Source organism: Dasypus novemcinctus, chromosome 7 (genome assembly GCF_030445035.2).
Source record: "Dasypus novemcinctus isolate mDasNov1 chromosome 7, mDasNov1.1.hap2, whole genome shotgun sequence".
NCBI classification, from domain to species: domain Eukaryota; kingdom Metazoa; phylum Chordata; class Mammalia; order Cingulata; family Dasypodidae; genus Dasypus; species Dasypus novemcinctus.
The window spans coordinates 104812787-104956965 of NC_080679.1; the positions used below are offsets into that span (position 1 = coordinate 104812787).

General features: G+C 36.8%; 1 long non-coding RNA gene across 4 annotated transcripts; it reads right to left on the reverse strand.

The window, feature by feature from the left end:
- Positions 1–29818: 29818 nt before the first annotated feature.
- LOC131279304 (uncharacterized) lies at positions 29819–94825 on the reverse strand. 4 transcript variants are annotated; one of them, XR_011649161.1, is made up of 5 exons: positions 94754–94825; positions 78708–78959; positions 42137–42300; positions 40473–40555; positions 29819–30132 (listed from the first exon to the last, which is right to left on the reverse strand). It is a non-coding gene; the product is annotated as an uncharacterized lncRNA (long non-coding RNA). The 4 variants fall into 4 exon arrangements; XR_009186691.1 differs by lacking the exon at positions 78708–78959 and having other exon boundaries at positions 94754–94812; XR_009186688.1 differs by lacking the exons at positions 78708–78959; positions 94754–94825 and adding an exon at positions 72758–72818.
- Positions 94826–144179: the final 49354 nt, after the last annotated feature.

Here is a 144179-nt window from a genome sequence, read left to right on the forward strand (position 1 = left end):
TTTGCTTGTATGATTGTTTTCCAGCCATTCACTTTCAACCTCCATGAGTCTCTGGGTCTAAGATGTGTCTCTTGTAGACAGCATATAGATGGGTCATATTTCCTTATCCAGTGTCCCAGTCTGAATCTTTTGATAGGTGAATTTAATCCATTGACATTCAGTGTTATTACTTTCAAGGAATTATTTGTGTTAGCCATATTTTGATTAGATTTGTGTTTATCATATTTTGTTTGCTTTTTTTTTTCCTTCTCTTTTTGTCTTTTTTGTTGCTCTTACACTCTCCTCCAACTCTGCCTGTCCTGTTTTTTCCTTTCTTCCTGCAGAACTCCCTTTAGAATTTCTGGAAGGGGAGGTTTCTTGTTGGCATACTCTTTCAGTTTCTGTTTATCTGCGAATATTGTGAACTCTCCATCATTTTTGAGTGCTAGTTCAGCTGGATAGAATATTCTTGGTTGGAAATTTTTTTCCTTTAGTACCTTGACTATATCATACCACTGCCTTCTTGCCTCCATGGTTTCAGATGAGAAATCAGCACTTGATCTTATGGAGCTTCCCTTGTATGTGATGGTTTTCTTTTCTCTTGCTGCTTTTAGAATTTTCTCTTTGTCTTGAGCGTTGGATAATTTGACAAGTATATGTCTTGGCATGGGCCTGTTGGGGTTTATGATGAGTGGGGTGCACTGTGCTTCTTGGATATGTACATCTGTCTCTTTCAGTAGATTTGGGAAGTTTTCAGCCATTATTTCCTGCAACTCTCCTTCTGACCCCTTTCCCTTCTCTTCTCCTTCTGGAATGCCTATAATACGTATGTTTGAGCATTTTGCATTATCATTCAGGTCCCTAAGTCCTAGCTGGATTTTTTTCTATCTTTTTATCGACCAATTCTACTATCTGTTTGATTTCCGATGTACTGTCTTCTACATCACTAATTCTCTGCTCTGCCTCTTCTAGTCTGCTGATATTTGCTGCAAGTGTATTTTTGATTTCTTGCACTGTGGTGTTCATTCCCATCATATCTGTTATCTTTTTGCGTATGTCTGCAATTTCCCCTCCAAGTGTTGTCTTCATGTTGTTAACCTCTTCCTTTACTTCATTAAATTTGTTGGTGATAAATGTTCTGAGAGCTTTCATTACTTGTGCGAAGTTCTGCTCCCCTTCCTGATTTTTAGTTTGTTCATTGGATTCAGCCATGTTTTCCTGATTACTGATTTGGTTTGTAGATTTTTGTTGCTGTCTGGTCATCATTTTATCTTGATGGGTTTAATCAGTTCCTTAGCTTTGTCTAGTCTTGGAGATTAATTAGCTGTTGTTTTTGCATGTTATATCTTCTCTTTGTCACTTTATTCTTCTTATTCTAATTTCTTATTGCTGGTTGAGTTCACTTTAAAGGAAAGTATTAGGGCTGGGGAAAGGCAATTGTGTAAGCAAGGAAAAACTGTAAAGTAGTATTGGTGATATATGTTAACAGAGCAACAATATGAGAATTGGGAGGATGGATGTTAGATTCATGTAAGTTGTGTAGAGTTATAGCAGTAGGTAGAGTACCTATAATGAGGTAGTCGACTGAATATGGGAGGTATTTGGTATGAATTAAAAAGCTATTGTTTTCGTGAGAAAGGGAAAGAGAAAAGAAAGGCAATAGTTTCAAGAGTGGATAACAGACAGAAAACAAAACAAAGGTATTAGAAATTAAGAGTTAGACACTTCGTGGATCAAAGAAAGGGAGGTGGAATATAGGAGAGACAGTAGATGATGGAGGATATCAAGATGTAGGGGAAAGGGGATAGTGTAGGTAGCCAAAATCTATTCACACAGAAATGAGGCAGTGGAGGATGAGGAAACCCAGCAAATGTGAGGTGTTCCCTGCAGCACCTTCCCACCAAATCGATGTCCAGACACCTCCTGTCCTGCAAAAATCCTGAAACAGCCTGGTGCTGAAGATCCTCCAACGCTGCCCAGCCGCTTCTTTGCAGGAGATATTATCAGGTAAGCTCACTCAGCCACCATTTTGCCCTGCCCCCCTTGGAAAGCACTTTTTAATTTTAGTTTATTGGTACATTTAGAAAGGTGGTAACAAGGATGTAAGAAAAGGTGGTAATTAAAAAATAAATCTGAATCTTGCTTTTCCACTTACAGATTTAAGGTACCTCTTGCCAAGTTATCAATTTTTTTTTTAGCAAAATTAATTTTATCAGTGGCTTCCTCAAGGCCTTCACCAAAATAAATGAATGAGTCTTCTGGAAACAGAGTTCCTAGAAAGGAGTTTAAGAGCTAGTAGGCTTCATAAGTTTTGTACAATTTAGATGAAACAAAACAAAGAAGATTTCATCATGGAAAAATGAAAGAGGTTACCTGAGGAGATCACAGATTCACCTAATAATAGTAGACCATTAGATCTGGAAAGTACTGTAGCAACCATCTGGTCTAAATTCCCTTTCAATGAAATACTTTGGTAGTTCATCAAATCCCCAACTGAAAGAAATACTCAAGGTTTACTAATACATGTATCAGTAAGGTATTTGAATCCCTTTTAAAACATGTCTTCCAAGTAGTCATTTAATTGGTCTCCTATTCACTATTTAGACACTAATTTGAGTGGCAGGCTCTTTATTGTTGGAAAATTCTGGTGATTGGAATTGATATTTTCAGCCTCTACTACTCCCTTGAATTCTAGATTCAAGAGTTCAGCTTCAACTGTTCAAAATTGAATTCTCATTTTCTCTCAATCACACCTGTTCTTACTCAAGAATTTTCTTCTTAATTTAAATTTTTAATCCATTCGGTCATCTTGGTTTTTTAAAATGGAGTGTTTAGTCCATTAAAGTAATTACGGATATTTTGGTTTAGGTCTGCCAACTTATTGTTTTGTATTTGATCCACCTGCTTTAGGCCTTTCTCTCCTTCCTTGCTTTTGTCTTTTGATTAACCAGATAGTTTTAATCATTCCATATTCACCTCCACTAACTTGTTAGTTATCCATTCTTTAGCTTTCCATTTAACAAATACCCTGGAGATCACAATATGTATCTTTGACCTATTACTGCCTATTACAAATTTCTTTGTGCTCATAAATGGTGATTCCATTCTTACAGCTACACAGGTCACAACCTTAAGGTTATCCTTGACTCTGTTCTTACATTCACGCACAAATGCAACCCATAAGGGAAACTCTTTGGTACAATATCAAGATAGATTCCGAATTTTACCCCTTCTAACTACTTCCATTCCTAGTATAAACTACCACTAGCTTTTATCTAGCCCATTCAAATGGCTTCTTCCCTAGTCTTTCTCTTGTCTTACCCCAGTACAATCTGTGTTCCACTTAACTTTCAGAGGTATCCTTTACAATGTAAACCAGAACTATGCTCGTAACCGAGATAAAGATTGGTCACCTTACTTAGAACAAACTCAAAAATCTTTCCCTTGGCAGCGGATTTAGCCCAGTGGTTAGGGTGTCCATCTACCACATGGGAGGTCTGCGGTTCAAACCCCGGCCTCCTTGACCCGTGTGGAGCTGGCCCATGCGCAGTGCTGATGCACATAAGGAGTGCCCTGTCATGCAGGGGTGTCCCCCACGTAGGGGAACTCCACGTGCAAGGAGTTCGCCCCATAAGGAGAGCTGCCCAGTGCGAAAGAAAGTGCAGCCTCCCCAGGAGTGGCACCACACACACAGAGAGCTGATACAACAAGATGACGCAACGAAAAGAAACACAGATTCCCGTACTGCTGACAACAACAGAAGCGGACAAAGAAGACACAGCAATTAGACACAGAGAGCAGACAACTGGGGTGGGAGGAAGGGGGAGAGAAATTTAAAAAAAAAAAAACTTTCCCTTGTCCTTCAAGGTCCAACACATTCTGATCTGCAAATCCCTCGGTGGCATCACTACTATCATTGTCTCTGTCACTCTCATCTCTCCAGATGTTTGTTATTCCTCAAACATCTGTGAAAAGTCTGCTGTCCTGTCTTCAGACTCTCTTCCCACAGTTATCCTCTTGACTTGCCCTCTCAACGTCAGTAGGTCTCTGCTGCAATATTACCTCCTCAGAAGGGGATGCTATAAATACCTTTTCTAAATTGATGCCCCCTCACGCTTTATCGTCTTACTTGATTTTTCTTCATAGATAAAGCTTATACTTTATCCATTTGTTTACTTGTTCATCTTGTTTATTTCCCTGTAAATGCAAACACCATGGAGGCAGAGATTTAGTCTCTTTTAGTTCCCTCTCCAGTGCCCAGGAAAACAACTAAATAGATTTCATCATTTATGCTCTCCCTTTCCCAGTCCCTGCCACCACCACCCCCCCAAAAAAAATCCATACACTGGATTAGTCATATCTAAGCCTTATTCCAGAATGCACCTTCCTTGGAGATTGTGGCTCTATCCAGACCTTGCTACTTCTTCCTGAGGCCATGAAGTGACATAAACTCCCATGCATCCTGGCTGCAATGCCATCTCTCTTCTTTCTCTAGGTAGGACAGTGCCGGACTATGGTGTAATATTGATCATACTCCTTTTCCTTTCTTCTCATCCAGACCCCAAAAAGTGATCTTCCCATGATTGAAGTTCCCAGGGAATATTCCAGAATTACTACCATGCTGCCCTTTGTTTGTGTTAGTCTTCCCCACCAGCTGGAGAGTAGGAAATGTGTCTTTTGCTTGTCTCCAATACCTACCACTGTGCTTGGCACCTAGTAAGAACCCACGAAGTACAAATCCATTTGTGTAAAATGTTCTAACCCATATTATTACATTTAAAGCTTATTGTATACCAACATTGTTTGTTTCTTCTTGTAATCCAAAAGTGACTTCCTTCTCACAGTGTATCAGTGAATTCAAGAGAAAACAATTCAACCCCTACAAAACTAACTTTACTTGAGCACCCCTCTCAAGATTTTCACTAATGAAACAAAGTGACAGATTTGAGTTGCTCAATATCAACTTTCTTCTCTAAATTCATGTATGAACTATAGAGGCCATAACAGGCTGGCCATATCATAAGTCTTTTAGGGTGCTACAGTGATTATACCCAGATGGAATGTTGAAAAACTGTGGTTCTCAAGGTAGGACAGGGGGTCGCATGAGGGAAGGAGTGGTGGGAGTGGGAAATCACCTGAGAGAACTTTTGAAATGTTTATGTGAGGAGTACGGACATGTGAAATTTGAAAATTCTTCCCAGACAATTTAGAAGCTGTCCCCATCCCTTCTCCCAATTTGAGAGCCATGGTGAAAAGAGAATTCTTCCAAAGGGAATGGATAATTAAAAAGACTCTTCTACTCCCAACGCTTTAAGATTACATGATGCTCAATCTTGGCATCCTCCCAGCATTCCCCTAAATCATCTGGCATCATGTAGTACTCATTTTTCCAAACAGAGGTGAAAGACTACATCCTTAATGTCCATTTCAGCTAAATACATCCCTTTAGGCCCAGTATGCAAAACATATCTAGATTAATAATCAAAGACTGCAAACCATGAAACAAATCATTGCTACTACTCCTTTTCTGCTCTCTCACTCTCTTTATCTTTCTCTCTTTCTCTGCCCTGACTTTTCTTGGGCACAGGAATTTTCACGAGATAATACCTGTTATTCACGTCCTTTAGAATCAAGACTTGTAACCTTCTTCAATTGAATTGGATGATGTGTCATATTAGGGAAAAAAAGTATTAAGAAAGCCAAAACTGATATCAAATAGTAAGTATGCCTTTGTATGACAATTCTGATTTATGTTTCTTTCTCATGCCATTTTATATTCCACGGTAGAGGCTGCTCTATATAGGGAAGTATTCCAGTAAATTAAACAGTGGACTGTGAATTTATATATTGACACCATCTTAATTCTGCTCTGAGACTTCATTCCTCTTTCTAAAATTTACATTGTATCACAGTATACCATACATTTCAGGGTTATTCTTTAAAGATATAAAGACACTAGGTAAATAAAAAGTATTTGTTAAAAAATTTTTAATTTCGCCAAAATGCTTTATATTTAGTTGTGAGATGCTTTCTTTCTCCTTTTCAGATATCAAACACAATAACAGAAACTCAGTGTTCCTGAGATTTTTTTTTGATAAGCATACTCCTTGAATTGAAGATTAAAAGTTTAGTAGCTCTCAATAACCTAGGTAGCTTAAAATGCTATAATTATTTTAAATGTCAATTTAAAATTCAGACACCTAGTGTTACTTAAATGCACCCAGGTTTTTGTGGTTTAATAATAACATCTGTTTTGGTTTTTCAACCACAAAAGTGCGTTTAATCTGTTCTTCCTTTAGTTGAACTTTTCACATCTGCTTCGGCTCGGTTCCCATAAGCTAAAGACCAGATCTTTTCCAAAAGTAGGAAGTCTACCTGTACCACTGCTTTCCAGCTCAAAGGATCTGTTTTTAATACCAGCTGAAGATTTCAAAAGAATAACAAAAATAAACTCCTTACCCACAATGCACTTCTTATGCTTTTTGGCTTCCATATCATCATGTGGTCATTTTATGAATACAACACAGTCCGGAAATTTTAAATTAAAACAGTTGAATTGTCAGATCACACATACCCAGGTAGTTCTCCCTCCGGCTTTTAAATCATGGAAAAAGAGTGTATTCTATTAAGGCAATTATTTATGAAAAATTATACCAATAATGGACAGTGGCTTAAAAACCTCAGTGGTTTGCTTTGGACACGGACCTAATGCTTATCTGAATCCCCTGAGTCCTGAAAAGTAGGCCAGAAAATGTTGCAAGGACAACTTTACTACACAGATTATCCACGACTGTTTGCTGCCTCTGAGACTTCAGCTCCACTTCTGCTTTGGTTTTCAGCCCATCCTGAGAAATATACCTAAAATCAGAGACTCTGACACCAAATCCTTGGAAACATGTTGGAAAAGCAATCAAGCGGCTGGGGAGAAAGAAAATTTTCTTCACATGAATTTGGTTGAGAAAGTTATTGAATAAATGAGTGTGTAGGTTAGATATGTGTTAATTGTTTTTCTCTAGTGGATGGATTAACTCTCTTTATCAGCATTTACATGAGCTTGAACAAAGCTGGATATTTAGTCTTTATTTAGACAAGATTTAATTGATATCAAGTTAGACCAATTATTTTATTTTAGAAATTTATTTTGAATATGTAAGATGCACATAATTATATATTTTTCCTGACACATGATTATGTAATTATATTTGGTCCTGTTTACAGGACAGAGTAACACAGTACACTGCAATTAGTAGGTGTTCAATCCACATTTGCTGAATGAGGCCTAATGAGACAATATAATGGAGAATGCCTCATACAGTACCTTTGTCTACACAAACAAGATGATTCTGTGATTTGAATAATTTCCCAATGCCTTATGTAAGTAAGGCATTGGGAGATTCAACTCAATTCAAAAAATAGTTATTGATTGCATGGTATGTGCGAGTCACCATGATACCCACAAAGAGAAATATAAGATGAGTAGAAGCTTTGCAAGGTTGAAGTTATCAGTGTGAAAACTACTAAATGTGCTTAAAAGATAGCAAAACTCTGCTTTCATGGAACCAGCATTTAGGGCAGGCCTTGAAAGAAAAATCATCAAAATTTAGAGAGTTATAAATAGGGGAGGGGCAGAAAATGAAAAGAAGGGAATTAATCTGGTAAGAGAGCAGAAGTTTTCAGGCTAGAGATAAATATTAGGAAAAGTAGGGCATGACAAGCAGTCTAGTTTGTCTGGAGCAAAAGCTTATAGAGAAAGAATTAGGCAGAGATAAAGATAGAAAAGTAGCCCAGTGATACGCTGTGGAACACTTTAAATGTTATGCCGAGGTGTTTGTACATAATTCAGTTAGCAATGAGAACCTTGGTCTTCAAATCAGTTTTTTACTGAAATAATCACTGCAGATTTTCTATCATTTTCCAGCACAAGCAGAGCCAAAGAACTTACATTCTTTTCTAAACTTGGTCAAATATATTTGATATCATTATTAAATTATTTTTCTGTTTAAAAAATAAATCATGAATGGTGAGTCTGTCAAATTTTATGAACTTTAGATAAGTTACTGGACTTGAAGATAAAAGCATAGATGTCTCTTCTAAAGTTCACATAGAAGAAATACACCTTCCCTGACACAGACAAGGAAATTCTAGAAAACATGAATAGGAAAACCATGCTTGGAATTTCTTGCACCCAAATACTCAAACTTAAGAGCTTATCATAATTTGTGAAACAATTGCCAGTTGTTAAGAGAAAGGCTCCATAAATGGGCATTTATTCAAATTATAGTAAATAAGATATACATATGGACAAATTCAAGGAGAATAGGATACCAAATAAGAAAAGATTTAAAGTTGAATTTACGTACATATATCTTTCTATCACTTCCTTGTGAGACTCATAAAAAACAATTATATAAATCTTAATTGAGAAAATGATGATCCCATTCTTTCTATCTCCTCCACTTCTAAGCCAAAAAATGTCTTAGCAATTTTGTCTATGAAGTATTTTTCAAGCCCAATTTATCACCAGTGTTACTACCCTAACTCAAGCCACCACCATGCCACATACAAATGACTACAATAGCCTGTCTGATCTACTTGCCCCTCCATTGCCCTATTCCTCCTCATTCCCCTGAAGCAGGCAGATGAGATTTTGTCATCACCCGTTATCCCAGTCTCAATCCTTTCCCATTGTTCTTAGGATTTTGTTCACTGTTGTATCTTCAGTGTTTAACTAAGAGTGGAATTGAATTAGATTTAATCAACAATGTTGTCATACTCAAATGAAAAGAAAGACTGATAAATAAATAATGAAAATGGGAAAAAAGTGAGGTAACTTGGAACATGGAAAGAATGGTAATTACACTCACCCCCAGAGGCAACTTAGTTTCACATGAAAAATAAAGCATTCTTCCATGAAGCTTCCCTTTCCTCTTCATAGGGTTCCCATGATTACTCATTGGTTTGGTATTCTGAAGTCAGTGGATTTGATTCAGAGCTCAAGAAACCGAATTCTTTAGAAGTCAAAGGCAAGTTTTGAGAGCTTAATTTATAAAGAGAGATGTTTCCCAAATATTCATATAGACTTCCTGAAAAAATCTTCCCCATTTCATTGGTTACAATACTTCCAGAAGAATCCCATGCTGTTATCCCAAAGTTGAAGCAGGGCTACCATTAAGGAGATTACCCAAACTCAATCCTTTATTTATATTTCAGAATTCCAAAATGTGTTTTCCCTTCTCATAAAGGATTAAAACCACATATCATGATAGAACAATCTGTGGGAATCATAAAGTTTTTAACAATTAAGAAATGGACTAAAAAACAATTTATGCCTCGTTAAAGAAATCTCCCTGTTCCTCAGAAGCACTTTTTAGCATCATATTGGTAGCATTTGATCTGATTGACATATTGACCAGTAATTTGAACAGAAGGTGGATCTTTTTCAATACATCACAAAGGTAATATAAATTCAGGACTATAGTTTTAAAAAGGACAAATTACAAAGTATTTATTTAGAATAACTCCTCTTACTCTAAGACAACTTATAGCGATTTCCCCATTCTTCAGATTCTTTCATTTATCAGTGGCCCAAATTATACCCAATAACAATATTTTCCTTTAATCTGGATTCGCAAATAGACCAAAGTAGAATTGAATTTAAAGGGAAAAGTGGCATAAAATGCCTTCCTTCTACCTATATTAATAAGAAAAACTACTTGTGGAATCAAAACATTCCTGGGTAGTTTTTGTTTCCTTAGTTTGTGGGGTTTTGTTTTGTGTTGTTTTTGCTGTTTTACATGACTAGCACAGTAACACTAATTTGGTTTTGGTACCACAGTCTCAGAGTGATTAACTGTTCCTCCAGTTGATGATGATAAAGTGATTACATCTTTTTCTAAAATTTCTTAAATAAAAAGTCAAATTGGTCTAAATTTAACATAATCCTAATCATTGCACCCTTCACCAACTGTGTTGTTAGAGTCTCTCAATATCTTGATCACTACCAATATTAATGGCTAAATTATACTTTATGGTTTTGTTCTCATTGTTTAAAAAATAAGGAAAAGAATTATTAATAACTGCAAGTGTGTATAATTATATAAAAGAAAATACATATGCATACATGCATTTTATACTTATTATATCCAAAAGAAATAATTAATCAGACCATAGATATTGTATGAATACTTTGAAGAATGTAGTTTGATTTTCTGAAAATATAACTACACAAAAGTACTTTCAATATGGTACTTAGGGATTTATCACCTAAACATATAAGCTCATACGTTTCAGTAGTATTGATCTTTACTTTTCAGCAGCATTTACTATCACTGAAATAGTGGCAACATGTTCTACTTAAGATCAAACAATTTCCTGAAATCTGGCAAGATTTAACAGAAATCTAAAACAATACTTTCCAGGGAAAATGCTAACCATCTGCAAATGTTACTATTAACACTATTCTTTTCTCTTTTTTCTTCCTGTATTATTTACACTTCCTTTAGATCTCAGCGTTTTCAATCTATCATTAGCAATTAATTGTAAACAAATGACTGAATAGGATGTTTGTATTTATGATATTTTTCCTAACCCAACCCAATACAGTGTCTTGTTTTAATCACATGAATGTCCTTTTTCAGTAATGCTTAAATCCACGCATAGATCTACCTGAACAGTGCTAAGAAAAATCCAGGGGCAGAACACAAAAATGACTGCTTTCAGAGAGGAGCGGAATCAAATCTTAAACGGTGCTCTTGTGTCCTCGTAGAAGTTGGAGGGAATTTTATAAAAAGAAAAACCAGTGAAATGTGAATGAGGGCTACTTTAAATTCATCATTTAAGTTAGTGTTGTTTATAATAGAAAACACAGATTAAGATACATTTGCACATAAAGGGAAATTGAAAACATCCCAAATTACCCCCTTGTTTTGTATTACTTCGTACTAAACATATAAGCAAGGCTACCCTGAAGAAAAGTGCCTTAAACCAAATTATGTCATTTCTCAGCCCCTGTCGTAACCATCAAGATACATCATCCAATGCCACCCACTTGTATCTCTGCCAGAGCGAGTGCACAGTTCCTTGTTCAGTTCTCCAGTAGAGTTACCTCTTTGATGTTGCTCAGCCACCATTTCCTTTCCATTCACTTTTATCTCTGTCCTGGCACTCATTCCTGCTACATCCTCTTCTCCAGATGGTCTCCATCCATCTCCCCTTCAGAAGTGCCCCAAATACTCCAGCTTCCTCTGCTTGATCTTTCCCCTTCGACAGCTACATTAGCCCTAGGATTTTAATACCAACATAGTCTCTCTTTTATTCTTTTCTTCACAGATTGATTTTATGCGAAGAAAAGGGTCACTAGGAAGGGTCACAAAGTCCTTTGCAAATATTGATACATCATCAAGCATCCTTTTCAACACTCCTCTAGGATGCTAGTTTGATGCACGATTCCCCCAACATTTATTGGGTAACTACTGCTTGTCAGGGATGGAGTTAGGCACTAGGGATTCAGATATAAAAAAGATATGAGATAGATAAGTGTGATAATAAAGATCTGAAAAAAGTATAGGAAGACAGATACCGGAGGTCCAGGAGAAGATAATCCACAATGCTTATGGGAAAGATCATAAAAAGCTTCATTACTTGGCTCTTGCAGGTTAAATGGGAGTTCCCTAAACTAATCATGGGTAAAGGGCCCTCCAGGTAAAGGAAACAGCATAGGGTTGGAGACATAAAACAGTGTAGCATGTTTGGACAATTATAAGAAGTGTGTGTGCCTGTGGTGTAGTGTCTAAGGACAGGTGGGAGAATAATAGATGAATTTGGAGAATAAGGTAGGGAAAAGAAAGGTTCTGACAAACCCTGCTGTTTTGACTGGTCTGTAAGGCAACAGGAGACATAAATGGTTTTTAAATAGGGAAAATGTATGATCAGAGGTATAGTTTTAAATAATTTCTCAAGTTGCACTGTGATGATTGGATGAGAGGGAAAAAATTGGCCAGAGAAACTTGCTTGAGAAATGACTGTTGATTGACAATTAGAAACCTAAGGAAGGTAAGTAAAGAAGCACTAAGAAATATTAGTTTGGATACAAAGGGAAAGATCGAAAAAGGAAGATGATTAGAATGGGATCAAATATATTGAAATGTGGGAGAGACATTAACGTATCAGGATGGGAAGGAATCCGCAGAGTTTAATGGACATGTGCATATAACTACAAAATAGTATGAGAGCTGTGATACAAAGAAAAATAGAACTGTGAAAGTATTGTTAGGATTACATTCATCCACTCTTCCAATACAAAGAATACAGAGGTCAGGAATATTTTAACTCTAAACTTACTGAATAATAACTTTCAGGTTATATTCTACTTGTACACACAAAAACACCACGATACATTATTAAAAGACTCACCACAGTGCTTGTATTCCTATTTTCTGAGACAAAGAACTCCATAGAGTATTAGAACAGGAAGGGGTGTTAGAAATCATGTCATTAGGTCCCTTCATTCTATTAGATTATGAAGCTAAAGGTATACAGAGGTTTACTGGGACACCAAAGTCAATCAGAACATCAAAGACAGAGTTAGAGTCCATTTTTGCTGCAATGGATTTATTATCATGCCTTGTTGCCTTAGCCTTTCAAAGACTAAAGTTTAAATATCAAATTCAGCTGTGACTTTGATTTATCTCAGCGACACTTATAATAGACACTCCGATGGTATATATTATATTATCCTATTTAAATGGACTTTTCTGAAGGTCAAGTTGTAACCAGATTGAGCTTTATTATTTAAATGTGTATTAAATATGTCTTGCCTGACATAGGAAGAAATGTGACAATTTCTTATTTTCACAAGAAGTATCTAAATACATTTAGAGTGGCATTCTCTCACTAATAAATAGTGCAGGGACAATCAAGTTGATTTGTTTGTTATTTGTTGTATTTCAAGTGGTAGAAGCAGGACTTGGACAAAAATCTTCAATTTATTTCCATCCTATCTAAGCAAGAATATAGGTTTAGTTTTTAGCCTTAGTTCGCTTCAAATATTTTACCCTTACCCCACTGGCACTGACACTTCAAAATCACAGCATAATGCCATACACTGTTTTCCCCTGTCATGAAACACACACTTCATTGAATGAATAAATACGTGTGAAAATGCTGCAAACAAAACTCTCCACAGGCACACCTGACTGGACACATCAGTACTCTCTATTGTCATATCAGAGCAAGGAACTTCCTAGCATATCAAGCTAATGTTTCTCGCCAAAGAATGAATCAAACAAAGAAAATTAGAGAAATATTGTCACAGCCATACCTGGGAATGAGATGTTCTCAATTATAAGAAGAAAGTAGCATAGACAATTAAGAAATATATTTGCATGCTACTCTTCCTTTCACTTTGCACATGTTTTTAATAAAATTTTTGAATGTAATTTCTACCCTTTGTAAAATATCCAGGTGCCAGTGCAGTAGGTTTACTTTTAAGTAAGGAACAATCACAGTTGCATCTGCTTTACTATATAATTTATGAACACTCGGTCTCTTCCTAATAGTGAATCATAGACTTCTCTCCTTTGTTCCTCATTCTTGTATCCCAACACACTTTGCCATATCGCTGAAAAAATCACTGCAGTAACATGAAACTCAGCCTCACTATGGGAGCAAAGTGAGAACCAACACAACTGTGCTAAGGTCTCTGTAATTCCCTATTTTCTCCAATTTTTCCCTCTGCTTGTGGGGTAACTACTCTCTTAAGTGCTTTGGGCACTAAAATCTGGAATCTCACTAGTTACAATTAGTTTCGCATTCCCCTACCTCTTGAGAGTTCTACCATCAGCCAAGCCACTGGCTTAGCTAAGTATTGCCTTGAACTGCCTCTGTGTGATCCTGCTGGCAAAACTGACCATTGAGTTCCACTTGAGCCAGTTTTGGATTTCTGTCTTTAAGGGATTTGAGTCTTGTCATTTTGTAACCTCATGTTTTAAATGATTTGAAAAGTACCTTGAAAAATCATCTGAAATAGAAACAATCTAATATAAATGAATATTTTTCTCCAGTGAGTTTTCTATTAAGAATTTGAATTTGCAAAAGCTAACTTTGTAAAGTCTACACTAAAAGTGTTCCATGCATGGCTATTTCTAACTCATTAAACATCATTAACAAAACACACAAGTGTCTTCAAAGCCATGGCTTAAAAGAATTCATCCCAGCTTTTGAGTAAGAGGGGGAAAGTGGACTATTACATAAAGTGGGAAAAGTTAAGTGCAATTAACTGCGATCAAGAATTGAATCTGCAAGTGATAACACACTTCCTAAAATGTAGATTTGGCTACAAATCTTATATACATTTCATGGAAAGTGCACTCACTTTGATTCATTCCTTCAGAGTCAAATTGTTCATTCAATAATTATTGAGAATCTATATAGTGCCAGACTGAGAACATAGAGCTGGAAACATAATAAGCAGTTTCCCTGCTTTCCTGGAGTTTACATCCTAGTGGTGGTTAATAATATATCTTTTGAGATAGACAAGCAGAGAAAGCTTCTCAGAGATGACATTGTTATATAAACCAGGATAGAGAGAGGAGTTTGAATCATGCAAAAGTCAGGGTGGAGGGCCCCTGAGCAAGAAGTGAGCTTGAACCTTTGTGAAACAGCAAGTGTAGTGAGAGTGGAGAGAGTGAGGAAGAAATAAATTTGAAACTAAAAAAGGGTCTGGAAGCACATAGAAAGGGCTCTAGATTTAAAATAAGCTAAGTGGGTTGGAAAGGATCTGGAGGATGTGGAGCCTAATAACACACATACATACACATACACACACACACATACACACGAGTTCTCAAAACATTCCTATTTCTAACACATACAGATTTGTTGGCACCCCATGCTCTACCCTCCATGGGCTACCACCTTGAATGTTCCTTGCTGCCAATTTCTGCCATCCAGCCTATCAAGTGTCTGTTTCCTCCAACAGAGAAAGTGGAGCAAAAGAGAGGGCCGCTGGAAAGACCATATCAATAATTCACATTTTAAAGCAGCTTCTCGTACAGGCCTTCACTCGGAACCCCCCTAGCCCTGTGAAGTATGCAAGGCAACTGTGATTATCTTCATTTTATAGATGACGAAATAGTGAGTTCCATTGCCTCAAACCTCCAGTGAAGAGTGGAAGAGTTAAGATTAGAGCTCAGATCTCCTGTTGCCAAGTCCAAGGCTTGTTCCCGTACAAAATGCTGTCTCTCAAAAGAGAAATAATTTGGGTTATTTCCAAATCACACTCACCAAAAGCTAAAATAAAATTGTGCAGGAAGTTGAAAGGACTAGACAATCCCAGACAGAAGAGTAAACTTGTTGCATAATGAGTATAAAAAGGAGAGCAGGTATCTTGTATTGTTCCTTCCAGTCTAGAGCTGTGACATTCTCTTTTTTCCCTTTATTTGTAAAGCTTTAGATTACATGACTATTATACCAAAAGTATAGGGGATTCCCATATCTGCCACCCCACCCCTCCCATGCATTCCCCATTAATTTCTTTCATTAGGGTGGTACATTTGTTACAATTAATGAACACATATTGAAGCACTGCTGCTAACCATGGCCTATAGTTCACATTATGGTTTACACTTGGCACTACACAATTTTATAGGTTTAGACAAAATGTGCAATAACCTGTATGCATCATTACAATATCATACAGAATAATTCCAGTGTCTGCAAAATGCCCCATATTACAGCTATTCTTCTCTCTCCCTCCTCCCCGGAAACTCTGGTGGTCACTGTTTTTATATCAATTTTAAAAGTTCTCCATTACTAGAATAAAAAAAGGTCTACTTTGGTCCATAGCTGCATTCCCCCTTTATTTTGTTTGATCCTCAGTCTTGTGGATTTCGGGATGGTGATGCCTACTCTGCTTCAGAATGAGAGGGAGTTTAGATCCCATGGGGCAGAGGGATGGAACTGTCTTGCTTGCTGTTGTAGATACTCTCTGGTTTGGGATGGATCTTGTCCATCATTGTCCTTTTGTTAGTTGTCCTGGGTGAGTCCAATGAACTGGAGAACAGGTGTTGGCTGCAAATCTGAGGAGATTCAGGGCTCAACTAGCATATAAACAGCTGGAAGATTTAAACCTCTAGGACATATATTTAATGGGTCTAGTGCTAATTCTAGGTTCAAATAAAAGGTGAGAAAGAAACATATGGAGGAAAATTATAAATGAGTCTAACTTTGATATTTTGGGGGGATAGCTTAATATATATTCCAAGGTAAGGCCCACTGATAGGATGTGTATTTTCTGGGGTTGTCTGCCATCCCTATAAGATGTCTCTAGAGCCCTCAGAAGCACCCCTGCTTGAGACACTGTTTATTGCGGCAGTCAGTAAGATCCTCCTGAGATGTGCATAAGTGTAATCTCTGAAATGATCTCCCAACTCACTTTGAAATCTCTTAGCTATAAAAAATCATTTGTATTTAATATTTCCCACTACCTTCCCTCATGTGGGACATGATCCCAGGGATGATCCTGCGCCAGAAGGATCATCCCTGGGATCATGTCCCACATGGAGGGAAGGTAGTGAGTTTTAATGCTAAGTTTGCCTTGGAAAAAGGCCACATTTGAGCAACAAGGAGGTACCTCTTAGGCAATATATACTGCTAGGCTAAATTTCAATTTCACAAGATTCATAAGTACAACCATCACTATTAAGGGCCTGGCATATTGGTCTGTCCTCCTTCACTAAGCACTGCCCATGTACTCTAGAGACCCTTTCCACTCTATTAGAGAATGTAGCAGGACTTCCCAGGATGGAAATTCAATATTCCATCAGTTATTGCAGGGGTCTCCACCCTGAGACAACACCCCATGAACACATTCATATTCCATAGAGGTATGCCCCAGGTGAACCCTTCCACACATCCCCCCACCACTGACATCCCACACCTGTGATCCTCCCCTACCACATTTGCAACTCTTCTGCAATCCAATACCTCCCAGAAAACAAAGCCAATTTTTTTTTGCATTGTGCCCTTTATCACCATAAGATCTGTTATCTTTTCACAATTTCTTTTGTATGTGCCCACAGTGTTTTGTTTTTTTTTCTTTTCACTTTATTTTCAAAGAAGGTTTAGGTTACAGAAATGCCACATAGAAAATATAGGGGATTCCCATATAACAACCTCCTCCCCCTGTCATATTTTCCCCTATTAATAATGTGTTACATGAATATAGTGCATTTGTTATAATTAATGAACAACTACTGAAGCATTGCTACTAACCATGGTCAATGGTTTACATTATGGTTTGCATTTTGTGCCATACACTTTTATAGGTTTTGACAAAATGTATAGTGACCTGTGTCCATCATTGCAAGATCATGCAGAATAATTTCAATGCCCTAAAATTGTCCTATGTTCCAGCTATTCTTCCTTTCCTTCCCCTTGGAACATACAGTAACCACTAAGCTTCAATTTTTTAAGAATAGGGTTCTAAGTTACATGCATTAATATTGAGGGCTTGACATATATACTGGTCTGTTTTCTTTTACTAGGCCCTGCCTATATACTCAAGAGATTCTTACCCCTCTATTTGAGAATGTAGCAGCACTGCCACAGACAGGAAACAAGAAACAATATTTTCTTGTTTATTGTGTGGGTCTCCACTAATTGAGATAATACCCTATGACAAGATGACACATTCATATTCCATAGAGGCATGTTCCAAGTGTACTCTTTTTCACATATCCCCCCATCTCCAACATGTTGCACCACTGATCCTCCTCTACCATATTTGCCAAAAGAACATTCTCACCATCATAGTTTTAACCGCAGACCTACAAATCCCAAAATAACCTGTCTTTTCCTCCAGTCCTCCCCCCAGTTCCATGGATAGTCCAATCCAACACCCCTCACCCTGCTCACCCTCACATTCCAACACAACCCACCCCACTCACATCCCTGCACCACCATCACCCCATCCACCGACAAACCACCCCCTTCCACCTTATCATAGGTTTTGTCCATATTGCACATTGGCTTACCACACTCTGCTCCCTTTCTATATCCTGATAACATATCTTCCAGACTCTAGCCCTGTGAGTCTGTTCAGTATACTTAGGTCATATCAAAGAGGTCATGCAATATTTGTCCTTTAGTGACTAACTTACTTCACTCAACATAAAGTCTTCAAGATTCATCCATGTTGTCACATGTGCCAATACTTTATTCCTTCTTACAGCTGAGTAATATTCCATTGTATGCATTTGCCACATTTTGCTAACCCATCCATCTTTTGATGGACACTTGGGCTGCTTACAACTTTTGGCCATAGTGAATAATGCTGCTATGAACATTGGTGTGCATATATCTATGTGTTCATGTCCCTGCTTTCAGTTCTTCTGGGTATAAACCCAGTAGTGGGACTGATGGATCATATGGCACTTCTACAGTTAGTTTCCTGAGGAACGGTCAAACAGTCCTACATTCCCACCAGCAGTGGATAAGAGGTTCCCTTTCCTCCACATCCTCTCCAACACTTGGAGTTCTCTGTTGTTTTCTCTAATATTGACCAGTCTAATAGGTATAAGATTATATCATATTTCTTTTGCATTTCCCTAATAACTAGTGATGTTGAGCATCTTTTCATGTGCTTTTTAGACATTTGTATTTCCTTTTTGGAAAAGTGTCTACAAATTTTTTGCCCATTTTTTTAAATTGGTTGGTTGTCTTTTTATTTTCAAGATATAAGATTTATTTATATATGCTGAATATTAGACCCTTATCAGATAAGTGGTTCTCAAATATTTTCTCCCACTGGATAGGCTGCCTTTTCACTTTCTTGAAAAACTCCTTTGAAACACAAAAGTTTTTAATTTGAGGAGGTACCATTATCTATTTTTTCTTTCATTGCTTCTGCTTTGGGTATAAAGTTTATGAAACCATTTCCTACTACAAGGTGTCATAGATGTTTCCCTACATTATCTTGTAGGAATTCATGGTCTTAGCTCTAATATTGACGCATCTTAGGCTAATTTTTCTATTCTTTTGGATATTGGCATCCAGTTCTCCAAGCACCATTTGTTAAAGAGGCCATTCTCTCCCAGTTGAGTGATCTTGAAGGCCTTACTGAATATCAGTTGACCCTCTATGTGAGCATCTATATCAGAAGTCTCAGTTTGGTTTCATTGGTCTATTTCTGTGCCAACTCCATGCAGTTTTCACCACTGTAGCTTTGTAATATGCTTTAAAGTCAGGTAGCAGAATTCCTCCAATTTCATTTTTCTTTTTCAACATGTTTTTGGCTATTTGGGGCCTCTTGCCCTTGCAACAATTTCATAATTGGCTTTTCCAATTCAGTAGAAAATGCTGTTATAATTTTTGTTGGGATTGAGTTAAAACTGTGAATCAATTTGGGTAGGACAGGCATCTTAATGATGTTTAGATATGACATTCTCACTATGTTCTATAGTGCCCTGCAAAATCCTGGGCTTGTAATACATCCTCATTACAACCAGTTGATTGGTTGATTGACTGATTGATTTGAGAGAAAATAGAAGATGAATCAGAAATGTTCCTATCAAAAGAAAAATAATAATCATCATCCCCATGACCTCTTTCATGACTTTACAGAGCCCAAAGTAACATACATATATTTTTAAATTCCTATGTACTTCAACCTTAAGTAATAGTCATATTCTTTATTGACAGGCTCATGTGACACTATTTGGGAATAAAAAGCAAACTTTCTTAGGGGAAAGGTATATACTCAAGGCCTTCATTAAAAACACTCTTAGGACTAGATAATTATCCCTTTTTTCAACATTTCCTGAGCACCAGTTACACACTCAATATCCGTATTAGATACCAAGAGTACAAAGAGGAATCAGACACCTTCTACAGAGTATATTACAAATGTTCAGTATTTTTGGCAGACCATGTTATTTTTTAAATATTGTGCATGTGGGGAGGAGATTGGGGAATCACATTATTTTGGACGTAATCAGTAACTTTGCTCACCATTTCCCTTTCTCTGCCCTTCCCCAGACCCCATTCCTTAAACCCTCACCTAAAATCCATGTGGCTTCACTTTCCTATTCTGTTCCTGTAATTCTTCCACCTACCTGGTCTCTTCTCCACCTGACCCTTTCCCCATCCTCTCAAATAGGCAAAGAGTTAGGAGAAATCCTCTGAAATAGGTGAATATCTCTGTCTGAACAGGTCCATCTTTCTCCAGTAGGCAGAAAAATTTTTAAAAACTGTCACAACATAGCCTCTAGTTGGAGAAGAGGAGCTACCCAAATTTAATGGTCCAATATGCTCCTCATAGAGGAGTCAAACCTGGCAGGAGGATGTTGAAGCCCCACTGGACCAGCTACATCAGAGGCTGCAGCAAGGAGGGGGACACAGGGACGCAAGGGCATAGCCACAGCAGCAAAGGCCAGAAAGGCCAGACCAGGGAGAATTCCAAAGAGGTCTGTTATGGCATTTGAAAAACTCTGGAATCAGAATAATTGACCTCTTAAGAACAAGACCAATTACTTAATCTCTCAATTTGTGAGGAAATCACAAGCAAACTGGACATCATTTCTACCCAGAGAGTTATACACAGCATTAAAATTATGGATCAAATAAAGGTGTCCTCACATAGAACGTATTCTTCTATACCTTATAATACTCAAAGAAGGCAGAAAATGGGATTTGACAAACAAATCTGCTCTTGCAAGAATAATTCTTACTCTAGCAAAAAAATTTCTGAACAAATGGAACTTGACCATACCAGTATCAGTATTAATACGAGTAATTGCATTGAGATCTCCATGTCTGCACAATGAAACCAAAGAAAATAAAGATGATCTAGGAATGCTTTCTTTGAAATAAAATAGCATATTGATACCAATGAAAGGTTTGAATTAAATTCCAGGAAAAATGTTTACACACAATGATCTCCTAAAGCTATCAAAAAAACAAAAAATGGGATTATTCAAAGATGAGATAATCAGGGAATGTATTTGGCTTTAATTTGTATATATTTCCTTGATAGTTCTTCAACTGATGTCAATTAAAATGTTCTTATCAAAGGAAAAACAATAATCTTCATCCCCACAATCTCCTTCATGACTTTACAGAGCCCAAGGATTGACATACTTTGCCCTTTATGATTTTTGTAAAAGATCAAATGATTTTTCAAAATTTCATAAATTTTCTTAACTTGTATATTTCATTATTTTTAAATAATATTTTATTGCATCAATCGAATCTGCTATAAATACAGTAAGAATGTATAATTATCATTTATTGTTTTAAAAGCTGAATTTTACTAAATGCATTATCATACATTTATAACTGTTTGTATTTTAAATATATTGAATGTTTATTGTTACTGCTTTTTATTTTAAAATTTGAGTACTGAGAAAATTGTCATATCAAATACTAGTTAGTAAAATAAATCTTGGTATGGATGTTTTACTCCAAATTTTGATTGCTGCAACCTAGAGGAAGAGAAGAGACAGACACATAAAGAAACAATTTTTGCATAAAGTCTTAGGGACCTGATAGAGGTTTGTTCAGAGCCACAGAAGAGGCAGGGACATTTTATGATATTAATTGGTTAGAGGAACTCCTGCTTTTAGAGGCCCCAGACCAATCATAGCAAATATATTATAATACTGTCACATAACACAGCCATATGTGATCTGTATACAACTATAGAATATTTGAGTTGTGTTGCAGTTGTCATTGATTGGATGAGAGAAAGGCATGTTATGCTCTGTAGGTATTTATTTAAACATTTATCTCTTCAACTTTTTAGTAATTTTTTCTCCTTCTGGTCACTAATATTCATAGTAGGTTCTGGTTAACCTCATAGGTCCTTTCCTTGTATCTGTTAATATCTAGAGGTTAAAATTTGTCTATCGAAGGGCATGTTATTGAATGGTGAGTCAAGATGATTAGGAAGTTTATTTTAGGAAGATAGAACAGAATAAACAAAAGCATTGAGTAATGGAAAAGCAAGATGTGTACAGCTAACTACAAGCTATTTCATGTTACTAAGGTGGGAAGTGTGAGGCCAGGAATGAGAGCGAGTAAGATGGAAAGGCAACTAGAGGCAGGAGTGTAGCAGGCTTTGTACAATAGGACCCCTGAGTCATTTTATGCAGGGAGGTGGCATGACCAGGTACGTATTTTATATAGATCACCTTGGCAGCCAAATAGGGATGAATTTGAGGGAACAAATTAAATGGGAAGGACTTGAGTAAATACTATTGTCACAACTGAGGACAATGGTCTGAAGAACAGGGTGCATGGGATGTGCTTTCCTAAGGAGAGTGCAAGGTAATTCATTTGGATGAAGAGGAAAGGAATTGAAATTCTACTTCTAATGATTTTTATTAAATTCTCTGCTTTTGGCATGCATTTTATAAAGCACATAAAAATTAATACAATAGTTCATTTATAAATGACATAAATGGAAGGTGAATGCTCAAAAATGTTTACAGACGGCCATACTAGAAAACAAAAGTTCAGAGACCCCATTGTCCTGGGTAAGAATGGCAAAGTTGTGGCCTAAGTAGTGTGGTTTTACCCATGCAGGAATCGGGATATATTTGTGAAATGGCAGTAAAGTTAACAGGATTTGATGGTTGCTTGGATATAATGGTCAGAGTTATCAAATATATGCAATATGGAATATTCTTGTATGCTTGTCAGAAGACAAAGCTAGAAGTTAATCTAGGGTTATGAGGCAGAGTAAAGCATCTCTGTTAAAGAGAAATTAGATATGTCCAGGGTGCATGGTAATGTTTGGATATACTCATAGTGGCAACAATTAAAAACCACAGCAGGGGGGTACTGGGTTCCTGGCCAGTGGTGCTCTGTCGTGGTCCCTAGGGGAGCAGTGACGGTCTCCCGGGTGCAGCGGCGGGGACCGGGAGGGAGTGAGGGTTCAACGGTGAGCCCCTGATGCTAGTGACTGTGCTTGTGAGCTGATAAGCCTAGAATAAGAACAAGGCCTAGAGCAACATTGTGCCTGGGAATTTCCTCCTGTCAGCCTTCAGGTTACTCAAATGTGGCCAGTCTCGAAGCCAAACTCAGCATGTAGATGCAGTGCCTTCCCCCCAGCGTGGGACATGACACCCGGGGATGAGCCTCCCTGGCACCGAGGGACCACTATCAACTACCAACTGATGATGCAACTGGAAAATGACCTTATACGGAAGGTTCAATGTGGATCAGCAGAATATCCATGTCTACATAAAATAACATGACTTTAAAATGCTGTTTGAACTAAAGTAAGGGGGAAATGGAAAGGAGAAATGAGTTTATATGGCTACGAGTTTCTAAAAAAGAGTCTGGAGGCTGGCAGAAGGATTGCCCTCATGCACAACTGAGCAGAGTCAGAGAGACAGATAAAGCAGATACAACCCCCAGATATCGGTTCCTTCGAGGGCTAAAGAGACCCATGGGAGTTATGGTCATGGCCGATGGGGTTAACTACCAGGTCAGATGGCCCCTTTTTGGAACTGGTGTTTATGTGTGATGAATCTGGACTCAGATGGGATCTTCCTTCATAAGACTTTCATGCTAATGTGCTGGAGGTGCAGTTAACGTTGGGGTTTAAGATATATTTAGGGGATTTGAATCTCTGGACTGACAATGTGATAGCCAGGTCCTGAGCCTCAACAGACTCCAGCACCTACAATCTGATCTATTGGACTTACCACACTCAGCTAAGATGGAGTTGAAGAAGGACAACCACCACACCATGGAGCCTAGAGTGATTGCAACTGAGAGTGGGAGGATTGCATCCAGCATCCATGTGTAATCTGAGCCTCCTCTTGACATAGAGGTGCAATGGACACAACCAATCCAATGTCCACATAGAAGAGGTGGCATTGGATTGGGAAAAGTGGACATGGTGGCTGATGGGTGTGGGGAAAGGCAGGAAGAGATGAGAGGTGGAGGCTTTGGGACATGGAGCTGCCCTGGATGGTGCTTCAGAGGCGATCACCGGACATTGTAAATCCTCGCAGGGCCCACTGGATGGAATGGAGGAGAGTGTGGGCCATGATGTGGACCATTGACTATGAGGTGCAGAGGTGCCCAAAGATGTACTTACCAAATCCAATGGATGTGTCATGATGATGGGAACGAGTGTTGCTGGGGGGGGGGGGGAGAGGTGGGGTGGGGGGGTGGGGTTGAATGGGACCTCACATGTATATTTTTAATGTAATATTATTACAAAGTCAATAAAATAAAATAAAATAAAAAAAAAATAAAAATAAAGAGAAATTAGACCAGTAGAAGGCAGAGACATTGTAGTAGCCAATTAAAAGCAGATGGGGAAAGACCATGTGAAAATGCTTTTTGCTGTAAATCAAAAGCACTTCAAAATATTGAAACAAGAAAATGTTCTCTTGAACCACAATATAAAGCATTAGGGTTAGTTAACAGAAAGCACTTTGTTAGTAGAAACTGTGAAAAACATCTCTATGTGATTGATGGTCATCATTTCTTTTTGTTATGGACTTAAAGGTTCTTAAAACATCTTTACTTGATAAGGTTTTTGTCAACTGTCAAAAGTTTATATGGTGGGCTTAATATCCCCTAAATCAGAATTTTCCTCACTACAACCTATCGCTCCTGGGCATCTTAATTAATTCTTCGATAGTTCAGGCTTATATACCATGAAAAATAAAAGATTATACATACCTATGGTAGAATGCTTTCACTATTGCAGAACAGATGACTGGCTATTTTGCAGAAATCATACATGCCCTTTATACACTTATCAAAAACCCCAGTTCTGAAGGAACCAGAATGTGTTTCCAAACGTTATTAAATGCTCTGATATCATCAGGGTGAAAACAACAGACTCACCCTGATATGTTTAGTAGAAGTGACTGCCTCTACTATGACTCAGAGCTAACGAAAGTAGTCACACACCCAAAATATATTTCACAATTGTTTGCCCTTACAAAGCCTAAAATTCTCAATACCTAGTTTACACTAGTTAGAAAACAAAAGCAAAGTCCTTCTTTTCTGGACATCCTAGTTAAACTGTATATTATCATAAAGAGAAGAAAGTCCTCAGGAACTATCTCTGCTCTTGTCCCTTAACAAATTAACATGGAAAACTTAGATCAGACAGTTGGATCCTTGGAAAGCATAGAAGCCCAATTTTGAGAGGATAAGATATGGGGGATAGGTAAGCTGAAAAGAATCGTTGCCTCCTGTTATACAACAAGCACCTCAATAGGGCTTGAACCAATTGCTGGAAGCTCTTCACTCAGAACATTCCAAGACTGTGAAGAATATAAGATAAGAAATACTATATAAAGGTGTGTGTATATATAGTAGAAACTCAACTAGGAACAAAAGTTCCTTATACATTTTTCGTATTTTGAAATAATTCAACATTCCTTTAGAGATTATCTTAGTAGGATACCAAATAGCAATTAGCATCTAGAGAGCAGAGTCCAGCATGAAGGTTTATTTAATTTCCTTACAAATTGTGATCCCAAAAAGTTGGGTGTAAATAAAAATTTTTATTTGGTGAAGTGACTGCTATTTTTAAATATCTCTATGGTTGAATTTGCAATGTATGAATATAATTAACATTCATTTTCTATGAAGTTTATTAACTGTGGTTAACTGTGTGCCAGAGACTGTACTTTCACTACATGTTACATTTCATCCTCTCAAAAATATTTCACAGATGAGAAAATTAAGGCTCAGAGAGGCAAAAAAGAACATGACCAAGATTACCCAAATAGGAAGTAGTACAGCTAGTATTTGAACCTAGGTCTGAACATTCAAAGATTATTTTTGGATCCATTATGGAATTTTTCATTTTGTACTTGTTACTTGTCATATATCAAAGGTATTTATTGTCAGAGGTAAATGCACACATTGATCATGATTGAATACAGCTACTGTCTTCAAGGAGATGACAGGCTAATTGGAGAATTAATGTAAACACACATGTAGTCACATTAAATGAATAGGCAAATATAAATATACAAATTGCAAGTATGAGTTGAAGGGATAAAAGGGGCATGATTGTGCTAATGAATTTGAAAAGTTATTCTTCCTTCCTCTTTGAATTTACAGGTTCTTCCTTGTCAGAGTCTAGAGCTATACTTTGTTCAGTACACAGGCATGGATTCCTGGACATGGCAGTGAGGAGTAGAATAGCTCCATATTGGGCCAGTATTTAATCTCTACTGAATGAGCTGGACTTCCTGTGTGGTATCATGCTACTAAGTCTTCCTAGAAACAGATGCCAATCTGAGATTTGACATGCAAGAGATTTATAGGGTTTAACTCTTCTCAGGGAGAGGGACCAAGAATAGGCAGGAAGGACTTTTACACCGAAGTCGGGCCTAACACCTGTGAAAAGACAGAGGAAAGGAAGGAATGGTTAGGAAGAACCCCAGACCACAAGACAATTATTAAAAATTCTTGCCAGACCAATGAGAGAAGTGTTAATTCTCCCAGGAACAGGCCGGCACTAATCCCTCCAACACGCTCAGTCAGTGGCTGCAGCAGCCACGTAAAGCATGGCCTAAGAGCTCAGAGAGTGGCCAGCTAGGACTGTCAGCAACTACGCTCCAGGCAGCAGGTTCTCTTCAAGTGGATCTAAGTTGTTGTTCATCTCCATGGTTGCCGCACCTACAATCAGCATGGGACAAGGGTCTCAGGAAAGATGTCTTTATAGTCTCAGCATGCTTCCCAGTTCCTCTGATGGGGTGTGAGTAGGTTTAGAGCATGATCTTCCCCATCCATCTGAGGCTAGCCCCCTCGACCTATAACTTCCAGTGTGTGTTTTAACCATGAAAAGAATCCTGTGTTTGCTTGTCCTTTGGAAAAGAATCAAACTCTTTGCTGGGAATCAAAAGATCTTCACTGGCAAAATAGAATATTATTGGCATAAAGAGAGGCCATGAAGGAGTAAACAAAGGAAAGCAAACACGATGGGATGCTAGTGCTTACTGGCCAAGAGGGTAATTGAGCGCTTTATTGGCTGACCCATACCTTAGGAATCAGCTTGTTCAGCGCTAATTGAGGTCTGCCTGGTGTCTTATCAACACATTATCATATGCAACAGCAAACCTTTATTGATTGCCTATTGACTACACAGCTTTTTTCTGGACCTGTGAGTTCAATGAGGTATTAGAGATAGTTAGTTCCTCTCCTAGATACTATTAAAAACAATTATTTACATATGTAGGGAGTTTTGCAATTTACAATGCACTTCTTTTTCACCCTCACGCTCCCCTCCCCCTCCCCCAGTCCTGCTGCTTTTGCTGTCTGTGTCCATTTGCTGTGTGACCTTCTGTATATATTTCTCTTTTTTGTCTTCTTTTCTCGTTTTTCTTCTCTAGGATTCACCAGGATTTGATCCTGGGGACCTCTGATATGGAGAGAGGTTCCCTGTCACTTGCACCACCTCAGTTCCTGGGTTCTGCTGTACTTCACCTTGACTCTCCCCTTCATCTCTCCTTTGTTGCGTTATTATCTTGTTGCGTGACTCACTTGTGCAGGCACTGGCTCACTATGCGGGCACTCGTTTCGCCACATGGGCACTGGCTCGCTTCACAGGCACTTGATTCACTGTGCAGGCACGCTTTCTCTTTTTCTTTTTTACCAGGAGGCCCCAGGAATCAAACCCAGCTTCTCCCTTATGGTAGGCATAAGCCCTATCACTTGAGCCATAGCCACTTCCCTACAATGCATTTTTAAATACATTATTTTGAATATGCGAAACTTATGAAACCGGATATACACATACCAATACTTGTATGATAGTTAAATTTTGGTGATTGCTCTATGCCAGAAACTGTGCCAAGATTATTATAGTGATTATCATATTTAGTCAGTATGACTGCCCAGGAGGTACTATTATCACCCCCTCATATTACAGTTGACAAAACTAAAAATTAGTCAAATTAGGTGACTTATCCAAGGTCATGCAACAAGCAAGAGAAAAAGTAGAAAGTTGAAATAAGGCTGTTGGATAAGTTCAAAGTGACTGCTTATAACCAGTCTTCCTCCCCAGATAGAGTGACATTTAACAGTAAAGTTTGGTACATGGTACATATCAAGTGATTGCTTCAAATAATCAAATGCATCAGGAATTCAGAGAGGTGAGAGTACCAAGTCTATTTGATAGAGACCCAATAATATTTGTTGAATCAATGAAAAAACAACAATGAAAGGGTGAAATGCATTTGTAACCTAGAGAAGGATGAAAGGCACTCAGAGAGATAGTGAGTTTGTGGATTCACAGATGGTATGAGGAAGATTTTCCTCAGCCTATGGGCCAGCTTGACCAAGAGGAAGGAGTGGGAGGTCCGTGAGATCAATGAAAACATAAACTGGAATTGGAGGGATTGATTGGATATTATTAACAAGGTAGTCTTGTATTCCTCTTTCATTTAAATAATAACTCCTGTAGTCTATTGTGCCATCAAGCATGTTGAATGCTCAGAGAGATGAAGCAACTTGCCCAGTGTCAAACAGCAAATAAATGGTTCAGCCAAAATTCAAACCAGATCTGCCTCATGCCAAAACCAACATTCTTTCTACTGCATGGCAATACCAAATCTCAAAAGCAATTTGTGAGTTTTCAACCACTACATAAGGCAGCAAGCCAATGTCCACATTGAACTGTTTAGTAAAGAATACAGAATTCCTAAAGAGAAATTGATGCTGGGGCTATCATTTTTAAGCCTAGCACACCCTTATAATCCTGATATTCCAGTAGATGCTATCATATAACAAAATCTAAGCTTCTTCAAACTTTAAAGTGGGAAAATATTGCTTATCTCCATAAGGATACAATCAAAATCAAAATCATGTTTTCCTATAGTTCCCTTCTCCACCTAGACTCTACTGGCAAATAAGAGATAATGTTACAGATCATAAAATATTTGGGAAGCTGTCCTTCAGGAAACCACTAGAGCTTACACCTACTAATCTTTAACAAAACTAAAGAACTATTGAAATTTAGACATGAATTGGCCAATTGTTCTCATTTACCAACCTTAGTTATTGAAGCTTGATTGAAAATATTCATTGAATTCAATTCAACAAATATTTATTGAGCACCTGCTACATTAAAGCTTGTGCCAAATACCCTGAGAGAGGTTCGAAGATTAATGTATTGAGAGTGTAAACTACAACATAAACTATAATCCATGCTGTGTAGCAATGCTCCAAAATGTACTCATCAAATGCAATGAATGTAACACACTAATAAGAGAAGTTGTCGATGTGAGAGGAGTGGGGGGTGTGGGGAGTAGGGTATATGGGAACCTCTTATATTTTTTAATGTAACATTTTGTGTGATCCATGTATCTTTTAGAAAAGATAATAATAAATAAAAGAAAAATGAAAAAAATGAAAAAATAAAAAACAAAAAAATTAAAGATTAATATATCTGGGTGTAGTTCAGTAGTTGAGTGCCAGCCTCCTACATTTGAGGTCCCAGGTTCAATCTTTGGCCCTGATACTTAAAAAAAACACAAAACCATTCCCCTTCAAAGTTTAATATATTTAACATATTGCCCTTGACCTTAAAAATCTTTAAGGTTTTCTAGAAGAGAAAATCCATATATAAATGATTACCAAAGAGGGCAGAATTTTAAATGTGCAAAAATACCAGTACACACAAAGCATTATGGGAGCATATAAAACAGAAACAGTCATTCTTATGGGAGGGAATATAGAAGTTTTAAGGGATAAAAGTGTGTGGTAGACAATACAGCCATGAGGGGTTCAAATCCAGCCTGGCACCAAAACCTGTATTGGTTATTATTCCTACATAACAAGTAACCTCAAAACTTAGTGAAGTGATTTAAACCACATTTATTAGCAGAACAGTTTATGTCACAAATCCAGGTGCAGCTTAGCTATGTGCCTCTGCCTTAAGGTCTCCCACAAGGCTACAGCCAAGATGCTATCAGGAGCTACATTCTCTTCTGGAGGCTTCATTGAGGGAAGCTTCTAAGTCACTCATGTGGTTGTTGGCAGGATCCAGTTCCTTTCAAGCTGTTGGACTAAGGACTTCAGTTACTCACTGATTATTGGCTGAAGGCCTCTCTCAGTTCATTTCCGTGTGGTTCTTCCCTTAGAATAGCTCACAACAAGGCAGCTGGCTTCCTTTAGGATGAGAGAAGAGAGCCAGAGTGAGTAAGGTATAAGTCATAATCTTTGTAATAACCTAATCTCAGGAGTGATAGCCCATTCTTTTGTCATATTATGTTCATTAGAGACTAGTCACTAGGCTCAGTCCACACTCAAGAGTTCACCCAAAAGAATGAATACCAGGAAGCAAGATCATTGGGGACAATTACAGAGGCTGCATACCAGGACGAGCCTTGAAGGATAGGTAGATTTTGCCACTGGTGGAAGCATAAAGAGTGGGGAGTTCAGGTTTTAGGAAGAGAATGAAGGTATATTCAGAGATGAGGAAACATAGGAGTTTGCTTGAAAAGAGCAAGCTCAGTTATTCTAGTTTGGTGGAAATGTGAATGCCAATGAATATTAGAAAATAAGAATTTGAAGTAGGTGAGGGTTAAATAATGTCATGCTCACAAGTTAGAGCTTTGTTATCTTAGATTTGGGGAACTGTTGGTGCTTTTGTTTTGTTTTTTTTTAACGTAACTAACTTCATCAGAAATGTACTTCTAGAAAATTAACCTGGACGTCCCATGAAAAATAGACTTGAAGTATGACCTATTGTGTGGAGGCAATAGGTTTAAGGCAATAGGTTTAAGGAAGCTACCCTAAAAGACAAAGACAGAGCTAGCTTAGGGGCCCACATCAGAGCCGTGGCAGTGGGAGGGGAAAGGAAGAGGGTTATTGAAATATATACCGTATGCTTTACCGTGCATTCCTATAAACGAAATGTCTTCAACTCCTGATTCTCAAAATACCTAATATTATATGGATTTTCAAAGATTTTTCAGTTTCTATTATTCTTTTCCCTAACTCTTTCATGCCCTGCTTCAGGGCAACTGTTACCTATTGAATGTCATGCTAGCAAAAACATTTGATCTGAACCTTGCCCATTTGCCCCTGCTGCCTCAAAGAAGGAAACATATGACCTGTCTTTGATCATGCTTTATTCCTAAAATGAAAACATCCTCCAATATGTGATTCTTATAAAAGGTGAGTGTTAAAATTCTGGTATAAACCACATTTAAGCCCAAGGACTCAGTTAAAGTGAATGAAAACATACTGGGATGAGAGAAGCCCTGTTGCAAGGTTTGGTGGATATTCAAATCTTAGGCAAACATCAGAAAACCTGCCCAGCCTCCATTTAGACAAAAGCTGAAACCAATGCTCAATTAGTAGCAGTTTCTCAGTGTTTTGTCCAATTATCTAATAAAGAAAATGAGAACCTTGGTACATGAATTTGCTCCATTATGGAAGCAACCTTCAGTGAGTAAGCCAGTAAGCTTTATAATTCAAATCATCAATGTGATGCTGGTAAAATGACACAAAGGTAGTTCTTTAATGATAAATATTACAATACAGCTACTTTTCACATATGCCCCCCATACATACCTTGTGAGCCATTTACTGAAGTATAAATAAGAGACAACCAAGTGACAATTCAGATACAAGAAAAGTAGACAAAGCCCAAAACAGAATGGATTATCCAGTTACTGCTCTGACATTATTGCCGCTTTTAGAGAACAGCTGACTTCAGTCATCAGTTTCCATCATCTGTTCTCTTTTCTTTACAGTCATTTGCTATGGACTTTTCACAAAAGAACCTGGATGAAAATCAGAAATAGATAAAAGTCTAGGAAACGAGTCCTTCCAATGAGCTCCCCTCTTCCTTTAATTTCAAGAAGGGATTCAGTCCTTAGGAGGGTACGTCCTTTGACAGAGTGTTCAGCTCCAGGTCCAGGGAATCTCGGGAATGAGCAAGGTCACTCCCATGTTCACCCCAGCCTGAGTCTCCTGTAGTGCTGCAGGCTCAGAGCAAAAGGACAAAGCCCCAGAAACAGCTTAAGAGATAAGCTTCGAGGACCGAAGTCAGGGTCGAGGCTTCTGGAAATGTAAACGCAGACACATATCACCAGGAGTATTATTGCGAGCACAGCCCACATGTGTTTTTCTATTGGTCTTTTTACGTTGTGATGCATTTTTTTTCCTCTTGAACACAAAGAACAAGCAGTACACATTCCAGCAGCATCCTGCAGCCAGATTAGCCTGATTTGAACAAATTCCTTTATGAGAGCCCCTATCACCTTCGCAGACCCCTAGCTTCTGGCTCTGAACTATCCTCTCACCCTGATTCTCCTTCACTTTTCTCAACAGACCCTTTGTATACCAAACATCACAGTAAAAATAATGGAAATTTTCAGCAGCACCTGGTAGAAGTCCTTAATTGCAAATCATATGGACCTTCCCCACATTCTTGAGATCTCCAGTTTATACCTGGCCTCTGCTCTCCTTATAACATTTTTGATGTCTCTCTTTTACTTACAAATGCCTCCCTCAACACATTCCAAGTAGTATTACTCTGAACGACTCAACAAATGCCACCAAAAAATGACACAATCTCTGAAATGACAAAATCTATTCTTAATCTCACAAATCATCGAGGAGCTAGCCAATGGTTGTGAAACCATCATCACACTTAAATAATGCCATTTTGTCTTCAAAACTACTCAAGTAGCCTTATTTAAGCAGTCATGTCCACAAATTACCAGACAGCTTAATGTCTTATTTTCACTCACACAGACCTAACGAAGGCTGCAAACCATTGGGACTGATTTCCAAGATGTGTTATGATTTTCTTAGATTTTATTTATTTATTTTTTCTTCTTTATTTTCTTTTAAATGCTACGTTAAAAAAATATGAGGTCCCCATATACCCCCACCCCACCCATGCCACCCCTCCCACATCAACAAAGTCTTCCATCATTGTGGCACATCCACTGTACCCGGCAAATACATTCTGGAGAACCCCTGCAGCACATGGACTGTGGTCCACATTGTAGTCCACACTCTCTCCCAGTCCAGCCAGTGGGCCACAACAGGACACACAACATACAGCATCCGTCCCTAGGACAACTCCAAGTCTTGAAAATGCCCCCACACCATATCTCTTCTTTCCCCTCCTGACCATCAGCAGCCACTATGGCCACCCTCTCCACATCACTACTACAATTTCTTCCCTTACTAATCACAATATTTCCCCAGTAGAACACTAGTAAGTCCACTCTAATCCATACTCTATTCCTCCATTTTGTGGACCTGGGATGGCTATGTCCAGACCCCCTCTACATCAACAGGGTTTTAGATTCCACATGGATGATGGATGCAATTCTCCTGCTTGCAGCTGTAGGCACTCTTGGCTCCCTGGTGTGATGGTTGACCCTCTTCTCCTCCCTGTCAGTTGGCCAGGGTAAGTCCAAGAAACCAGAGTGTAGGAGCTGCAAATCTGCTGAGGCCCTGAGCCTGGCCATCACATGGACAGTTCAGAGATTCAGGTCTCCTGAGTATACACCAACCCAAATGCCAACTGTAGGTCCGGTAAAAGTAACAGAAGAGGTATGTGTAGAAAGGTTATATCTGAGTCCAACTCCATCACACTCAGGAACACAAACTCCAAAGTAGGGCCATGTCAATTGGCCCTTCTGCCTTGACCATAGAACCTGTGGGTCACTGCAACCCTCAAGAGAACCAGCACCTGGGTTTCCATCTACCTTGGCTGTCTCTGATACCCTGCTGAGTATAAGCATCACCCCCTGATGACTTCCCGACTCTTTTTGGGAGATTTATAGCCATATAAACTCATTTGTCCTTTCCATTTCCCCCTTTTATTGAAGGTAAAAATGCAGTTTTTAACACCTGATATTACAACATGTAGGTTAAGATATTCTGCTGGTCTGAGTTGACCTCTTTGTTCATGGTCTTTTTGTAATTACATCATCAGCTGCTGTTTGGTAGAATCCCTCGGTGCCAGGGAGGCTTATCCCCGGGAGTCATGTCCCATGCTGGGGGGAAGGCAATGCATCTACATGCTGAGTTTGGCTTAGAGAGTAGCCACATTTGAGCAACAGAGAGGGACTCAGGAGGTAACTCTTAGGCACCCCACAGCTATAGGCCTAGTTCATATTTCAGGCACATAAGCTCATAATTGGAGCCATCAGTATCAAAGGCTCATCAATGGGCCATCCATCTTGATTGGTCTTTGCCATTGCACTTGGGGAATTGTTGTTGTTCCATCGGGGAATGTATAGAGCTTCCCTGGTCAGGAATTTAGCACTCTCTCATCTGTCGTTTCCAACTGAAACCACTATGAAAATATCCAAACCTTTCTATGTACATTGTATGCATGCCCTATAGAACTCCCTCCCAACCATGTGCCCCCCACTAATGACACCCCACACAAGTGCTCCTCCCCCACCATAGCTGAACCTCTCTGTAGTCTAAAACTTCTTCAAAAAGGTAACCCAATATATTGCCAGGTTCCATTAATAGAAAAATGGAATATAGTGATGGGTTTAAAGGTTAGATAAAGAATACATAGAAATTTAGAAAAATTAAATAAAGGAAAAATAAATTGGGGTATCAAAGAAATGAAAAAGATTTGTTTTTGACATTTTGCCTTTCATCACTGCTACAGGTGTTGCCCTGTATGTACAATGGGAAGGCAATTTCTTCCATTTCTTCCTCAGTGTCTACCTCCTTTCTTTCTTTCTTTCTTTCTTTCTTTCTTTCTTTCTTTCTTTCTTTCTTTCTTTCTTTCTTTCTCTCTTCTCTCTCTCTCTCTCTCTCTCTCTCTCTCACCTCTCTCTCTCTCTCTCTCTCTCTCTCTCTCTCTCTCTCTCTCTCTCTCTCCTCTCTCTCTCTCTCTCTCTCTCTCTCTCTCTCTCTCTCTCTCTCTCTCTCTCTCTCTCTCTCTCTCTCTCTCTCTCTCTCTCTCTCTCTCTCTCTCTCTCTCTCTCTCTCTCTCTCTCTTTCTTTCTTTCTTTCCTTTTCTTTTCTTTTCTTTTTCTTTTTTCCCTGATTATTAAGTTTCTCTTGACATAAGTTTTAGGTCACATTAATTCACATATACAATATATGGTACCCCCAGATGTCCAACATCAAACCCTTTGTCCCTTCCCCAACAGTGATCTTTTTACATGTTCATACTATATTTGCTGCAGCTGATATACAGATATTGAAATGATAGCTTTCGAACATGGTTCCATTTGGGTTTACTCCTTAGATTTTTAGATTAAGTTCACACCACTGGTAAAATAGAAGTCCATAATGGCAGGCAGCTGTGATTGGATTCCAGCTATTTTCAGGTGAAATACATACTCCCTTTACTCCCTAAGTCCCTCCTTGTAAAAAGGATACTCAACATCTTATGGTTTTTAATCTACTCAAGGAATTTGGTCATCATAAAAGATAAATTAAAATATGGATCCAAGAATTGTGTCACATAGGATGGTACCTGGCTGAACTGTCTGGCCCATCAAAATACATATTTTTTCATAAAGCACATGTCCCATTATGTGTAAGCCACATGTCTTCCTCACAGCTAGCATATGATCCTTTTTGGAAATGTTGTCAGGTAATTCCACTCTCTAGCAAAGCAGATGAAATAATAAGGATGGTTACACATGAAGGATTTTCCTCAAGGGCAATCACCTTAATAAGATTTTTTTTTTCAAGATTAGCTAATCTCCAATTCTATTCAAACATTGTAACTTCAGACTTACTCTCATCACCCCCAAAACAAGGCAAGTAAAGACAGATTCCCATTAGAGAAAAAGCTTAAAAGGCTGAAAGAAAAATCCAGACAAAATTCTTAAAGGTCTTTATTCTAAAGTGACATAAAATTTCCAACACATTCAGTGCCCATTACCTATAAGATTGTGATTTATCTAACCATCCTGGCATTTCTACTATAGACAATTAATGAAGCTTCCTTGAAAGGTCCTCCAATCAGAAGAGCACCTGCTACAGATGGATTATTTTTAATTAAATGGCAATTGGTAGTTGGAGCCAAATGTACACTCAACATGCAGCTGGCCACAGCTAGGTGTTCTATTTTGATAAGGATATACTCTGTAGGTATTAATGATTTCTAGTAATTTTTCAGTAATGGTTTAATTTAACATTATAAGTTAGTTTTGCATGAAATAATTTCCAATACTAATTAATTTATTAATATTAATGCAAGCAGTGATTGTTCTTCCTGAGAACCAGCACAGAGGATCACCCTTAGACAGAACATGTTTTGGCAGTTTTAATTTCCTTTTTTCTTTTCTACCGAAAGAACATATGACTTATTTCTGATAACATTTGTTAGTATATACCGAGGGCCTATTATATGCCAGGTTCTTTAGATATATTCTCTGCAGTCCTCACAAGGTGGTGTTCTTGTCCCTAATTTTACAGATGAGGGGGTCGAGGCTCAGGAATCAGTTGGGAGCAGTGGTGGGATTCAAACCCAGGCCCATCTAACCACAAAATGCATACCCCTTCTCCTACTCCACTCTGCCCACATGAAGAACACTTTTTGTTTTGTTTTGTTTTTAATTCAATTGGAGCATTAAAGAAAGGGAAGTAGGATGGTGCCAAGGATTACATTTCCCTTTGCTTATCTACAAAGAACTTCAGAGATAGTGACCATTTTTTTCATATCTTTTGCTAACTTAAGCCCTCATGAATTCTGTACAACAAACAGGTGAGAACATGAGTACATACATAAATAAACATGCTTATGCACATATGCCTAGAAAGAAACTTGCAGAAGTAATAAATAACTTAATATATAAATGGTATCATAGAACCAGCATCAAAATTGTGATTTTTAAGTACATGTGAACTACTCAATACTGTGCTCAGTATTACAGCAATTAGAAGCAGATGTAGGCCTCACATATGAAATTAAGAACATTGACATGGGCACAATAATGAAAGGGCATGCAAACACATGTGCAACTTTATTCTGAGCAATTTAAAGAAAGTACAAAAATCACAGGACATGTGAACTTGTTGCATTGGTAATGAATGCAATGTGCATCATGGAAACTGCATATTGAAATTTGGTTGAGCAAATTAAAAATCTCCACATTTTTTCCCAGGTATGTGGGGAAAATTTGTAAACAGAGGTATAGTGTCAAGAGCCTTTTAGATGATGGGAGGGATGCCCTAGGGAATATTGGAAAGGGAGAAAGTGCTGTCTGAGTGAAGACTCGGGAGTTAGACTGTGTTGAACAGACAAAGTGGGTGGTGAGGAAGTCTGCCTGTTAAGAAGTGGAGGAGGCATTTATTATAAGCAAAGGATATGTCAAAATTACCCTTTTTAAATAGATGAATTAATGTTTAAACCCATAAAGGATCCAATTTACTGAAAATTATTGAGTCCCTTATGGAAAGCCAGTAGTGATTACAATTTAGAGGCTGCCGTCCTAGAGCCTGGCACATATATGCCATATGTGTTTATCTTTTTCACTAGCCTACTCACATGCGATAATACTATAGCAGCTTTCAAGATGAACATTTGACAAGCCAGCTCACCGCCGGCTGACACCTCCATTTCAGCTGGCCTGACATATATAAAAAGAAACTGAATGTTTATCCGTGTGCTTTCCGGATTTGACATATGCGCTATATAAGAGTCACAGAAGGAAACTTCAGAAAAGAAATTAAGGAATGTACTTGTCAGTTTATTAATCAAAGTTTACCTGCTTCACATTACACAGAGACAAATTAAGACGGCTACTACGGTACTCCGAAAACATCTGCTAACAGAGTCAGAAGTAATGATAAACAAACGAGTTCCCTTTGTGGTTGATTTTTATCCAGCTGCATTTAATTATAATAGAGCTATCAAAGAATGCTCCCCATTAGCTGCTAATTCAGAATGACTTCAGAAGAAACTCCCAGAGCCTCCAGTGATATCTTTCCGACTCCAACAGCTTCCTAATCCCTGCCAGTGTTCATGAAGAGCCATATTAAAGAAGTTTGGTTATCAGTCCTGGCTGTAACTGACGGCCAAGGTGGTATGTGCTGTTTTTCTCCAGGATTGCCTTTGTAATAATGTGATCAATTAAATTTTAAAAATGATAAACTTTATGGCATCAACATTTTTGCTCTAACTTTTGAATTAGATCATTAATGGCCTCAAAAAGGCAAGGGAAAAACCTATTTTAAATGCACGTTTCAAGAAAAATACTACCTCAATCATGTTATCCGTCAATCTCCAGTCAAATAAAGTTAAAAATAAAGTGTCACTAGTTTTTCAAAGTCAGGTTGAACTGTTTTTCAAGTATATAATTATCCAAAGCCCCTCAGAAAATCTCTACTTCTACTCAACTCAAAAATAAATCACCTTCAAACCTTGCTCACTGATCAGCATTCCCAAGTATTTATACTTCCTTTGAGCAAGCATAGATTGAGAAAGGAGGGTGAAAATACCAAATGTAGCATCTCTCTCATGATTTCTTGAGGGCAATATGCCTGAGTGATTCCCCACCTAAATCTGGTTTCTGCCTGGTTAGGACCCAAACACAAAATTAAGAACTTGCCTGTGCAAAAATTTCACACCTGAAATGTGTGCCTTTGTAAGTCAACTTGAGAACACACTGTACCTCTTCTACTTGTCTTTGGGTGAGCTGAGCTGGTGAGGTGATGAAGATGATGTGTTACTTGAGAAAGTATCCACATTCATTTGGTACTAGACTCAATAACAAAGCAATGAGCCACAAGGAGCGAAGCATCATGAAGAAAATAATAAATGCAGAGTAGCCAAGATTGGGACCATTAGGCATTCACCAGCACTGGATCTGGCCAACCTTCAGGTACCCACATCATAATATGATATCCCAGAAAGCTACAGGAATTTATCTGATCATGAAATATGTATGAGATTGGAAGAGAATGGAGATGGTTCTTCCTGAAAATGTTGATACCTTTGGCAAGTTGCTTTGTTTATTTGTCCCTTTGTTTTTTAAGGGAGAACAAAATATCTCTAAATCAAACCTTTTTTTCCTTTTAACTTCTGAGCATCCTCTGCTATTCCTAATCTTCAATGAGTGAGTACTGTTTATGAGGTCTCTTTGAAAATGGAAGTGACAGAGGACAGCACAGCTTTTAAGTGTGTGTTCTGTGGCAACTTATTTTCAGGGATCCATCACAGTGAGCATATGACATTAATTTTACCTTGGTCCAAAGATCAAATGATGTTGCCAATGTCATTGTTCTGTTAATAACAATATTTTGATGACTTGAACATTACCCTCTCCCAACTGGCTTGAGAACAAGCATTATTTGTCTGTGCTTGGTTTCATAAAGCTGTGTATGTCCTATTTCAAAAAGAAGGCACAGGAAGGAGCTGGTTTTTCATGGTAGCCAATCAAAATGGAGGATTTTCCAAATGGTTGTTTTGGGGGGAAGCACATTAATGTCCACATTCCCTCTTCTAAAATTCTCCACTCTGAGAGCTTATGAAAATGTAGGTATTGAGAGTCATATTTTCAAATCAGATTTCTTCTCATATTTCCTTCCCTTTAATCATATTTTCAGATACATTTTGCAGTGAAATAAATATTCTGGAGCATGGAAGACCCTATTGTACAAATATTGTATACCCTGTGGTACAAATATTGTGATTTTCCAGTATACTAGCCAGTATACTAGCTTCCAAATAAGCTAGTATATCAGTTCCATTTTTCTAACTATAAACCTCAGTGTCTCAATTTTTAAGAATATTTGGTAATAGAATTTATATTCTCCTCTAAAGTATAGATCTACCCACAGGTGTTAGCTGTTCATCCACAGTTTATATGAACGTAGCTGAGTACGGAAATATACTCATAAGGCATATGTTTCCATTTTAGTACACTAATAAAGTCCCTAAGATTTCACTCTTATATAAATATATAGCTAAATGGAAAAGAAAAGTTCACATCATTTTTAGGAAGTTTCAGCTGGCAAAATGATCCACCCATACAAGGGGCTGCAGATATATTTGCAGATCCAGTATGGCGAGTGGGGCCCCTCATGGCCCTGGCATTCTGTGCCTTGGTTTCTATATCTTTAGCACTAGAATTATACTTTCCTCCATCTCTTTCTGACTTTAACATTAACTAAAAAAAAATTGATTGGAAATTGCATGTTACTCTGCAGGTAAGGAAATTTCCATGGTTAAACCTAGAATCTGAATATAGAAAGAAATAGAAAAGGTAATCTACACCAGAAGTCTTCTAATATATTAATGTGGATCTATAAAGGTCTAGAGACAATATCGCTTGCTGCCCAGAAGTTGAAAATGCAGCTCCCTACCCGCACATTTCATTCTCCAGTCAATCTTAGCAGCTCCCGTTGTATTTGCTTTATATATTGAGATTCTTTGCAGCAATTTGCTTGGGAAAAGTATTTATTGCTAAAAAAATAAAATTGAAAATGACTTATCTAGTTCAATCCCATAATTTTCCAGAAAAAGAAGTGAAACTCAAAGAAGCTAAGAGACTTACCTAGGTTCAAACATTGATCAGCAAGAACAAGATTAAAACATGCAAAAGACTAGCATATCTTCTGTCTGCAAATTCAATGCTTCCTATTTTGTGGTAGTTCAAGAGAGAAAATAATGATAATTTCTTACTATGTTTAATCCACAGCTAAATGTTATTACTACCTATCACCTTATCTTTTTCTAATTGGTAGACACAGCCAAATGTTGTGCTACTCTTGTAAATGATTTTCTTAACTTCAACAGCATTCCACAGGCATTTCTTGTCAATCGATTTCTGGACCTCACAAAATGGTAATATTATATATTGCTCTCAGAGAAGTGGGAACAATTTATCTAATCTACATGGCATGGTGCTTATCATACCAGTATGTAAATATGATTGCCTAATAAACACAACCTATTGATGTCTAATCCATCTGCAGCTTCTTTGCAGCTTAAAAACCAGGCTCAAAATTATTCTAAGTTGTGAATTTATTTTCACAGCAACATTCACCCAAGAAATACTTCCTAAATACTTCCTGTGTATAAATACATGCTAACCTTTTATCTTCACATTAAGTATGGGAAACAGGCACACAATTGTATGTTAAGTGTAAATATCAACATGCTATTAGAGTCCTGGAAAGGAGAGATGATTTCTAGCCGAGGGAGATGGGAAATAAAGAGGTAAGGCTCTTTGTTGAGGGTGGTGGGTGGTATTATAGCTGTGCAAGAAGAATGGGTCAAATTTCAATGCCAGAAAGAGAAAGAGGGTTTTCCAGGTGGTATTAAAGATGGTTCTGCACTTGTAACAAGTAAGGCTGTTGGACTTTGTGGAAAAAGTGTCTGCTACAATGTTCCAGGAACCAGGAGCCTCTCTCTGCCCCATCTCTCATGTTCTCTTTGAAACCTCTGCCAGATCTGGTGTTCCATTTCTCTTTCAGTTACCTGTGCTGGGTCTCTATCTCTCCCCCAGCCCCATTCCCTTGGCGCCTCACCTAGTCTGCCTGCCAGGCTTTCCATTTTTGTTCCATGTATGGGGATTGTCTCTCGGATCCCTGTGAATCTGGGCTTCTCTGCCTCTAGACCAGCCCAGGCCCTTCAGCTCTTCTGCCAGGACCATGCTCTTCAAATATTGTAGGAGAGAGAATGACTTGGGAATAGGAAAATGTATTCCACAATGATCCCAAAAGGCAAATTCTTTATTTTCCCATTAACTACTATGTCTAATCATGCTCTGTAATCTTTTCTTCCCCTGTTCTTTGAAGACAAATTTGACAGATCACTGATTTCTTTTAGTGTTTACAATTCAGTCTACTCCAAAACATTAATCTCACATCCAGCTTCAAGCCCTTCCTCTTCTACGCTTAACTCTGGCTTACAGTTTGGGCCCTTCAATGAGAAGGAGCATGGTTTGCTTTAGTTACTCTTTTATGCGCTTTCACTCCCTCTTTGCTATTTCTGGGTTCCCCTGGGGTTTCAACATTGTTGGGTCCTCAAAGGGGATAAGGGTGAGGTAAAACTCTGAGGGGCAGTTGGCTAAATGCTGTTCCTTGCACATTTTGTGGCTTCCCCAGAGACTCTCCCCTCCCCCCAGGGGTTCCCTGAGATGGATGATGAATTCTACGGCTGACCTCCTGTCTCTCTCATCCCCTACCCTTGGCTGCCTTCCCAACATTCTCTTACTCATGCAGTTCCCATGACACAGGAGGCCTCTGAGACCTTGACTTGATGCACGGAATGCTCACACATCCTTGTCATCCAGAACACTGATGGTGGAGGCTGCCCTGCTGCTGCTGTCTCCTCTTGCCCTGTGTTACAGATGCTCCAGCTACTTCTGACTCAGAATTCTGTGAAGGAGAGAAGGCATCAAATCCTAAGTTTACATAACTTCATGCAAACTCCATGAGATATGTGTACAGCTCTCCTAAGAACTCTCTCACTTTCCTCTAGTCTGGTCTATGGATTTCTAAAGCTTTCATCAGAAGAAGAAAATAAGAGTCTTCCTTTCAGCTAGGTACCCCACTGTCTATGAGCAATTTTCTCATGGTCCTCAGTAGATTTGGAAAGAGAGGAAGAAGACCCTCTCTCTGTGCCTACAGCTCACCAGTCATTCTGCTTCCATTGCTTACATTACACTAGCATTCTGCTTACGTTGAATGAGGTGGTAAGACCATGTCCTTTATGGAATTTGGGGATACTTGTTGCCCATTTCTCTCAGCTTTAGGGCTTCAGAAAAAAATAAGAAGCAGCAGCATAAGTTCCATTCAACAGTGTTTTACAATATTTATGTAGGAGGATAGAGACAAAAAGGCTGCAGTGAGGTGCCAGTTTCCATAGAGGTCAAATGTGATTCCAGAGGTGATGAGGTAGGGAAGTAGAAGTGGTTCAACTGGTAGAGCATCTGTCTACTATATGGAGGGATGAGGGTTCAATCTCCAGGGCCTCCTGACCAGTGTGGTGAGCTGGCTCACATGCAGTGCTGCCATGCACAAGGAGTGCCATGCCACACAGGGGCATGCCCATGTAGGGAGCCCCACGTGCAAGAAGTGCGCCCCACGTGAAAAAAGCACGGCCCACCCAGGAGTGGCACTGCACATGTGGAGAGCTGACATAGCAAGATGACCCAACAAAAAAGACACAGTTTCCCAGTGATGCCAGAAAATGGAAGCAGACACAGAAGAACACACAGATAGCAGACAATGGGGGGGGGGGGGGGGGAATAAATAAATAAATCTTAAAAAAAAAAAAAAGAGGTGATGAGGTAGAAATTAAGGTTTTTTAATGAAGCAAGGAAAATATTTACCTTCCAAAATTGAGTCTTCCATGCTTTATTTATAGGTAAATTGGTAAAGGTGAAATATTGTATTTTGCTTTCTTATGAAGGGTGTAGATACTATTGCTGGTTACCAAACATTCCTAGCTCTCTTTCTAGTCAGAAGGTAGGATTGCACCTCTCTCCCCCTTAGGACTGACATAGCCACAAAGTGTGAATAGAAATAACATGTGGAAATTTCAAGAGCTGGAGTATTCCAGTAAATGGTAGCTCTATCAGCCTGGAATGAGAAACACATAAAGACAAGTCTCTAGCCATCCTCTAATTAACATTCAGCATGTTAAGAAATAAAACTTGGGAAGCAGACTTGACCCAATGGATATGGCGTCCGCCTACCACATGGAAGGTCTGCGGTTCAAACCCCAGACCTCCTTGACCCGTGTGGAGCTGGATAGCATAGGGCATCCGCCTTCCACATGGGAGGTCTGTGGTTCAAACCCTGGTCCTCCTTGACCCGTGTGGAACTGGCCCATGCACAGTGCTGATGCACACAAGGAGTGCCCTGCCACACAGAGATGTCCCCCCCATAGGGGAGCCCCACGTGCAAGGAGTGCTCTCCATAAGGAGAGCTGTCCAGTGCGAAAGAAAGTGCAGCCTGTCCAAGAATGGCGCCACACACACGGAGGGCTGACACAACAAGATGATGCAACAAAAAGAAATACAGATTCCTGTGTCGCTGATAAGGATAGAAGCGGTCACAGAAGTACACACAGCAAATGGACACAGAGAGTAGACAGTTGGGGGGGACGAGGGGGAGGAGAGAAATTTTAAAAAAAGAAAGAAAACTTGCTGTTTTAAGCCACTGACTGAAATTTGGGGATGGTTGTTGCTCTAGCATCGCCTACCTCTCTTTACAGATACGACGAGTGTGTATGGGTTTATATATATTACACTGCACTATAGTTAAATTCTCCATGTGTCTTTAACATTGCCACACTATTTCCAGCCCTGTGCTGCTCAACGGAAATAGATATCCCTTTTTATATCTTATCAACTGTTTAATATCATCTTGTAAATTAGTCTCAATTTTCATCCATGAATATTTTTTCCAATTTTTTATCTTTCTTTAAAGTGGTGATGTTTAAGAGATAATTATGGTAGAGAAGTAGAACAGACGTCAGTCTCTAAATTCATAGATCCCATAAAATATGGACAAGGAACAAAACAGAGGAAATGGAAAAGGGGAATGTGAATGGACATCTTTTAGAAAGATGCAAATAGGAAGAGTTCTGGAAAAAAAATTATGTGCATTGTAGGAAATAAAGAAGTGTTCAGAGAATAACCTCAGTTAACTTGGAAGTAACTTCATGTCTTGTGAGTCCTAGATGGAGAAAAGTAAGGTAAGGCATCTCAATTAAACAGATTTTTAATGAGCAATGTCATTATGCTATGGTATATTGGGGATCAAATTACATCTAAATCAGTTGTTCTCCAATATCTATTAGGAGGGAAAATAGTAATATAGATACAATATACACCTTAGAAATACATTTGCCTTCTAAAATTCAGTTCCAGTTCAATAGAGGGGACAGAGAACTTGTAAAAAATAAAGACAAGTCTAAATGATTAAAATTAAACAGTTTTTTTTTTTAGGAGAATACTAAAAAGGCCATAGTGTCTTAGTGCCTCAACTAAGAATACCTATTTTTAAGCTATCAGTGAATTTCACAGCAACACGCATTTCTTGAAAAGCTGTTAACTTGTTTTACCAGGCCTTGTTTCAAATGTTTGTCATCGCGAATACCATATACTTCCCTGCTCATGAATTTAGAGTAACTTCTTATTGCTTAAAAACTCTTAATATTAGCCTTCACTACTGTGTATTAAATGAGGTCCTCATGCCTCTGCATATTCAACTATCATAATTTCACAATATGTTCCTATATGCTAACCAAAGCAAATTGTTAGCCCTCCCAAATAAATTAAAACTCTATCTATACGCTTTAACGGCAGCTCTTCTCCACTTAGCTTCACTCAGGGAAGCTCACTTATATTTTCCTTTTTTCTCCCCTAATCTTTTCCCATAATATACTTCCAAATCAGCTTCCAAACACTTGTCAATTGATTACTTAATTAGGTAATTAAGTCTTAATTAATTAACCCCAAGCCAATTCTGGTCACTCTTGTATTCTGGGTTTCATCTTAATTTACAGAATTATTCATTTTTGTTACTATCAAAAGAGGTTTTATAGGTAAAAGAAGATGAATCCCAGAGATGTATAAGGATTCACCCAAGATCACAAAGTATTTTGGGGAAAATCAGGATTAAAACCCAGATCCCAGGTGTTTAATTTGTTTGTTTCCATGCTTCATACATGAGAATTTTGTACTCTTGATTGACTGTAAGCTTGATGTTTTCCTTAAGTTGATTTATAGGTATTTTCTTTCCTTCTCACATAGAACATAGTAAATTTTAGAGTTATTTTAAAGTAATAGCAATAAGAAATATCATTTATTAGGAAATGTATATTAATTCATCTGCTCCTCAAACAATCCTATGAAATATATATTATTATCAATGTTATTCTTTTACATACAAAAATTTAGAGACACAGAGAACCCAAATAACTTTCCCAAGATCACAAAGTGGCGAACCTGGAATTCAAACCCAGCTAGTCAAACTCCAGAGCCTATTCTCATAGCCACATTGCTATAGAGGAATATTCTATACCCAGATAAACCAGAATATATTTATGCAAGTGAGTATAGTCTCTTTCAAATTAGTAAAATTGGAATTTTACACATTTATGCCAATGATAGTGAAATTTCCCCAGAATATTTTTAAATAAGAGCTTCTGGGAGGAATAAAGAATACACTCTTGAATATCCTTAGCAAGAGACAACCCTTGTAGGCAATTTCTATTTTGGAAGTAGTCAAAAGTCAATCAGAGGCAGGTCTTATGAGAGAGATGGCTCATTTAGCTTTGTAAAACCATTTCTGATTGAAAAATGTCCTGGAAATATAAATAATAAGACTATTTTTGAAGAAGTGATTCATAAGCATTCCATATAAAAACAAGAGTCCCGAAACATCTTGAGGAGAATTAGCATCCGGTAAATGCCTGAACAGGCTCTAATAGCAAACATTTGCTTCCTCAGCATTTACCTCCTCTTCTTCCAGCGCACTCACTACTTTTCTTTGGGGAGCTTCCTTTCCTCCATTTCATTTTTCTGCATTCTGGATGATGCTCTTTGCCTAGATCCAGAGATGGGCTTGTGTCCCAGCATTCAGGGAGTCCTACACTCAGACCCATGGCCACAACAATGAGTTCACATGAATGAAGTTTGTCCAACCAGAGTGAATCTCAACTTCAGGAATTTTGCAACCACTCACAGAAAAGAGATGCTCTGTTTTCACTGAACCTGCATTTGTGAGGCTGTGACATGATGGCTGGAGGGAGCCAGGAAGTCACAATATAGAACCTGTGAGGGAAATCAAAACAGAGAGAGGAGAGGGTACAGCTAAGGAATATGAAATTAAGAGAGAATAAGTAATTACAACTTGGTTTGAACCTCTGTATCAAAGCTTGAAGCCAAATGTAATGCAGGATATGTTGGAAATAAGAACGAATAGATTCTCTATCACTTGCAGAAAACATTTTAATTGATCTTATTTGATGTCTATCAATGTGACTACATAAAAGGTACCATTCACTGACTGTCTCAGATTTCATGACTATCACCCCTTTTGCTTTCAGTTTTGTTTTGGTGCTTTCAGTTTTGTTTAGGAATGTAATATTTGGTTGTTATAATGCTCTTCTGGTAAGTTGTTAGGCCGTGGCATTCTATTTTCTCTCAAACACCTAAAAACCTGATTTTCATGACTTTAATCTCAAATACTGAACACTTGACTTGCATGAATTTAATCTCAAAGTTATATCCATTTAGCATTATGAGTGCTGTGCCATGCAGGGATGCCCCCCACATAAGGGTGCCCCACATGCAAGGAGACCCTCCTTGTGTGAAAAGCGCAGCCTGCCCAGGAGTGGTGCCACATGCATGGAGAGCTTACGCGGCAAGATGATGCAACAAAGAGATGCATATTTCCGGTGCGCTGAGAATGCAAGCAGACACAAAAGAACACACAGCAAATGGACACAAGAGAGCATACAACAAGAGTGGGAGGGGGGAAGGGCAAAGAAATAAATAAAATAAATCTTTAAAAAAACATTTAAAAATTAATTAATTAATTAACAAGTAAGAGCTATGACTAAAATATTCAAATGTAACCATTGCTTTTGAAAGCTAATTTATCTGGGTAATCTGAGACATGGGTAAGCATTTTAATCTGATACTGATTTTATGGACATGATTCAAAAGTTACTCACCATTCAGACGGATCCTTTGTATCTTGCAAGACAAAATTATATACAATCAGCCATTTAAAATGATACAAATCCAAATAAGCAAAGCAGATAAAATAATATACAATAAACTACAATTATTGTTATAGAATTTCAATAAGAACTAAAATATCAACATAGCCAATATCTCTCCAAGACGACTAGAAATAATGTTATCAAATTGCTGCCTGAATTATACCGAATTTACTCTGAATGTGCTATTGTTTCTTATTCAAATTGAACAATCTAACCTTTGGAAATTTCTTCATCACCACTTCCAGTGATGAAAATTGCACTGCCCTGTTATATTTAACCTATCTAAGTGTTAATTTCCATATGCCCACTAAAGTTACATTACACTAATATGTGTATGTGTGTATATATATATTTTGTTTGTTTTTTTGTTTGTTTCCAGAATTTGGTTTCCATTCCTCAAAAAGAATGCAATGCAGGGAGAGGCTGGAAAAGGCAGGGGCATAGTAAGAAGCTCGAAGAAAGAAGTAGATGTGGCTCAAGTGATAAGGCTTCAGCCTACCATATGGCAAGACCCAGGTTTGGTCCCTGGGACGTCCTGGTAAAAAGAGGGAAGAAAAAGAAGGCAAGCCTGCATGGTAAGCCAGTGCCCATGTGGCAAGCCAAGTATCTGCACAGCAAGCCAAGTGCCTTCATGAGTGCCCATGCAGCAAGCCGAGTGCTCATGCAGTGATCCAAGTGCCCCTGTGGTAAGCTGTGCCTGCACAAGTGAGTCACGCAACAAGATGATGATGCAACGAAAAAGAGATGAAGGGGAAGGTCAAGGTGAAGTGGAGCAGAAACTAAGAACTGAGGTGGTACAAGTGACAGGAAAACTCTCTCCACATCAGAGGTTCCCAGGATCAAATGCTGTTGAATCCTAGAGGAGAGAGAACAAGAAGAGAAGATAAAAAGAGAAACAGATACAGAAAATCAAACAGCTAATGGATATGACACCAAAAACAGCAGGGCAGGGGTGGGGGGAAAATGCAACATATACTACCCATGAAATAAATGTAAAAAAAAGAAGAAGAAGAAGCTCCAAGAGTTAGTTTGTCCTACAGGGCAGTTAGTAATCATCCTGAGCTATCAAAATCACCTATTTGGGGGCAACTAGAAGACCAGAAGGGCATCCTGCAACATCAAGAAAATAGAAAGAGGAGAATGCCCATCTGCAGTGGAGATTCATGTGTAGAGCACTCCATGCAGCAGAGGCCAGTGCCCATCCTCCACAGGCAAACCACCTCAGGAGCAGTTCATGACTGGAGTTCGAACCTCCATTTCCAAAAAATGGGTGAGGAAAAGATGGTTGGGCACCAAATTCAGCTACCAATTTGTAAATTCAGTTGGCTAAAGTATAATCCTAAAAACAGCTAAAGTTTGACATTGTCCAAGTCAAAAAGAGGCCAGTAGCTGCCATTTTAATTCTGGTCCCAGCTTGAAGGGAAGTGGCCAGTGACAGTTAAAATCACAGTGACAGCAGGGACTGGCTCCTTTCCACCCAGATCAGATTGCAGCCCTAGCCTAGACTTCAGCCCCACCTCTAATCATAGATGTTCAAACAAATGTCCTTAATAAATTCAAAGAGATGTCTAAAAAGATTAAAAATATTAAGAAAACACTGGGTTAGCACAAAGAAGAATCTAAATCCATACATAGAAAAACAGCAGCTTATGGGAATGAAAGGCACAATAAATGAAATTAAAAATACCCTGGAGGCATATAACAGCAGATTTGAGGAGGCAGAAGAGAGGATCAGTGAGCTTGAAGACATAGCCTCTGAAAGTAAGCACACAGAAAAACAGAAAAAGAAAAGAATGGGGAAAAAATTAACAGGGTTTCAGGGAAATAAATGAGAGCAAGAGTCATGCAAACATCAACATCATGGGTGTCCAAGAAGGAGAAGAGAATAGGAAAAGGGGCAGAAGGAGTATTTGAAGAAATAATGGTAGAAAATTCCCCAGCCATATTGAAGGACATAGATATCCATGTCCATGAAACACAATGTACTCCCATCTGAATAAATCTGAATAGACCTACTCCAAGACACATACAAATCAGAATGTCAAATACCAAAGACAGAATTCTAATGGCAGCAAGAGAAAAGTGATGCATCATATACAAGGAACACCAAAAAAGATTGTTGACTTACTAACAATGCATCTAGAAAAAGACCATGACCAAAAGGGGGAAATATTAAATTCAAATTAGTTTTTATGGCTGAGAGATTTCAAAGTGAGTTAGGAAGTCATTCCAGAGGTTATACTTACGCACGTCTCAGCAGGACATCATTGACTGCCACACTAAATAGCACCTCAAACAGCATGGCTCCTAAGGCTCTACAGACACCTAGACACTATAAGCAGAGGAGACAATCTCAGGAATTCAGCACCCTGTCAGTGGTCCTTACTTTTAAATTATTTCCCCCAGTGTAACAGAGTTAGACTCATTTATAATTTCCGTACACATGACTCTACTACCTCATATATTGCTATAAGTCCTAGCTAGGAGCAATCAGGCAAGAAAAAGAAACAAAAGGCATCCAAATTGGAAAAGAAGAAGCAAAAATTTATTCACAGATTATACAATCCAATATCTAGAAAGTTCCAAAAAATCTAGAACAAAGTTGCTAGAGCTAATAAAATGATCTCAGCAGAATGGCAAGATATAAGATTATTACACAAAAATCAGTAGTGTTTCTACATATTAGTAATGCACAATCTGAGGAGTAAGTCAGGAAAAAAATTCCATTTACAATAACAACTAAAAGAATCAAATATTTAGGAATAAACCTAACCAAGGATGTAAGGCACTTATATTCAGAATATCACAATTCATTGCTAAGAGAAATTTAAAAAGACCTAAATAAATGGAAGAACATTCTGTGTTCATGGATTGGAATACTAAATATCATGAAGATGTCAATTCTACCCAAATTGATATATAGATTCAATGCATTTCAATAAAAAATTCCAACAGCATTTTTTAAAGAAATGGAAAATAATTATCAAATTTATTTAGAAGGGTAAGAGGCCCCAAATGGCAAGAAACATCTTAAAAAGGAAGAGCAAAGTTGGAGGACTCTCACTTCTGAACTTTAAATCATATTACCAGCTACAGTGGTAAAAACAGGATGGTACTGGCATAAAAATAGACACATAGACCAATGGAACCAAACTGATGGTTCAGAGACAACACCCTTGCATCCATGATCAAGTTATTTTTGACAAAGCTGTCAGACACACCCATCTGGGCCAGAACAATCTATCCAAAAAAAGGTGCTAGGAGACTGGCTATCCACATCCAAAAGAAAGAGGACCCCTATCTCACAACTTACATGAAAATTAACTCAAAATGGATAAAAGCCTAAATACAAATGCAAGAACCATAACGGTTCCAGAAGAAAACATATGGAAACATCTTCAAGACCTGGTGGAAAGTCATGGATTCTTAAACCTTGCACAGAAAGCATGAGCAATGAAAGAAAACATGGGTAAAAGGGACCTACTCCAAGTTAAACACATTTGTGTCTCAAAGGACTTAGTGAAGAAGGTGAAAAGGTAACCCACTTATTAGGAGAAAATATTTAGAAATCAAATATCTGATTAGAGTTTGATTTTCATTCTATATAAAGAGATCATAAAACTCAACTATAAAAGAACAAGCAATCCATTTAAAAAATGGGCAAAAGACTTAAATAGACATTTGTCCAAAGAGAAAATACAAACGGCCAAAAAACACAAGAGAAAATGTTCGATATCATTAGCTATTAGGAATGAGCAAATCAAAACAACAATGGCCTTTCATCTCACACTGCATAGAATGACCATTATTGAAAAAGCAGAAAACAATATGTGCTGGAGAGGATGTGGAGAAATAGTAATACTCCTTCACTGTTGGTGGGAATGTAAGGTGGTGCAGCTTCTGTGGAGGACAGTTTGGCGGTTCCTCAGGAAGCTAAATGTAGAACTGCCACATGATCCAGCAATTTATCTACTAGGAATAGATCCAGAAGAACTGAAAACTGACATGAACAGGCATTTGCACACTGATGTTCATAGCGGTGTTATTCACAGTTGCCAAGTGATGGAAACAACCCAAGTGTCCATCAACTGATGAATGGATGGACAAAATGTGGAATATATATATGTGATGGAATACTATGCTGCTGTAAGAAGAAATGAAATTGGGACACATGTAATGGCATGGATGAACCTTGAACACATCATGCTGGGTGAAAGGTGCCTGACACAAAGACAAATATTTCATGGTCTCATTAATATGAACTAAATACTAAGTAAAAATGCATGGCTTGGAAACTTAGAGTATAGGTTATTAAGAGAAAAGAAAAGAGAAGGGGTGCTATGCTTAATATAGAGAGAATTTTAATTAAATTGACTATAAGTATGTGGAAATGGATAGAGTGGATGTAACACATTAGAGTAAATAGAACTAATGCAGCTGGTTTATAAATGGGATTGTGGTTGAAAAGGATAGTCTAGGGATGTAAATGTCAACTGAAAGAAAATTAGAGAATAACCTAGAGACTGAGTAACATAGTAAACTCATAGGTGGGTGAGAATTGTGGTTAATAGTACAAATATAAGAATGTCCTTCTGAACTAGAACAAATGTACATCACTATTACAAGATGGTAAGAATTTGGAGAAGCATGGAAAAAATACAATTAATGTAACCTATGGATTTTAGTGAAGAGCAATACTGTCATATTCTTGCATCAATGCCAAAGATGTGCTATGTTAATAATAGGGGAAGTATGGAAAAAATATACCAAATGTACACTATAGACCATAGCTAGTGGTAATAGTCTGATGATATTATCTCACAATCTGTAACAAATGTTCCACAACAGTGTAGTGTGTTGGTGGAAGGATATGGGAATTCCACACATGTGCAAGGTTGTTTTGTAAGCTCACAATTTCTCTAATAAAAATATATTTTAAAAAAGAATACAGGGAAGTGGATTTGGCTCAATGGATAGGGCATCCACCTACCACATGGGAGGTCCAAGGTTCAAACCCAGGGCATCCTGACCCATGTGGTGAAGCTGGCCCACATGCAGTGCTGATGCACACAAGGAGTGCCGTGCCATACATGGGTGTCCCCCGCATAGGGGAGCCCAACATGCAAGGAGAGCCACCCAGTGAGACAAAAGTACAGCCTGCCCAGGAGTGGGGCCACACACATGGAGAGCTGATACAGCAAGATGTCGCAACAAAAAGAAACACAGATTCCCAGTGCCACTGACAAGAATACAAGCAGACACAGTAGAACACACAGCAAATGGACACAGAGAGCAGACAACTGGCAGGGGGCAGGGAAGGGGAGAGAAATAAAAATAATATATCTTTTTTAAAAAATTAAGAAAAAAAAGAATGCATTACAGGCAGTAACATTGAAATGAGAAACACAATTTGACAAAGAGACAAACTGGTTTATTATGAACTACTTAAATCAATTTTAATAAAACCTGATACTATTTGGATTCAAGAACCAATGCATACATCCAGGTACAAAGTAGTAAGTAGGATCCTCAGTAAAAATAGCCAGCTGAGATAAGTGTTTCTTTCAGAAATATCATTTGCCCTGACATTATATGTTACATTCTTTTCAAGTGAAAAAAAAAAATTGCAGGTAATTTTGTACATTTTTAATGAATAATTTAACTTTCCCTTTTAATTTAATGCTTTTGTTTATAACCTCAATACTGTCAAACAAAAACTCCTCTTTTCCTCTTTTCTAACAGAACAGACGCATTTGAGGCTGAGCATGCAGTCCAGATTTCTAATTTGAGCCTTAATTGTTCTGAGCCAATCAGTACAACTGCTTTCACCCCCTTGCGAGCCAAAGGGTGGGTTCAAGGGTGCTTGTTTAAGCCAGCCTAAGCCATTCAGAGGCATGTGCTTCCCTGATCAGTGGGAGAAGGTCAGTTTATGTTTGTTCGATCTGTGTAAAGCCAGGATTATTGTTCAGTGTTTGGAAAAGAGAGACACTTCTCTTCCTAAATTTCAATAAGAAAAACTAATTTTATTTCTCCAATTACTGTGTACCAGGTTTACTTAATGCTGCCATAATTTGGATTTTTTGGTCGTATCCATATAGCACCAAGGATAGTAAGGTTTTGCTAATCTTAAGGTAAATTTGAAAAACTACATTCTAACTAAATAACTAAATCTCAGTGAAATGGGTGCAAAAATAGTTCTCTAATTTTTCTGGGACTATGTAAGTACCGATTTAATCAAAGCATCATCGCTAGTCAAACCTGTAACCATTACAAAATTAAATTTCTCTTTCTGGTACTAAACATTTGAATAAATGATTTGGTTTCTTCTGAAATAATCTCAAATCAACATTGAAATTCTGTAAAATGGTATCCAAATATTACAATAGATATACTTTATTATTGTCAATATTCACAAGCTTTGTTTATTTGAGAAGATCCATGACAAGTGTTGAAATAATACATGGGTTCCACTTCTGTACTCATTCAATGAAATTCCTGGATATCATAGTGTGCACAAAGTGTTCTAAGATAAACATTTCCTGGAGTCGGCAAAGATAGCAGTAAAAAAATAAATCCATTGATATACCTGTTAAATATTTTTGTTTGGTAGCAGCAAGAATTTTGGAAAGTATACAATCTTTGACGGACTGACTCCAATATACTAGTTTACTCCCCTTATTTAGTATTACATATATCATCCATAGCAGAAAAATATTTTAGGTCTCCTTGAGTCTTCAAAATTATTCAACCACCTCTTTTATCACCTTGCCATTTCAAAAAATACAAAACCCATTAGCTTTCCCCCAGGCCCCTAGTTTCTAGGATAATCTGTATCCTTGACAGACAAACTATTTGGGAATTTGTCTGAATACCTGACATCATTTTTATTTTATTTTGACACTAACTTTTAATCAATGGGATGGAGAATGAATAAGCTTGCCTGATGTTTCAACAAAATAAAAAGGAATATGTTATAAACCCACAAAAGTACACTGATTGTGTCTACAAAGATATATAATTAAAAAGTATAAATCAAGGACTGCTATTTTACACTTGACTTCAGTTATTTTGAACACTTATGGCCTAGTTCTGCTCATTGTTAAGAATATGATGATATGTGTTTAGAGTAAATCTGCTGTAAGCAATTTTATAGTTTAATGAAAATAATTATGGTTTGAATAGTATGAAGTATATCTGATTCTACTTCCCCAAAATAAGCTGTGATATAAATTATCATGATTTATTATAGTTATTCTTGTGATTCTGTTTGGAGTGGATTCTAGCAAGTAATGCTTATTCTAAAATTGCAAAGAATAGCATTTCAAGCTATTTTTCCTCAGATCTCATCTTTAATTTCTCTATAAAATTGATACAGTTTCTACTGTGGCACAGTGTGTGCTACTATGAAGATGGCATTATTGTGCTGTCAAAGTGACAGCTTACTTTAATTTACACCATATGGTGAAAGAATACATTTTTAAATCTTTTTTAATATATCATATGCCACTGTTGCTATTCGCTCTTCATTTTTTAGCCTATCAAACAATAATGCTGTGCTCTAATGCAAAGCCATGTATATCCATACTTAAACTATTTACAGTGGCTTCAATACTGTCTCCTTTTTTGGTATGTTCTCAAGTGCTCATCAAAAATCAAAATAATACTTTTTTTTTTAAACTTGAGGATATTTTCAGGCTTACCTATAAAGAGTCACGTGCCTGAACCCACCCAACCACTCCTTTGAGGGATTAAAAAAATGGTCATGATAGGATGTAATTATTCCATGAGCTACTAGACAGTTGAAAGCAAGGCTAAAACAACTCTCTTTGCACAGAGTGAAAAATCTGATTTTAAATTTATGGCTCAGTTCCATACTTCCAAGCTTTGCATTTCATTGATTCCACCAATTCCCTCTTCCAACAAACATTTATTGAGAACTAACCATGTATCAGTCCCTGTGCTGAACAATGAGGATGGAAAGTCAAGTAAGATATGAAAATGATCAGCTCTAGATAGAAGGTGAATAATTAGACAGTCATTGACACTAGCATGTAATGAGAACTACGACAGAGCAATGCACAAGATCTTATTGGGTTACGAAGATGGGACACTTGATGTACTTCTGGAGTATAAATTCTACAACCACAATCCAAGTCTGTGCCTGAATAGAGCCAAAATGTCCAAAGAGGGAAAATTAAGTAAAAAATGTTTTCAGACCAATCTTGCAATATCATTCCTTCTCATTATCACTTGGAGAATACTTTGCCCTTTAAATTTCATTGTTAGAGCAAAGTTAACCTATATTGTCTTAACGTTACAGAAGCATTGCCAGTATTTTTAGATACCTCTGTCCTGTTTCATCCCACAGGTGATTCCGAAGCTTACCTGAGTATTTAAATGACTACTATGTAAGGACTTACAGTCATTTGAAGCACCATTTTAAAAGAGACAGATTTTCTTTATCCTAGAAGTCTGTCTTGGTTTAGTGTGATGTTCCCAGTTATTACAAATGCTCCAAAATTTGTTCATCAATCACAGTGAATGTACCACACTAATGAAAAAAGTTGTTAATGTGGGTAAAAGTGGGAAGTATGGGGAGTGGAGCATATGGGAATCCATTATATTGTTTTATGTAACATTTTTTATAATCCAAGTATCTTTTAAGAATAAATTTTAAAAATATTTATTTGTAAAAATGCATAAAAGCTCTGGGTAGGGGTCTAGGAACTTTTAAGCCCAACTACTAAGAGAACTTTAAAAAAAATTTTTAAAACACCATGAGAACTTTGTTTTCTTATTACTCAGATTACATACATAACAGGAAATGATTTTTAATTCACTTCTTAAGAAGAATAAATATCAAGATATTTCTATTTGTGTTTTATTTGCATTTTGCCTTGATTTGCATTTTGATTATTCCTGTCTGCCATTCATGCTTGCTAGAAGAAGCATTCACTGAGATTTTGAAAGTCCTCTACTTTATTAGCGTAGGTTTGAAGTCCCGTAGACCTTATTTCTGATTTGGGTCCCATTGTTGGTTGCTATACTATTGCAACTAAATTGTTTAACCATTCAAAGCTTCCATTTCATAACTTCTAAAATCAATGTAATAGTTCCTACCCCAAAGGATTGTTATAAGGATTAATTTTCTAATAAAGTGCCTAGAAGTTGCTTAATAAAAGGCTATCTTTGTCGCGGTCAAGAAATGCAGACTATTTGGTATCAATTGTAAAAATCAAACAGGAGATAGGAAAAAGTCATTTTCAGACTAGCCATGCCCAGGGCAGGTCTATTTAGCTAACCATAGACCAGAGGGGAAACAATTAACTACTGTTTTTATATGATCTTGTCAACACCTTCTGATTACTAAGAAAGCATCACTTTTCCCAGTACTACTGCCTTGATTTGCTATACACAGTAAGCGATAATTAGATCACTGGAATTATCCAGGAAGATTTTAAGTAACTAAGATTTCTAGGTCTCTACTTAAATCTACTAAATCAAAATCTTCTTGAAGTGAGGTCAAAAAGTATGCTTTAAATTGATCCCCAGGTAATCCTGATGCCGAACTCAGTTTAAGAAACTCTGCTTTAAATGACCCAAGTCAAGGTTAAGTACAGTGATACAAGTAATACCTTCCCATTTAACCTAGTTTTAAGACTTAGTACAAAAGACTGACCTTGATCTAACTAAAGAGCAATTAACTCCTATCTGTCTTTATTCATCCATATAAAAAAGGGCAGCGAAAGATAACAGTGGGTCAGTTAAGCACCCTTTTCACAATGCCCTTCTTAATGTGCTATTTTTATGTCAATTTGCCATCATCTAAAAGCTTAGAAGAATTTTTCTTAAAAAAAATTAGGATGTGGGATTTAAACATACTTTAGATCTGAGACATTCTACCTTATCTACACACTGGTACCATTTGGGGAGTTTTTAAAATAGCGACACACCTGGGATGCAGAAAGTCTGATTTAAAGGATTTGTGTGCTGTCTGGACATCCAGATGTTTAAAGTTCTCTAATGATTCCTTAGCATGGGGTCCAGTCAAGAATCACTGCTGTTATGATTGACAACTCACCTGGACAATGGTTAACTTCTCCTACACTCCTTTCTCCTTCCCATCATTATAGTTTCCAAACTTCTCCAGTGCTCAGATTTACTGAGAAACATCACCAAAAACTCCAGGATCCAAAGAAGCTGAATCAGTAGATATGAGGGAGGATCAAGGAAGTTTTATGATGTAAATGTTCCTCCAAGTAACTTTAATGATAATGATAGAAATAATTATTAAGATAACTAACATCCATTGAGCACCTATATACCCAGCAGGGTTCTAATCACTTTGCATATATTAATTAATTTATTCTTCACCAAAACCTGTGAGTAAAAAAGATCATTGTCCTTATTTCAAAATAAAATAAAAGAAATAAAAGAAGACCTAAACACATGGAAGGACATTCTGTGTTCATGGATTAGAAGACTGTCATGAAGATGTCAATCTTACCCAAGTTAATCTTTAGATTCAATGCAATACCAATCAAAACTCCAACAGCCTACTTTAAAGAAATAGTAAAGGCACTTACCATCTTTATTTGGAAGGAAAACAGCACCTGACTATGCAAAAACTCACTTAAAAAGAACAGTGATGCAGGCAGACTTTCACTGCCTGATCTTGAAACATACTACAAAGCTACAGTGGTCAAAACAGCATGATATTGGCATAAAAGACAGATAAATTGATCAATGGAATAGAACTGAGGGTCCAGAAATAGACCCTCACTTCTATGGCCAACTGGTTTTGGACAAACCTACCAAGTTCACAGTACTGGGACAAAACAGTCTCTTCAACAAATGATACTGGGAGAACAAGATATCCATAACCAAAAGAATGAAGGAGAACCCATATCTGACTCCCTATACAAGAATCAACTCAAGATGAATCAAAGACCTAAATATAAAAGCCAGGATCATAAAACTCTTAGAAGATAATATAGGGAAACATCTTCAAAACCCGGTGGTAGGTGGGGGTCTCTTAAATCTTACACCCAAAGCTTGAGCAACAGCTGACTCAATGGAAGAGAATACTTGAAAATCACATATCCATTAAGGGTTTAATAGCCATGATATAGAAAGAGTTTCCACAATTCAACGATAAAAAGACAAATGACCCAATTAAAAAATTGGCAAAGGACTTGAATATATAATTTGTCCAAAAAAGAAATACAAATGACAAAAAAAAAAAAAAACACACATGAAAAAAATGTTCAACATCACTAACAACTAGGGAAATGCAAATCAAAGCTACAGTAAGATATTATTTCACACCCCTTAGAATGGTCACTATTAAAAAGATAGAAAACTACATGTTGGGGAGGATGTGGAGAGATAAGAATGCTTGTTCACTTTTGGTGGGAATCTAGAATGGTACAGCCACTGTGGAGGACTGTTTGGCAGTTCCTAAGGAAGTAGAACATAGATCTGTGATGTGACCCAACATGACTGCTACTAGGTAAATATCCAGAAGAATTGAGAGCAGTGTCATGAACAGACATCTGTACACGAATGTTCATAAAGGCATTATTCACAATTGCCAAAAGATGGAAACAAACCAGGTGTCCATCAACTGACCAATGGATAAACAAATTGTGGTGTATACATATGATGGAATATTATTCAGCTATAAGAAGAAATGAAGTTGTAAAGCATATGACAATATGTAGTGAAGCAAGCCAGACACAAAAAGACAAATGCTGTATGACTGCACTATTATGAAATAAATATATTATGCAAACTCAAGGAGTAAATAACTAGAATATAGGTCATCAGAAAAAAGAATGAAGTTAGAGAATGGAGAGCTGAGGTTTAATCTCTGCAGAAATGGTAAAAAAAAAACACTTTGTTAATCTTTGGAAATGTATAGGAATGGTGAAAGCACATCATAGTGTTTATAACTAGCAGGACTAATATATAAGTATTTAGTCGTTGAAAGGCAAAGACTAATGTCATGTATATTTCTAGAGGAAAGCTAAAAAATGTACCATGGGGCTATGTAGCTTAGTGAAATCTCATGTGAAATATGAGTGTGGGTAATATTGCATATCTGAGACTCTTTTTCTTTGAAACAGAACAAATACATTAATGATACATGATGTTGATATCTGGCAAAAACATGGCCAATGCAGACTATGGATAGTTGTGTATAGCAATATACTAAAAATCTTCCACTAAGGATTAAAAAAGGAAATATTCTAAGTGAAAGAAACTAGACAAAAGCTACTACTTACGGTTTGACTCCATTTTTACAAAATTAAATGCTAATAAGTTAGAGAGATATAAACAGAATAGCACTATGTACAGCAGGAGAAGGACAGAGAGATTGGGAGGTGATTATTAAGGGGTAGAGTTTTTCTGTTTGTCTGGTTTTTGTTTATTATTATTATTATTATTATTATTGGAGTAATGAAAATGCTCCAATATTGATTGAAGTGATGAATGCACAACTCTGTGATTATACCGACTACTCCTGATGCACACTTTGCATAGAGTGCTTGCTTTATGTATCAATAAAATATGTATCAATAAAACTGATTTTTTTTTTAAATCACAGAGAATAAGAGGCAGATCCAGGGTTTGAACCCAGGCTATTAGAAACCAGAGTTATGCTCTTAATTCATTAACATTTTTTTTTACAACTCTGTGATATAGGGACATATTATCCTGATTTCATTGTTAAGGAAATCTACATGGAACAAGGCAATTACTTAAAGAAGACTTAAAAATCACAATAGCTAAACTAAATACTGAATTACTGATTACTCTAACTGTAAAACACCTACATGCTCTACAAGCATGGATTTATTAACCAGCAATTCCTCGTCTCAGGATCTAGAATCTCCCCAGCAATGGAAGGCAGTGTTAACAGTTGGTCCTGGTCATTTTCTAGATCAACTTCCTTATAGCTTCTCTTTATCTTGCTGTGCTTTAATGTATAAGTAATACCTCTGGAATTGAGCTAGCCATGGTGGTTCTTCAGTTCCTTTGAATATTTGTCAATGCCCAATTTTAAAAGAACTTTCCATTCTGCCTCTTTGAATATATATGTTGGTGTATCATGGACTAGGAGACAGGTCTCCTGGACTAATGGACTGTGAGTTCCTTGAAGAGAGACCCTTAATTTCCTAACGGCTAAAACAAATACCATGAAACGGGTTGATTTAAATAATGATAATTCATTGGCTCACAGTTTTAGCTATGGGTAGTCCAAAATTAAGACATCACCAAGGTGATGCTCTCTCTCAGAAGACTGGTGGCATTCTGGGGTTGGCCGCTGGTGACCTTTGGCCCTTGTTTTTCAGTCACATGGCAAGGCACGGGGTAGCCTTTCCTGGCTTCTCTGGGTTCTGTTGGTTTATGGCGTTTTCCTGTAACTTTCTCGCTGTGTGTCTGATTTCCACTCTGCTTATAAAGAACTCCAGTAATATGCTTAAGACCCAACCTGATCCAGCTGGGCCACACAACTGAAGTAACCTCATCAATAGGTCCTACTTAATTTACAGTAGGTTCATGCCCACAGGAATGGATTCAGATTAACAATATATATTTCTGGAGAACAGAGCTCCATGCCACCACAGACACTATATTCATATTCATAGTTCCAAGATGCAGTGCTGTCTAGAGTCAGTGGTACTCAAATGTTTGTTTAATGAATTAATGGATTATGAAGCCAGGAAACCATGTCTCCTGAGCCTCACAAACTAGCATATTTGCCCATCCTTTCTGTGCTATTCTGTGTTCCAATTCATTTCTAAGTAATATGTTCCCTTAGACCATTTATATTATCCCTAATATAACCAGCCCTTCACCGCAAGCCCCAAAGTTAATTCCTATGCCAATTGAATTATTTTCTCTGGAATTTCTGGCCAATTTAGCAACAATGATCTCACTAGTCAATCAATCACAACCACTGTATGTGCTACTTTTGGGGACTCAAGGATTCTAATGCTATTCTACCCAATAATGTAGCCACTAGCCACCTGTTGCTATTGAATATTTGGCATGTAGCTATGTCAAAATGAGATATGATGTAAGTGTAAAATACACACTGAATTTCAAAGACATAGTATAAAAAAAGAAATAAATGTACCTTATTAATAATTTTATATTAGCTACATATGGAAATGAAAAAAATGGATATATTCAATATAATATATTATTGAAATTAATTATACCTGTTTCCTTTTACTCTTTTAAATGTGAAGAGAAACCTTCAGATTACGTACGTAGTTCACATTTGTGGCTCACATATGTCTCTTGGAGAGCACTTCTCTAATATCTAAATGCTTCCTGAATTTTAACTGTGCCATTTTTTAACTGGGTAGCCTTGAACAGGTTACCTAACGTCTCTAATCCTCAGTTACCTAACTTGCCCAATTTTACTACTTTCCAGCTTTTTGTAGTAATTATATGCTATGATGCTTTCAAATTTCTAATATAGAAACAGGATTCTCAAATATCTTTTCATACCCTCACCCACCTATCCCCAAGTGGCAATCACAACCAGAGGCAAAGGACAATGTTGCCACTCTTCTTTATGAGAAAAGTTGCAACTCACCATAACTAAAAATGCATTTCAAAAGTGCACTCCTTTAATTTTCCTGTCCACTTCATATAGGCGCCATTTATAAACTCTGTCAAACATTGAAAATGGATAAAATGCCAGTGTCCTCAAATCACCAATTAATAAATAGGCAGTGATCAGATGACCCAGCCAAATGATAGAACCAAGTGTGCTGAAGAATAGATTAAATTGAAATCAATCAATTACTCAATTAAGTACTTACAGCGTCTTTAGGCAATAAAGTTTCAAAAAACAAATAAAAAGTTATTGCTCTAAAATTATTAATTTCAAATTCTAAATAAACTTTCACAATTGTATGATATTTCATGTTAGACTTATAGAAGCAAAGATGTCATTCCTTGTAATCAGTTGACAGGACTAATTTTAGGATAAAATATAGTTAAGCACCTGACAAAAACAATTCCAATTTTTTATGACCTTGTTCCTGTGATGATTTTCTCTTCACCAGAAGTTTTCTCATCTGTATTATTCTAACTAAAATTTCATACTTTTGATAAGTGCTGTCAGTTGTAATGTTCGACATTAAAATCTGAGATGGCAATGTGTGAAAGTTTGTGTTTTTATAGTTTTTTCACATCAACAAGAAAATTAAATTACCATAAGCACAAATAACACAATGAATAGTTATTTAGAAATTACCTGAAAAATCAAACCCTTCTGTCCATCCTCTCAAATGGACTTAGGTAAAATATCCATTAGTGGCAAAACCTTTGTCATGGTTACCAGGCTATATGGTGAGAAATGGGAGATGGTAATACAGGGTGGCAGGTACTAGAGCTAAACAATATTTATCTTGGTGCTTTATTCATATTCTTGATAAAAACCTTTTAAACAGAAACATTTATTGCATGAGGACATAAGAAAGTCCATGAACAATCCCACCATCAGGTATCTGGTCAATTCTGGGTTGTAGTTTTCTAATTCCCTCATTTCAGCACTGAATCTTCAACATGTTCACATGTGGGAATGCTGAATTAATTGACTGACATAGCTTCACAATGAAACAATGCAGAGACTACTTGGCAACTCAGTTATTTCTATATTTATTGAAGATGATCTCCATGTGTTATTCAGTTGCAGGCAATTATTACAGGAAGAATAATTCATGTACTAAGACTGTGTGTCTGTTTTACTCAGAAAGGTAGCAATTTGGACTTTGTTAAAAACACACCTATGAACTTTTTAGGAGTTGCAATTTGATAAATATTTATGGAAATATGGTTTGCTTTGACTGTGGGGCAAGGAAGGATCCCTGCTTTAAACCCCAGTACAGGGGTTCTTAACCTTTTTTGTTCCATGGACCCTAATGAAAACCACTTACCCTTTACTAAGTCCACACTATATTGTGTATTATTTAGTAAATATATCACCTGCACCAACACATGTGCAAAAACCACAAGAACAATGGTTTCTGAATTTCAATTCAAGGTCACCGACCCCCTGTTAAGAACCCCTGCCCTAGTGCAAAAGGAATATCTGAGAAGCCTAATTAGCCTAAAGTAGCAACAAAGCTGCCTTCAGATTATTGAGCAAAAGAAGAAACAGACTATAAGGATCTGTCCTTTCATTTTCTTTAAGTACAGACAAATGGCCTTTTTTCCTCTTTTACTTACTCAACATTTGACTTACCATTTTATATTCTGACATGTATGTGATGAAAATTTGAGAGGTATAAACTACTTCTCTGGTGATTGAGAGATCTGGACATGTTTCTTTAAACCCTATATGCAACAGGATACTTTTATTTGCTAATTTCACAGGTTTATTAGTGTGTAAATAGAAATAATTAAAATAGTATTTTAAACCCACAAGGCTCTGAAGAAAAATGAGTGGAAAATATGAGTATAAGGGGTAGTTCAGGGATTTGGAACAATGAAAGAATAGGTCAAAACTTTTCTCTGTCTTAAAGAGTATGATTAATACTACTGAAAGTGCATTGGGCACCTCTGTATTGTCTGGTATCAATCATGAAATCCCCAAACGCTCTAAAGACTCTTCTAGCTCTACTTTCAACCCATCAGAAACTAACAAGTAATGGAACTTTTCTGAGAAACTGTGTCTTCATGTGATTTCCAGCTCTGTTTCGATACCAAATAGACCTGAATGCTTATTGGATCTGATCCAAATTGCCAAGATGTCGGAATTCCACCCATCTGTCACTAGGTTATTGATTCAAGACAATATTAAGACAAAGAACAAGGGGAAAAATTCACTTGGAAAAAATGTGTTTAACTTTCTATCCCTTTTCTTTGTCCATTAAATAGCAAGTTACGTATTTCCAAACTGACTTGAGGTAGAATCTTGAATTTCAAATCAAACAACTTTTCTCAGCAATTAGTTACTACAAAAAAAAGTCTGAGCTGCTTTAGTTTACTCACTCATCTCGCTCCTCTTTTTTCTCTTCTCCTATCTTGTCTTTTCCCTTTACTTTTTTTTTCTCTTCTATTCAGTTTTCTTAGTGTGAAAGAAATACCAGAAATGAACATAAGGGAACTTGCAGGAGAAGTGTGAGAGCTTTACCAATGTACGCTGTTTCATGTAAGAAAAGGACAGGGAATTTACATAAAGTTAAAACAATGTTTTATATGAAGTGTGCCATTTGTATTTGCAGAATTAAAGTACTTCTTTATTATAATGAGCTTTTATCTCACCTTGTGTCATTAAAATATAGGACACTGGCAGTAAAACCAAAAGTAAATATGTACATATCTTTATCCATGGAGGGAAGCTATAAATTTGCCTTCACTGATAAAAACTGTACTATAGCTATCATTTGAATAGTGCAGCTGCCACAACAATATCTAATTTTATAGATAAAAAACAGTCAAAACTTTAATGTTTCAGTGGAGGTAGATGTATATTGGACTATAAATAAGCATCCTCTAATGAAGAAATGAAGCATGTTTCTTTTTTTCCTGGACATATCATTGAATAGCATATATCTCACCCACTGGAATATGTCATAATAGAGCTCATTATTCTTGGGTGTCTGTAAGACAAAAGTCTTAATTTATACTAAACAGGGTGGCTTCCATAGAGACATGTTAGAACTGGAAAAGCCCCAGACTGGAAGGCAAACTGTACTATACCTCTTTCTTCAAAAAAAAGGTTCAAAATAAAAAACACCTTATTTTCCTTTTTGCTTCAGCATATAAGCCTAATGGATATTTGGAAAGATTTGCTGCTCTTCTTCCTTCTTGATGGGAATTGAATTATGTCCCCCCAAACTGCAGGCTCAGCTCCCAGTCTTGGTTCTGTCGGTGTGACCCCATTTGTATATAAGACCTTTGAAGATATTACTTAAGGTGCCCAAACTGAATGAGGGTGGGCCTTAATCCAATATGGCTGAAGTCCTTAGGAGCAAAGGAAACTGGACATAAGGAGAAAAAGGGAGAGCAGCCAGAAACTGGAAGTCAATGGAATCCCGAAGAGAAAGGAAAAGCTGCCACTATCTGCATTGCCATGTTACAAAAAAGCCAAGGAACTTCAAAGGTTGCCCGCCAGCCAGAAGATATCAACCCTGAGAGGAAGCAAGTCGTCTAGCCTCTGAAACCATGGGCCAATGAATTCTTGTTATTAAGCCAACTCATTGCATGGTATTGGTTTTAGCGGACAGGTAACTAAAACACTTCTATGTGTTTTAAATGTCTGGGTTTGATTGGCAGAGTTAAGAGCAACTTGGGCAATGTCAGTTTGGCAAAAGTTGAAATCTAAAATGATCAGCTCCACAGCAGGCTCAGGCAGAGCCATATGATTTCAATCTAAAGGTGACATAGTGATGATCCTTCCAACTCTCCCTCACTACTCTGAGGGAGGTGGTATCTGAGCTGGCACAAAGCTGCCAGTACAGAAGTTTAGCTCTCCACATACATTTTGAAGAAACTATCTTCCTCTGAGGGAAAAAATAATGAGAACAAATAAAGACACTTAAAAAAAAAAAAGATCTTTTGAGATAGATTTTTTTTTAAAAAATGAAATTATTCCTATTCCACTAACTAGTTGATTGGTGTAAAATAGGAAGCTTAGGTACCATGGAAGAAAAACAGGAAACTCTGTACCTCATATTGGGAATGTGGTGAGTGACTCAACAAGTAGACATGGTTTGCATCCTAACTGGTCTTGAAAGTTTGTGAAAGTTGCCCACCACCCCTTCCAAAGTCTTGCATTTGAAATTTCTATTTGTGTCAGTCACATTATACTCAGCCTACTGGCACATGCCAATACCAAAGTGGCTTATTTTAACTACTGTCTTCCCCCTCTGTATTTTAATTGGTACATTTGGGGTTGAGGAAACTACTGGAAGTAAATTGTTGCTCACACTATGTAGTTTTTTTGTTGTTGTTTTTTGTTTTAATTTTTTAATTTTTTTATTTTTTTATTTTCTTTTATTTATTTTTTGTCTTTATTTATTTTTTAATGTTACATTAAAAAAATATGAGGTCCCCATAGACCCCCCACCCCCCTCACCCCACTCCTCCCCCCATAACAACAAACTCCTCCATCATCATGAGACATTTATTGAATTTGGTGAATACATCTCTGAAAATCGCTGCACCTCATGGTCAATGGTCCACATCATAGCCCACACTCTCCCACAGTCCACCCAGTGGGCCATGGGAGGGCATACAATGGCTGGTAACTGTCACTGCAGCACCATCCAGAACAACTCCAACCCCTGAAAATGCCCCCACATCACATCTCTTCCTCCCACTCTCTACCCCCAGCAGCCACCATACCACTTTCTCCACACCTATGCCACATTTTCTTCAATTACTAATCACAATAGTTCATGAATAGAATATCAGTAAGTCCATTCTAATCCATACTCTATTCCTCCATCCTGTGGACCTTAGAATAGTTGTGTCCACTCCACATCTATATCAAGAGGGGGCTTAGATTCCACATGGATGCTGCATGCAACTCTCCTGCTTCTAGCTGTAGGCACTCTTGGCTCCCTGTGTAGTGGTTGACCTTCTTCACCTTCATGTTAGCTGAGTGGGGTAAGTCCAATACACCACAGTGTAGGAGTTGCAAGTCTGCTGAGGCTCAGAGCCCAGCTATCACATGGTCAGTCCAGAGATTCAGGTCCCCCAGGCATACATTAAACCCCAGCACCAACCACAGTTCCGGCAAAAGTAACAGGAGAGACTTGTGGACAAAGATCACATCTGAGTCCAGCTCCATCACACAGAAACACAAACTCCAAGGTAGGGCCAACTGACATGGCACTGAACTCCATCTACCATGACCACAGAACCTCTGGGTTTCCGCAGCCCTCAGAAGAACCAATACCTGGGGTTGTATCTACTTTATCTGTCTCTGGGACTCTGCTCAGGTGTGCATAAGGGCAACCCCTCTGATAACCTCCTAGCTCTTTTTGGAGACTCATAGCCATATAAACTCATTTGTCCTTTCCATTTCCCCCTTTTATTCAGGTCAAAAAGCATTTTTAACTCCTGGTATTATATGTAGATTGAGATATTCTGCTGGTCTGAGTTGACCCTTTTATTCAAGGTCATTTTCTAGTTACATCATCAGCTGGTACTTGGTAGTAATCCCTCAGTGCCAGGGAAGCTCATCCCTGGGAGTCATGTCCCATGCAGGAGGGATGGCAACACATTTACATGCTGAGTTTGGCTTCGAGACTGGCCACATTTGAGCAACATGGAGGCTCTCAGGAGGCAACTCTTAGGCACCCTGCAGCTCTAGGCCTTGTTCTTATTTCAGGTACACAGGCTCACAAGCATAGTCATTAGTATCAAGGGCTCATTGTTGGACCTTCCTTCTTTTTTGGTCTTTGCCATAGTTTTAACCTTTCACTCATGCCACTGCTATCCAAAATGCAGATAAACCATCTGCAAGACTACCACAAATGAAGAATTCAATACAGGATGTGCAAGCTCCAGACGTGCCCATAAAGGAAGTTGCAATTTCTAGGCATATATCAACTAATCAATGATATAGTGTTTCTGTAAGAAAATGATACAGAATCAAAAATGAAGTTGGTGTATTTCATTATATCATACTTCTTTGTCAATATCTGACCAAAAGAGGCAACTAGAAGTACCAATTGTGATGAGTACATTATAATAAGACAAACTTAGCAACTGCACTAATTTCAAGTTCATTTTGATACTGGGCCAAACTGCCCAAGAATGTACAAAGATGGGCATTGAACATTTGGAACAGATTATTTTACCAAATATTTATTATGTTCCTACTACACCTAGAGGACCAGATAGAATATAATTATTACATACTTATATAAATATAGAGTGCAAAATTTTTCCTTAATGATTATATGGGGCTAGGAAGGTATTTACTACCTATGCATAGTAGGAAGATTAGTATTAGAAATGTAAGATACTCCTGGTCCTCAAGGAAAGAAGTGATTCATTTAAAGAACATTATGATCAAAGATCATTTATTACACAGTTTCAAATGCAATCTCACTTAGTTGTCAAAACCACCACTTGAAGTGGTACGATATATTCCCCATTTTTCGGATGGAAAGCTGGGGCTCATTTCTGCCACTTAGATGGGAGAAGGCATCATGGGAAAGGTAACGTTTGAGAAAGGACTTGAAGATGAGTACATTTTCATTATTTAAAGATGGTGCATTTGAAGGTAGTCTGAGAGATCAGCTAGAACAGAGGCCTATACGAACAAAACACCTGGTACAGGTGAGCAGAAATCAATGGTCTTACGTCCTGGTGCAGAGAGCACGTGTGCATGAGGGCTGTGAAAATAATGGGTAAGCTCAGCAAAGCAGACATGAGAAGAACCAAGGTGAGCTAGTAAGGCCCAGGCTTTCTGTCAACTAATCCTTTTGGAGATGAAGTCATGGTCTACATAGAAAATAAATACAATTTGAGGGGATGGAGTAAGCATGAGGTATTAGGTCCTATAACTCTACACATTGTGAAATATATCTGCCCCTCCTCACTTGTTCCTGAGATCTATTTCTACTTCTGCATTTAAATTACCACGTAGAGCAGCACTTTCCATCAAATGAGGTCTCTGAAAGCGAAATGCTAATATATGCAGATACCTATCAGTTCTCTTAATTCTGGGGTGAGGGAGTAGCCCTTCTCTGAACCAGAACATACTGTCCCACAAAGCAGAATGAACACATAAATGAACCGCTTAAGTACCTAGTGCCATCCTAAGATAATAAGCACCTTTGAAGGAACATTCATCCTTTCAGGTCCCAGAGGGACGACGTACTGCCTGGAGACAAGAATATTCCCGCTTATCCCCAGGATACCTGGGAGAATTTTTGAAAGCTTTCAGATAAAAAGGAGTAATAAACAGCAAATAATCTGTTTATTCTGAGATTGCTTCTCTGTACCGTGAGTTCAAGGAAGAGATTTTCTCTCTGTATTTTGATAATTTAACAGCCAGTGCACGGATTAAAGTGCTCATCTAAAAGAAGACAGTCTCCAGGCACATCAATGCGGATAGGAAGGAGGTGTGCTAGCAAAGTCTCTGTGTTGTGAGGATTGGAGGTGGGGTACTGGAGAGCTGTTCCCCAAAGACCGAGTCACTGGTAGATGATCTAGTTCAGATAAAAAATAAAAGTCAGGCCCACTGACAGAGAGTCTTATGTGATAAATCCATTCCCCAACTCATTTTTATGAGGAACACCATGGCATGGCAGCAAATATATCCACTATTGCTGGATAATTACAAATCTCTGATACCTTTTGTCACACTTGTAGTCTGTGTTGCTAGTTTCATATTTACAAGCAAATTATTACCTCAAAATATGAAATGCTGGCATTTAGAGAAATACAGAAATTACTCACTTCCCTGGAATTCTGCATGACAAATTAGTACGATGCTTTAACTCTAATAAATGTAGCTGTAACAGAGTTTTCATAAACATTCTTGAGATGTTCTTCTGGAGTAGCTTTATTTTGGCACCCTACTTTTCCTGCTTAAACAAATGAAAAGGTTGGCTGATATTGTCAAAATACAGCACTTCTACTGAACCGAGAGCCATTTATTAAAATAATGTATTGATGCAGTGTCATAAAACACGAAATCATATTTCTGCAGGAAAAAACCTATTACCCTAAGCCAAGATTATTTTATTTTAAAAGAAAAATTATTGCAGTTGTGGATTTTGAATGTAATATGATGTGGTTCAGACGTTGGCCTTTCCAAGGCTAACCAGGCGACTTTTAATGCACTGTAGTATGTTATGTAAAATAGATATTTGTATAATTAACAAGTCTTCTTGTCTTTATAGAACTGCATTAACTGAGAGTAGATTGTGGACACCGTATGACTCAAAATAACTAACTTAATAAAAACACAAAGTTAATTTTCTCTAGGTGAGGTGAAGTTTTAAATCTAACAACCAAATGTGATAACAACAAAATACACATATACACACGCACAGACACACAAATTCAAGCTACTGCTGCAGGGACAAGACTCTCCAGAGCTGATCATTTCCCTGACAGCGTCTTAATCCTGTCCTTTGTCACAGCACTGCACTTTTTGCTCTAAAGTTTTCTGCACTAAAAAGTGGGGAGGTGAAGCCATAGTTCAATTCAATTTATTTTTATATTGCCTCTCACAGAAAGTCTCTCGAAACGTTTTACAGTAAGAGATAAAATAATCATATAACACTTGCCCATATTCGAAACAGCAGCTATCACCCAGACAGCAAGGGGGTAAAGCTGTGCAGTCATGGGTCGAAGTCCCTGGCGAGACTCCCCTCGTTTATTTAGAAGCCATATAAATGAACATTCAGCAGATTGCTGCAGTGTGTGGCCACATAATATCACTCGCCAAGTTGCACATTCTCAAGAGAGAAGTGAGAGGCTTCGTTTCTCTATTTAAATAAAGCATTATCTCTCATAAACCCGCGGTGATCTCAACTGGCGACCTGTTTCCTCTCATATGCAAAACTAAAGAGCTAAAGCACAGGAACATGTTTTCTTTCTATTGTTGCCAATTACTTTAATCGCACATGATTTATGGCTTCCTGGAAAGCAGTTATTCTGGGGCACCTTTTTTCGTTGTCTGTGCTCCATATTTTGGCCCCAAGAGGTAAAGGAGAAAGACTAGTGGAAAGACTAAAAGTAGGTGGTATTTCTTTTAGTCCACCTATAGCACAGAGAAAGGAAAAGCTTGCATTTGAGACTTGAAAACTCAGAATGAATCAGTGGCACTCAGAGGGAAGGAAGAAGGAATATGGAAGGTAATAGAGAAAGAATTTTTGTTAGATCAGGCAGCTCAAATTAAATAATTTCCATCAAAAAACAACAACAGGGAAGCGTCTGTGGCTCAATCAGTTGGGCTCCCGTCCACCATACAGGAGGCACTCAGTTCACGTCCCAGGGCTTCCTATGAAGGCAAACTCGCCCATATGCTGTGGAGCACCACCCAATCACCCAGCCCGCAGATGCCCCCGAGAGCTGACTCAGCAAAGGTGATGCCACAAAAGGGAGACAAGCAAGAACACAGAAGAGCCCGCAGCGAATGGACACACAGAGCAGACAGCACGTAAGCCGCAAGGGGGGTTCAAAAAAAATAACCACATGGAAAAAAAAAAATAAAAGAAACTAATGTCTGAAAAGGAAAATGAAGAAGCTGGCAAAGGAAATTAGGTCAAATCGATATATCAAGTTTGTGTAGCATTTTTAATTTACAGAAGGGTTATTCTGTTCTTGAAATAAGGAAATTGGAGATGTTACTATTTTCTGAGAGTGATAGAATTAGACAGTATAGAAGAAAGTGCAGTCAGCAGTTGAAACCTACCACGTTTGCAAAGGCATTCTTTTACAGAACAAACAGCAGTGTGAAATTACCAGGCCCCATTGAAAGTCATTCTCGCAAAAGAAGCTTCTCGTTCGACACCCCCACTTCACCCCATCATGCAGTTTTTCAAGTATGGAAACAGAACGTTCTCTGCCCAAAAGCCTACTTTTTCAAAAATACAAAAATCAGACGACGCCTATGGCTCCAGTTCGCAGTATTCATATCAGTAAATAATCCAAATTTTATTTGTCTGGGAAACATGTTTCTAGCAGTATATGAACCTCTTTTTTATCCTCAACTTCTTGGACAGAGCCACATCTTTATAACAGAAAATAACAAACCAGAATATAATGTAACTCAGTTTTTGACCTTTAAATATTACTGTTGCTGATTGTCAGAGTTGAGAACTATTCTCCATCCTGAGGTGATGGATTATTTAATTGACCATTGACCTTTTCACAACATTTGTTGGTGATGAGGACGGTCCTTTGAAAACTGCCCGCTTTGGATATTGGTCAATTCCATGTTGTTTATCAATAGACGGCTACCATTTTTCATGTTTTAGATCAGATACCTAGAATTACTTTGTGCCATTTAGTTACCCAAAGCTTTTCAAGTGAATTAATGTATATTTCCCTTTAAGTATCTATTAGAAAAGAAAAATAGATTTACTTCACCTTTTTAAAACAACTGTCATATTAATAGTCACAGGTCTGATGGAATTTAGATGAGTCCTCCTACAGGAAAAAAAAATGGCATTTTCTGGTTATGGATCTTTTGGAAAAAGTTGCCAGCAACTTGTTTGTAATTATATACATCTATCCAAGGCCCAATTGAATCTAACATCTTCTGGGAATACGATCCCCCAGGAGAGTAAAGCAGACCTTTTGGACATTTTTTTACTAAAACTAGTTTTTATGCTCCATTCATCAGTAATGGGAATGTTCCTGCATTTTTCTAGGGTTTATTTTCTTCACAGAGGATCAAAAAATTTTATAACAGATTTTGGCTAATTGAATAGAAAAATTGGAACATTTCATTTGAATTACTGACTTGTTTTAGTACTTGTAAATATTATAGCCTCTTCATGAACCTTTTTCAACAGTCCCTCTCCTATTAGAAAGCCTGTGCATCTGAGAGGCTGGAGTAGACAAGGTGTACCTGGGGCAGGCCCAGAGGTTGGTAAAGAATGCTCCACTTAGGCAGACACTTCTGCTCCTCGGAAATAGCTCAAGCAATGTCGCACATCAGAGAGGAGGGACGAGTGTCCGAGGAGGGAGACTGGCCTCTCGCCGTTAGCATTATTAGCATATGTTCAACTCAGAGATATTCTCCGAACCTATCATATTAAATAGGGATTTGGAGCCAGATAGTCCCAAGCTCAAATCATAGTTCTTTTCCTTTTGGTTGATACTGTGCACTTCATTTATCTTCCTGGGTCTCCATTTCCTCACCTATAAAATGGGAATAAAAACACTCATCTCTTCCATTTTTTGTGGAAATTGAATGAGATAATATATGCAAAGCTCTTGGCAAATAGTAAAAGTCCAATAAAGCAAAGCTGTTCTAATATAATTCTGAATTTTCCATTTCTCATGTAGATGCAGCCATTATCTCTGCAGAGTAGAATACAATATATTAGAGATGCTTCAGCAACAACCAAAGTCCATTTCCTTTTCCCTAGAGTATGCAGTGTTTAAAGACTTGACATGATGGAAGTATATTGTCTTCATTAATTTATGTTAATTTTTAATGTTAGTGTGGCAGTATGGTATGATATACAAGGTATCCTGTGTATATTCACATGTGTGTGTGTATATACATACAAAGTTATTGCAGAGTAAAGGACTTTTGACCCTAAGAAAGCAGATTTTCATCTGCAAAGCCTAAATCTTGGACATAATATCAAATATCAATTGTAATAGTGGGTATTTTTTGACAAGGGAAAAAATCTTCAAATGAAAGTGTTTTGAAATTAGCAAAAACATAGTGTACCCATTGATTACATTTTATGAAAATATGACTAAAAGTAAACTATAGAGCTTTACATTTATGTGCAGTGAAACAGTGTATGTAAGTTGCACTTGTGTTGTATATCTTTTCTTGTACATCTGTTAATCATGCATTTCCTTTGGCATCTATCAATTTCCATTCCTACCCATACAGCTTATCTCCTGTTAAAACAGATTCATATGGGCATATCATCAGATACCTAGAAGGTTAAGTTGTATGTTTGATACATGGGTGACGTTAATGTAATATTATGATGGATATCTATTACCATGTACATCATTAAAATAGACTTTCTAATGTCTTTGACAGTAGCTGCCCTTTTCGTGTCAGTGTCAATCCACACCAGAATCACAAGAATGAACTAATGTGACAAGAGAGGCCTGTACCAATTATAGATGAAGGGATAGTATCTACTCCCACCGTTTGATGTGATTTATTTGGCGGTCCTTCTGCATTTGTAGGCAGCAGATTGTAGCTGTTTATGAAGTGACAAATGGTACTCAATGACATTGAATGACTTCTCTAATCAATTTAACTTGTCTAAAAAGTGGTCATGAATTGTGGTACTCATTGAATGTCAGTAGATACAGAAAAGATTGAACCTTTTATACTAAAAACATGTATTTAAATATATGCTTGAAAGAATGTAAGGAAGGACTGAATAATAAAATTAGTTTGTTTTTAGGATAATTGTCTTGCAAAAGAGTTCAAAAGAATAATGTTTTATGAGTTTTTTATGCAAAGATTTTTTTCAGAGAAGTAGTGATTTTTATTGATTTGAGGGTGATGATTTTTCTTTATTGGCTGGTAGCTTGTTTTTATTTTTTTGACACAAGGTAGGGGAACACACAGTTATCTACCTAAAATGCATAAATTTCTGCTGGGAAAATAAAACAATTTAAATAGGCCTGCCAGTAAAAATAATGAAAGCTGTTATTACTAGGAAAAATACAATAGACTTCTGATTTCAAATATTGACTAAAATTTTCAATCATTATTTCTAGCCCCTTCAAATAAAACTATTTTGGTCTAAGCAACTTTTTTATTGATAAGTTTTTTAACTAAATTATAAAATTTTAAAAATAACCATCTACTAAGCACAGATGAACTCACACAATCAGAAGTTACTTCCTTTCAATGCCATGGAAATAGGCATGCTTTTAAACTTACATGCATTTAAAAGAAGGCTTTTGTCTCTACATATAACTAGTACACTGGAAAAAAGTAATAGGCTGTACAAACCTTACACAAGTGTATTTACATATTTATTTCAATTTATTAGAGGTAGGTAATCTTTTACATACTTAATACAAACCACTACTGCTATAAGCCAAGAATGATTTTTTCCTATCTCTGTATTATTCAAATTTATTAAACAATATTTCACATTTGTTTGACACAATGTCAAACTCAGGACTCCTAAAGAACTGCTGCAGCTTTGGAACTGTTATGCTTTCTTGGACTTTAATCATTTTTGGCAAGGCTCCATTTCCTGTCAGAAAGTGAAACAGCTTTGGAATGTCATTTTCACGAAAGAAAACAGAGAGAATCCGAGAGGAAGTTCTCCTCCACTCCAGATCCCCTAAGATACTCAAACATGCTCACAGGAGGGCTGGAATACATCAAACATTAGCAGAGGGAAAAGGACACAATTTTCCCACATTAAAATACATGGATAAAGTTGAACTTCTGCTAAAAATAGTTCCCATGACTAATCCTATTAAGTTTAAAAAATTGGGCAGTATCCTCCTTGAAGCAGAATTACTCTCTGCCATCACAGTGTGCTGCTACCTCCCACCCCCACCCCAAGCCAGCAATCCCTCAATTCTAGGCCCTCATCTTTCCTTTTAGAGGGCACTAGAGTTTTAAAAAGAAACGGAGGGAAAGAGACTGGACAGTGGCTTTTAGTCAGGTCACGGGATTTGAAGGACCCCCCAAAATAAGATATAAATATCAAAATTTTTTCAGAATATCAAAAATTCTAAAGAACAATACACTGTCCTCAGTGCATCTGTGGTGTTTTCCCACTCAGCCTTGGCCCTGATGTGTACTACACACTTCAAATCATTGTCCCCAGGGAGCAATGAGATTACAGACAGCAAAGTGAGATTACTCCGAGCTGTGCTGCTTCCAGGCCAGACAGTGCTGAATGTACAAATTGAGCACCGAGTCTAAAAAGTCTGTACTATTTTGCACTTGCAGGTACCCGATTTTGTCTCACATGTCCACCATATAAACTGGATGAGGAGGAAGAAGGGATGAAGGAGGAGCAATGAAAAAGCCTGGCAGAGCTAAAAAAAAAACTGAAGGCAGTACATGTGTTGTCTAAGAGAAGGAAAGCCATAGCAAGGTCTCTCACCACCCCACAGTTCACACTGATCATCAGCGTTACTTTGGTCTTTTAGAGTGGGAGGTAGGGGAATATAAAGGAGTAACTGCAGAAGGAGTCATTAGGTACCATGATATTGGCATATGTTAGCTAAGTGATTAGCAATAGTGAGGTACAGCTGGAATGAAACCTAAACCCAGCTGATGCCATTAACACACTGGATCTAATGAACCCCACAGACCACATTAAAGCGGGAAAAGCAAAACGGCAATAGGAGAATGGCTTTTAATGAAATCATCAATCCCAGAAAGGAAGGGGATAGATGTCATTTAAGAAACCTTTGTGGAGCTACTGCGCAATCACTAACTGACACATTAGTTTTAAAGGACACACAGGTAATGCACCCCTACATTTGAGGATACATTTTATAAATTATTTGTATGGGTTATTTTTTAGGAAAATGGTCCCTCTTTAAGTGTGTCTATGTTTCCAGCATTTCTGGTTTTGTTCAGCATGCACAAAATGAAATGATTGCTGATTTAGAGTTTTTCTACAGTCACTACAGATGCCCAGAGCTATGTATGCCATAAAGAAAATATTCTTTTTTTTAGAGATTCGAAATCAAGTTGTACATGTTTGAGCTAATCTGTAATTCAGATCTTGTGTTGTGTATATACATTACATTGGAAGCTGTGCTCTAGAACTCTGTTGCCGTCACCACGTATTCTGCCCTGAGCATTCACGCACCTTCAAGCTAGCCGCATTTTTCAGTTTACCTCACACCTACCATAGGTTCCAGCTTGTTACAAAAGCATGAGAGGAAACATTCCAAAATTTACCAAAGGAAAATAATTCTTTCAGATTAACAGGCCATATCCTGAGTATTTCAGAGGATAATGAGGGAGCCATATTGCCTGTGTTGAGTCCCCAGCTCTGCTTCTTGTTACACTAAAGCTGTAACTTCTATGTCTATGTTGGCCCAGCAGAAAGAACGAATGTAAGGTACTAGGATGGACAAGGAATGACTGAAAGCAGCAAAGAGACTATTTTCTTCCTCTTTTGACCATCAATCCTATAATTCCCATAACACTGAACTTGATTTTGTTTGTTTGTCTGTTTGTTCATTCGTTTTGGCCATTGGCCTTCTATAGATAAGCCTGGTTTGTCCTCTGCCTGAACCATCTAACAACAAATCACAATCACTGTCCCTTGGGATGAGCCAGATCCAGAAGGCTATGAATTTAAACTTGCAGAAATTCTGTGCAAAGCCATGTATGTCAACAAACAGAAACAATTAGGAAGGATAAACCATCACTCTTTAAAACAAGAACATTCCACATCTAAAAAGGTTGCAATTTTATAAGCCATTTATGCAAGTTTCAGGGCAGCATGACCCAAGCTAGAGAACTCCAGGTTTCTAGTTAAGAAACCAAATTACAATAGATATTTTCATTTAAAATTTTAAAACAAGCAAAGGAGTTTTCGTTTTGCAACGCAGAGTACAGGCCTGATTTTAACACATGTGGGTTCAAGACATCTGTGTTATGAACCAGTTATGTGATTTTTTTTGAAACTTTATTTTTAGAGAAGTTTTAGATTTACATTTACAGGAAAATTACATCGAAAGTATAGGGAGTTCCCATATAACCCCCCAGAACCCACACACATGGTCACTCCTATTATTAACATCCTATGTAAGTGTGGTACATTTGTTATAGTTGACGAACCAATCTTGAAGCATTGCTGCTAACCAAAGCCTATAGTTCACATTATGGTTTACACTTTATGCTCTACAGTTCCATAGGCCTTGAAAATGCATAATGTCATGCATGTGTCATTGCAGTTATTATACAGAAGAATCTCACTGCCCCAACTAGGCCCTGGTCCACCCATTCATTCCCCCATCCCTTCTGAACCTGCTATCATTATATCAATTTTACGAGTTCTTCTGCCAACACAAGAAAGCATCCACGACTAATCTACTCTAGTCCGCAACCACACATACCTCCTCCCATGATCATTCCCCAATGCAGAGCAGCACTGGATGACCTCTGCTCAGACATTCCCAGGCTGAGAGGGGACCCAGATACCACAGGGCAGATGGAAGGAATTATCTTGTCTGCAACTGCAAACATGCCCTGCTTTTTTAAGATGGGACCTGTCCATCATCATCATTTTGTTGGCTGTCCAGAGCAAGCCTGAAGAACTAGAGAGTCGTGTGATTTTTTTTTTAGATCTATGTATTTCACCCCCAAACCCCACCCTGCTGGTTGTTTTGCACTCACTATCTGCTCTCTGTGTCCATCCACACAGCTGTGTGCTCAATGTGTCTGCTCCTCTTCTCTTTAGTAGGTACTAGGAAACAAACCTGGGACCTCCCGTGTAGGAGAGAGGTGTTCCATTGCTTGAGCCACCTCAGCTCCCTGCTTTGTTGTATCACTCACTGTCTTTCTTCTTTATGTCTCCTTGTTGTGTCAGCTCACCGTGCCAACCTGGCACACCAGCTCCCTGTCTCACTTGTCTTCTCCAGGAAGCACCTGGAATGGAACCCAGGACCTCCCATGTGGTAGGTGGGAGCTCAATCACTTGAGCCACATGCCCTTCCCAGTCATGTGATTTTAAGCAAGTCAATTAACCTCCTTATATTATTTGGTACGTTAAGGTATGAAAAGATAACCCATTTCCCTATCTCTAGGGCTACTGGCTATTAGATCCCTGTGTTCTAATTCTGCTTGTTTAACTGGTTCTTAATTTTCTCTGCTTTAGTGTCCTCACATATAAAATAAGGTTATAATTGTGGCTACCTCATGGGGTTAATGTAAGGACTAAATGAGATAATCCATTTTTAGTACAAAACGGTACCTCACACATGCAAAATAACCACCCTAAATGTCAACTTTTGTACTTTGTTGTGGTAAATATTTTTGGAGATGCTGATCACATTATGCTATGGTGTGAAGCTCTCATAATTCCAGATTTCTGGAAACTAATTCCCCTTTTCTTGTGCATACAAGCACATCAGTCAAAGTGCGGTACATATTCCAGCATGAAAGATTCTTTTCCTCAGATCCTCCACAAATTCTCATCATTGGTAATAGCCCTAAATCTCCTCAGGAGTCCAGTAAAACCATCATCTCTTTTTCCTCTTACTGCTACTTGCTCTGTCTTGCTTCTCTCCTCTTACTGGACTTCTTCATTTTTCTTTTTTAGTTTTGGTGCCCCTAAATCTACAGTCAGAACTTACAACCTAGGAGAACCTTTCCCATGGCAGGAGGGACCTCAGCTTATCAGCAAGCTGAGTCTGCCAACAGATGATTTCAACTGTACTCTCACTTTTCATGGTTGTTTTTAAGTTGACTTCTCTGCAAGCCCAGGACTAGCCTAATAGGTGAGCAGAGGCCTAATCTCAGATTGCCTGAGAATGCCTGTAGGGGGATAGTCACCAAAGATCGACTCTGACAAACAGCTTGCTGCAGCTCTAACGTTGAGGCATATAAAATGCATCATACATTAAATTTAATGTTGCCTCATTAGTCTTAATTAGATTCCTACATTATATCAGGATTATGGTTTCTCCGTGTTTATGTTTTCTCCTGAAAATGAGTCTACACTATACAATACTTCACTGTACTTTTTAGACCTTTCAATAAAAATGTCCAGTAATGGATTCACATCAATAATATTTCTAACCTTTGAAAATAGTGCCAAAAGAAAAGCAAATTAAATTATTCTGCTTCTAAAGAGCTTCATATCATGCATAGAGTCTATAAAAAAGAAGTCTTGAAACTCAAGAATAAACTTAAAAACTGCAAACGTTTTGTTCACTAAGAAAAGTAATTGGCCTATTATTTCTGTTATTCCCCTTTCTAACATTATGTATAATATGTAATATGTTTTGTCAATAAAAGGATAGTAACTTCCCTGCTCCTCTATCCCCTTCATAGATGGGCTTCACCTTTTATTGACATCTACTGAGAAGACATACCACAGTCAGTATCATCATAGCTATTACAGAAGAAAAGAACTTTAGAAACCATGGAGTCCAATTACATTGTAATAACAAAGAAATGGAGGCCCAGATGTTTTAGGGACTTGCAGAGATCACATAGGTAATGGTCGCTGCATGATCAGAAGCCAGGTTTTCTGGCCTGCAGTGCATAATATATGTGACTGACTCTGTAAAGTAGGTTAGAATGCATTCTGCTGGAGTGGTCCAAATGCACCCTGTAGTGCAGGCTCCCCAATCCCTGACTAAGGGCACCTCTCCATGCAACTACCATGTCTGAATGGACTCTGATATACTAGTTGCTTGGCTCATCTTCAACAGTCAATCATAAAAGGGAAACCCAAAGAAAATGCAATGTAAATCACATGTGCTAAAAAGAACTGTTCATTTCTTTATCACTAGACAGTGAAGAGTTGGTGATGTGGAAGTCCAATGTATTTATATCACATTCACATCAATATGTCATGAACTTGAGGATTATAAAGCATATTAATCAATGGTTAATGAATTCCATCCTGCATCTGATTCAGGGTTGGCCACTTTCCTCCTATAAGAAACAGACAGAATTACATTTTATTTTCTCATCCATGTCTCTCTGGGGTTCCCCACTGCCTCCAGCGATTGCTGGGATCTAGCCATTGCCACTGCACAGCAAAGTATCATCTTGGAGGAAAATATCAAGGAAGTGAATGGATTCATGGGTGGAAGAAGAAAACAGCAAAAGAGTGAAGAGAAGGGAAGAGTTTGGAAACAAACTATATTCTCATGCAATTTGGAAACACTAACTTAGCATGGAAAAGATGTAAAATCTGCCAACCGCTTGAAACTATGAGAAGAAGGAACAAGCAGCTCTGGGGAAAGTAGGGATGTTAGGATAGAGCCAGTAAGTGCTGTTGGGTCAAAGCACATTTAAGGCCAAATAGTATTTGGATAATATTTAATATTCATTTCTGCAATTTATTTATTTGTTTAGAGGTGATGACCTATTTGGAAAACTAGTAATACTTATAAAAACACCCGGGAATTACACCTAATTATCATGCATCATTTTGCAACATTTTATGCTAGCTAGTCATTAATTTAGTGACCCCTTGTAATATTAACAGTCCCCTGGGTACATATTCTAAACCCTGGAGTTCCTAAAAAATATTTAAAACCACTCCCAAATCAATGCTTGCAAGTTATAAAAGTAAACTGTGTTTTCGTGATTAAAACTACTAATTCACAATAGAGTATTTAGTGAAAATGTTATCTGATGCTGTCTGAAATATATGAAGAAATTTAAACAAGATGTGGATTCTTGTAATATATTTACTCATGACTTAAAATTCTGTAGTCCATGATATAAGCACAGAATTTTTAAAGTGCATTTTCTAGAAGAAACAAGTTTTAACAGGTTAACTGCGGGGCTTTCATTAAGTACCAAATAGAAAAGATGTCCCATGAACTTCTAAGACATTTAGACTGGGAGAGCCAGTTCTATAAAATCATGTAATGAAATGGACAGTAGCTTCTACTATTAAACTTTGGGGTTAGTAGCAAGCTATCAAACCACCCACGAAATGTCAAAATGTTCTGTACACCTCAGAATTAGGGATGTCTGCCTTTCTGTGATTTATGGAAACATTATTTATAAAGTATTTGCTGTTCATTTCTGTCCAGTGCTGTACCTTTTATAAACCTACTGATTAATATCAAACAGAGAACAAATCTGACAAGCAGGATTACCAATCTAACAAAACTGTTTATAGTGTGAATGAAAAAAGCACACCATTTCCAGTCAGTGTACTTAATAATAAAATCCTGTTGTACTTAAGTGATGAAGGGATTACTTAACCGTCAAAGCTCCTTTAACTGTTAAGAGTAGCCACATTAAAGACATGTTATTCAAAAGCACCAGAAGAATTATTCCATGCCAGTATATTCATCATTACTGTACTTCCATATTTTAATAATAACATTATTGATGTGTATAAAAATAAAATAAATTCAACTACTTGAAGTTAATACTTTTAAATTGCTTCTTAGTAGAGAATGAGCAAAAACATTGATTTAAATTTCTTACACTGATGTAATACTCATTTTATACAAACATTATGCAATTATTACCAAATAGTAAGATCCTAATATACATTGTGTATTACAATTGAATATTTTTCTCTAGAAAATAAAACTTTTATATCAAGAACTAAATAACTTCTGTGAGATATTTCACAAAATCCTTTTGTCAACCTTGACAAATGTGCCCAATCTATTTCTTTAATTTCATGGACAGAATAATAGAGGAACACTTTATAGGGAAATGAAAGCAAAAATTTTAACTCTGTAACCATTAAGACAATTGGAACAACAGCAGAAAATCAAATAATTCATAGTAGGAAAATCAATTTTTGGAATCTATTTGATAGATTAATGAAGTGGTAGCCTAAAACCCCTTACATCTATAAAATTTCAAAAACAACAAGCAGAGGAAAAAATCACCCAAAGGGCTAGCCCCTGGTAATTCTAAATTTATCTTTGTTAGGGTAAGCCAAGTCATTCTTACTTTTGTTTCAAGATAACAATTTCCTTTAAATTATTTCAAATAAATTTAAATATTAAGCCTAAAAAGGGAGAAACAGCTTTATAGAGTCCAAAGAATTTACTTCTGTTTCATGTCTACATGTTGATCTTGAGTCTATGTTTGTGGAAAGTCTTTGAAGAATTTTACAATCAGAAACAAAGAGGTAAGGGGGAATAAAATCTCAGCACCAACTTTATCTCCCACAAATTGAATAAACAACTGTTGGTGAGGAGCAATGTCAACAAGAATGGTAGAATAGGGAGTTCCATGGATCCATTCCTCCACTAAAGTAATCAGTAAGCTGGTAGAATCTGTCAAAATCAACTTCTGGGGAACTCTGGACTCTAATTTAGAGTTTCAAATAACCATAGGAATGTTTAATGAATAAAGAGATTAATTTTGATGTTTAAGAAAATCTCTGTCAGTTCATTGGTTGATTGCTGAAATAACAGAACAGTGACTACACATGAAAGCCTTTTAAAAATAGCTTGGAAATTCACTAAACAGACAAACAACTGTAGTAAATAACAGCAACAATAACAAACCCTGTGGACGAGGGAGCATCTGGTTTCCAATATTATCATATTGTAATACTCAAAATGTCTAGTTTCCAATAAAAATTATTAGACATGCAATGAAACTGGAAAATATGGATCATTAAAAAAAATTGACATAAGCTGTCCCTGAGGTAGCACAGATATTGGACTTACTAGGAAAAGTCTTCAATCACTATCTTAAATATACTCAAAGAGTTAAAGGAAACCATGGACAAACAACTAAAGAAAGGCGGGAAAATGATATGTCAACAAAGATAATATAAAAAAGCCATAGAATTTATAAAAAGAAATCAAATGGGAATTCTGGAGCTGAAGAATACAATAGCTGAAATAGAAAATTCACTGGGGGGGGCAGGGGGAGTTCAGTGCAGATCTGAAAAGGCAAAAGAAAAAGGGAGTAAACTTAAAGATAGGTCAATTGAAATTATCCAGTCTGAAAATTAAAAAAAAAAAAAAAACTAAGGAAAAAGGAAATGTGTGGGACACCATCAGGCATATCATAATATACAATATGCAGTCCTAGAAGGAAGGGAAAAAGAAAAAAGGCAGAAAGAATATTTAAGGAAATAATGCCTAAAAACTCCCCAAATATGATAAGAGGCAAGAAAATACTCATCCATGAAACCCGTAATTCCAAGCCAAAAAAAAAAAAAAAAACCAAAAAGATCCACACTGAGACAAATTATAATCAAACTGTCCAAAACCAAATCTAACAAGAGAATCTTGAAAGCAGTAAGAGAGAAGAGATGCTTAATAAGATTAACAGCCAATTTCTCATCAGAAACCATTGAGGAGAGAAGGCAGTGGGATAACCTATGTAAAGAACTGAAAGAAAAGAAAAAAAATGTCAAAGAAGAATCTTATATCTGGCAAAACCATTCTTCAAAACTGAAAGAGGGCAGCGGACTTGGTCCAGTGGTTAGGACTTCCATCTGCCACACGGGAGGTCCGTGGTTCAAATCCCGGGCCTCCTTGACCCGTGTGGAGCTGGCCCATGTGCAGTGCTAATGCGCACAAGGAGTGCTGTGCCACACAGGGGTGTCCCCGCCTAGGGGAGCCCCACATGCAAGGAGTGCACCCCATACAGGAGAGCCGCCCAGTGCGAAAGAAAGTGCAGCCTGCCCAGGAATGGTGCCGCACACACGGAGAGCTGACACAGCAAGATGACACAACAAAATGAAACACAGATTCCCATGCCGCTGACAACAACAGAAGCAGACAAAGAAGACGCAGCAAACAGACACAGAGAACAGACAACTGGGGGTGGGGGGGAAAGGGGAGAAAAATAAATAAATCTTTTTAAAAAAAAAAACTGAAAGAGAAGTAAAGACATTACATTAAAATCTGAGGAAGCTCATCTCTAGCAGACCTTCCCCCCAAAAACGCTAATGGGTATTCTTCAAGTTGAAGTTAAAAGACATTAAATAGTAACTTAAAGCCATACAAAGAAGTAAAGAACACCAGTATAGGTAAATATATAGGTAAATATAAAAGTCAGTGTTTTTGTATTTTTGGTTTTAGCTCCTTTCTTTCTCCTATATGATTGAAAATATCAATGCATAAAACAATTATTTTAAAACTTTTTTAAGGACACACAATGTATAGAGATGTAATTTGTGACCATGTCAATCTAAAGGTTGCCAGGAGAACAATAGGCTGGCAAAGAGAAACTTCAACACTCCTTAAGGGGCCAGCAGCTTGAAGGAGAGAAAAATCAGAACATCCAAAATAGGCAGCTGCTAATTAAATAGAACTGTGGGCAGAGACTGATGACAACTTTACCCACCATCAAAACAAAGTATAACTGCACATAAAATGAATCAGTTACATTAGGGAGAAAACCTAACTAGTGATCTTATTTTCAAGGGCTGCTCTGACAAATACCATTCAATGGGTTAACTTAAATAATGGACATTTATTTTCTCACAGTTTTGGATGCTGTGGGTTGACAGTCAAAGACTTGATAGGCCACAGTTTCTCCCAGAGTCTGTATTGGCTTGCCACAATCCTTGGGGTTCCTTGGCTTGCGTCTTTTCCTCCATCACGTGGTACCTTCTTCTTGCTTCTACTTTTTCCTGCTCAGTCACCTGTGCCTCTGTTCAGATTTCCTTTTCTTGTAAAGACTTCCACTACATGAATTAATGCCCACCCTAATTCAACTTGGCCTCATCTCAACAGGATCTTCAAAGATCCTATTCACAAATGAGTCCTTAAGTCATTTTGAAAAGTTCAATTATAAAGACTATATTTGAAAAATAACCAAAGATCTACTATTTTTAATGTTTCTAGGATCAGGTAATTCCCAACTGACCTGTCTTGAAATCAATAAATTATTTAATTCTAATGTTGTTTAACCTTTTATAGACTATAAATAACACAAAAATCTCCCCAAAACCTGATAAGAATCACAAATAAAACCACAAACCAATTGCAGAAACCAATATATCCTAGACTATATGGGAATTTATTATCCTCAAGAATGGTACTTCAATAATGATTATAAATGATGCTGGCATTTATGAGATGTGGAAGAAAATTAAGTTGTATCCTATGCCTCAAGTCTTATAAAATGCCTTCCATATGAATTAAAGATTTAAGTGTAAAATATAAAATAATAAAAATAATAGAAAAATGTATGAGGTCATATATTTTACCTAGTGGTAGGCCAAAATGTTAAAAAGGAAAAGATTGAAACACTTGACTATGCAAACTTATTTTAAATTATATGGCAAAAGATGACATAAATGAATAGTCAAATGTTAGAGTTGAAAAAATATCTTCAAAGAATATGAGAGGTAAAAGACAAACAGCCATAGTGTAGCAGTTATAAATTGATGAGAAAAAATTAAAAAGAACTTTATATGTACCTGGTCTCCAAGCTCATTCATATGTTTTTTGCCAGGCTTAACTCTCTCACCACGTGGACTTTTCCACAGGACTGCCTCATAACGTTGCAGCTGGCAACCCCTAAGGTGAGTAATCCAAAGTGAACAAGATAGAGCACCCAAGTGAAAGTCCACAGTCTTTTATAACCTAACCTCAGAAGTGACATCCTATCACTTCTGTATTCTATTTGGCAGAAGTGAGTAACTGAATTCAGCTTACTTTTACAGAGAGGAGTTTAGACTAGGACATGAGTGCCAGGAGGCAGGACAATTGGGGACATCTTAAGGTTGCTTTTCACACTATGGAAAAATGGGCAAAGGGTAGGCATAGGCAATTTATGGAAGAGTAAATCCAAATGGTAAAGAAAAAAAGTTTAAACATATTTTCAAACTTCCCAATTGAAAAATGCAAATTAATAATGAGACATCACTTTGGACCTATCAGTATTGCAAAATTCAAAAAATTTGAACTCCTACTGGAAACTTGCATTTTTATAAATAAAATAAAACTATTACTAGAAATTTTAACCAGAAATTCCATTTCTTATCGCCTGTCCTATAGAAATAAAGTCAATATATTTAGACATATGTATGCAAGGACATTATTTAAAATGGCTCAAAACTAAGGATGGGTTTGGAAATGGTGTGAATTACTATTAGTTGGAGTTATGGTTGAATAAATTGTGGTTCATCTTTACCATGGAATAGTATACAGCCTATAAAATAATGAGTAAGATACACCAGTTGTCTTGGAGGGATTTTTGATCAAACTATATGCAAAGAATTACATAATGTGATCCCATTGTTATAAAATGAGGAAAATAATGTCTACATAATAATGTCTACATATATATACATATATTTGTATGCATTTACTTGAATATAATTATGTAAGAAGGCAGAAATATATGGAAGGAAAAATACATCAGTTTGTTCACGTTGATAACTCATGACATGGGGTGGGGCTTGAAAAAGAGGGTATGGAGACAAGAATAAAAAGCTGTTTATATAAATCTTAAAGGCAACATGAGGAACTGTACTCAGAAAACTACAAAACTTTGCTAAAAGAACTTAAATAAGACCTAAACTAATGTACGGACATTTTGTTTTCAAGGATTGGAAGACTAAATATAATTAAGATGTTAATTCTTCCCAAATGGATTTATAGGTTCAGTGTAATACCAGACAAAATTCCAACAGCAGAAATAGAAAAGTCAATTAACAAATGTATTTGGAAGGGAAAGCAGCTGCAAATAGCCAGAAATAGCTTTTTGGTGGCATCAAATTCTTAACTTTAAACCATATTACAAAGCTGCAGTGATCAAAACAGATATATTGATTAATGGATTCTAACTGAGAGCTCAGAAATAGATTCTCACCTCTATGGTCAATTGACTTTTGACATGGCTGCCAAGAGCACTCAACTGGAACAGAACAGTATATTCAACAATTGGTGCTGAGAGAATTGAATATCTATATCCAAAAGATTGAAAGAGGACCCCTATTTCACAACTTATTCAAAATTTAACTCAGAATGAATCAAGACTTAAATATGAAAGCCAGGACCATTAAAAAAAAAAAAACTAGAAAAAAATATAGGAAAGCATCTTCGAGATCTTGAGGTAGGAGGTGGTTCCTTAGACTTGACACATAAAACACAAGCAAGGAAGAAAAAAATAGATAAATGGAACCCTCTCAAAATTCATTTTTCATGTGCTTCAAAGACCTTTGTCAAGAAAGTAAAAAAGTAGCCAACTCAATGGGAAAAAATATTTGGAATTTACATATCTGATAAGGGTTTAATATAGATGATATATAAAAAGAGCCTACAACTCAATGATAAAAAAACAAACAACCCAATTTTAAAGTGGGCTAAAGACTTGAATAGACATTTTTCTATTCAAGTATTCCTTCAAAGAAGAAATACAAATGACAAAAAATCACATGAAAAGATGTTCAATATCACTAGCTATTAGGAAATGCAAATCAAAACTACAGTGAGATTTTATTTCACACCTAATTAGATTACCACTATTTAAAAAAAATCACAGAAAGCTACAAGTGTTGGAGAGGATGTGGAGAAATAAGAATTTTTATTCACTGTTGGGAATGTAGATTGGTGTAGAAGCTGTGGACGTCTGGTGATTCCTCAAAAAGTTAAATATAGATCTACCTTATGATCTGACAATCCCACTACTAAGTATATACTCAGAAGAACTGAAAGCAAGGACACAAACAGATGTTTACACTCCCATATTCATAGCATCATTATTCATAATTGCCAAAAGGTGGAAACAATCCATGTGTCCATAAACAAATGAGTGGATAAACAAAATGTGGTATATGAATATGATACACTATTATTCAGCTGTAAGAAGAATGAATTTGTGATGCATGTGACAACATACCTGTACCTTGAAGAAAGCATTATATATTGAATGAAACAAACCAGATACAAAAAGACAAATATTGTATGATCTCACTAATATGAACTAAATATCATGACAAATTCATGGACTTAATTACTAGAAGATTGGTTGCCAAGAGATAGAATAAGGATAAAGAATGGGGAGCTGAGGCTTAATATGTACAGAATTTGTAGTAAGTTTGATTGTAAATGGCATTGGATAGAAGTGATGATATCACATTAGAGTGAATGTAATTAGCAATACCAATGCAGGGGTATGAGTGGTTAAAAAGGGGAAGTTTATGTCATTAGAAGGAAAGCTAAAGGATGAAACATGGGACTGGGTGGCATGGTGAACCCATTGTGGATGATGAGTGGGGATAATGACACAAATAAAAATATGTTCTTCCATGAGTCGCATTGATATTGCAGGATGTTAATAATAATGGGGTTATATTTGTACAAAGGTACACCCAAAGCAAACTATTGACTGTAGTGAATATTAATGTTAATATATTAATATTTTTTCATCAATTATAAAAAAAAGAAAGAATTATACTAAATGACAGAAACCAACAAAAAGCAATGCATATTATTTTAACTCCATTTATAAAAACTACAAATATGGATAGATTTGTAGAGATGGAATTGGATTGGCAGATATATATGGTGGGGGAGGGATAGAAGGATTGAGAGGTGACTACTAAGGGATAGGAGGTCTTTCTGTTTGGAGCAATGAAAATGCTCTGATATTGAATGTGGTGATAAACACACCACTCTGTGATTATACCAAAAGCCATTGAATGTACACTTTATTTTTTTTACATATTTTTAAAGATACTTATATTACATAAATGTTATATAAAAAATACAGGGGATTCCCACATGCCCCACTTCCCCCATCTCCCACACTTTTCCACACTAATAACATCCCTCATTAGTGTGATACATTCATTGAAATTGATGAACACATTTTGCAGCATTGTACTGCCTGGATTACGGTTTACATGGTAGTTTTTTTTAAAGATTTATTTATTTATTTATTTATTTATTTATTTATTTATTTATTTATCTCCCTTTCTCCCTCCCCAGTTGTCTGTTCTTTGTGTCTATTGGCTGCGTCTCCTTCTTTGTCCACTTCTGTTGTCAGCGGCACAGGAATCTGTATTTCTTTTTTGTTGCATCATCTTGTTGTGTCAGCTCTCTGTGTGGGCAGCGCCATTCTTAGACAGGCTGCACTTTTTTTCATGCTGGGCAGCTCTCCTTACGGGGCGCACTCCTTGCCCTGGGCTCCCCTATGCAGGGGACACCCCTGCGTGGCAGGGCACTCCTTGCGCCCATCAGCACTGCACATGGGCCAGCTCCACACGGGTCAAGGAGCCCCAGGGTTTGAACCACGGACCTCCCATGTGGTAGACGGACACCCTAACCACTGAGCCAAGTCTGCTTCTCTACATTGTAGTTTTGAATGTACATTTTAGATGGTTTGTATGGCATGTGAATAGATCTCAATAAAATTGCTTTTTAAAAAAAGTCAACATGTACCTTTAAATGTCTGTGTCCCACTTAATACATATACACATACATATATACATGCATACACATATATATGTACACCAATGTGTATGAAAGGATACATAAATATATATATAGAGAAATACATGAAATATTTGAAAGGATGGACTAAAACAAAAAGAAACAAAGTTGCTGTCTTTACCATCCTGCCAGTCCTGGCAGCTCTTCCTTGTGGGTAACTGACTTCAGCTTGGGCAGAGGGTGCAAACTGTAAATCACATGAGTGCATGCCATTGGGTAGTACTTATTGAGTGGGAGAACCCTTGCCAAGTACTATGGATGAGAGACTTGCAGCATAGACCTGAGCACATTCCCCTTTCACTACACCATTGCTCCCAGCAATTCTGTGCATTCATTTATGCTAAATCACTCCAATGTGTTTTGACTCCCCAGCTGATAGCCACTGTCATTTTATGTCCATGTGAGTTTTAGAGTAAACTGTACTTGAAATATGGGGAAATTGTTGGAGCTAGAAAATGTACTACTTGGTTAGGCAAACAAGAAAAGATAACACCAAATGAAGTTCTTGCTAATCTGTGTTTGCTGCTTTTTCTCTGAAGAATCAAAATGTTTTCATATCACAGGTAAGAGGAATCAAGATTATCTGCCCTGGATAAAATGGATCTTTACAGTCTAACTATAAGTAAAAACGTGCTCAAATCTTATATTTCCCCTGAGCACCAACGTGCAGATTAATATCAAGATATTTAAGGTATAATTCCAAAAGTTCATTTACAAATCATGAAGAAGTTTTTAAAAAATTAAAGCCAAAGGATATTTCTAAATAGCAATCTAACCTCAGAAACTTTCCCTAACCACAGTCAAATTCATATCATCTTAGCTATCTTTAGAGAGAGGCTTTTAAAACCACCAATTCCCACAATGCTGTAAAACACCCAGAAACAAATAATATTATAGTATCAAACTTGCTATTAAAAAGAAGCTTTCTGCCTTAACCTATTTCAAACTCACATTGACTCAAATGAAAAGGACCTTTTTTCTTGTGCTATTGTGGAAGCAATCCCTGAGCCTCAATTCATTCTTGAGCAGTCTGCTCTTACATGCTCTTACATTATGTTATCTTCTTTCAATATGGCCTATGTACAATAGAAAGAGAGCATGGTTACCAATTTTTGAATCTTTCTCAGAGACAAAACATTCTCCCTACACAGCTTCCCTTACACTTGACACTAGATCATACTGCTTCCATTAATGATGAGCCACACCTAACACTTTCCCATAGTCGGCAATTTCACTCTAATTACTGTTACTTCACACTGCTGATGAATGGAACTGCTAAAATTTATATGCGTACCAGACACCACTTCCTACACATCCATTCATTGGAAAGGTTTTCAGAGTTGTTAAGGAAGTGCAAAATGAATAAGTATTGACCATATTAAAAACTCCATTATGTAGGTCACTAAGAAAAGAAAAGTTCTAGGAGATAAATGTAACCAAAAGAAAAACATTTCCCAAGTGAATGGAAAGATGAGTAGTTCAGCAAGACCTTGGAAACTCAGAGAAATATCCATTGATAAATAGGAAGCAAATGCTGAGTAATTCATGGAGAGGGAATAACTACAAATTTCAAATTAAAAAGTATGAGCATGAATATTAAGGGGGAAAGTGATCTGTGGCACATTAAAATAGAAGATGATTTTTAAAATAACTCCTTTTTATAAAATTGACTAGCTTTTAGGATATAACAATAATACTCTAAGATACAAAACTTGTAAAGTATGCAGAGTAAAATCTCTGTGTAGAAAAAATGCTATGCAATGTTCATTTTAGGTTTGAACAAATCCTTGGAAGATCTGAAAACTGAGCCTTGGAAATGAGTGAACTATTGAAAATGTTACACAGCTAGCAAATGACAGAACCAAGATTTGAACCCAGCTTTGCAAATCCATGCTATTAATCAATCCACCATCTTGCTCTTACTTTTGAGTCCTGCCTACAAATACCTTGCAATAGAGTAGGAAGGTAAGAATGTGGCCTTTAGCTGGATTTATGAACAAAGGAGGAATAATAGTTTAGGATAGTTTTAAGGTTTTGAGCCTCGATGATATGGAGAATTACGGTGCCATTAAAGGATAATAGAGAAAGAGGTGATTTAAATAAAAAGACCAATTTTGTTTTGGTTGACTTTTTTTTTTTTTCACCACTGCTTTTAGACCTTCTGATTCTCCAAATGCTGGCAGTCCCTCCTATGCTTTCCAGGCAAGAGCATGGCAGTGCCCTCTCTGGAGAATCTGACTAACCTGAAAGAAAATCTTGAAACTTCTTATAGAAAATGCTTCCCAGTGAAATGCCCCAAGACAGAAAAGGCAGAAGGGACCACAGTCAACAAAACCATTCACATTCTTAGAGACTCCTAGAAATATTTCAGAGTGCCATTCTTAAATATTACTGAGGATATCTGGACACCAACATAATAGTCTGACATGAAAGCTAGAGATGAAATTTGTCAAACAGTAGTAGGGCAAGGAAGCACACACAGAGGTAGATTTTATGCAGAAGAAAAAAATAAGTCAAAGGAAAAAAAGCTTTCATTAATACCCTCGAAATAATAAAAGGAAATATTGCAGTCATAAAACAAGATTAATTAGCTATTAAAAAGGAATGTTCAGACAAAAAATCATTCTTAAAAGTTAAAAATATGAAAATAGAAATAAAAACTCAAAGAAATATAGAAGGTAAGGTTAAGGAAATCTCTCAGAAAATAGAGAAGAAAGGTAGAAATTAGGAAAGATTAAATAGAAAAAGCAGAGGGTCAGTACAGAAGGTCTACTATCCAAATAATTGGAGTTCCAGAAAAAGGAGAACACAGGGAGGAAATGACCCACAAAATAATGCAAGGAAATTTCATAAATGAAAGTTATACAATTCCAAGTTGAAAGAATCCACTAAGTATCCAGTGAGGTGGATGTAGTTAAACATACAGCCAAGACAAATCATCATGAAATGACAGAACATAGAGAGCAAAGAGGATCTCTAACAAGCTCCTACAAGGAAAAAATCAAGCAGAAATTAAAATTATTTTGGATCTTAATAGTGACACTGGAAGACAGAAGAAGGTAGAAGGATGTTGTCAAAAATTCTAATGTAAAATGACTTTTTCTGATCTAGAATTTTTATACCAAAATATTACTCAAATAAATAAAGACATCTTTATACATGAATAGTCTCAAACGCCTTTCTCTCCTATGCAGTTTTTCTCAGAAAGCTCTCAGAGGATGTGCTCCAATAAAACAAAGGATAAACCAAAAGAGGGACACATGGAGTCTGAAAACAGTGAATCAACTCAATAGACACTGGCAAAGAGTGATAATTTTGCACCAGGCAAAGAGCAATCCAGACTGAAGGAATTTAGAAAAGACACTAAAAACATACCCAATGATCACAAAATATTGAGAGATTTAGCCAAATGAAGTTCAGTTGGAATAGAAATAGTGATAAATAATTATTAGTAAAAACCTAAGTAGAAGTAAAATGAAGTAAAAATTGAAATTTGGGCAAGAAAGGAAATGTTACCATATATATAATAAGGCTCAAATGTGTATACAATTTGCATAGCCATAATGATATAAACACTATATATTTATCTGGCCCAAAATATAAATGTTGGTGATGGGGGAACAAGAAGAACCAAGGTTTTGGTGTGAGAGTAGAATAAATAGAAGAAAGAAAGAGAGCTAAATCCCATTTTCCAAAGGCAACTGAGGAGCCACTGGCATTGAACAGTTGAGAAATAGAAATACGTATGTGATTTAGAATATTTAGAGATAATACATTGAAAGCTATTGCTTCTAGGAGAAGAAAGCATGAAAGTGAATCAGAGCACCTTTGATGAAATTTCAACTATTTGATGCCTTAAACAATACATACCTATCACTAATAGAAATAGGCACTAGAGAGAAAGAGGTAGAAAAGAAAGCCAAACTCAGGAAGAAAGACAATGAATGGATATCCAAGAAAGGATATGGACTGAGGAAGGAGGAAAGGTAATTTGAGCGTAAGAGCATCAATGCAACTGCCAAAATGCTGATCAAATACTTTGCTAATATCTAGTCTTGTAGTTTTTTCTAGCAGTCTTGTTTTTCCCATTTTTAATATTTTTACTTGTACACATTTAGTTGCCAGCCCACCTAACAAATCATTTATTAGCATAACTTTGCCTCCACATGTCACCTCACTTTACCTTTGCACCCTATAATGGGCACCTGGGTAGGTTTTAATGTACCCATTTTTAAAATCTATTATTAAAAGCCCTCCTACAGGGAAACAGATGTGGCTCGATCTACTGGGCTCCCGCCTATCAAATGGGAAGCTTACCCAGGGCCTCCTTGTGAAGGCAAGCTAGCCCATTCCCACTGAGAGCTGGTGGCTCCCGCCCGCGCAGAGCTGACAGCCTGTGCCTGTGGTGAGCTGGCTCAAGATGACACAACAAAGGGCGACAAGCAGACACAGAAGAATGCACAGCGAATGGACACAGAGAGCAGACAGCAAGTAAGAAGCGGCAGGGGAGGGGGGTATAAATAAAAATAAATCTTTAAAAAAAAGCCCTCACACCATTCCCTGGCCCCAAACTGCATTCAATGGATAGCTAATTGCTTGATTAAATTCATAGCAAAATAAATGAGTAAGCCCAAATTATTATCATTAAGATCAATTTAAGCCGCAGATCAAAGAATAGAGGGACAAATATCTCCAATATCTCAGAAGCTAGAACAGGTCCAATGTGTGTAATCTTTATTTTAAAATATCCTAGGAAACTGGGAGTAACAACATTATTTATGAGTAGCAATTAGAAAAACACAAAGATGATGTTATTTGAGTAAAACATGAAATATACAATCTTAATTTTACTCAAAATACTTTCAGAAATTCCTGCTGAGTTCTGAAGGCAATACTCGGAAACAGAGAATGCAAGATAGATGTTCCACTGCTCATATACAGGTAGGTTCCCAGCATTGCCTCAGGGCTTTGGCTACTGATGGAGGGAGAGGAGTAGACCAAGCACTCCTACTTCCAGCACAGAGTTGATCCTGTGGCTCAAAAAGTTCCCTACTTCCAAAATCTCCAAACAGGATACTTTGTTTATTTGCTAAAGTATACTATAAATTCAGAAAACAGGAATATAAAGAGCTTATGGAGGGCACCTGTTTTATTTTATGAAAAGCTATTATAATATTAATAGAGTGATATAAATATTTAATAAAATCAACATAAAATAAAACTTAATAAGTAATGGTGTCATATCCAGTGATTTCATTCTGAGTAATATCATAGAAGTACAAAAAAATCATAGATTAAGTAGGTCCTACATCTCTCTTCATTTATTTAGTACAGTCATGAGCGTTTAAATATGCCCAAGACTAAATATTCTCCAGTTTTATAACTATTGAGCCTCAGAGTGAATTATTTCTTTTCTGGATAATATATCTTTATATTCAGAACTGCATTACTTTAAAGAAACTCAGAATTATGTGTAAAGACAGAATACTACAAAAAAGGAAGGCCCTGATTCAAGCAGACTTGAGTCTTTCAAAGGAAAATATAATTTATTTGAAACTTCACTAACTCAGAAATGGCTTAAAATCCTTTACCTTAGCACATGCTTTCAAAATTAGTAAAACGAAAGCATAAGAAAAATAGGATATGATTAAGTAGTTCAAAATAATAGCATTGATTTCTTTCAGCTAATAAATACCCTACTTTTCAACTTATTTTGACTTTCAAAAATAACTCAAGCTCTAAATAATTTTTAGGATGTGAATGGCATTTAGAAATTAAACAGTAGCACAAAACAGAAAATGTTGCAAGAGTACATTCCAAGTGTGTCTAAAGGATATGAGAAATAATGAATACTGTTTTACTCAATATTTGGAATTGCCCCCCATTAACACACATGTACATGCAACTTTGATAAGTCTTCTTTATGATTCTTGCCCATATAACTGTAAGAAATAAAATAGTAGTTTTCATGTGAAAGAATTTCACAGAAAACACCAATTATATTTGATATGGTTTAAAACCTGGCTTTGAGTTAGTATCTGCCTAGAGACATGCTTGGAGAGAGAATGTCCTTGGGAACAATAATAAACAGAAAACTCTATAGACTGCATCTACAAAGAAATAAATATATACACAGCCTATAAAGGCAAAGTCTTGAACTGGCTGGCAATTTTCCAGGATCCCTGGGCACATGCCTAATTTCCATCTAAATTTGCACACATCTTTGTTGCAATCTCATACCCTGTGAAGGTTTACTCACTCATATATCCTTTGGCACAAAGGAGGGGATGGAATGATTCTCTCTCTCTCTCTTTCTCTGTCCTTCTCCTCTCTCAGGTAAAAGAACAATCAAACAAGTGATGTCCTCGCAAGATCCATCAGGAGTCAAAGTTGCCTTCCCTGAGACCTATTCTAGACATGACTGCTATTTAAAGAATGGAAAAACTGTGATCACTGCTCTAGTTGTGGAACTTACTCCCAAATAATTTCCATGTTGGGAATTGAGTTGTACGAATGAATCACTGAATGAGGCTATGCCCTGTTGCAATCCTCTCTGTAACTCATGCTACCTATACATCAAAATCATGCTTTGCCAAAATGATTATGTTATGAGGTTGCTAAAGATGACAGCCCTTCAAAAGGACCACTTCCTGCATGTCCACTCAAAAGCACATTCCTCTGTCAATCATGTTTGCCTTCTCTCTCTCTACTAGCTCCTTCCTCTCAGAGAAAATCCCTCCCTAAACTAATCTTAGAGTCACTGCACTGTCCCCTTCCATTTACTGGCAAGGCTTTTGAAAAATAGGGTTTCTTTCCTAATTCCTTGTCTCCTCACCTTGTAATCTGCTCCTACTCTTCAAGATATGAAAACTACTTATTTAAATGCCATGGAAAATCTGAGTCACCAAATCCAAGTTCCTCTTTTCAACTCTTATCGGTGATAATGATAAGGATGAATATAACAATAATAATGATAGCTGATTTCATTGAGCACATATTATGTGCCTGGCACTGAGAAAATCTTATGCATATGAAAGCTCATGTATCCTCATAGCAACCTTTTCTTTAAACAACAGTTATTTTAACACAACTCAAAGAAATTGCAGCTTCAAGAAATTAGTTCTCCCAAGGTTGCCTAGCTAGTTAAGAATTTGGCCTCTTTGCAGCATCTTATATATTTTTCCATTTTCATTTATAATTCATCCCATCTTCTTTGATATATTCTAATCATTTGACCTGTCCTCCTGTCCTTCCTCTTACTTCTAGGAGTTGCTGTCTAATTTTCCTTCTGTGAATTTCCTTTTACCATGCATCCTTCCCCTGTTGTTTCATCCTCTTTGTGAGATTATCTACTCATACCATTTCAATAACCTTCTACGATGAATTCTAGGTGAAGCTTCCAGCCAAGACTTTTCTCCTGATTTCGGGGCTATGTGGTTAATGGTGCCCAATTTATTCTCCCTCCCTACCCACAGATCTTCCTCTCTAGCTTTCTCTCTAGCACTCTCTCTCTCTTTAGCTCTCTAGGTCTCTAGCTCTCTCTCACTTTTCCCATCTAGTCAATCTTGTAAATACACAATGTCCCTTTATAACTATTTTTAAAACCTGCCTTCTCCCATTTCCAGTTCCAATTTTCCTAATGAAGATTTGCTTTATTTTTACCTGGATCATTGCAATTCTCTCAGGATAGGGGAAGAATTAAAGATACAGGGTTTGGAGTCAGAGTGCTAAATTTGAATCACAGCTTGGTGTTTCCTGTGAGTTCTCAAGCAAATCACTTCACCGCTCTAAGCCACAGTTTTCCCCTCAGTAAAATAGTAATAATACATTGTTGTTGTGAAGATTAAATGAAATCTTAGGTGTAGCACAATAATATAATAGGAAATCAGGGGGGAAATGGCCTTGATTATATTATCGGTCTGAATTTTTGCCTCCAGAATTCTTCCCCAACCTACTTGCCATACAGCAATCTCTGTTCAAAAACTTCTCATGACTTTTTTTTTCATGGCCCAGTCCCATTAAGCCTCCATGATTTTATCCCAAGTTTTCTTCTCCAGATTTATTTTCCATTACACTCGTCTTCATTTTCTCCACCCTAATGTCCTTCCACTCCATCTGACATGCCTTGCCTTCCCCACTTTTCCTGCATAGATCTCTCTCCTCACTAGTTTTCTCAATACACTATGACCCCAATATTCACCAGTCAAAATTCAATCCATCCTTCAGAAAAGAAAGCAAATTTCAGACAATTAAATTATTTCCTGAAATTGACCAGTTAAACTTAATTTCTCCCTCTTCTGTAATCACATACAAACTTGAACCTCTATTAATGTAGTCAGTGAAATCTGCACTTTGTTAGTGTTAATTAGTTATGTGTCTGTCTCCCCCAGAAAAGTGGGCACATACCGTTTTGCTCCTCTTTCTGTTTTCCCACTGCACCCATCCAGTGCTTTGCACAGAGCAAATACTGGATAAATATTAAATGAATTAAAAGGAAGTAAAGGTTTTCAGACTTAATATCCTCTGTGAGTAATGGCATGAAAGAAATTTCCATGTTCTTCCCCTCAGAATCTCTTCCCAAGAAGAGACTGGTCTTTGTGGAAGTATACTATGTTATGCTAATCAGATGAGGAGTCCTTTGGAGATGTGCAAAATACAGAAAGGGGCATAGTTGAGGAAAAAAGTGGTGATCTCTAAACTGTTTCCTACATGGGATAGGATCCATTAACTGCAGGCTTTCTGAGTGACTGGGGCACTTGAACTTGAAGAAAGAGCAGAATTTCTTATGACAAGGATTTGAAAGAAAGGGTGTTTGATACTGAGGGGAGATAAAGAAGCAATCTTTCCTGGAAGAACAGAGATGTCTAGTGGGAATTTTAGAGTATGCTGTCTCATGCTGTGAGATATAAATGATCTTTCCAACCTCCCCATGACATTGTCAGAAAAATCCCTTATTGCATTCCAAATCTCTAGGAAGTAGATCTGGTTTGGGAGGGATACAGTGTTGGGTAGAGGCCTCCTTCAAAAGAGGTAAAAGACAAGAATTGAAGGGTCCAGCTATTTAAGCATTATATTTGTATAATATCCTGTGAATATCCCATGTTTCAGGAGTTGGGGACATAATAATTTGTGCAATGATGTGATCCTTTTCTTGCTTCATCCCTCAAATTCTGCCTTTGAATAAGCATCATAACCAATCAACCAAACATGTATGGGCACCCACAAAAGGCAGTATTCTATTAAGCATAAAAATATCAATAATAGCAACAAGAGTAATACCTATGATTTTTACCAATACCTGCCACTTATTCTATGCCAGGCACTCCTCTGACTCCCTATAACCCAATACTACAGATACTATTCGATTCCCACTTTACATGTGTAAAACAGAGGCTTAGAGAGATTGAGGAACTTACTAATAAGTCCCATAGCTGGTAAGAGACAGGCTCAGTGTTCAAGCCATGTTCATCTAGTTTATAGAGATGTTCTTAGTCACATTATTTACTGCTATTAGGAGAACAAAGTGATATATGTATAAGCCCTACTACCAAAATGCTTACAATTTATAGGGGTAGATTAAGCAAACTTTCCTTAAAAGATAATTCACAAATGTTTGGGATTTGAGTTTCAAATTTGTTTTTTTCAAAAAAATATAGAAAGATATTTGAGGCTTAAAAGTTCTTATTGCCTCCCAATTCAGCATACATGGAGGGCCTGATCCTCTTTAGAAGATGTGCTCAGTATAGAGGAGCACCAGATGGACCACACAGCTGAACAGAACTGAATAAGCCAAACGGATTGGTTAATTTGGTGAGCCACATATATGCAATCCAGAAAGATATTCATAAATATTTCTAACAGGCATTCTTTGGTTCCTTAAAAAATGTCTGCCTATTTTCTTGGCCTTGTAGTAGTCTTTTAACAAACAACTCGTTTGATTTAGAGTACTATTTTTTCCAAATGCCCCCAAGTAAACAGTGCATATAGTATAATATAATTTTTAATTTCCTCTGCTGTGCTGGGGTTAAATGGCTATTATATTTTCAGAATTTCATTTCAAGGTACTCCTAAATTGTAAGCCAGTTAATTGTTGTATTTCTACATTATGAATTTCCTAAGACAAACATCATAATTGTATTTCTTTTCTTACTAAGAAACACGACAGTTTATCCTTGGGAATCATTTACATCCAAGGAAATCCCTAGGAATTATACAGAAGTAAAGTTAAAGTTGATGTTGTTCAAACAAGAGGAAACCAGAAATTTTGATTGGGAATTAGAACATGAATTGCTCTCTGAACAAAAAGACTTAAAAAAATCATATAAATAAAAATTAATTTAAATAAAGACCAGATTTCTATGTAACGAGAAATTCAGAGTTAATGTAGACATTAAATATTTCTTCTGGAGTAAAACAAAAGACCAAATGATCTGAGATAAAAGAACATTGACTCTATATTGAATTTAAAAATAAACAATGTCCTCATATCCAGCCTTTACTTAATTACACTATAAGATATAAATTTATGTTACAAACATAAGTGAATTCACATTTTTGTGAATTCCATAGTAAATAAAGTTTCAGCTGAAGTAAATGAATATACTAGAATGTAATATTGGAAGGTGCAATCTCTAACTGAGAAATCTTAGCAGGTTTTATTAGATTCCTAATATGTTAGTTTGGTAGATAATTATGTGATTGGGTAAGTTTTGTTTCTTTTAAATCCTCTCTTATGTACCTAGTAGACGAGAATGCTTTCTTTGGAGTTTAAGATACAAATTAACTAATTAAGTCATAGACTCTGTGTTATAAAATTACATATATGAAATCTATGCAGTGCATTGCTGGTTATCCTGTACATTGCATTTCTTTATTTTTAATAGGAAGAACAATGAAGTGGCATTTTAATAGTAATTCTATCAAATTTTGAAGTTGATTTAACCTAATTTACCTTTATAAGTACTCATTTTTATATAGAATGCATACATATAAGCATATATATCTACGTATGTATGTAGGTAGACAGACAGACAGACAGACAGATAGATAGATAGATATAGCTAGAGATCCATATAATGACAATATTTCCAAGGTTTTGAGGAATTGAGAGTATGTCTTTTCCTTCAGGCTAAAATGAACACTTTCTCTTTTCATTTATTTGAAATGTTAGAAAATTAAATATTTTATAAAACTAAAATGTTATTGTCATCTGCTTCTGAAAAGCAATTCAGATCTTTGTCTCCTTCTCTTACCTCACTCTCTCCATTTATTTCCTATTTCAATTCTGGACCAAATATCTTCAATTTTTATTTTGAGGGAATTACACCGCAATGTTCCTCTTCTTGGCAAGGTACTTTGTGCCCACAATTCTACCACAAAGTAGTCAATTTGAATGAAAATAGTCATCCTTTTAGAGATGGAGTCCATAGATGACTGCGCTGCTGTACCAGGCTCCATCCTAAGATCTGGGGACTAGCAGTGCACGGAACAGATGAAAACCTTTGCCCTCAGGCTTCTTGATTTGCTACTGGCAATGGTTTCCTCTGAGATGGTACAATGAGCAAGTCAAACCTGAATCCCCACTCCTAGTTACTATGCCAGTCTTAAGTAGAATGACAAAGGATGGACTTTAAGCTTTTCAAAATCATCTGAAGGGCTTCTCTCAATTCTGAAATTTTATGAGACAGGTATAAAAAACATTTGCTTTTTTTGAGCGGTTTAGAGACAACAGATTCCTGATGAGGAAGTCAGCAGGAGGAGCTCAGGGGTTTTCTGACTAGGGGAGACTGACCCAAGCCCCTGAAAACTCAGAGCTAAAGAACTTTGACACAGAGAGCAAGGTGGCCAGGAAGGAAGTTTATGGACGGAAAGCAATGCCAACCACAAGGGGGACAGCACCAGGAGCAAAGCAGAAGTTTGGGGCGGTGCTTCTAACTCAACTAGAAGTCCTAGGACTGTGGAAAGAACTGATCCTGAGGCAGTAGAAAGAGACTGAAAGCCCATGGTGTCGCAGCCCCAAAGCATGTAGTTTTGCCTCTTTGAGTCTATGAGTGTGAGGTAAGACCCCAAAATGAGGCAATATTGAGAGCTGGGAGAGGCCTGGACAAACAGGCACCTCACCAAAGGGCAGGGAGAACCCTCAGGCCTCCTGGTCTTTCAACAGTCATCTCTAAGGAGCAGGACTCCTAACGCACACCAGTCTCAGATGAGCCTAGCCCCCAGGGTTCCTGAACAATTCAGGAGGCAGGAGGCATCTTCCCCCTTCAGTACACCTGCTGTTAATAAGTGCACGGGGGGGATGGAGTGGTGCAATGAAAGAGGAAATTATTAGCAGATTTGTACTCTAGGATATTGTAAAAGTACATTCAGTTTAAACTAATATCTAATTAGAATTTTTCATGTGTTTAACATTCTTTGTATTTGCCCTTTATGGTAAGAATGAGACGTTAAAAAAAAAAAAAAAACGGAGAAATTCTTAAACTCTGAATTTTGCAAGAGAACATCCAATTTTAAATGGAGAAGCATTGTAAAAGTCTTCTTCCTGCTCCTATACATATAAGCCAAGACAGCAAAGAAACCATGTGCTGCTTCCAGGCTCGACTCAATTTTCTGCTGCATTTTAAAACTACTCCCCACTGTGCTATCCTCAGAGGCGATAAAGATGAGCTGTTTATTGCCAGACTTTCCCCAGCCTCCATCTTTTTGTTCCCTTGGGTCCATATACTCGAAAACTTTGGTTGTGTCTTATTTGAAATAAATCTTGTGCAGAATATCTAAGTTCTGTAAGGAAGCTAAAACACAATCATACCACATTAGTATTAGTAAAATCCTTAGATAGGATGGACAACAGAGCATTGGCCTCTGAGATCCTCTAAATGCCAGAGAGTTAAGAGATGCTAAGGTAACAGACCCATTAATTCAGTCTTCAAGGCCCTGCGGGATTAGGTCCCTGCCCACCCTCAGCCTATCTCACCCCATCCCCCTATGCACCCTCAATACAAGATGCTTCGGTCTTCTTTCCGGTCCTTATATGCATCATCCTGCTTTATTTCACAAGGCCTTTTTCCATTCTCTAACCTCTACATGGAAACGTCTTCCTTCATCTTTTCATTGGTTACCTCATCTTTCAAATCTCAACCCAATTATCTTTTCTTAGAGACAGATCAAACCACCTATTATATCTCTCATGGTAAGAGAATCTCCTAGCACAGATGTTACTCTGCCTGCTCCTCTCTCAGGATTGCAAGTTCCAGTAGTGCTAACGTGTTTTTCTTGTCCATATTTGTTTTCTGGTTCATCATTTATCATCAATGCCTAGTGCATGGTAGATATTTAATAAATACTTACTGAATGAATGGGAGTGGGAAGATCTCAATAACATATAACAATTGTGTCAGATATAATAAAAAATTATGTAAGATGAATGAATGCAAATTCCAACCTTTGTATCCATAAAGCCATAAAATACATGTACAGGATGGGGAACATAAACTTAAGGGCTACCCATGTGAAAACATATTTTGGTGTTCCACTTAATTACAAATTCCATATGAGTCAACAATATGACATGACTGCCTCAAGACAGAATCAATAAGAGTGTAGTGTCCGAAATCACAGAGCTGATTCTCCCTTTATACTCCAAACTGATTATGCTATATCATGAAAACTGTGTTGCGCTCTGGGAATCGTATTTTTATACAAATGCCAATAAATTAGAGCATATCCAAAAAAGAGAAATTAGTATGAGGAGAGTTGGGCAGCCATTATAATCATTGAAAAGGGCAACCTTGTATTCATTTATTCAGTCTATCATTCATTCAATTCACTTGATGAATATGTATTGAGTGTATTGTACCAGGTACAAATCTAAGCACAAATCTAAACAAAATAGTCAACAACCCCTGCCTCACATTGCTTATATTCTTAAAAGAAATGACAGGCAAAAAAATACAAAAAAAAATAAGTAAATCACCTTCTATGTTAGACGGTGGTAAGTACTACGGAAAACTCGAAGAGGTTGAGTGATTAGAGAGGGTCTTGGGTGTTCAGGTGGGAAGGTGGTGAGGTAACAGGTGGCAGCGTAATGCAGTGCTAAAGGCTGGTCTTAATGAGAGGTGAAGTTTGATCAAAGAATAGAAGGAGAGAAGGGGGTGACCCAAATGGACACCTAGGCTAGAATGTTCTAGGTCAAGAGAACAGGTGAATGGAGATCCTGATGAGGAATGGAAGTTGCCTGGTGTGTTGGAGAAGCACCAAGCAGGCTGGCGTGTCTGGGGCAGAGGGTCAGGGAGAGAACGCAAGGAGAGACCTTCCGAGCGGGAACAGGGGCCCCATCACAGAAGGCACTGCGGGCCAGTGCAAGGGTGTTGGCTCTACTCTAAGATGAGGAAACAGATAGATACTGGATAAAAATCTACATATTAAAACAATCCAAAGAGTAGAAATCACGAAGTGGCAAATTTTTACACAATTGTAATAATGGTACTAAGAACCAGCACCTACTGAAAAACAGAATGTACTAGGTCACCATGGACAAAATTATTTTTACTTCATGATTTTATAAAATGGACATTGAATGTATATCCTTTAAATCATTCCTATTTGGTTTATGGGCAAATGAGGGCAGAAGACAAGAAGTACAAGTGAACTCAGTATTTAAGACATCATAAATCCTTTTTACCATTTGATTTTACCATATTCTGATGCAGATATTCCCTCATGACTTATTAGAACTGAAGAAAAAAGTTCCTGAATAGAATTTTAGTGTAGGTAGAATGTTATAAATAATATAAAATATAGGATATAATATGCTTTAAATATTATATTGTAAATATATAAAATTCGTATTATATTTACATAAGCATAGTATGTGAAGAATAGACTTGTAAGTGTTCAACACTGTAAAATATTAATATATAATACTGTAGACATATAAACATTGTGAATGTCTGTCATTCACCACAGAGCTTCGATTTGCTTCTTACCATTTTTAGCCTCCAGCAGCATTTCCTGTTAAATAATGAAAAGGGGTAAGATTTCCAGGGCATATGTTCATTCCTCGCTCAGGGAATTGTAAAAAGTTAAAATTTTGAAAATTATTTTTTCAAGAATTTAAAAATTATTTTAAGTGCTACATAGTTTCTATTAGTTTTTCTAGTAGGAGATAACTAGAGGAACTTAAACTGACAAAAATGAAACAGAACTTGACTCTAATTTTTAATTAAAAATAATAATAAAGCCGCTCCCGATATTTAAGCAATGTATCCATCCTGCAAATTTTTACAGGGGAAAAACATAAAAAGAAGCAGACACACACACACGGATTTCCTAATAATGTTTCCATTACCCCTCCGAAGTCACCAAACAGCAAACCTAGGTGATGAGACTCACTCACACTGTCGCTAGTCAATTTAGAAAGGAAAGGAGGTCTTCAGTGTGAAGTAAGTGGACAGATTGAAGAACGAGGAGGGGGGTAATGTTTTCTTGAAGTAGCTCTTGGAAATCTTGTTCACAGCCTGAAACTGCATAAATTTTCTCTGCATATGTTATTGCTACCTTGGGGGCCATGATAGCATATGCATTTTGGGTTTTTCAAAAAATAGATATATGTACATGAATATGTGTGTTTAATGCATAAATATTATGATGAATTTTCTTTCATGGGACTCTGTAGTCCCTTCAGACTTTTCTATAGTATATACAGTAAATAAACAGTAATCCATTGAGAATGCATATATTTTCTGAGAAAACACAAAGTAGGGTTGAAATGGGGCTGACTATTATCACCCAATTTAGAATATCTCAGAAATGAAAAATCACCAAGCAAAATAAACTCAGCAAGACAATAGAGACATTTGAGGACAATACTGGATGCAGAAGAAGAATCAATATGAATACCTAAACTGAAAGGCAGAATCTTGGAAAGGCAAGAGAATCACACATGTGCATTAGTGTAATATCTAGAAAGGTTAAAGAAGCAAACTAACATGGTGTCAAAATGCATGATGCCATTTGATTAGAAGAAAATATACCTCTGGTCAGGTGACATTAGTAAAACTAATACCGTTTAGTTGCTTGAACACTTGTAGGTTATTATTAAGAAAAGAACCTTATTATTTGGATACATATTCGATCCTTGATGTATTTTATTTTTCAGAAAAGACATGTGTTCAATGTACTTAGTATTACTATTCATCATATACATGATAGAGCAGTATGATAAAAGCATGTGATTGTAATATATTTTCTTTCCCAGTAAGTTCTCTCAAACACAGACTGACAAATCTAATATGAATCCACAGAAATTCAGTTACTTCTAAGCTTCAGTACTCTGGAATACATAAAATAAATACATGATCAATGAAATGAAATATGACAAAATGTTTCATATTGATGTTTTCTTCTTTCAAAAATGTCTTTTTAGTTAATGCCCTAAGTCACTTTTTCCATGCATTTTCTTTTTTCGCAACGTATAGATTTCCTAATTCTGATTTCAAGTTCAGGGAGCCTGGGGAGAAGTGGGAGATTTCTTTAAACCAGGGCTGTTCCTCAGCCTTTCACATGAGAAAATTGTTAGGAGCATTAAAGTATTCCTGACTATGCTGCATTCCTTTGTTCAGAGTGAGTTTTGGGAACACATCCTTTTCTCATTATATTTCCATAAAATATATTTGATCTATTCTATTCTTAGAATACCTCTGATGTGGTCTGTGAGTGGAGCACAGTATAAAAATATTTCTTTTTTATATGAGACAAAATGTTTCCATTTCTTAGACACATAAAAAAAATCACCATATAGCACTTAAGAAAGTAAAACTTGTCTGATACATTTTCCTAGGGTTCAAAACAGCCCATAAAAGCCCCCTCCTCTTCCATTGTAGTTCAGAACCTCACCCAAGGCACGAAGAAGTCTGTAGAACAAAAAGAAGTCAGGAAGAGAAAAGGGCTGCCGGGAGAACTGGGAAAGATCCTGGATAATCTAAGAAAGCCAGTTTATATTTAGAAGAAAAGAAAGAAGTTAAGCTTCTTCCTCTAAGATTAAATGAGTCCAACTAATTTTATATTGGGAACTGAAACATCATTGAACATTTTTTTTTTCATTGAACATTTTAATAGTTTAATGTTAATAGCTAAAATTTCCAACTGATGGTGAATAGTTGAAATGTTTGCTTGGCTAATTCAATTTAGAAACCACTGGAAGCCAAACATGTCTTTCCTCCAGTGTTCTATCACATGTATTCTACACACAGCTCTGGGCCACACGACTATGACCTGGTCTGTTTGGGCTTACTGATCCTTCCAGTAGCAAGCAATTCTTTTGGAGAACATTTTATTCAGAATATTTGTATTTGGCCTTTCATTCTGAAAGAACCACTACGTACTTCTAATTTGTCAAGTTCCAACTGAAACTAAAAGTTCATCCTGTAGGATGCCCACCCACAAACTCACTCCAAAACTGAAGTCATAGAAGAAATCTATCATTAATATGCTTTGAATACACAATTATAAATTTATCATTTTAATGGCAAATATAAGGTCTATAAGGGAAAAATTTTGGTCTATATTACTCACCACAATAGCCACATGACAAGAAGAGTGTCACATGACACACATGACAACTAATCAATAAATATTTGCTAAATAAATGAATGAGTTGGGAAACAGGACTTTATTTCCTCTTCCCCTTAGAGATGAAAAGGAATGATACAAAGTAACAATAATTGGCCCAAATAAAAACTGAGAAAGTGCTGATTATCCAAGAAGAAATTACCCTTTCGAGATGAAATTGTTGCCTATGTATTTGGGAAACAATTGATCTTTGCAAAGGATACTATCATAGTTACAGAGATACCTGAATTCTTTTTATAAGAGATAAGTGTAATCTTCCAGAAATTCTAAATATTTCTAAACTAGATTTAAATACAGGATAGTGCTATAGTTTTAAGCTTTCATGCAGCCCCCACAGTATCATATATTTAATGCCATCAGTAGGATTCCTACCAATACTTGACCAAAATAAATCGATACAGGTACATTCAGTGCTGCAATAATGAGACATATGCAAAACTATGCAATAAAAACAATAAAACTTATGAGAAAAATGGTATTGGGACACAACGCTCAAAAATTTTGTTAAGGACACATTAAAAAAAGACAGCCACTTAATAAAAGTAGTATAGTTTTACTCATGATTAATGGTTAAGAACTGCATAAATACTGTAATGTCACTCTTCCTGAAGGTGGCTGGTGGAAGTTGGCGTCAGATGGGTTGCAGTCCAGGAGTTACTGCAAAGTGGTGGAAAGAACCCTGTCTGAAATTAGACAGAAAGTTGCAATGCCAGATATGGACAGGTGTGGTTCCTAACACATTCTGTGAACTGAGTATCTTCATGTCTGAGGTATAAGCCTGTCGGTGTTTTACATATTCTACAGCTCGGTTCTACTGTGTATAGCTTTCTGTGTTCATCTTGCATTTCCCTTAGACAAAATCGTGCAAAAGCAAGTGCAGCATTTGTGTTAAGCAAATTTTTCCCTAATATTTCAATCACATTGAAACAAAATTCTGTTTTCCAAACAAGTGTTACAGCAGAACTGACTGTATTCCACAGAATCAAAGAGAAACTGCTGACATAAATCTGGGCCCATCAATATAGGATCATCCCAGCACATGTTGCTTTTGACTCTTAAGCCCTAAATAAAATCTGTTTTATCTAAAACTTAAGCTTCTTAAAAACAACATATATTCAGTAACATATCCAGGAGCCTCTCCTCTAACCACATTGAAGTATAACAGAATTCAATAATTGTTGTTTGGTGAAAATGCCAGAAAAACCACTGAAATATGCAGTTCCAATTATATAGCTTTTGACTACTAAGGTAGCAGGGGGTAAAGTATAGAAATTATAGTATAAAATGAAGACATTATAAGGCCATTGTGGTTTTAACGGAGTTTGACCCTTGAAACCTCAAAAGTGATATGCACAGATATACATCTAATGAATTACAGCACAGATATGTGACTAATAAATCTATGTGATGCTAAATTCCCATGCTCCTAAATAATATTGAACTATTGTTAAGTCTAAGTTTTCGAGATTCTGCTGAAAATGTAGCACAATATTTTTATTACTCTGTTTTCTCTAAGTTAGATGGATGTATTGATTCCTGAAATAACACTTCCACATTCTGATTATTCTGACTGTTTAAAGACTTAGACCAGCAGTGGTAGATTACACAAGAATTTTTCACTTATTGAATACCTCCAATACGTGAATCACTGTTCAAAATCATACCTAGTATATTGTTTCAAAACTGGCTCCTCCTTCTATATTACTTATGTAAGTTAATTATGCCATTCTCCACTGTTATTCACGAAATGAATATCACCTTTTCACTTTCCTCTTCCTTGTCGTGGTTTGTTCAATTTCTATTGAAGATAGATTTACAAATTAAACAGAAAGCATTTAACTGCCCTATACCCTGAACCAACAAAGTGAAAGGCATTACCTAAAAGAGACTAAATCAATTGTACCTACACACATACAAATGAAATGACAAACATGTACAATATTCAGAGACCTCAAATTAAATAAGGAACAAGAGGGGAGGTACCTTTTACCAGAAATTCCAGTATTTCATAGGAAAGACTTTTGAAATCACATTACGCAAGTATTGTTTAAAGAGATGATTAAATATGAACATACTAAAAAAAAATATGTGAAAGTACTGACAAAGTTCAAATGGAATCACTGGTCAGTCAAATTGCTGGTGTTTTCTTTTGTCCTTAGATTAAGAGATTTTTTTTCTACCTATAAGTGATATTAAGTCTTTAAGGATTAGAAGGGACAAATTTTGTGCCACCCAGATCTTAGCAGCTGCTCTTTAGTAGGTGTTTTAAAAATGTAATTCACTAATAGAATTGGACAGAATGTAATTGAATGAATGAACATTCACTTAATTCTTAGTTTTCCTTTTTTAAAAAAAAAAAGAAAACAGAGGGGATAAATCCAGTACATGGTAGGACTTGTTTCCAACTTTACTCATTCTCACCTCACCTTCTCATTTTCACCTCAAAACCACCATTGGGTATAACTTCCAGAATTTATGCCATATCTGCATATCATATGTCTTGTTGCTTAATATTTTTAACTTTTTCTTCTTAAACAAATGTACATTAAAAGTGTTTTGGTTTTTTTTTTTTTTTAGTTTGTGACTCTATGAGTCAAAAAACAGGTTACCAGGGCCTGGGATGCAGTTAAGGAATGAGGATTTAATATTTAAATTGTATAGAGTTTCTGTTTGGGGTGACTGAAAAATTTGGTAGTGGATAGTGGTGATGGTAATAGTAGCACTACACTGTGAATGTGATCAACAGCACTGAATTATATATTTGAATGTGGTTAAAAAGGGAAATTTTAGGATGTATATTTACTACCAGAATAAAATTCTTTTAAAGAGAGCACTGTACAATACAAACAGTGAACTCTAAAGTAAACCATGGACTATAGTTAATGGTACAATTATAATAATATTTTTCATCAATTGTACCACATTACTGCAAAGTCTTAATAATGGACTTAATAATGGACTTAATAATGGGAGGGTCATGGGAAACCCATAATTTCTGCATGATTTTTCTGAAAACCTACAACTTTTCTAATAAAAAAATTTTTAAGTAAACTTTTTATGGCTATTACAAAGGTAACCATGATCATATCCCACATAAAGGAGATAACTATAAAATTAACTTCAGAGGAGCAGATGTGGCTCAAATGCTTGAGAACCTGCTTCCCACATGGGAGGACCTGGGTTCAGTTCCAGGTGCCTCCTTAAAAAACAACAACAACAAGCAAAACAAATGAAAACGCCAACTCAGGGGACCTGATGTGACTCAGTGGTTGAGCACCAGCTTCCTACATACAAGGTTCCAGGTTCAATCCCTGGCCCCAAGTACCTCAAATAAACAAACAAAAAATTAACTTCAGAGAAAACAAAACAAATTTAGATGTAATTATTCCATTTTATCTGGATACTGATGCTCAAGGAAGACTTAGAGCCTGAGTACTGTTTTATCATTAAAACTTTTAAAAAGGACATTAACAAGTATTTAAAAGGAGTTAATGATACATGGTTAAAGATACTCTAGCATCAAATAGAGAAATTTTCCTTCCATTAATCCACAGGGATGAAAGATAATTGAAAAGAGATTGATTTTCTCCCCATGTGATTCATTATTATTTAAGATAATATTCATATCACACCTAAAATCACCTCATAATCATTGTTGGTACATTTGGGAGAATACCAGTGTAATAGAAAGTAGACATTATTCTGAACAGCAAATACTGATTCTGGAACTGATTCTATCTTGAGCTACTTTTATGACCACAGACAAGTGCCATAACTTCTCTGGGCCTCACTTTTCCTACTGATAAATTGGGGGATTTGTACTTTGCATCCATCACAGTAGTAGCCTAGGTAATGCTGTGTTAACTGACCACCAACAAATCTCATGGATAATAAACAACAAACATATATATCTCTTTCCTCTAGGTATTTTGTGCAGGTCAGCAGAAAGCATTTTCCTGCTTTGTCGTCATCCTCACTCCAAGATTTGGGATAATGGAGCTACCACTATCTGGAGTATCACTGGTCAAAGTAACCAAGGTAAATCACATACTGCTTCTCAAAGCCTTTTCCCAGTATTGACACATTACTTCTGCTCACATTTCATTAGCCCAGACATTCCACATGGCCACATCTCATTCAAGTCAGTGACAAGTGCCAATCTGCCATGAATCCTGAAGGTGGGAGTGCCAAGATATTTGTGAATAGCTTTAGGAACATCCATAAACTTAATGTTCCCTAAAGTTCTATTTACTTATTAAATCTTATGCTTATCAGAAAAGAGCATTTTGCATTTAATATATGAGATTTTTGAAATTTGTCAGATTACTTTGGAGAATTTTCTTATATGATAAAAATAAAAATATTATAGAATTTCACCATATCTTATCTTTCAAAGATCCATTTTATTAATCCCAGTATAAAATTTCAGGAGATTTGAATTTGATAGAAACTATCCACACAGGTTAATAGTGAAAAGAGGAAGTATTTTTTGTTTTTGTTTTGAATGTTATGCAACTAACATCAAAACACATGACCTGGATCTTTTCAGTGGTGGTAGAAATTGTGAGGAATAAAAGAAAATAAGTGTTTTTAAAAACCTGTAAAGGTTAGGAAAGTTTTATAATCATTAAGTAGCTAAGATCTGATGTGAGGAGAAAAACATGACTTGAACTCTGTTAATGCGCCTCCTTGTAAATGGACAAGCTCCCATGTTAACCATGGACTTGGCATGCCTGGTTATATTTGTCTTCTTCAGTTACCACTCAGTAACTAACGTAACCAGTCTCAGCACCTCCTCCTCTGCATGGTGTGACCATCACATGTAAAAGTGATCTGGTTTGTTGAAACAGAATATTTTCCTACTGTTCTCTTTGTTATTAGATATCACAGTAAAAAGCTTCAAGTTAATAAACCAGCATTTAACCACTGCCCACACGTCAAAATAGGTCAGAGAACATTCAAGGGAACATCAAATCAGAAGATCAATTACATGACCATAGCTTGTGCCATGTATTTTGGAATCTGGCCAGTCTGCTTTTTGGTCAGTTGCCAATATAGTCTTCTGTTAGCCTCTCATGTTCTTTGGGTATTGATCTTCTCTCTCCATCTTGATTAAAAACTAATTTAGTTGCCAAAGCCAAGCTGTGCACTTCTTTTGGGTCAACCACAATACCTAATGTAATACAATGCTGAACACATCATAAGTTTTCTGGAGCTTTTTGTGACATCTATTTAAAACACAGGGAGGATGGAAGACTTTTATTCATCCCCTTAGAAAAATATATTTTAAGGCTCCCCCATACAGCCTGGACTGTAAGAAATTTGGGTAAAAAACAGAAAACAAGAAATAAATCCTAAAGCAATGGTTCTCAACCAGATACAATTTTGCTTCCCAGGGGACCTTTGACAATGTCCGGACACAGTTTTTGGGGGGGTTTTTTGTTTGTTTTTGTTGTAATACAAACTTTAATGATGATTTCTTCTGCACGCCCTCCCCCACTATCCCACTGTTCCTAAAGGTAACAATGTCAATAATTGTAGCTCATTAAACAATGTAACACTAATAATGACTACTTTAAATGCAGGCACATGACAAGATCTAGTTAAAGGAGTTATTGAGAAGACTTTTGTAGTGGAGAAGACTATTGTGGATGAAAATTTAAGCAGTTGCTTCAATCATTTCCTTAGAATAGAATTAGAATCTTCCTCATTTCCAGAAATAAAGAAGATAATAGAAGGTGAGGTTAAATTTTGAAATGCTGTATATTTTTTCAAACTTTACTTCAAATTAAAAAAAAATAACAGAAAAAGGCTGCTCAACAAGTTATAGAGTATTATTCCTAGAAAGTTCTGTCCAGGCACTTTTATCTCATCTAATTCCAACAAATCACTCAATTATTCCTCTAGTGTTCAGAAAGATACACAAATGAATACAAATTAGTTAAATGACATAATCAAAGTCTCCTTATTAAGAAAAAAATGAAGAAGAGAAAAAATCTTAATCATTTATATATATACATATGTATTTATGAAGCTATATTTATACTACCATTGTATCTCCAAATCCTTGACAACTATCAGGGCTATTCCACAGCTTAAGACCTAGTTGATATTGGCTAAGATGCAAATTCTCTTTGCTCAAGTGTATTGAGTAGAAAAATAATGTCCAATAATTTCATATGTAATAACAATGATATAATACAATAATATTCCAAATGAAAAAGATGAACAGATAAAGATGAACCATAATAATGTGATATCATGAGAATTTTTCAAGCTTATTTTCTTGCCAATATTCAGGTTTGGTTTGAAATGTCGTGTCAGTATTTTAAGGCAAACTAGCATTTATTGACAGTAATTTCTTCACTATTATAGGGCTAGCCTAGAATTGGGGAATCTCCCAGTGTACAACATAATTTTATTTATCCAATGAGGAAAGTGTCAAGAGATAACATCCCATTTCTATCTATTATTGCAAAACTGTAATAAAATGTTAATTTTTCATGTACATCAGAGCTTCAAAGAATTATAATAAGAAAATATTTCAAGAACATCCAATGCATTTCCTTTCCCACTTGAAAGCTGCTAAGTCTTGGAAACCTACTTAAGTTTTTGAGTTGTTGTGTGTATCTCTCTTTCTCTTTTTCTCTTTCTCTCTCTGTGTATTTTTAGTAGTTTTTCTGTATCTCTTATTTTTTCTCATATATTGATGAATATAGGTAGAGACACATCCTTTTTCTCTGTATCTCTTTTTCTACCTTTGTTAAGAGTAGAAATAGCGTCTTTCTTCATCTCTCTGTCTGTATATGTATGTTGATCTGTTTTCGTGGTTTAGCCTTTGAGTCTCTTTTTGTTCTTTACATTTATCTCTTTCACTCAGTTGGTCATTCTGAAGAACTGAACATATATTTTACTTAAGTCATTGAATTATTTTGCATTTTGTTTTAAACTTTCATGCATTCACCTCCTCAATTATTTAACATGTAGTTTTTAAGTACCTACTGTGTTCCTGGTTTGTGTTAGGAACTAGGAATACAGAACTTGACTTTGCTGTCACACAACTTATAGTCTTTGGAAAAGATGAGTAACCTGCCAATGATAAGTGCTTATTGAGAAGCACTTTGGTAGGGGAAGTGGAGTGTTATGAGAACATACCAAAGAGATGTCTTCGTCAGTTCTAAAAGGGTTAGGTATTGGGGGGAAACTTGCAGCAGTTTTGGCATCTATCTAGGCTCAAATGTGAAAGATTAAAAGGTATTAGCCTGCTGGGCAAGGGAAGTATGAGTATTCTAAGTGATGGAAACACCATCTAAAAAGTGACCTGATCAGATGTATGTTTTCAGATTATCACTCTTTCCCATACAATAGTGCAAAGGGCTAAGGCTTAGAAACAGGGAGACCAGACAGGAGAGTGTTGCAGCCATACATACCAGAGGTGATGTTGGCCTGCATTACAGGAAAGACAGTGGAAATTAAAAGGGATAATGTAATCACTGTTTGTTGGTTATGATGACAAGAAAGCTGAGGCTTTTGCCAAGGTTTCTTGACTTAGACAATTAGTAGCTGATGGGGTCATCTTCCATCACAGAAGGAGATGCAGATTCAGGGGTGGGAGATAGAAAAAGAGTAGGATGAGTTCAGTTTCAGGCATATCCTATCTGAGTTACCAGGGGAGCATCTGCCCTGAGGGGCACAAGGAGAAGTGCCAAGTACAATGAATAAATTCAGGAGATAATATTTGTTTCTTAATGGAATGAATACCCTATGTACATATTAAATTATTTTTTCAAATACAGATCTAGGATTGAAGGGTCACTAGGCCAGTCCTTGGTATGTATCTTCAAAGGCTTTGGACATTTTGTCCTCTTATCATCATATACTTGCAGTGCTTATTAGTGCCTTTGTGAGAAGGTTGGCTCAAAATAATATTATTAATCTTTTACACTTGCACGTCCTTCACAGTTTACGAAAATTCTTTCCCATACGGCTCTGGAGGAAGTCTCAAGTCAGTGAGCTGGCATTAGAGAAGCAGCCTCGGGCCAGGAAGCCAGGATCGAACCACAGACCAGGAGTTCTAATGAGGTTGCTGCAAGTGTTTATTCTGGGGTCACAGCCAGTGTTCAGAACCAGAAGGCACAGAGTTAACTCCGCCAAGGCCCAAGGCCCAAGCCAAGAGTCAGAGCCAAGCCACGGGTGCAGCCAAGAAGCAGTCACAGGATTAGCACATCAGGACGAGCCCCAGGATGCCGCGGAACCCACGGTTCTCCCCCAGGCCCCGCATCTTCTGTAGGCGCTCTCTGCCCATGGAGCAGCGCGCACTCGGAGGAATGCGAAGTAGGAGGTGGGACTGGAGCAACGGGACGTCTCTCCTGCCTTAGAGGAGCTTTGCTTTGGGACCCACACCCAGAAACCTGCCTCCTTGAATCCTCTTAACTAGCTTCTGCCTGTTCCCTAAGACAGGTGGTAGTTTCCTTTTAAACAACTTTTGAGTATTACTTACGGATTTCTTAAAATTCTTGTATGTCAAACATCATTATTTTACCCTAAATTAAACTTGACGGCAAAAAAATAGAATAATGGATTTCAAATTCAATTAGATTTCTTTCAAAGAATCTTAAAAACAGAAAATCCCAAACTCTATTTTAAATCCTTTCTTATACTTCTTAAAATGAGTCTTCTCTCATTCACCCTCTTCTGGGGAACTTCAGCAATAATCCTTAGATTATTTCCTTTTTTTCTTTTTCTGCTTTGATGTAGCCAAAAGACCCTGAGATCCATCCAACTAAGAAACCTAAACTTTTGCTAAAACTTTATTCTCAGGGGAAAAAAAATGTAACAAAATTGATTTGTCTTTTTAAACATAATTTTGAATAGATAACACATTCAAATTAGGGAGGGAGGAAGAAAGAAACAACTAAATCACTAAAAGTTCATTGTGGGTGAATTGTCTTATAATCTTAAATCAGGGAAGACTCAAACTATGAAGTAAATATAAATTTTAGTATTTAAAAAGTGTTCTGAATAACACTAAAACCCTTTAAAAATGTTTTTCTTGAGCAATAAAATATCAGCCTGGGTCAAATCTTAAAGACATTTTTGGGAAATAAATAAACAAAACCTCTATTTTCCTTCAAGAATAAACCAGAATACATACAAGAAAAAATATAAACAAGAATATCAGAGGACTATAAACACAGAGGAGGAATGGGATTTTAAAGGGCCTCTCAATAAAATAATTTTGTTTACTGAGAAGTCTTCCAAGTTAAGGATGTTAAGCCCTTGCATATTTTAGAAAGTGCATGAATTATAGACATTTAGGGTCAGAAGATATATGGTTCAAGTTTCTGTTCTCTCACCAACCACATGATCTTAGGCAAATTATTTAATCTGAGACTTAATTTTCTTATCAACAATGAGGTTAATAGGGCAATTCTTGTCAATGTAACCAGATTTCTGTTTAGATCAAATAATCTAAATTGATTTGAAAATACTTCAGATCCTGTGAAAAACAACACAAATGTTCATTATTTATCCTTTTACCTATTTAAGCACAACAAATTTCCATCTATTTTGATATATAAGAATTTCAGATCAATCAAGCATATTGTACAAACAACACTCTACACCATATCCTAGCAGTCTCAAAATTTACAGAGCAAAAGTTAAAACAAGTTTATTACCTCCTGTAAAATTCTGCTTTACTGATTTGAGTCTTATTATTTACTGTTATACTGGATGTCTATATAGAAATTATATTCTTCCTAATGGCAAATTGTCATCTGCTAGAGGCTGGTGGGCAGAAGCAGATGCAATTACTGCTGAGGGATGATGAAGAACTGAGGCAGAGACAAAGCCCCAGTGTTTGTTATTGAAGTTGGTCCATAAGCAGAGCACACAGCAGAGATGCCTGGCAGTGGTCCAGAGCTCCAGAAGAAGCAAGGAAGGTACCCTTCTCTCTTCTCATACTGGCCAACTATGCCTCTGCCCAGCCTCTCCATCAGTAACATCCAAAAAGTTACATAATGGTAAAATCAGGAGGATGTTCTCTTCTCCTCTGGATTTTGGTAACATTGAAGACAGAACTTTCAGACGCAATGGGTGCCACACCTTGACAAGAAAAAAACATTTTAAAATAAGGATGCAGGAGGCAGGATGGTGTGGGGAGGGGGAGGGGGAAGGAGAGTGACTTTGGTTTCACTTTGGAATTTTCTCTCTAATAAGAAGGCAGAGCCAATTCAGTCCAGATAGCCCTATGCAGCAACATCCAGGCGGGCTCTTTATTTCTAGACAAGGCAATGATTTGCAGAGAATGACTGAGCCTACCTTCTGTGATGAAGAGCATATCATTTACTCACTCACATACTATAAAGGATAGAAAGTGGATTCTTTTCTCATTGTCTGCTCATGAGAACAAAATTAACTGAAATAAAAAAGCAAGCAACTTTCCTTTAAAAAAAAAAAGAATTTAAGAAGAAAAAACTGTGATAAAAATAACATTTTAAGCAAATCAGTCTGAATTCTTTTCAATGTGTTTCTCAGGTTTCATCTCACACAATTTGCTCCTTTCTTTAAGGTCCAGGTTACTCTTTTTAGAGAATTCTTTTCTGTGTTTATTCACTTGCCCAAAGGATGGCTTTCATCAGTTGGATTATTTGAGTAGTAGTTATGAGTTCTACATAATCCTAAACTTCCCTCCAATATGTTCTGCAAACTGTTAGTGCCTCTGCTGATGCCTAGAATGACCAGGTGAAGCTCTCTGCATCTGGGCTCCATCTGGGTTCTGTGTCTGGCAGCATCCACTGGAGGTGGATTATATCATTTGCCAGAATCAATTATGTACATCTCTTCCCAACTCTGAAATCAGCAACAGCATAGTGGTAACTTGAAATCGGCCAAAGCTGTAGTATTTACACCATGGAAATTGGTGAAAGTTACAATTCAGAGTTGTTGTTTTTCTACAGAAAGCTAGCTATTAACCATTTACCAGCACATCAAACTGTCTACCATGTTCTAGGGGACCACTGTTCTCTGACCAGCTATGTTGAAAGGAACACCTTAAACACACTTAGTCAGGAAGATCTGCATCCTACTTGCAACACAAAATGAAAATGAATGCCTACTCGTACCAAAACATAGCAACCATGTTACTCCATGTCTAATGTCTAATGTCTCGAGCTGTTAACTATACAATCACTTTATGGCACAATTGGGAATCCATTCTCAAAAATTGTTCACACTTCTTGCTGGCACAAATTGACCCCAGTCTTTTTTGTAATGAGTTGTTTTGTATTCTTTTTAAGTTTCTCCAATGCACAAGATGGCCAGGATTAGTGGTAACTTGCTGACACTGAAGTCAATGGACTGCCTGACAGGAGAAGCCAGGTATGAGAAAGTATCCTCGTATGATGATTTCACATGCTTTGTTAATCTGCAGCAAGCCAAAAGTGCAATAAGAAGTTGCAAAGTCTACACTTAGAGAGGAGGGAGATGGAGTGGATGGGCAGCTACTCTTCAAGGATCAACTGATAAATTAGGAACCATTACTATGGGGCAACAGTGAAGAAATGTTGGTTCAGAGGATTCTTTTTCTTCATAACTTGCCTCCTTTCCCTGCCTCTGGCTTCTGGCAATTATGGTGGTGGGACAGTGCAAAACACTTTCCCTCCCAGATTACAGACTATTTGAAATCTTCTTTCAACAGTTGTCCTACAATGCTCTTCTTTCTTTGCATGTTTTGTTGCTGAGTAGGTATCAGGGCATCATTTAGTGAATGTAGTTACCAGTGAGGCCTCATACAAAATGGAATCATAGAAGAAGATAATGCTAGTTTGCTTTTTCTAACTATCAAGTACATTTCAGATGAGAAATTAATAAGGAAAAGATTACATTGCTTTCACTGCCCTGTGGTTTTAGACATCGATAGCTTTCCTTCATTCCCGAAATGAGTAGCATATAGAGATACATTTGTTTACTGGTAGACAGTGTTCCCAAAACTAGGCTACAAATTTGGCTCATGGACCATAATTCTTTATGTAAGTCACTCAACAACATCAGTATTCAGGAGGAAACATGAATACTTCCTGACCACTAGCTTTTCATATGGTCTACAAATGTCAGAATCCCCCAAATAAGGGTGAGTTACTGTGATGCCCCCTCAGATTCTGTATTCTGGAAGACCTCTTCAACAGAATCAGTGAGTAGCACTAGAGAGAAAATTCTAAAGAGAGCTCTCCTGGATGTTTTTCTCAGCCCTTCCATATCAACTCTCCAACCTTTTCAAGATTGCTCTGTGCCTTGGTAAGTAACCATTGTGGTTGGCATTAGCAAATTCCTTTTGACTTCTGGCTTATGGTTGGGTTTATCAACAGAGTATATCCAAGAATTTAGAGGGGAGTGTAGCCAAGGGATTTATTACCCCTGCTTCCTCCCTGCCATGTCACTGAGGATTGATAGTGTCCCTCTACTGCAGATTAGAATTCCTATCAGCAGTCCTCCCCATTTAGATACCTTCTTTGAGCACCCATACCTTCTTCTATGTGCCCTCCAGGCCTTGGCTGGCAAAGATTCATTCCTCTTTCTAGTGACTTGGTATGGCACTAATCCTTGTTCATTTCCCTAAATACTGTCTACCACCTAGTAAACAATCCCTTGTTTGAAACATCCTTAACTAGCCAGTTAGTGTGTGCCATTTGTGTTCTTCCAAATCCTAGCAGATGCAAGTACACAGAATCAAGATGCAACTTAGCCAGATGATGCCCTTCCCCCCCAAAAAAAACACAACTCTTCTGTACATCTCACACCCCAAGTTACTAACCACAGACATGACAAGGAGCACCCCAAGTGCTCTAACCACAGACATGTCAAATACATTCCCACCTCAAGGTGTTGGTACTTGGTGTTGTCTCTTTTGAAGAGATTTTTTTCATTTTTCTTCACACGATTGGCTGCAACTCATAATTCTGGTCTCACTTTAAATGTCATCTTCTCAGAATGTCCTTTCCTATATAGAAAAAGGTTTTTCCTTGTCTTTGCTCCATTTTTCCTTGTCTTTGCAACATTAATCAGAAACTGTATGTACCTTTGTTCATTCAGTTTATCATCTATTACCCACCTTTAGTCCACATGCTCCTTAAGATTAAGGATAAAGTCTGCCTTACTACATTTGTCATGCCCACTACACCTGGGACATAATAGGCTCTGAATAATTATATATGTTCACTTACCAATTCCTGCCTGGTCCCTCCTTTTCATCAGATACATATATACCCTCTCCACCATAAACACACTACTCTAAGATTATACACAACCCATTTTTAATAACTAATTCTACAGGCTGCCTTGGGTGATACTTTCATTTTCTTTCATAAATAAAATTTGGAGGATTACTGGGCATAATGTCCATTTGCCCTATTACCTAGGTCATTCAGTGATCTTAGAAATATCCCTTGGCTAAGATGACGAAAAATAATTTTGCTAACATGGAGTGATTCATTCCCAGGGAGGGCCTTGGGTATTGTGGAGAAATGGTTTCAATCATTGATTCATTTGGTCAATTCTATTTCTTTAAATAAAAAGTGGTGCATCAATAGGAAGCTTAAGGCTAATAATGGCACACTTAATATTAAGTGAAAGTAAAGCCAAGGAGATGAGGATGAGATTTGAAAGTCTTTGAAGTCCACATGAGCAGGGATTTCGTCATTTGCCTTCCACCTAGAATAATTAATTAAGATGACTTTGGCTCCAATGGGGCACATGGGACTGTAGAAGGATTGAACATTATAAAGATTTAGAATATGTCTACAGTTGTCTCTGCCTTAATTACATATGGGGAAGGCTTTTATTTTAACTCTGTCCAAGGAAACCCTAGTCGCGAAACTGTTTTTATTTGACGAAATGTTTACTCTCACAGTAAAGAGGCAGGGCTGTGCACAGTTGATGAGCCAACACTGAGTAGTTATACATGAGCAGAGGGAGAGATCCAAGGAATGGGCATGGAAATGTTGCCAAAATTATCATGACATCAGGGTCATAGATCAAATCCACGACCTTCTTGCAAATCTTGGGAAATTCATGTTTACAAAATGCACGGCACAATCACGAAACTTCTAAAGACATTCTCTAAACAGTCATATATTCCAAACTGCCAAATTGTATATCACAATGAATAAGATGTTAATGTTTCAAAGACTTTGAAAGCAAACATGCTTAATATGCAGATTTCAGCTATAAAGAAATTCTCAACCTAAATCAACTGTGCCTACCTTTTCTTTGCAAAAATGTAGCCAAATTTCCAGGCAGCTCAGAGATAAAGACAAACACTGAGAATACAGCACAATACCAAAGCAAGGAGAGATTTGACTCATGTTCTAAGGGCCCATGCCATTCTTGACTGCCAGAGGATGTTTACTGTTCCTCAAGGGCAGAGGGAGTGAACATTGATGATGAGCTCCCCCAAAAGTCTCTCACACCCAATAAACTGTGTTGCAGTTAGGAGGTCTGGTTGGGAAGGGCTGCGACCATCCTATCGGTAGGACTGCTCTGGAAGTTCCAAGATAATCTGGCATGGTCACAAATATTATTATTTGATCGATAAAAACCTCATTTTGCAATGTTAGAATGACGAAGATAAGTAATATATGTGCAGTTAATGACTGTGTTAAGGGTTTGAAATTCAACAGCGTTGAGGTCTAGCCTCAGTTCATCCACTGTTTTAGTAAGCAATCCAGGGCTCTTAAGCTCTGCCCCTCTGTTCCATTACTCAATTTCAATTACCTAGCATGACCAGGCAACTTTGCTAGAAGAAAAGAGACACCAGGATGAATAAGAAATGTACCCGACAGTAAAGATTCTAGCCTGGTGACAGTAGCATGTGTTAACACCTACAGAAAGGGAAAGAGAATGGACTGTGCATGGAGTGACTGAGTTTTAGAGCATTGGGGAAACAAGAGATTTATATATCTAAACCCCTTATCTTGTGCTCATGGGAGAAAGTACAAGCTAGATATTATGATTACTTTAGCTCTTGATTTGAACTTATTGAATGCAGGGAAAGCTCAGTTCTGATTCTTAGGTAAACTTCACTCTAATATAGGTTTCACTTGGAATCCCATGAGGTATAAGACATCATTTCTAGGGAAAATGTAGTTTAGAGTTGAAAAATGAGATTTAAATTGTGGAACAATCATTTTGCATTCTATTTACAAATAACACTTATGCAACTTTGTCAATTGTCATTGTGACATGGCATTTAGAATTTCACTCTACTTTGACTTACATCTCCAAGTATATTTTAAGTTCATAAAATACAAAAGTCTGAGATTTACACTGTAGAGTTAAGAATATGTAGCACTGAAAATCAAACATAATAAGTCCTCAACAAACTTTTTCATCAGTGGTGACTATTCATATAAATCTAAATCCACCAATGTAATTTCTGGTTAAGTAAAAGCAAGAAAAAGTGTTAAGCAAGCCAAAAAAGTTTAATAAACAGCAAATGGGATTTCTTTTTCTTTTCTTTTTCCTTTTGATAGAAAAGATGTAGGTTTACACAAAAATCATATAGAAAGTACACAATTCGCATATACACCACACACACACACAGTTCTCCCTGTTATTAATATTTTGCATTAGTGAGGTACTTTTGTTATGATTGATGAAGCAGTATTATTATACTTACAATACTAAGTATAGTCCATAGTTTATTAGGGTTCACGCTTTGTATTGTACAGTTCTATGGATTTTTCTAACATTTTTTATTCTGGTGACATATATACAACTAAAATTTCCCATTTTAACCATTTTCAAGAATACTATTCAGTTTTGTTAATTACATTCATAATATTGTGCTACCATCACCACAATCCATTAAATTTATTTGAAAAAATAAGAAACAGAAGGGTAAAAGTCCTGAACTATATCTATTGTATGCATGCCAATGATTCCCCAGCTCCTAAAAGAGTGGAACTTTTAAAATATTCATTAAATGAGGCAATGAATTAATTGATTAGCCTCCCTCTTTGATAAAATGGTAGACTTCAGCATATCAGGAAATTTGGTTATGGCTAGTGAGAGAAATGAGATGATGTGTTTGGTACAAAGTAACAATATGAAGACATTCGGCCATTATTAACGTGGGGCAAATGATGAAGGAGGAAAAATTCAGGGAAAATGATAAACTCCATGGAGGACTTATTACTTGCAGTACTGTATTGGGTCCTTCATACAAAAAGTCTTATTTAATCTTCAAAAGAACCTATAATATTCGATAATATTCATTCTACAGTTGAAAAAACTGAATCATAGCGTAATAAGCATAATCATTTCAAAGAAATTGGAGGAAGGGAAACACAGCATTGCTCAAGTCAGAGAAATAAAGCACCAGAAATTAAATTCTCCTTCAAAATGTGCACATACTTATTTAACACTTTTACTAAAAATAATAATAAACAAAATGTTTACTTAGGAACAAGTGCGTGTGTTTCCACACACACGCACTTTTCCAATGGATGATGAAACTAAAGCACCCTTTGGAAAAATACAATGAACAAATCCAGAAAACCGTTTTACCAAAACCTCTTATAAATGATCTCAGTTCTGTTTCAGAAGAAACTGCTCTCTAAGGAGAAATGAAATGAGTTTTAGTTTCAACATTCACTGTCTTTCTCTGTTGTTCATGAATAAATTAGGCCAATTGTTAAGTGTGAGAGGTGATGGTTTTATAATATAAATTACTACTCCCAAATTATTGGTTGTGAAATTCATCTTTAACCCAACACGTTACGCTAAATCTAGAAAAAAAAAAAAACAAAGAGATACAATTCTCATTGGGCAGCTCCTAAGCTCTTTGCAATCGCCACATGTATCAGCAACAGGTAACTCCTGTTATCAAGTACACAAATCTGAAACACTGAAGGAGTTTCAAATATCACATAAGATTTCAATATTTAATATGTATTTTAAGCATATCACTTTCTGCATATAAAGAGTGACTAGCCCATCATGCATTACAATGTCATACTATGTCTGAGGAACAACGGCTTTCAATTTAAAGAATAAAACACCCTCCAGCTGAAGAAAATTCTCACATTACAATATGTTTAAAAGAATCTATTCCAGTTGTGGTTGGTTGTCTATGAGAAATCTTTTTTCATAGGGGAAAAAAATTGAACATTCCCATGTGAAAGTCTTTCTTGCAAGAGCAAAACACTGTACGTTGCATTTTATACAAACTAGGTGAATTCAAAATGATGGATCATTTCAAAAATGTTCATTATACTATTTACTTACATAAATGTGGTTGTATAAAAAGTAAAAAAAGGAATGCATTCACAATTGGTTTAAGTAATTTTCTCTTGGCAAACCACCATATAAAACAGGGGCGTCATGGCGCCACAGAATTCTGAATTGTGGTGGAGCATCATCAGTACACATGGCATTAATCTTTGTCTCGTTGCAGGAGACACCCTTGCTTGCATTAGCGGGCTGCCTCTTAAATGTAAGATGGTGTAATGTAACTCAGGTTTAAATAACACAATAAATAAGACCTGTTCCTCTTTAGCCCTTCTCATCAACCTCTACCATGCCCTCTTTTTTAAAGTGCTTCGATGCTTACACATTTCGAAGTAAATAAAAACTTCTTGGGGAGGTGGGGGCCCTTTTCTAAAAGAGCATGAGAAAGGAAGAAACTCAAGTGGTTAATCTCACAATTTTTGATTTAATATGTTAAGCAATCGAAAGACTTTTTTTGTTTAACAACAAGCATATGTATGTGAACGTAGCATAATTACTTACCCCACTTTCTTGTCTTTTTGCAACTTGACAGTCCCAATATTTTGGAAATCTCACTGTTTTATATCACTTCATGCTCCCCATGACAAGGGGAACATTTAGCTGTCTTTAATGTCTTCTAATTAAATGCTCAGAGCATTCTTAAAGTTTCTTTTTCCAAATATAGATATATTTTTAAACAACAGACTTTTCCAAATGCATTTTTCTATTGAACTGAGAAGCTTTCAGAAACTGTCCCTACTGACTATTTAAGGAAACAAGCTATTTATGTGGAAATATTAAGAGGGATGATTTTGATAACCCTCACTCAAGGCCAAAATAAGGATCATTGGGACTTTTGCTGAAGAAGTTAAAGGAGGCCAAGCCATTGGCAAATGACCTTGAAATCCCTCGATGTAGCCTCAAATTGGCTTCAGCACAAGCTTATTATTAATGCAGACAACTAGTTTATACCATGAAAAACACATGGTATCGCTCTCTGAAACTAGAGCTGTCACTCAGGCACCCCATATATAAATATGAGCATCAATGTGAGCATTAATAAATATCACAAATTTATTAATCAGTATTTTGCTACCTAAGAAAATAAAATTTTTTTCTTTAATAGAAATTTTACATAGCTATATTGAAGAATCGTAATGTAATGTATTTAGATGAAACATATCACTCTACAGCACTCAATTCAGATTTTAAATTATATTTTCCCTTCTGATTAGCAGTACCTCAGAGACACAGATGAAGAATCTTTTTATTTTTAGGTGCTTCAGCTTGTTAAAACTCTTTTCCCACATGTTTTTGAAAATTGATATATTTTGTTAACTTGCATATCTCTCTCTCTTTCTCACTCCCTCACTCTTTCTCTGTCTCTCTCGTCACTCAGAAAGGAACTGTTTGCTCATTTCGTAGATACGAAATCATTAGGGACTTGGTTTCACTATGGGAAATTTGAGTACCGTGTATTGTTAATGTAAAATAAAGAAATGAAGTCTGGGAAGTTAGAAGATTAGTTTTTTGAAAATGTGTTTGGAACTTAAAAAAAGAAGAAGAAAAAGAAATCTAATGGTAAAGCATTAACAAATACTTTTTCTTATGAATAAAATCTGTAATCAGTTAGATAAGAACAATGTGCCTTTTTTTGGCACTTAATCAAACAATGAAATCATATACACATTTCCTGACACAAAAGACAAATGATGTAATAATCTGAAGGAGTTTCTCTATCTCCTTGTAACTTTGCATACTTGACTTGTTTTCCATATTTTGTGACTTTAAATGGTGGGAAAATTATATTAAAATGCTTGTAGCAGTTCCTCTAAACTAGCATCCTTTTTGTTTTATTGTATTTAATATAAAAGCAGCAATTATTTGATTTCAAAGTTATGAAAATATGTACCTTATGAGAAAACAAGCAATTTAAGCTTTAATTGGTGTCATTTTTCACAGAACTGGCAAGATTCTTGCATCCCTGGCACGTTGTTTTTCTATAAAACTGCAGAGCTGCCTTCAATGAATGTTTTACGAACGCAAAAGTTGTTATATGGAGGTATATGCATAGATGCCTGGAAATATAAGATTTCTGGTGGGAGTTATTTACAAAAGATGTATTTCATTTGTTTCCGTGCGTGTAACAACTCCTATTATTCTTAATGTTTCTCTCTTCTCAATAAGACTGTTCTTAGCTCTTGTCTAAGAAATGTTGGGGCTTATGTCTGAAGCAGAATAAAAGCGGATGTTTTGATGAGGGAAAAGCATAAACATTTGTGAGAAAAGTAAACTGAAATTATTTTAACTGAAAAGAAACCCATTGTAACGTATTGAAAGACTAATTCTAGTTTTAATCAGAGGAAAGACACCATGGAATATGGAATATACACTGGGAGGCTTGCCCTTTATAAACTACACATATGAACCACAACACCTTCTATTTTCTGAAACGTTGGTTCACTATGAATACTTTGACTGACTCTGTTAAAGCATACATAGTTCCCACATTTTCCAAAATTACATCTTATTCTGAAGGAGAGCAGTTTTGTATATTTAATGAGATATTTCAAGTCAGCATCTCTAAGGATTTTTAGTGATTTCCACACCTTAGGAGGTGTTTGTGTGTGTGTGTGTGTGTGTTTGCTTTTTAATGCCAACTCTCAGAGCTACCCCCAATGTTTCTGATTCAAAAGATCTAACAAAGAAGACAAGAACCAATACTTTTCAAAAATATCTACATAGTTCCTATGATCAGCCAGATTAGAGAGAAATGGCAGATTAGTGGGCTTTATGCAGGATGTCCTTGTTGGGTAACTGGAAATCAGAATAAACAAATATTCTTTAGAAGGTATTTATGTCTGACTTTTTTGTTATGTCGGGCTATGCTGTTATGTCTGCTGATAACAGTGCCTAGCCTATGCCGAATGGCACTATATGCCGGGCACTGTGCTAAACACCTAAAATGCTTGTATCCTGACAGTCCTGTAAAACAGAGATAATTATTCTCTTCTCTTTAGAGATGAAGGAATATTTGTTAGGGTATAACTTAATGATGCTCACACAGAAAGTAACGAATGTTTGAGAACTAGAATCTAAGTCTGTGTGACTCCACAATAACATATTTTTCTAACCATGGTAGAGGAGTCTATGTTTGAAGATTCAGACATAAACAGGATAGTTCAGGTTTTGAAAGGCTTTTTATGTTGGCTACCCAAATTAAGAATTAACTCCACTAGGGATGATATGAAACAAGCTATTGACATCTCTCTCAATATCCTCATTATTGGTTTGCTTTGATTCAAAATAAATCACTCTCTACACTGACAGATTCACATCAGAGCAAGATGAGCATTGCTGTCATTTTCTGTGAATATCAATATTAAAATGTGTCTAATAGCAGGGTCTATGGGAATAAAACTATTTAATCTGGTCAATCCATGTATAACTGCCACCCTTTAAATCACTAATCCATGCTGCATTTAAACACCCCACTATAACAAATGTCCAAAGACACTGGCAGGGAAGTCAAAATCACTTTTTCCTTGGAAACCAGTAGAAGCACTTCCAAATGGTATCAGTGCATTGTACACATTTGAGAGACACCCTTTCATCCTTGAAGTTCCCCACCATTCTTCCCTTTTGGATGATTTGGCCCTTATTGGTTTGCCCCAACACACTGAGCTCATCCTTATCAGAGTGCTAGCCCGTGAGCCCCCGAGGGCTTATCAGAGCTTCTGAATTTTGTCTCTCTATCCCCAGGATGCAAGCATATTATTTTGGGTATACTCCAGGATGTAAATGGCTAACTTTTTTTCTGTAAAGGGCCAGGAAAAAGAAATTACAATTTTAACTGAAAAGAACAACAACACACATATTGTAATATATTGAAAGGCTAATTTTGGTTTTAATCAGAAGGAAGACAATATATTAAAGTAAAGAAAGTACATATTTTAGTCATTGCAAGCCATATGATCTCTGTGGGAACTACTCTACTCTGCTATTTTAGCATGAAAATAGTCATAGACAGTACATAAATGAATGGGTATGGCTGTTTTGCAATAAAACTTTATATATGAGTACTGCAAATTTCAATTTTGTATAATTTTTCCATGGCAAAAAATAGTACCTTTCTTTTATTTTGCTTTTTCTCCACCATTTTTAAATGTAAAAACCATTCTTGGCTCACAGGTCATAAAAAAACAGTCAGTGGAATAGATTTGGTCAGTGAGCCATAGTTTCCTGACCCCTTCTCCAGGAAATCAGTACACGTCTATTGATGGGTTGAGGACCAGGCAATCATGAGAAATCAGTGTCACTTTAGACTGAACACATGATAAGGCAACACATACGATAAGTAAAAGACCAGTGTCATGACATTTAAATTGTGATTTAGAAATAATTATAAGAATAGAAAAAGTATTTCTGAGGTAGTAATTAATAGGCAAAGCCAATGTGAGGCTGGGCTGTAGAATTAATATTGTACCAATGATTTCTGCACAAATCCAGTTTTCATGTAGACTGACCCTATATGCAATTATAGCTGTCCCTTCTCACCAACAGTCAAGGAGTTTGATAGGCTTTTAACTGCTTTCGTGATTTCTTACTAGCCATCCTGTTTGATCTGCCCTTGGAGAACTGGGGAGCACCTATTCCCACATCTGGCTCTCACTCTGTGTTCCCCACCCAGGCTCACTTTAATTATTTAATTATTTAAGCACACTAGCTGCCTTCCTTTCAAAACTCTCCTAGTGAGACTCTTTGAGAAGATCCAATGTCTCTCACGTATAATCACATCATTCTGCTCTGGCATTTTTCATCACCAGTTTTAGGATTTAAACTAATGTTTAGCTTGTGAAGAGAAAGCACCCTGCAGGAAAAAGAACCATCTAAGTTGATCTAGGACAGTAATTCCAGGCCTGTGTTTGTTTAAAAGGTGAGGATGAAAACTTAGGCAAGGGTGGAGTAAGCACACTTAGTCCTTTCCTCCCTCCTAAAATCCCTAAAATCAGCAAGAGAATCCATGCCTCAGTCCCATTAATCCCTGCAAAGAAAATTATGCAATAAGACTTTACATCAATGTATTTCATCACTTTCTAATGCGGGTTTCTTAAAATGGCACAATGCCCTTCTCCTCTTCTGACATTGCTGAGATGCCTGAATGTCTAGGAGATAAGCTTAGGCAACTCTCTGGTTGGTCTTCTCTGTATCAGCCAGACCAGATCCATCCCATGGCCTCAGAAGTCATCACTGCTCTTCCAAGTGAATATTCAAAAGGAAGCAAATGCATGAAGACTAACTTGTACTAAATAGGAAAAGTTGGACCTTATTTTAGAAGCTGTTAATTAAATTTTGTGAACTGGTCTGACATTGTTTACAAAACAGAGCATTTAGTCTCTTCTTTGGCCTAAAAGTACTTGGCTCAAATGTGGATGGCACTATGATATTGGGAGCTCAAGTCAAGTTCTCATAGCAGTGATCAGAATATGTAACCATATACTTACTTGTTGAAGCCCTAGTTCATTGTCACCCATCGTGGACTATGAGTGTTGCAAGAGTGAAGACTGTCTGTTTCTCAAAAAATGCAAAACAGGGCATGGCACACAGCAGGTACTCAAGCAAAATGTGTTCAACAAATAAATGATTAACCTAACCAAAGCTAGTTGGCAGGGAAGCGGACTTGGCCCAGTAGTTAGGGCATCCAGCTACCACATGGGAGGTCCAAGGTTCAAACCCCGGCCTCCTTGACTGGTGTGGAGGTGGCCCACATGCAGTGTTGATGTGTGCAAGGAGTGCCGTGCCACTCAGGGGACTCCCACGCGCAGGGAGTGTGCCCTGTAAGGAGAGCTGTCCAGTGTGAAAGAAAGTTCAGCCTGCCCAGGAGTGGCACTCCCACACGGAGAGCTGATGCAGTGGGATGACGCAACAAAAAGAAGCACAGATTCTTGTGCCTCTGACAATGACAGAAGCGGACAAAAGAAGAAGACACAGCAAATGGACACAGAGAAAAGACAACCAGGCCAGGGGGAAGGGAAGAGAAATAAATAAATAAATAAATCTTTAAAAATAAAAGCTAGCTGGCAAATGATCACAGTTGTTTACTTATAATAGGAAATTACAAGACACTTCCAATCCTTTACATAGATACCATCATGCCAGGTAAAACATTCAATAAAGGTCTCTGTTTTTCTCCAAGGTCCTCTTCTCTAGCACATGTGTGTCAGCTTCTCTTCAGATAGTCATTCATACTCCTCTTTCTTATCAGAGGCCATATTACTTCACTGGATATTTTTTCTACATCTATCCCCAGGTACTTCCCTAGCTCCTTTGGGTCTAAATAAGATCTCCATCTTTCTAAAGAAATGATTTATATAGTTCCTATGATGTATGTCAGTAATGAGACTATTTTTAGCTGTTCTAATTGCCATTCCTCTAAAAGTAAATAAAGAGGTTGGCTTCAAAGAAGTTTTAGGTTACAGAAAAGTCACATACAGAATATAGGGGATTTCCATATATCCAACATCTACCTCCTTTCCCTTTCCCCCTATTAATAATGTTTTATATGTGGATGGCACAGTTGTTACAATTGATGTAAAAATATTGAAATAAAGTTACCAACCATGGTCAATGGTTTATATTATGGTTTACATTTTGAACCATACACTTTTATAAATTTTGATGAAATTTAACATGGACCTGCATCCATCATTGCAAGATCATATAGAACACTTCCATTGCCCCCAAAATGCCCCATATTCCATCTATTCTATTCCTCCCTCCCACTCACCTCAGGACCCAGAGCAACCAACAGACTTCAATCCATGAAGAACAAGATTCATAGTTCCTTGCAACAACATTGAGGGCTTGACATACTGCTCTGTCTTCCCCTATTAAGCACTACCTGAAAAAAGTAAGACACTGGGAGAATAAATGGAAGACAACATCACTATACAAACAAGACATCAGATCTTACAGTGATGAAAGACAATGTCAAAAATTTATTTTTTTAAAATATTTTTTCACTAATTTTTATTATTCTAAATCTTCTTTAATTTTTTGTATTTTATTTCTTATTTTTAAAACTATCATTATTATTTCATTTTCTTATTAATTGTATCTGGCTATTTCATTGGCTTCATTTTTGAAGAAGATTTGGATCACAGAAGGGTTACAACTATGACAGGGAAGGACCATTTGTGTGGGGTGTCAGTGTTGGGGGATACATAGGAGGAGGTTCACCTGGGCATACATATAAGGCATATAAATGTATTCAAGTGTTCATGAGGCATTGTCACGGTGGGTGGAGATACACACAATAACTGAAAGAATATCAAATTCCTGTCCTGAGGAGCTCTGTCATATTCTTTAATGGAACAGCAAGAATCCCCTGAGTACAAGGGCAATGAAGGAGGATAATCTTGAAATTGAATCTTAGCCTAGTATTATAGAGTGCCTAAGAGTTACCTCCTGAGAGCCTCCTTGCTTCTCAAAAGTGGCCTCTCTCAGTCTGGGCTATGATGTGGACCATTGACTATGGGGTGCAGTGATGCTCAGAGATGAACTTACCAGGTGCAATGGATGTGTCATGATGATGGGAGAGAGTGTTGCTGTGGAGGAAGTGGGGGGCGGGGGCGGTGGGGTTGAATGGGACCTCATATTTTTTTTAATGTAATTTAAAAAATAATAAATAAATAATTTTTAAAAAAAAAGTGGCCTCTCTCTAAGCCAAACTCAACATATAAATGCATTACCTTCCCCCAAGCGTAGAACATGACACCCAGGGATGAGCCTCCCTGGCACCCAGGGATTACTACCAAGCACCAAATAGCAATGCAACTGGAAAAAGAGCTTGACCAAAAGGGGAAAAGGTAAAGACAAATGAGTTTATGTGACTAAAAGACTCCAAAGTGAGTCAGGAGGTCATTCCAGAGGTTACACTTATTTATGTCTCAGCAAGATCTCATTGACTGCCAAAGTAAATACTACCTCAAACAGTGGCATTCATGAAGGCTCTGGAGACATCCAGGCCCTATAGTTAGGGCAGATACTTAGGAGTTTGATGCCTTGCCAGAGGGCTCTACTTTGGAATTTATTCTCCCTTACTATAGACTCATTGTGATTCTAGCAATGGAAGAAATTATATCATTGATGTGGAGGCAGGGGACACTGGAGGTTCTGAGGGAAGGGAGAGGGAAAAATATGTGTAATATTTTGGGACTTGGGAATTGTCCTGAATGACATTACAATAATAGATACAGGACATTATGTATTTCACCATATCCTACAAAATTGTGTGGAAGAGAGTGTAAACTACAATATAAACTATAATCTATGCTTAGTGACAATGCTCCAAATATGATTTTGTGAATTGTAATGAATGTACCCCACTAATGAAGGATGTTGTTAACATGGGAAAATGTGGGAGATGTGGGGGCAGGACATGTGGGAATCCCCTATATTTTTATGTACTATTTATGTAATCTAAGTGTCTTTTTTAAAAATAAATATATTCAAAAAATTAAATCTGGAAAAAATAAAAGTATTAAGAGTATTTTTTTTAAAAAAGGCTGGCATTTCACATCACTTATACCTTGAAATGATGCTTCACCCCCTGGTCCATTCCAGTTAGGTCCATCTGCTTCTATACAAGGGTCACTAAGTCTAGGGTCTCCTGTACTGTGACAGGAATTCAGGAATACAAATCAGTGGTGACCCAATTTCTCAGGAACTTACGAGTACCTACACTAAGAAAAAGCCACAGGGAAAGCAGATGTGGCTCAAACAACTGGGCTTCTTTCTATCATATGGGAGGACCCAGGTTCAACCCTGGGGCATCCTGGCAGAGGTGTGCCAGGCCCACGTGGGGACTGACACAGCAAGATGATGACACAACAAAAAGAGAGACGCAGGGGAGAGTCAAGGCAAGATGTGACCAAAACCAGAAAACCAAGGTGGTGCAAGTGACAGAGTACCTCTCTCACACATCAGAGGTCCCCAATATCAAATCCTGATGAAGCAGAGGAGAAAAAGAGAAATGAAAAGAAACAGTCACAGAAGATCACACAGCCAATGGACACAGACAGCAAAACAGCATGGTGGGGGAGAGGGGTAGGAAAAAAAAAAGACCTATGGCTAAAAAAGTAAATAAATAAAATTTATTAAAAAAAGAAAGGAAGAGCCACAGGGGGATAATGAGATCAATATAGGATATACTGTAAAGAAAAAATATTGTCATATACCACCCATTTCATGAAGTTACTTAAAAACAAATTACTCAGGATGCTTGTGGTCAAGTGTCAGAAACCCAAATTTAACTAAAGCCTAAAAAAAAAGGTTATTAAAAAGGTACTATGCTGTCTTGTGAAGCCCATGGAGAAGAATGTAGCTGAATCTTGGAGGAAAAAACTGCACACAGGGATCCACAACTAGTCAGTCTCTCTGTCTTTCTCTGTCTCATCTCTCTTCTCTGCACAGGTATTCAATTCTTCTCTGTCCCCCAATATTCCTCTGTTTCTTAGACCATATAGCACTTTTTACAACAGCCTCAATCCCAATAGAGAACCTGGGCTGATCACTGGAGGTTCCAAATCAAAATCTTAGGAGAGGGATTTTAATGGTTCAGGCTCCTGCCATGGACTAGTCAACAATTAAGCAGTTATGTGGAAGAGTGGCACAGGGTGAGTGGAAAAAATCTTCTGGAAGTGATGCCAGGTATGGGTTACCTGGCAGACAATCTTATGAAGAATGTACTACAAAAAATAAATATGAATGAAATATGCCTCCAAAATTCCTGATTTTAAGAGATGCTAGATCTCTGTAAATGGAGAAGACTAGGAAATGGGAAAGGTGACAAAGGACACATGAGTGACTCTCTCCAACCCATGTTGAAGGTGAAGGGAAGTTTTGATCTTCTTAATTTACTCTAAGATATTGAGTACTGTTATTTGGTGAATCATTAGACTTTCAAGTGCTATGTCCTCACCCCTGTTCTGTTATAAGTAAAGGCCAGAAATGACAAAAAAAAAAGAATTTTACCTGGGGCAAAATTAATTATTTGTGCAAAAATGGGCAATTTCTCTTAAGCTTAAACTGAGCAATCAATGGATCTTATTTATTGGTTCAACATTAATTGAGTCTGTTACCTTTTTCATGTACCAGCCTAATGACGATGGATAGCAAATTAAATAACATGTGACCCCTTCCATAATGAACTCCCGGTCCAAATATATATCTGTGAAAAACAGTGCGAACTGCTATAAGAGAATTATGTATACAGAAATGTAGTTTTATAAAGGAGGGCAAAGTTAATTTGACTGGAACATCAAGGAAAACTTCATAGAGGAGGTGAAATTTCATCTGAACCTTTGAAAATGAATAGGAGTTCAAGAAGAGAAAGTATAGAAAAAATATTCTATTAAAATGTGCATACAGTTGAACAATATTTGGCAATATCACTTTTCATAATTTTACCCACTCTGGGGACCAGAAACTTGACAGGGAATCATGAAATCTGGCCATTTAGGACAAATATAAATCTTCTGAGGTTGTTGGCACTTAATGAAGACCACAAAGTAGATGAAATGATTGAAACAACTCCATGGAATCAGAAAAATATGTACAACTAATTCCCCAAACCCTAATTCTGTACAACAAACTCTAAGTGGTAACCTGAGTGTCCTGTTCCTAAGCGGCCATCTTTGCTTCCAGGTGTTCAAATGCTCATCCTCCTCTTCGAGTCTCCTCCTGCCCCTGTCCCTCACTAATATGCACTGGAATCTTGGGTATCATTTGTTGTTGTCTGCAGAAAATGTTTATTCTTTGTGATGCCCACATTTCACCAAGTGTCAAATCTGCCATAGTATTTTTAAGGAGGTGAGGTTTTCTTCTAAAACAATCTGTCAACTCTTTCACCCAAAGGGACAGCCCCTGCCTGTTGGATAACATTTTGCTCCTCAGCACTGAGCGTGTGTATCATATATGTTCTCTCCGGTCTAAGGCTGCACACCACCTCGAGAAGGCAGAAGCTGATCAGCTTGATCTGTACTTTGTCCCTTTGTGCTCTATGTGGCAATGAGGTACTGAACTGAAAACAAAATTCCCATTAGGCAGAACTGGGACAACCACCACATGTCTGGTTAATGTCATTTAAAAATTCCTCCTGGCTGCTGCATTTCAGCAGTGTATTTCACCATTTTGTTCTGATAATCATGTGGCTTCCTTAAATGTATAGGCAAGTGATGCATATGCACGTTTTGTGGAAAAGTGGATGATTATCTCTGAGTGTTTTTGAGTGAAAAAGGCAAGAGGATGTGCTGGGGAGGGCAAGAAAGGGCAAGAATATAAATGGAAAATTTCAACGGCAGAAAAAAGAGGTGGTGATATGAGCCTTCTGAGCATTTTTAAGATACTTAATAAATATATAATCAGAATTGACTAGGGCTAAAATTGCATAAGAAAAAAAAAGTAAAAGTTAGTTTTCTGCATGTTAATCCAGTAAGAAAATAAATTTTTTAAAATGCCAGGACTTTTAAGCTATTTTCTTTTGGAAGAGAAAATTCTCATTTCTCATTAGATCGTCAATAGGGTAAGAAGAATAGGTTTTAACTTTGACATTAATACATAAAATAATTCAATGAGAAAGAAACAGCTAACTGAAAAGCATCAGGCAGGTAGATTTGAAAGGGTGTGGAAAGATTCAGGCTGAGTTCTGTTTTATTTTTGTTTTTATAGTCATTTCTTTTCTATAATTGCTGCCACAAATTCTCATGCATCTAGAAGTGAAATACTGTATATTATCAAAGCAATAAAAATTCCTTTAAATAGTTCCAGTGGTTCAAAATACACATGATGATCAAAATGGCCACCTATAAATACCGTGGGTCTAGTGATAAACATGATCAAATATTTGTATATTCACATATGTATCTATATAGAGTGGAGAGGAGAGGAGGCAGAGAGAATATTTCTGTTAATGCTTGCAAATAGTTGGCAAATATATAGCCCACAATATGCCTACATTGCATGGGACTTATGGGAATATGTCTTTCTGTATTGTATACATACACATAAACATAGAAATTGGAATGTTCACATGTACACATGCATACATATTTTAAATAACATTTTAAATGCAGTTAGAAATACATATGCATATCTGTACTCATACCCTTTCTGAAATGCCATCATTCAACATAATTCATGATGTGTATTGAAATGCATCAAAGTAGAAACACATTCCAAAAAGTAATCCTCACTGGTGCAATTAAATCATAAAGGAGTTTAATTTGTTCGTTTAGTAGCTAAATGTTTCAGCATTTTGGCCAGCAGTTTCTTTAATGAGAATGTACCTGGAATGAATTAAATTTGGTTATTATTTAAGCTCATGAGTTAAAGTGTTTCTTCAGGGAGTGCACTTATGCTTTGATGCATTTCAATGAATACTGTTCTTGAAAATGCCTATTTCGACTACTTGGAATTTGAAACTTGAAAATACTCATCATAATCTGGTTTGTGAAATTGATCATAAATATCTGAAGGACACACATGCAAGATGGGTAACAGTCTTTTCTTTAAAATAACAGCTTTATTGAGATAGAAGTCTAATACTGTATAATTTACCCATTTAAGAGTACAATCCAATGGTTTTCAGTATATTCACAGATGTGTAAAATGAGTACTATAACCAATTTTGTTTTTTTCGTGACCCAAAAAAGAAACCCTGTACCCATTAGCAGTGACTTCCCATTGCATCCAACCCCCTGTGCCCCAGGAATCCTCTAAGCTGCTTTCAGTCTCCATAGATTTGCCTACTCTGGACATTTCATATAAATGGAATTATATATTTCATAGTCTTTTTTGACTGTTTTCTTCCACTGAGCATTTTTTAAGGGTCATTCATATTGTAGCACATATCCATGCTTATTTTTTTTCACTGCCAACTAATATTCCACTGTATGGATATATCACATTTTATTTAAACCCATTCATCACTGGGACATATGTGTTTTTTCCACTTCTTTGCTATTTTGGATAATGATATTATGAACATTCATGTACAAGTTTTTGCACGAACAAATGTTGTTATTTCTCTTGGGTATATACCTAAGAGTGGTATTTACCCAATTTCTAAGTCATGTGGTAAGCCCATATTCAACCACTGAGGATCTTCCAGAGTGTTTTTCCAAAGTGGCCGCTCCTGTCAGGCATCAGAAGTGATTTCCCAATGAAGAAATTGAAGCCCTCATGCCCTGGAAGCCTGAATATCCCTGATTCATCAAATCAACATGTTTCCTAAAGGCTGAACCCTATGCTCTCCTGTGTCCTCCTGGATGTTTGTAAGTGCAGCCACAAAAGGCAAGATATGAGCTCCCTGATTTCCTACTCTTACTGCATGGCCAAAGCAGGATATAGACAGGAAATATCCCCCCTCCTTCAGGCACACCATTAAAGTTGCCCCAAGGACAGTGCATACACTGAGTTTTATCAACTGAAAAATGAGAGGGACTGGTACAGAGTGAACCAGGCCTCTTTCAGACTAGTTTATGGGACTATTGGCAAATTCAGTTCTATGAGCAAGCGAGGCCTATAAGGAGGCACAGATACTATTTTAGATCAATTCACTATATTTTGAAAATGCAAACTTTAAAATTGTTTAAAGAGTAGCCTCTTGAAAAATATAAATTCACTAAAGGGAAAAAATTCCTATAGGTTTCTAGAATTTTTTGAGTAAGTACTCTCCAAAGTTCTCAAAAGAGACTTTAGTCTTTAACTGCTAGATTAATTTTAGATGCACTATTGTTCTTCCCTAAAATCCAAAATTTTCATATGGTACATGCTTCAAAATTTTTAATGAACTGGATTTCATAAATGTTCCAACTTGTTTTGCTATATCCAAAAACAACGTTGGAAGTTACATAATAAGGGAAAATCTAATGAAAGTCAATAGACCATTTAATTATCTAAATTGTCCACTCTTTCATGTTTAAGCATACTATAGACATAACCTCAGTGAATAATACTTACCTTAATGGAATAATCCCATTTTGAAGTGGATTTCACTTTTTAAATATATTTATTTCAAATTTTAAAAAATTAAATAACGGAAAAAGGCTGCTCAACAAGTTATGGAAGCATTTCTCCTAAAAAGTTCTGCCCAGGCACTTTTATCACATCTAATTCCAACTACTAACTCAATTTTTCCACTAACATATTTTTCCAGGAATATTCTAATTAGATAATATGCAAATTATATTACATATAGATTGTATTTAATCTTCACAGCATGAAATAGGTGTCATCAATATCCCCAATTCACAGATGTGAAAAATGAGATGTTGAGAATTTTAAATTACTTGCTCTTTGTTATAGTATGCAGCAAGTAAATGTGCCAGAACCAGAACCAAGATTTTTCTGAACCCAAAGTAATCTCGAGGGTCATATTGCTTCTTATCAAAAGAGTGTTAACCACTAAAAAATTGAGACAGTTCTGGAATATATTTCCTACAGCAGTGATTCTCATCATGTTGACCTTAATTAAACAGCCCTATATTTCAGTGGGTCACTGGGAACAAAACATTATGTGTAGAATAAAGAAAATGTAGGTCTCACATACATACTAACTATTTTTCAGATATATGTAAAATCTATGTTTGATAATATAAAAATTTCCTACTACTAAATTATACTAGCCTTTATTTTACTATGTAATGCTTTAATCAACATATAAGAAAAGTACAACTATTAACAGGTTGGAATCGGGAAAATTGTATTAGATTGGAAAAGGATCTTCATACTTGAAAATGTTAATATACAGAGAGCTAAAGGGTTATGATAGCCTTAATGAATGAAATGTACTTGCAGACATAAGTCAAGCAGTTATATATGCCCATTAATTGTAAATTCTTATGAATTATGAAATAACACCTATAAAATTCAATATGTGCTTGAAAAGTCAACATTTGGTTATTTCCATTTTGTAGATTTGGATTCTTAAATACGTAAACATTTTTTCTTGGTCTTAAGAGAAACATGGAATCATTTTCATAAATAAGGACTGCATCTGGGCTATTCTTTCCAAGTCCAGTTCTCAGAACATACTAAATTTTAACCAACATTTATAGATAAATGTTCAGTTCGTGACCTGCATGCTCTGCTACGCTCCAAAGACTATCCTATTTATTTTTTTCTAAATCCCAAATGCCTTCTTAGTTTGTTAAATTTAGAGCAGCAGTATCTTAATATTGTCCCTAATTAAAATTCAATAAAACATCTCACTTTAAAAGTTACCAGGGTCAAAACTGTGGGTGAGCTACAAAATCCAAATATAAAGGCAGTTAAATGAATTTAAGCACCTGTGAGATGTAATGATCATGCTGAAATGTGTAGCCTGGAGTGTTTTCATTGCTATTATAAAATGATGCATATACATCAGAGGAAGGGAAGCATTCAGATATGACCATTAATAAATGATTGTCATATAATTGACAGCAAATAAGGAATACTTTATTAACCCAGTGTTACCAAACACTCGAGAACATATTCAAAATGATCTTTTAGAAAATTCATGAATTTATCCATCATACACACATAACAATGCTCCCCACATTTCAAAAATAGCATATTCTCAATATTGAAGATGAAAAGATCTAGAGATCAGCTGTCAAGAGAAATCTGCATATGAATCGTTGAAAACTATGTCATGTAGAAACGAGTTTTGGATGGAGATGAAAACCTTATGCAATTCTATATTTTGCTTTGAGAATCATAGTCTACATAATTCTTATTATATAAGTTTAATACACTGATATTCATTAATCAAATCTAATTTTATACCAGATATACCATGTTCTAAAAGGCAATAGTCAGTTTCAAAGAACAACATTCATTGATAAACAAATATTTATTAAGTGTATGCAGTATGCTGATGTGAAGCAAATAGTGTTTTGAAAGATACCAACCTAGAATCTAAAGTTATATCTCTACACCTAGTTAGCTCTTGTCTACACTTAGTTAGTTCTTGATACTCAGTATCTAGATTCTTTATAATTCTGTTTTCTCATGTGTAAAATAAATTCATTCCACCCACCTCATGGGTATTTGAAAAATTAAATTAAACAAGAAATGTATGTGAAAATATTTTATAAACTGAAATAAATCACAGCATTGGTCAAATCAGTTGCCTGGCATTTATTTACACGAAAGATACCATTGACTGATTTGTAAAACATTTTTTCAAACAGCCATTTTGGCAAACACAAAACTAAAATATTTCCCAAAAAACAAAATTATTCTACTTATAAAAATTATTAACAAAACGTATAGTCTCATTTCATCTAAATAAAGTAGGGAAGAGTAGCTTAGGCTCAGCTAATTCAATTCAAAATTTGTTCAGTCCACAAACGTGTTTTTAGAACATGTTAGGTACAAATAGTCTCTATGATTAGAATGGTATGGATACTTTTTCAAATTTTTTTATCTACATGATATTGAAATGACCAGTTGACTCTGTTGTTACTATACACAACTAGAATTAATAAATTAATTACCCATCTAACAAATAGTATTATAATCTTAATTAGAATACACATCTCTACATTACTAAACAGATTTGTGAAATCCTCTCCAGGACTCTCCTCAGTTCCTTTTTTTAATGAAACATAATCTTTCCTGTAGAATCATTAAGATCAATTAAGTTTATTCAATCTTAGGAACAGTTAAATGATAGAACTTCTAAGTGACTTAACAGATAACGGCCTTTTGAAATGGAGACATAGATGGCCAAAAACTATGGGCAAATGATAGCATTTACAAAGATGGAATAAGCAAGGAGACTCATCTGGAAAACTACCACGAATGCATTTGAGCTTTAAGGTGATCAACACTTAAGTATATTTATTAATTCACTCTGCAGATATTTGAGAGTTTTTATGTGTCAAGCAATGTTCTTGGAACAGTAAAGACCCAGAGCATGCATGTAAAGTTATATGTCAAATCTGGGTGCTGTGAAAGACACTTTGGATATAGACACATGTTGCAAAAAAAAGGATTCAGATAGAGTCATATATGAAAACTCTGTAAGGTAGAAATTGGTATGCCACAAAATATTCACAAATATAAAAATTTCAGGAGGGCTTACTTACGTGAAAGGATCATGATAAACTTCATGGAAAACAGAGTCTTGGTGGTAGAATGTTACAGTGACAATGCAGGAGACAGTTTTCTTAGACATGAGTCTGGGACGTCAAGGGGCCATTTGACTTAAGAAAGGGAGCCCAGAGGAAATCATTAGGAGAAAGGGTTTGTAAATAAGGCAGAGCTGTACAATGGGAGGGCACTGAGTATCAAGTTAAGGATATTTGGTTAATATCTAGGAACCTTTTTGGAACCTTTAAGAAGGGGCCTGACACTATATATTTAAGAGATGATTCATGGGAATATTAACTTAGCTAATGTTTATAAAATGAATTAAAATGAGAAGAGACTAATGAAGAGAAGAACAGGGACTACTTTAGCAGCAAGAGGCAGTGTAATTGGCAAGTAGGAAGTTAAGGAGGCCTGCATTTAGCTACAATAATAAGAGAGATAAAGAATGTTATAAAGACATTTTTGAGAGAAGATTGGCAAGGCATGGTAACCAGTGGATTTAGAGTTAGAAATTCTATTTTGTTTTCCCCTTGGCAAGCAGTCCCTGGCAGTTATCCGATGACTTTCCATGTCTGTTAGAGCGATTGGGGTGGCAGTATATCTTCTCCCTCATCTTTTTGAGACATATTTGACAGGGTGAACAATCCCAATATTTCATGCTAATTTCATCCCTCCTTCTAATTTTCCATATATAAACTGACTACATTTTCTCTCTCTCTTTTTCCTTCTAACCCCCTCTCTCTCAATATAAAAACATCTCTGATGATGAGCCAGTGCTCTGGCATCCCCAAGAAAAGAATAGAGGTAGGCTGCTCCAAGCGGAGGTTAAATACGCACTTTTCAATAACACCAACAAGGATTAGGATTTAAATGGTAAATACTTAAAAGTATATTTTAATTGTATCGAGACATGTCTAAATCCTAAATTGAATAATAAATTGCAATCAAGAAAGATTAATCAAACAAAAGTCATCAACTCAAAGAAGGGAAAAATGAAAGGTAATATGAGACCCTAAAAGAGTCAATAAATTTATAAATTTTCAATTAGCTTCATTACATCAGTGCATCCATACACTTGAAAGTGTACAAATTGCCATTTCTCCAACTCACATTTTAAAACTTCTGCTTCCTTCCTTCTCTTGAAAGTCAGTCTAATTCCTTTATGCCCTCTAATTTTCCATCAGTTATTTCCTACTCTGTACTTCTCAATTCCTTAGACTGAGATTAAGCTATCATTTCCACATTTGTACTTCTTTCCCTTTCCCCATTATATTCTCTTTCAAATGACTCATTCCAGAGAGGCCCAGGGACACCTAGTGCAAACAGCAAACGTTTTAACCAATTATTTAAGGGATCAGGTGCCCAATTCATGGTGTCTCTTTGGGTCTAACAGTCTTGATGTCTTCCCTTCTCTTAATTCTTTCAAGTCTTATGTCAGAGCACTTCCTTCATTTTGCCTTGGGAAATATTTCAAGTTCATGATATTTAAAGATGCCCCTTAGTAGAGCCCAGTAAAGTCTAAAAGACATGTTGGCACTCCAGAATGATTGGGAAATGAAAAATATATCTAAATTGTAAAATATATCTTGAAAAATACCAGATAAAAGTGTGGAAGGGTAGAAAATAAAAAAGACAGGGCTGAGTGTGGGGTAGCAGAGGAAAAATGTCTTCTATCAAATCTTTCCTACCACTGTGTCTTGTTTGG